Consider the following 144,179-nt stretch of genomic DNA (forward strand, 5'->3'; position numbering starts at 1 on the left):
ATTACAAAAAGATATACCATTTGTTTTTATGATGATTGCGTAGAAGCATTTGAAATACTTAAGAAAGCATTGATCTCTGCACCTATTGTTCAGCCACCTGATTGGAATTTACCCTTTGAAATTATGTGTGATGCTAGTGATTATGTTGTAGGTGATGTTCTAGGGCAAAGAGTTGATAAGAAATTAATTGTTATTCAATATGCTAGTAAAACTCTAGGCAATGCTCAGAGAAATTATGCTACTACTGAAAAAGAATTTTTGGCAGTTGTATTCGCTTGTGATAAGTTCAGGCCTTATATTGTTGATTCTAAAGTAACTATTCACACGGATCATGCTGCTATTAAATATCTTATGGAAAAGAAAGATGCTAAACCTAGATTTATTAGACGGGTTCTCTTGCTACAAGAATTTGATTTGCATATTATTGTTAGAAAGGGAGCTGAGAACTCCGTTGCAGACAACTTGTCTAGGCTAGAGAATGTTCTTGATGACCCACTACCTATTGATGATAGTTTTCCTGATGAACAATTAAATGCCATAAATGCTTCTCACACTGCTCCATGGTATGCTGATTATGCTAATTACATTGTTGCTAAATTTATACCACCTAGTTTCACATACTAGCAAAAGAGAAAGTTTTTGTATGATTTAAGACAATACTTCTGGGATGACCCACATCTTTATAAAGAAGGAGTAGATGGAGTTATTAGATTTTGTGTACCTGAGCATGAACATGAACAGATCCTACGCAAGTGTCACTCCGAAGCTTATGAAGGACACCACGCTGGAGATAGAACTGCACGTAAGGTATTGCAATCCGGTTTTTATTGGCCTACTATCTTCAAGGATGCCCGTCAGTTTCTTGTATCTTGTGATGAATGTCAAAGAATTGGTAATATTAGTAGACGTCAAGAAATGCCTATGAATTATTCACTTGTTATTGAACAATTTGATGTTTGGGGCTTTGATTATATGGGACCTTTTCCTGCCTCCAATGGATACACACATATTTTACTGTTGATTACGTTACTAAGTGGGTAGAAGCTATTCCAACTAGTAATGCTGATCATAACACCTCTATTAAGATGCTTAAAGAAGTTATTTTTCCAAGGTTTAGAGTCCCTAGATATTTAATGACTGATGGTGGTTCACATTTTATTCATGGTGCTTTCCGTAAAATGCTTGCTAAATATGATGTTAATCATAGAATTGCATCTCCTTATCACCCACAGTCTAGTGGTCAAGTAGAATTGAGCAATAGAGAACTCAAATTAATTTTGCAAAAGACTGTTAATAGATCTAGAAAGAATTGGTCCAACAAACTTGATAATACATTATGGGCCTATAGAACTGCATATAAAAATCCTATGGGTATGTCTCCGTATAAAATGGTTTATGGAAAAGCATGTCACTTACCTCTCGAACTAGAACATAAGGCTTACTGGGCTATTAAAGAGCTCAACTATGATTTCAAACTTGCCGGTGGGAAGAGGTTATTTGACATTAGCTCACTTGATGAATGGAGAACCCAAGCCTATGATAATGCCAAATTGTTTAAAGAAAAAGTTAAAAGATGGCATGAAAAAAGGATACAAAAGCATGAGTTTAATGTAGGTGACTATGTATTGCTATACAACTCTCGTTTAAGATTTTTTGCAGGAAAACTTCTCTCTAAATGCGAAGGTCCTTACATTATCGAGGAGGTCTATCGTTCCGGTGCCATAAAAATCAACAACTTCGAAGGCACAAACCCGAAGGTGGTGAACGGTCAAAGAATCAAACATTATATCTCAGGTAATCCTATAAATGTTGAACCCAATGTTATTGAAACCGTAACCCCGGAGGAATACATAAGGGACACTTTTCGGAACGTTTCAGACTCCGAAAAGGAATAGGTATGTGGTAAGGTAAGTAAACCGACTCCAAAACAGTTCCAATGACAATTTTCTTCCGTTTTGGAATATTTAGAAAAATAGAAAAATAAGTAGTCTGGGAAGGACACGAGGGCTCCACGAGGGTGGAGGGCGTGCCCTACCCCCTGGGCACGCCCCCTACCTCGTGGGCACCTCGTGTGCTTTCCGGACTTTGTTTTCTTGCGCATTACATATTTTGCTCGGTAAAAATTCACTATATAATCTCCCGGAGGTTTTGACTCCCGTATTACGCAAATATCTCTTGTCTTTGTTTCGAGCTGTTTATCTGACAGATCTAGGTCGTCATGTCGTCCTCAAGTGCCCCAAGGACAAGTTCTTCGAGAAGGTCATCAACCCCTACCTCGCGGAGGTGCTGCAACACCCTCAAATCATTGAGATGCGTGAGGGGTTGTTGCACATCCGCGATGTTGAGGGACCAAGGAGGACCGGAAGCGTGGAAACAAGGCTCGAGGCAATGGAGCAAAAAGTTTTCAAGTGCCAGGATATGGTGGAGCGTGGACTTGACTCCAATCACATTACGATCACGGAGTTAACCAACAACCACAAGCTGGATGCCAAGGACATTGGGGAGGCCATCTTCAAGCTTCACTAGAAAATCGAGCACCTCCAAGCCCAGATCTATGACCTGCAAAACCAAAACTGTGAGTATGAGTATAGATTCAAGAGGATGAGTTTGGCTGCAGATTTGAGGATTTAGGAGACTCGGTCATCCTTCTATGATGGCGAACCTATGCCTTGGAAGAAGGACGACAAGCCTACATCATCACCAACTCCACCCTCTCCACCAACAAAGAAGAATTGAGTATCTGGTATGGGCACTCCCCTTGGCAACTGCCAAGCTTGGGGGAGTGCCCCGGTATCGTATCACCATCACTTTTATCTTTACCGCTTTTTTAGTTCGATCCTTTTGATAATATTTTGATCTAGTAGAATAAAAGTTCTTAGTATGATCTAGTTGTGAGTTTTGCTTTATGATCCTTCTATGTAATCAAGTCCGTGAGCTATATATAATAAAGATTAGTGTTGAGTCAAGGGCTTGATTATTTTGCCATGATCTCGAGTGAATAAAATAAAAGAGAAAGAAATAAAAGGAAATAAAAGAGATCATATGGATCTTATGGAGAGTAATGAGCTCACATAGAAAGAGTATGATGAATAAAAGTTGTTGAGAGTTGACAAACATAGTTTTGGTCATCGTTGCAATTAATAGGAAGTAATAAGGTAAGAGAGGTCTTCACATATAAATATACTATCTTGGACATCTTTAATGATTGTGAGCACTCATTAAAATATGACATGCTAAAGAGTTGTCGTTGGACAAGGAAGACAATGTAATGGGTTATGTTTTCTTACATTTGAGATAAATTATATTGTCATGGATCATCCAACATGATTGAGCTTGCCTTTCCCCCTCATGCTAGCCAAAATTCTTTGCACCAAGTAGAGATACTACTTGTGCTTCCAAACACCCTTAAACCAGTTTTGCCATGAGAGTCCACCATACCTACCTATGGATTGAGTAAGATCCCTCAAGTAAGTTGTCACCGGTGCAAGCAATAAAAAATTGCTCTCTAAATTTGTATGACTTATTAGTGTGGGAGAAAATAAGCTTTACGATCATGTGATATGGAAGAAATAAAAGTGACAGACTGCATAATAAAGGTCGATATCACAAGTGGCAATATAAAGTGACGTTCTTTCGCATTAAGATTTTGTGCATACAACCATAAAAGCGCATGATAACCTCTGCTTCCCTCTGCGAAGGGCCTATCTTTTACTTTTATCTCCTACCTTGCATAAGAGTCATGGTGATCTTCACCCTTCCTTTTTAAGTTTTATCTTTTGGCAAGCACAACATGTTGGAAAGATCCTGGTATATATGGCTAATTGGATGTGAGTTTTCATGAACTATTATTGTTGACATTACCCTTGAGGTAAAACGTTGGGAGGCAAAACTATAAGCCCCTATCTTTCTTTGTGTCCGATTAAAACTCCATACCCATAAGTATTGCGTGAGTGTTAGCAATTATGAAAGACTATATCATAGTTGAGTATGTGGACTTGCTGAAAAGCTCTTACATTGACTCTTTCCTATGTTATGATAAATTGCAATTGCTCCAATGACTGAGATTATAGTTTGTTAGTTTTCAATGAAGTTTATGATTCATACTTGAAATGGTGATTTAATTGTTACTCTAGCATAAGAGATCATATGACAAGAATTATATAAGTTGTTGTTCTAAGAATGATCATGATGCCCTCATGTACATATTTTATTTTTATCGACACCTCTATCTCTAAACATCTGGACATATTTTTCGATTTCGGCTTTCGCTTCAGGACAAGCGAGGTCTAAGCTTGGGGGAGTTGATATGTCCATTTTGCATCATGCTTTTATATCGATATTTATTGCATTATGGAGTGTTATTACACATTATGTCACAATACTTATGCCAATTCTCTCTTATTTTACAAGGTTTACATAAAGAGGGAGAATGCCGGTAGCTGGGATTCTGGGTTGGAAAAGGAGCAAATATTAGAGACCTATTCTGCACAGCTCCAAAAGTCCTGAAACTTCACGAAAGTCATTTTTAGAATATATAAAAAATAATGAGCACAAGAAGTTTCGGAGGGGGGCCACACCCTGCCCACGACGGTGGGGGGCGCGCCCTACCCCCCTAGGTGCGCCCCCTGCCTCGTGGGCCACTTGGTAGCCCTCCGATGCCCATCTTCTGCTATATGGAGTCTTTCGATGAGAAAAAAATCATAAGCAAGCTTTCGGGACGAGACTCCGCTGCCATGAGGCAGAACCTTGGCGGAACCAATCTAGGGCTCTGGCGGAGCTATTCTGCCGGGGAAACTTCCCTCCGGGAGGGAGAAATCATCGCCATCGTCATCACCAACGATCCTCTCATTGGGAGGGGGTCAATCTCCATCAACATCTTCGCCAGCACCATCTCCTCTCAAACCCTAGTTCATCTCTTGTATCCAATTCTTGTCTCTAAGTCTGGGATTGGTACCTGTGGGTTGCTAGTAGTGTTAATTACTCCTTGTAGTTGATGCTAGTTGGTTTATTTGGTGGAAGATCATATGTTCAGATCCTATATGCATATTAATACCCCTCTGATTATGAAGATGAATATGCTTTGTGATTAGTTACGTTTGTTCCTGAGGACATGGGATAAGTCTTGCTATTAGTAGTCATGTGAATTTGGTATTCGTTCGATATTTTGATGAGATGTATGTTGTCTCTCCTCTAGTGGTGTTATGTGAACGTCGACTACATGACACTTCACCATTATTTGGGCCTAGAGGAAGGCATTGGGAAGTAATAAGTATATGATGGATTGCTAGAGTGACAGAAGCTTAAACCCTAGTTTATGTGTTGCTTCGTAAGGGGCTGATTTGGGTCCATATGTTTCATGCTATGGTTAGGTTTACCTTAATACTTTTGTTGTAGTTGCGGATGCTTGCAATATAGGTTAATCATAAGTGGGATGCTTGTCCAAGTAAGGACAATACCCAAGCACCGGTCCACCACATACCAAATTATCAAAGTACCGAACGCGAATCATATGAACGTGATGAAAACTAGCTTGACGATAATTCCCATGTGTCCTCGGGAGCGCTTTTCTCTATATAAGAATTTGTCCAGGCTTGTCCTTTGCTACAAAATGGATTGGGCCACCTTGCTGCACTTTATTTACTTTTGTTACTTGTTACTCGTTACAAATTATCTTATCACAAAACTATCTGTTACCTATAATTTCAGTGCTTGCAGAGAATACCTTGCTGAAAACCGCTTATCATTTCCTTCTGCTCCTCGTTGGGTTCGACACTCGTACTTACCAAAAGGACTACGATAGATCCCCTATATTTGTGGGTCATCATTGCACCTATTAAAGTTGAAGAAAAGACTATCACTTATAATGATCCTATTGTTCCTACTTGTTATATTGAGAAACCACATTTCCCTGTTAGAATAAAGGATCATGCTAAAGCTTCACCCGTGGTCAATAAAAGTAATATTAAAACACCCAAACCCCCTGAGCAAATTAAGGTTGAACCTAGTGTTGCTATGGTTAAAGATCTCTTGGCCGATAACATTGATGGGCATGCTATTTACTTCTGCAATGAATCTGTTAGAATTGCTAGACCTGATACTAAAAATAAACATAGACCTGTTGTAGGCATGCCTGTTATTTATGTTAAAATAGGAGATCATTGATATCATGGCTTATGTGATATGGGTGCTAGTGCAAGTGCAATACCTCATTCCTTATACAAATAAATTATGCATGATATTGCACCTGCTGAGATAGAAGAGATTGATGTTACAATTAATCTTGTCAATAGAGATACCATTTCACCAGTTGGGATTGTGAGAGATGTTGATTTTCCTGATCTTGGTTCCCCACAAGATGACTTTTGTCCCAATATATTTGGTAGACCCTTCTTGAACACTGTTAATGCTAAGATACACTGCAACAAGGATATTGTTTCTGTTGGTTTAGGGGATATGTCTCATGAGTTTAATTTTGCTAAATTTCGTAGACAACCCCATGATAAAGAATTTCCTAGTAAAGATGAAATTATTGGTCTTGCTTCTATTGCCGTGCCTCCTACTTATCCTTTAGAACAATATTTTCTACACCATGAAAATGACATGTTTATGAATGAAAGAAGGGAAATAGATGAAGTATTCTTTAAACAGGGACCTATTTTGAAACACAACTTGCCTGTTGAAATCCTAGGGGATCCCCCTCCACCTAACAGTGATCCTGTGTTTGAGCATAAACCTTTACCTGATACTCTCAAATATGCTTATCTTGATGAGAAAGAGATATATCCTGTTATTGTTAGTGCTAACCTTTTAGAGCATGAAGAAAAGAAATTATTGAAAACTCTCAAGAAGCACCATGCTGCTATTGGATATACTTGCTACCTCTTGAGCACTATGTTGGTTTTCCCTTGAAGAGGAAAGGGTGGTACAGTGAAGCAGCGAAGTATTTCCCCCAGTTTTTGAGAACCAAGGTATCAATCCAGTAGGAGACCATGCGCGAGTCACCTCGTACCTACACAAACAAATAAGAACCTCGCAACCAACACGACAAAGGGGTTGTCAATCCCTTCACGGCCACTTGCAAGAGTGATATCTGATAGAGATGATAATAATAAGATAAGTATTTTTGGTATTTTTATGATATAGATTGAAAGTAAAGATTGCAAAATAAAATAGATTGGAAACTTGTATGATGGAGAATAGACCCGGGGCCATAGGTTTCACTAGTGGCTTCTCTCAAGATAGCATAAGTATTACGGTGGGTGAACAAATTACTGTCGAGCAATTGATAGAAAAGCGAATAATTATGAGAATATCTAGGTATGATCATGTATATAGGCATCACATCCACAACAAGTAGACCGACTCCTGCCTGCATCTACTACTATTACTCCACACATCGACCGCTATCCAGCATGCATCTAGAGTATTAATTTCATAAGAACAGAGTAACGCCTTAAGCAAGATGACATGATGTAGAGGGATAAACTCATGCAATATGATATAAACCCCATTTTTATCCTCGATGGCAACAATACAATACGTGGTCCCTTTCTGTCACTGGGATCGAGCACCGCAAGATTGAACCCAAAGCTAAGCACTTGTCCCATTGCAAGAAATATCAATCTAGTATGCCAAACCAAACTGATAATTCGAAGAGACTTGCAAAGATAAACCAATCATACATAAAAGAATTCAGAGAAGATTCAAATATTATTCATAGATAAACTTGATCATAAACCCACAATTCATCGGATCTCGACAAACACACCGCAAAAAGAAGAGTTACATCGAATTCAGAGAAGAATCTGCCCTGTTTTTCGTTTTAGTTTATCTTTTAGCTCGTTTTAGTTTTCCCACGATTCAAGCGCCTAGATCTTTGTCTCGAAGCCCTCTTTCTGTTTAATCAACTTGAATAAGATTTCGGTACTGTAAAATTTGACTTTAGTACAGAATAGTAATTGGGTCTTGTTTCTTTCACAGTTTGAGTTCCGTTGCTCCGTTTGGTTTGATTATTTTTGCAAACCGGAGTTCTTCAGTTGAATTTTCCGGTTAGATCTTCTTATTCGAGATTTACCCGTGCATCTTTGCTTGATTGCTTATGTATGCTATTGTTTGTTTGCGATAGAACACCCGAAGTGTGAAGCGTGCTACTACGAGTGTTTAGGATTTACAGATCGTCAGCAAGGCAAGTAACACTTTGATCATACCCCTTTATCACCCAGTTTTTATGCATTAGTTTCAACCTTCACACCTTGCATGAGTAGGATCTCTTAACATGTGGGTCTGGGAAGTAGGTAATGAGGTAGAACCTATTACCTTTTTATTATCAAACCCTTGGGAGTTACTTCTATGTTATGCTTATATTGCCATGCTATGCCCGTAGACGTGGCTTGGGTTTGAGTGTATCCATAACAAATGTGAGTTGTTAATTAATGGTTCAACTTAAGGTGGCAACTTTAATACACATCTGGGTGGATTGCTTGTGGGCACCTGGAGAATCCAGTGTTGTCCTAGGATATCCCGGAGTACCCGTGTGATCATCCTACGGTCCGCCACCCAGGCTCAGAGGGATCATAAGACTATTCATGCTAGAAACTTCCGTGTGCAACCACAAGTCATTATGGGCTCTGGCATAGTTGAGTAGGTTGCGTGAGCTCTTGAAGAGGTGGACTAGCAGATGTTGGGGATTGTAGGTGTACCGCTCCGCCCGGAGTAGAGAGCAAATGCTTCTGAAATACTGTCTCTCGGTCATCCGTTTCTCAAACACAACGCAGTGCGAGAAATACAACGGAGGAGATCGAGTCTTGTGGGGAAAAGTGCACAAACCTCTGCAGAGTGTATAAACTAATCATGGTTAGCCGTGTCCCCGGTTATGGACATCTTGAGTATCCAGCTCTTGGATTATCCTATGGATCTCATCACTCTAAAAATAATTTGTTGGGTTGATAATTACTTTTAATTGGGATTGAGTTGGAGGAACCTTCTCAATAATGTTCAACTACCATGATAGTTAAATAAAAAAATATCACTTTGTTGTAGGGAAAAATGGCTTTTTGCAAAATATATTAACCATACAGCCTCCACCAGCCATATATGCATGTAGTGACAATATTTATCTGTTCATTACTCTCTTGTGTTACATTGCCAGCATATTCCATGTGCTGACCCGTTTTCGGGCTCCAACATATGATGCTGCAGAGTTTTCAGACGAGGAGTAAGGTGCGATAGGTCGTTTGTCATGCACTCAGCTATGCCGTTAGAGTTGATGGACTCACTTTATCTTCCAAGCCTTCCGCTGTTATCATATTAGATGGACTTAAGCCATATTTATTGTAATAAGTTCTCTTTTGAGACATTCGATGTAATAAGTGTGTGATTGCCACTCTGTTATAAATCCTTCGAGTACTGTGTGTGTCAGCACTACCGATCCAGGGATGACACTGAAGCACAGAGACTTGACCGTTTGAGGTCGGGTCGCTACAAGATGGTATCAGAGCACACACTGAATGTAGGACACGACCACTAAGAAAAGCCATAGGCCACTCTTCTCTACTTATTTCTTACTCCTCTCTGATACGTCTCCAACGTATCTATAATTTTTGATTGCTCCATGCTATATTATCTACCGTTTTGGACATTATTGGGCTTTATTATCCACTTTTATATTATTTTTGGGACTAACCTATTAACCGGAGGCTCAGCCCAGAATTGCTGTTTTTTGCCTGTTTTAGGGTTTCGAAGAAAAGGAATATCAAACGGAGTCCAAACGGAATGAAACCTTACGAAACATGATTTTCTCAACGAACAAGACCTGGGAGACTTGGACCCTATGTCAAGGCACAAAAGAGGAGGCCACGAGGTAGGGGGGCGCGCCTACCCCCCCCCCCCCAGGTGCGCCCTCCACCCTCGTGGGCCCCCTGTTGCTCCACCGACGTACTCCTTCCTCCTATATATACCTACGTACCCCCAAACGATCAGATACAGAGCCGAAACCCTAATTCCACTGCCGCAACATTCTGCATCCACGAGATCCCATCTTGGGGCCTGTTCCGGAGCTCCACCGGAGGGGGCATCGATCACGGAGGGCTTCTACATCAACACCATAGCCCCTCCGATGAAGTGTGAGTAGTTCACCTCAGACCTACGGGTCCATAGTTATTAGCTAGATGGCTTCTTCTCTCTTTTTGGATCTCAATACAATGTTCTCCCCCTCTCTTGTGGAGAACTGTTCGATGTAATCTTCTTTTTGCGGTGTGGTTGTTGAGACCGATGAATTGTGGGTTTATGATCAAGTTTATCTATGAACAATATTTGAATCTCCTCTGAATTCTTTTATGTATGATTGGTTATCTTTGCAAGTCTCTTCGAATTATCAGTTTGGTTTGGCCTACTAGATTGATCTTTCTTGCAATGGGAGAAGTCCTTAGCTTTGGGTTCAATCTTGCTGTGTCCTTTCCCTGTGACAGTAGGGGCAGCAAGGCACGTATTGTATTATTGCCATCGAGGATAATAAGATGGGGTTTTCATCATATTGCATGAGTCTATCCCTCTACATCATGTCATCTTGCTTAAGGCGTTACTCTGTTTTTAACTTAATACTCTAGATGCATGCTAGATAGCGGTCGATGAGTGGAGTAATAGTAGTAGATGCAGGCAGGAGTCGGTCTACTTGTCTCGGACGTGATGCCTATATACATGATCATACCTAGATATTCTCATAACTATGCTCAATTCTGTCAATTGCTCAACAGTAATTTGTTCACCCACCGTAGAATACTTATGCTCTCGAGAGAAGCCACTAGTGAAACCTATGGCCCCCGGGTATATCTTCATCATATTAATCTCCTACTACTTAGTTATTTCCTTTGCTTTTTACTTTGCCTTTATTTTACTTTGCATCTTTATCACAAAAATACCAAAAATACTATATTATCATATCTATCAGATCTCACTCTCGTAAGTGGCCGTGTAGGGATTGACAACCCCTATTCGCGTTGGTTGCGAGGATTTATTTGTTTTGTGTAGGTACGAGGGACTCGCGCGTAGCCTCCTACTGGATTGATACCTTGGTTCTCAAAAACTGAGGGAAATACTTACGCTACTTTGCTGCATCATCCCTTCCTCTTCGGGGAAAACAAAAGTAGTGCTCAAGAGGTTGCAAGAAGGATTTCTGGCGTCGTTACCAGGGAGGTCTACGCAAAAGTCAACATACCAAGTACCCATCACATACCCTTATCAACCGCATTACATTATTTGCGTTTTCCTCTCCCCCCACTTCACCCTCGCCATTTTATTCGCCCCCCTCTCTCTCTATCCTCCTTCTCTTTCCCGTTTGCCTCTTTTTGCCCGCTTGCTTTTTGTTTGCTTGTGTGTTAGTTCGTTTGCTTGTTGTTATGGCTAGTCCCTTATCTTCTCCTTTGTCTCCCGAGAGTGAAATTCTAAATTTTAAGCAAAGGGAGGGAGAAAATCTAAAAGATGCTTGGCATAGAATTTGCAATGCTCAAAATAGATCTACTAGGAAGCAATCTACTTCCGTTCTCCTTCGCAATTTTTATGTAGGCATTACTCCTTGGCACTGGTATGTTCTTGATACTATTACCGGAGGAAACTTTTTGGGTAGCCATACTTTTGATTCTTATAATTCTATGATAGATTTATTTGGCTCACCCCCTCTTTTGGTTAATGGAACTGTATTAAGTTTGGAGCATGTAATGCAAAGGCTTGAAATTATTGAAAATAAGGTTGCTACCGTAGAGTTACTTGAAAATTTGGATAAAAAGATCCATAGCCAAATCTCTCAATATGGATCCAAAGTAGGAGTTACTTTGAAAAATATTAAAGAAAAGGAACCCATAGTTAATGAGAAAATAAATCACGATTCCACTAGGATCGATAAACTCGAGGATATTATTACCAACTTGGGAACCGCTTTTTCTTCTGTAAAGAATACTCTTAGTCCTCCCACTAAAATTGCCAAGCTTATGTATGTTCCTAAAAATAAGGGTGAATTATCTAGTAAGGAAACTGCGGATCTCAAATCTATAAGTATTCATCCCAATCTTTTTGCTATCATTAAGGAACCATTTCTTACAAATGAATTTTTCGATCTTGTGCCTAAAAGTTTGATTATTAATAAAAAGAATGAAATTCCTAAAGATGGTAGATGCCTCATTGAAGAATTGCCTACCAAAGATGGCAATACCTAGATCTATTCTTGCTTGTTATGCCTAGCTAGGGGCGTTAAACGATATCGCTTGTTGGGAGGCAAACCAATTTTATTTTTATTCCTTGATTTTTGCTCCGGTTTAGTAATAAATAATTTATCTAGCCTCTGTTTTTGTTGTGTCTTTTTGTGTTTAATTAGTGTTTGTGCCAAGTAGAACCGTTGGGAAGACTTGGGGAAAGTCTTGTTGAACTTGCTGTAAAAAACAGAAACTTTAGTGCTCACGAGAACTGTTGCATTTTTATTTGGAGAGTGATATTTAGTTAATTATTTTTGCAGATGATTAATAGATAAATTCCTCACGTCCAGAAATTTAGTTTAGAATTTTTGGGGTTGCATATCTTGCGCTAGCTACAGATTACTACAGACTGTTCTGTTTTTGATAGATTCTGTTTTTCGTGTGTTGTTTGCTTATTTTGATGAATCTATGGCTACTAAAATAGTTTATGAACCATAGATAAGTTGGAACACAGTAGGTATAGCACCAATATAAATAAATAATAAGTTCATTACAGTACCTTGAAGTGGTCTTTTATTTTCTTTCACTAACGGAGCTCACGAGATTTTCTGCTTTAAGTTTTGTGTTGTGAAGTTTTCAAGTTTTGGGTGAAGATTTGATGGATTATGGAACAAGGAGTGGCAAGAGCCTAAGCTTGGGGATGCCCATGGCACCCCCAAGATAATCTAAGGACACCTAAAAGCCAAAGCTTGGGGATGCCCCGGATGGCATCCCCTCTTTCGTCTACTTCTATCGGTAACTTGACTTGGAGCTATATTTTTATTCACCACATGATATGTGTTTTGCTTGGAGCGTCTTGCATGATTTGAGTCTTTGCCTTTATTTTACCAGAATCATCCTTTCTGTACACACCTTTTGAGAGAGCCATACATGATTTGGAATTTGTTAGAATACTCTATGTGCTTCGCTTATATCTTTTGAGTTATATAATTTTGCTCTAGTACTTCACTTATATCTTTTAGAGCACGGTGGTGGATTTGTTTTATAGAAACTATTGATCTCTCACGCTTCACTTAGATTATTTTGAGAGTCTTAAAAAGCATGGTAATTTGCTTAAAATCCTAATATGCTTGGTATACAAGATTAAAAAACTCTCTTATGAGTGTGTTGACTACTATGAGAAGTTTGATGCTTGATAATTGTTTTGAGATATAAAGATGTGATATTAAAGTGATGCTAGTTGAGTAGTTGTGAATTTGAGAAATACTTGTGTTAAAGTTTGTGATTCCCGTAGCATGCACGTATGGTGAACTGTTATGTGATGCAGTCGGAGCATGATTTATTTATTAATTGTCTTCTTTATGAGTGGCGGTCGGGGACGAGCGATGGTCTTTTCCTACCAATCTATCCCCCTAGGAGCATGCGCGTAATGCTTTGCTTTGATAACTTATAGATTTTTGCAATAATTATATGATTTCTTTATGACTAATGTTGAGTCCATGGATTATACGCACTCTCACCCTTCCACCTTTGCTAGCCTCTCTAATACCGCGCACCTTTCGCCGGTATCATACACCCACCATATACCTTCCTCAAAACAGCCACCATACCTACCTATTATGGCATTTCCATAGCCATTCCGAGATATATTTCCATGCAACTTTCCACCATTCTGTTTATTATGACACACTCCATCATTGTCATATTGCTTAGCATGATCATGTAGTTGACATCGTATTCGTGGCAAAGCCACCGTTCATAATTCTTTCATACTTGTCACTCTTGATTCATTGCATATCCCGGTACACCGCCGGAGGCATTCATATAGAGTCATATTTTGTTCTAAGTATCGAGTTGTAATTGTTGAGTTGTAAGAAAAATAAAAGTGTGATGATCATCATTATTAGAGCATTGTCCCAGTGAGGAAAGGATGATGGAGACTATGATTCTCCCACAAGTCGGGATGAGACTCCATACGAAAAATAAAAAAAAGAAATAAAAGAGGCCATAAAAAAGAGAAAAGGCCCAAATAAAAAAAGAGATAAAAAGAGAGAAGGGATAATGTTACTATTCTTTTACCACACTTGTGCTTCAAAGTAGCACCATGATATTCATAGTAGAGAGTCTCTCATGTTATCACTTTCATATACCAGTGGGAATTTTTCATTATAGAACATGGCTTGTATATTCCAATGATGGGCTTCCTCAAAATGCCCTAGGTCTTCATGAGCAAGCAAGTTGGATGCACACCCACTTAGTTTCTTTTTGAGCTTTCATATACTTATAGCTCTAGTGCATCCGTTGCATGGCAATCCCTACTCACTCACATTGATATCTATTGATGGGCATCTCCATAGCCAGTTCATACGCCTAGTTGATGTGAGACTATCTTCTCCCTTTTTGTCTTCTCCACAACCACCATTCTATTCCACCTATAGTGCTATATCCATGGCTCACGCTCATGTATTGCATAAAGATTGAAAAAGTTAGAGAATGTCAAAAGTATGAAACAATTGCTTGGCTTGTCTTTGGGGTTGTGCATGATTTAAATATTTTGTGTGGTGAAGATGGAGCATAGCCAGACTATATGATTTTGTAGGGATAACTTTTTTGGCCATGTTATTTTGAGAAGACATGATTTCTTTGTTAGTATGCTTGAAGTATTATTATTTTTATGTCAATATTAAACTTTTTGTCTTGAATCTTTCGAAACTGAATATTCATACCACAATTAAGAAGAATTACATTAAAATTATGCCAAGTAGCACTCCGCATCAAAAATTCTGTTTTTATCATTTACCGACTCGAGGACGAGCAGGAATCAAGCTTGGGGATGCTTGATACGTCTCCAACGTATCTATAATTTTTGATTGCTCCATGCCATATTATCTACTGTTTTGGACATTATTGGGCTTTTTTATCCACTTTTATATTATTTTTGGGACTAACCTATTAACCGGAGGCCCAACCCAGAATTGTTGTTTTTTGCTTGTTTTAGGGTTTCGAAGAAAAGGAATATCAAACGGAGTCCAAACGGAATGAAACCTTCGGGAACGTGATTTTCTCAACGAACAAGACCCGGAGACTTGGACTCTACGTCAAGGCACAACAGTGGAGGCCACGAGGTAGGGGAGCGCGCCTACCCCCCCCCCCCAGGCGCGCCCTCCACCCTTATGGGCCCCCTGTTGCTCCACTGACGTACTCCTTCCTCCTATACATACCTACGTACCCCCAAACAATCAGATACGGAGCCAAATCGCTAATTCCACCGCCACGACTTACTGTATCCACGAGATCCCATCTTGGGGCCTGTACCGGAGCTCCGCCGGAGGGGGCATCGATCACGGAGGGCTTCTACATCAACACCATAGCCCCTCCGATGAAGTGTGAGTAGTTCACCTCAGACCTACGGATCCATATAGTTATTAGCTAGATGACTTCTTCTCTCTTTTTGGATCTCAATACAATGTTCTCCCCCTCTCTTGTGGAGAACTATTCGATGTAATCTTCTTTTTGCGGTGTGTTTGTTGAGACCGATGAATTGTGGGTTTATGATCAAGTTTATCTATGAACAATATTTGAATCTCCTCTGAATTCTTTTATGTATGATTGGTTATCTTTGCAAGTCACTTCAAATTATCAGTTTGGTTTGGCCTACTAGATTGATCTTTCTTGCAATGGGAGAAGTGCTTAGCTTTGGGTTCAATCTTGCGGTGTCCTTTCCCAGTGACAATAGGGGCAGCAAGGCACGTATTGTATTGTTTCCATCAAGGATAAAAAGATGGGGTTTTCATCATATTGCATGAGTCTATCCCTCTACATCATGTCATCTTGCTTAAGGCGTTACTCTATTTTTAACATAATACTCTAGATGCATGCTGGATAGCGGTCGATGAGTGGAGTAATAGTAGTAGATGCAGGCAGGAGTCGGTCTACTTGTCTCGGACGTGATGCCTATATACATGATCATAGTTAGATATTCTCATAACTATGCTCAATTCTGTCAATTGCTCAACAGTAATTTGTTCACCCACCGTAGAATACTTATGCTCTCGAGAGAAGCCACTAGTGAAACCTATGGCCCCCGGGTCTATCTTCATCATATTAATCTCCTACTACTTAGTTATTTCCTTTGCTTTTTTACTTTGCCTTTATTTTACTTTGCATCTTTATCACAAAAATACCAAAAATATTATCTTATCTTATCTATCAGATCTCACTCTCGTAAGTGGCCGTGTAGGGATTGACAGCCCCTATTCGCGTTGGTTGCGAGGATTTATTTGTTTTGTGCAGGTACGAGGGACTCGGCGTAGCCTTCTACTGGATTGATACCTTGGTTCTCAAAAACTGACGGAAATACTTACGCTACTTTGCTGTATCATCCCTTCCTCTTCGGGGAAAACCAACGCAGTGCTCTAGAGTTAGCACTCTCCATTTTCTACTGTTTAGGATGGCGGATACGAGGAACAAGTTTGCACAACTGGATGAAGGCACACCTTTTGGTCGACACTTGAAGGAGGTCACTAAGTACCTGAACATTGGAATACCAAGCTTCACCGGGACCTATACCGCCACTTTACCAGAAGAGGAGCGATGGATGATTTGAGTTCAAGTTCCAGGAAGGACGTTCATGCCAGTCACTAAAACCATAGAGTTTTCCTTTGATGCACCCACCTAGAGTCTAGGCAAGAGTATGGCAGCCCACATCGCTATAGGACGCATCGGCGAAGTTTACCACAAGGAGCTGAAGGACACTATCTACCAGATATGTGGATGCCGAGATGAGCAATGGGAGATGATCAACACCAGGAAGGATAGGTCCATTGCAGCATTCATCCAGGAATTAAACCACCACATTTGTTGCTAGGAGAACCAGATGTGCGCAAGCATGATAGATTTGAAGAAGGCGATGATCAGCATCACGGAGCTAGAAGAGGAGCTTAAGTCTACACGCGATGGATATGAGGAGGAAATGATGATACTTGTGGAGAAGAATGACGACATGACTAGGAAGCTAGGAGTTTTTATGGGAGACCCTGCGCCAGGAGGAGAAGATGACGAACCTAAGGAGATTTGTTCTGAACACTACATCATCATAGACGACACTGACTCCGACCCGGATAGTAGTGATGATGACTATGAAGACGAAGCTGGAGCGGATATCATGGAGTCTTCCACCGATCAAAATTTCTAGTAGACCACCAATACTATTAGTAGTACCCCCATGTAAATATTGGTAGTCCGAGCACTGTAACGATAGTTAGACCGATTGTATGCCCTTGCTTGCTTGATTGAGTGATATGATAGGATTGTGTTTGTCTCATGTGCATATGGGTAGTGTTTTCTCATTAGACCTCATTCTATTCTAATCTCTTCCCTCTAAACCCGTCAGATGCCTCTGAGACGTGACCCCGGTTTTGCTTTCCATCGGAGCTCACTCAGTTGATCCAGCAGCAGAATGCCTTGATGCAGTTCTTAGTTCAGAACCAAGGCAACAACAACAACCACAACAACCCACCGCCACCACCACCAGTTGACAACTTAGCTCGTTTTCTGAGGCTGCAGCCACCGGTGTTTTCTACTAGCACCGAGCCAATAGTTGCTGATGATTGGCTGCACAAGATTGGAAGAGAGTTGACCACCGCAGGTTGTACAGATGCTGAGACGGTGCGTTTTGCCGCACACCAATTGGATGGACCAGCAGCCTCATGGTGGGAGAATTACATAGCCACTTTTCCTATAGCCAATGTCACCTGGGAGCAGTTTCACCAAGCATTCCACTGGAGCTATGAGCATGAAGAAGCATGAGTTTCGCAACTTACGCCAAGGGAACCGTACTGTAGGCCAGTACGTGGAGGAGTTTAGTAAGTTATCCCGCTATGCTCCAGATGATGTGGCCATAGATGCCGCGAAGCAGGAGAAGTTTATGGAAGGTCTGAATGATGAGATGAGTATGCAGTTAATGGTGGCAACATTTAACAACTACCAGGAGTTGGTAGATAAAGCTCTCATGATCGAAGGGAAGCAACAGTAGATAGAGAGCCGCAAGAGGAAATATGGACAAGGGAAGTACAATTCAGGAGCTCAGCAGAAGCTTTGCTTTACCCCAAACTCGGGAGGGCTTACCCATAACCATGGAGGCCACACTCACAATGGAGGAAGTACCCATAATCATACTGGCCCAAGGAATGGGAATGAGAATGGAGGAAGCAACAATCAGAACCGTTCCAATCCAGCCACACCCGCCAAGAGAGACCTAAGCCACGTTACTTGTTTCAAGTGTGGGAAAACTGGACATTATTCCACGGAGTGCCCTGAAGCAAAGAACAGAAATGGTAATGCGAGCTCTGGGAAGAAGCCCAATCCATTTAACAAAGGACAAGTGAACCACGTGAACGTGGAGGAGGTTGAAGAGCAACCAGATGCAGTTATTGGTAAGTTTTTAGTTAAGTCATTTACTGCAATCGTTCTTTTTTATACTGGTGCATCGTGTTCATACATATCAAGGGGATTTGTAGATAAGTATAAGTTGCCCACTAGAGTTCTTAAGACACCTATGCTAGTAACCTCACCCAGAGCCGAGTATATGGCAAACAGTGGATGTTTTCAGTTGCCATTAACCATAGGTAGTCATGTTTTCCCCACTGACATGGTAATTCTAGAGTCGCAAGGATTGGATGTGATACTTGGAATGGATTCGCTGTCGATGTTTGGAGGAAACATCGATTGCGCCAGTAAGTCAATTCTGCTTACTACCCCGGAGGGGAAAAGGATCAAGTATGTATCCAGGCATGCGCCAAGGAGAACCCAAGTACATTCTCTCACGGGAGTTGTTCAGGAGGAAGTGCCTGTTGTAAAGCATTACCCAGATGTATTTCCAGAGGAGTTACCAGGCATGCCGCCAGATCGAGACATAAAGTTTTTGATAGAGCTGTTGCCAGGCACCGGGCCAATATCAAAGAGACCATACCAGATGCCCGCGAATGATCTGGAGGAGATCAAGAAGCATATTAAAGAGTTATTGGAGAAAGGTTACATCCGACGGAGTTCATCACCATGGGGAGCCCAGTGCTATTGGTTGAGAAGAAGGATAAATCTCTAAGAATGGTTGTTGATTATCGGGCATTGAATGAAGTGACAATCAAGAACAAGTACCCACTGCCGATGATCAATGATCCGTTTGACCAGCTACAAGGAGCTAAAGTGTTTTCGAAGATCGACCTGCGATTAGGTTACCACCAGCTGAAGATTCAAGGAAAGGATATACCTAAGACAACTTTTACCACAAGGTATGGGCTTTATGAGTATACGGTTATGTCATTTGGATTGACTAACGCCCCTGCCTATTTCATGAGTATGATGAATAAGGTGTTCATGGAGTTCTTGGATAAGTTTGTCGTGGTGTTCATTGATGATATTTTAGTATACTCAAAGAATGAAGAGGAACACAAGGAGCATTTGCGCTTAGTTCTTGAGAAACTTAGGGAGCACCAGTTGTATGCGAAGTTCAGCAAATGTGAGTTTTGGTTGAAGGAAGTCAGATTTCTTGGACATGTGAAAGTGCAAATATCCCTGGGTGGTTTTGGTAATTCCTAACAACATATAGCTCATTGAGCTAACATTATTCCAAGATTAATATTTCAGGAAAAGCTCAATGAATGGCATGGCATGGATGAGGAAAGTGGATCCCTCAAAATTCTAAGGACAAAAAGTTTGGCTCAAGCTTGAAGCTCAAGAATCTACATTTTATATTTTAGTGATCTAAGATCACATTGAGTCTATAGAAAAAGCCAATACTATCAAGGAGGGATGAGGTGTTGCTTAATGGCTTGCTTGCTCAAAATGCTTAGTGATATGCTCCAAAATCCTCAACTACCTTCCCACATCCACATATGACCTAAACCAAAAGTCAAACTCGGCCCCACCGATTCTTTCTATCTGGCGCCACCGAGTTTCAAATGTCATAGCCACTGCCACAAACCCTAGGCAAATCGGTCTCATCGATAGGGATCTCGGTCTCACCAAGATGGGATTGTAATCTCTCTATTTCCCTTCATAACGTTTCGGTCTTACCGAGATGAGCGATCGGTCCCACCGAGATTGCAATGTAAACTCTCCATTTCCCTTTTGTAACATTTCGGTCTCACCGAGATGAGCGAATCGGTCCCACCGAGTTAAATGACCAACTCTCTGGTTAGCTTATTACCAAAATCGGTCCCACCAAGTTTGTCTAATCGGTCACACCGAGATTAGTTATGCCCTAACCCTAACCATATCGGTCCTACTGAGTTGCATCAGTCCCACCGAAAATCCTAACGGTCACTAGGTTTGCTGAATCGGTCCGACCGAGTTTAACCATTCGGTCCCACCGAGTTTGGCAAATTATGTGTAACCGTTAGATTTTGTGTGGAGCCTACATATACCCCTCCACCCACTCTTCATTCATGGAGAGAGCCATCAGAACATACCTACACTTCCAATACACATTTTCTGAGAGAGAACCACCTACACTTGTGTTGAGGTCAAGATATTCCATTCCAACCATATGAATCTTGATCTCTAGCCTTCCCCAAGTTGCTTTCCACTCAAATATTCTTTCCACCAAATCCAAATCCCGTGAGAGAGAGTTGAGTGTTGGGGAGACTATCATTTGAAGCACAAGAGCAAGGAGTTCATCATCAACACACCATTTGCTACTTCTTGGAGAGTGGTGTCTCCTAGATTGGCTAGGTGTCACTTGGGAGCCTCCGACAAGATTGTGGAGTTGAACCAAGGAGTTTGTAAGGGCAAGGAGATCGCCTACTTCGTGAAGATCTACCGCTAGTGAGGCAAGTCCTTCGTGGGCGACGACCGTGATGGAATGGACAAGGTTGCTTTTTCGTGGACCCTTCGTGGGTGGAGCCCTCCGTGGACTCGCGCAACCGTTACCCTCTGTGGGTTGAAGTCTCCATCAACGTGGATGTACGATAGCACCACCTATCGGAACCACGGCAAAAACATCCGTGTCTCCAATTGCGTTTGAATCCTCCAAACCCTTCCCTTTACATTTTTGCAAGTTGCATGCTTTACTTTCCGCTGCTCATATACTCTTTTGCATGCTTGCTTGAATTGTGTGGAGATTGCTTGACTTGTGCTAAGATAGCTAAAATCTGCCAAGAACTAAAATTGGGAAAAGGCTAGATTTTTATTTGGTCAAGTAGTCTAATCACCCCCCCTCTAGACATACTTTCGATCCTACAAGTGGTATCAGAGCTTTGGTCTCCATTTTCTTTGATTTCCATAGCTTTTGGCGGTCATAGCCTTGGTTTCACAACCTAGGAGAGTATGGCGTCTAGCGAGGGAAATTATCACCGTAGAGGTCCTTACATTGATTGCACTAATTTTGCTAGTTGGAAGCATAAGATGAAAATGCATATTCTTGGACATAACCCCGCCGTTTGAGCTATTGTGTGTATTGGCTTGGAAGGTGAATTCTTTGATGGGAAAGAACCGAACCGTGAAGCCACCGCGAAAGAGCTGAAAATGCTGCAATACAACGCTCAAGCTTGTGATATCCTCTTCAACGGATGGTGCCCCGAAGAATTCAACAAAATCAGCCGTCTTGAGAATGCAAAGGAAATTTGGGATACTTTGATTGATATGAATGAAGGTACCGACTCCGTCAAGGAATCCAAATTGGATGTGCTTCAAAGTCAACTTGACAAGTTCAAAATGAAGGATGGTAAAGGTGTTGCTGAAATGTACTCTAGGCTTGCTCTTATCACAAATGAGATTGCCGGCTTAGGGAGTGAAGAGATGACCGATAGATTCATCATCAAGAAGATCCTAAGAGCCTTGATGGAAAATATGATACCATGTGCACATTGATCCAAATGATGCCAAATTACAAAGATATCAAGCCAACGGAAATCATCGTAAGAATTGTTGCTCATGAGATGTCACTCAAGAATAAAGAGGAACTTCACAACAAATCAAGTGGTGCTTACAAAGCCTCATGTGAAGCCCCCACATAATCGAGTGAGAAACAAACCTTCAATGAAGAATTGAGCTTAATGGTGAAGAACTTCAACAAGTTCTACAAGAGTAGAAGCAAAGAGAGAAACTCCAAGTCAAGGTCCTACAATGACAAAAGATATTCTAGTCGAGAGCGAAACTGCTACAATTGTGAAAGGCCCGGACACTATTCCAATGAGTGTACGCCCCCCTACAAGAGAAGAGAAGATTCTCCCAAGAGAAGAAGTAGAAGAGAAAATCACCATCTAGAGAAAGAAGGAGTAGAGATGATCGTTATGAACGAAGACCCTCACGGAGAAGCAAGGATTCGGAAAGAAAGGACAAGTCATCAAGGAGCTACACAAAACGAAGACATCAAGCTCATGTTAGTGAATGGGTATCCGGCTCCGACTCCGGCAACCACTCCGAGAGAAGCTATCACTCCGACTCCGAATATATTCAAGATGAAGGTGTTGCCGGTCTAGAACTTGTGACAACCAACTCCTATGACATATTTGGCTCACCAAATGAAGGAGTTGGAACATGCTTCATGGCTAAAGGCCCAAAGGTATCACACCCCGAGTATGTTGATTTCAATAGTGATGAAGATGACTTGTTAGGTGATGATGATTTACTTGTTGACAACTCTAGTGATGAATACTATGATGAAACGTCAATTAATCATGCTAATCAAGATAAAACGAATGACAATGATAAGGAGAAGATTGAGTCTCTAAGTAAAGAACTAAACACTCCTAAGTTAGCTCATGAAACTATCTTAGGAGATCATCGAGAACTTTTAAGGACTCATGAGAAATTGAAAATCTCAACCTTGAGCAAGAGCATGAGTTCTTAAAAGCAATCAATGATGATTTTCGTAAGAAAAGTTCTTCTTACATTGCCAAGCGTTTACTCTTATCCACTTACACGCCTCAAGTCAAGTCTAGTAACAAGAACAAGAAAGATTCTTCCTCTAGTAGTAACAATAATCATGCTAAATCCAATATTGTTGCTTCTAGTATTTCTCTTGATTCCACTAATGATTCTCTTAGCCAAGTTACACTTGAGCAAGAAAATAGCTTATTGAAGGGAATTATAGAGAAAGGTGTTTACAAGAGCCTTGCCGGAAGTAAGCAATTCGAGGAAATTGTACGCAAGCAAGGAAGGCACCGGAAGAATCAAGGTGTTGGTTTTGAACGAAAGTTCAATGCAAATGTAGTTGAGTGGGAAGAAAATCAATACCCCAAGACGAAGTTTGTTCCTCAACAAGAGAAGTATGATCCTACTTCTCTCAAAGGGACACAAGCTCAAGATGATCTTCCACCACAAGACCACAAGCAAACAGGCAAGGACAAGCTTCAAGAGGAAATTGATGCATTTGAAGAAGCTCCTAAGGCCTTGGTCAAGTGGGTTCCCAAGACTACTTCAAGTTCCACTTAATCAAGTACAACTACAACACCGAGGATTCCCATCAAGATGGTGTGGATCCCGAAGAAGAAGAACTAGAGAGTTCTTGAGGGTGACTCCGCCAACATACTTCACTCTTATCATCTTGGCAAGAACAAGTGCAATCAACTTCCACATCTTGCACTAGTTCAAGGAGTCACAAACCCTCTTGTTGGTAAGACAAGGGACAAGGTAACCTAAAAGCTTTCATAGACATTATCTTGTGTGTGCATCACTTTATGTCTATGGATATCCTTGTTTGTTCCTTGTGGGACTAACCCGTGTAGGTATTGAAAGTGCAACTCAATCCAATGGGTAGCTTCAAATGATCTACATCAACATTGAGCATCCACATCTTCAACATCTACATGAAGTCATCATCGACAAAACCCAAGGTTAGTTCATCCCTCTTAGGGGGGATCTCACATCTAGGGGGAGCTTTACTCTAAGAATTGAGCTAAAGCAACTCTAATGGTGTGAACACAACAATGCTTTATGTAAAAGTGGTAACCCCACTTGTGCTTAAACGATGAGTATGACCTATGATCAAATGTTCTCATTTGACTCCTAAGTCAATATACTCATATATAGATGACCTAGTCATCGCAAATTGTTTGATAGATGCTAGAATTGGTTGTGCATGCTTTGCCACATATTTCAATTGCCATTTTATTGTGTGAGCATGTTGATTGCATATTTTACTCATTCGAGGACATCCACTTGTTGTTTTGATTGATTGGTTTTCTTTTCTTTTGCCAAGTGGATGGACAAGAATTCCTAAGAACCCTCTCTAGCTATCTATGCTTTTCTCGTCTCAAACTCTATTCATGCTACATCACAAAATTTGATCAAGTCAGATTCGAACCACTCTGTGTGAGGAGCACTCGGAGTCCCCGATTCGTCATAGACTTAAACTTCCAAAACTTCTTTGTGTGTTTCGGTCTGACCGATTCATCCATTTCGGTCATACCGAGATCACTAAGTCGATCTAGGTTTTCAATCTCGGTGCAACCGATTTGAACCTTTCGGTCACACCGATTTTCAGTAACTGCTTGCAGTTATGAATCTCGGTGCCACCGAGTTGTTCCACTCGGTCACACCGAAAGGGTCGGGCTATATATACTCACGGGTAAAATTTTGGAAATTTCTCTGAAACCCCTCCGCCCGCGCATAGCTCACTCTGCCTCCTGGGTCTCCAGATCGTCCTCGTCGTCGCCAGCCGCCTCCTGTCGCTGGTCTTCGCCGCCGTCAACGGAATTCTTCCCCGCTGTTGCCGCTGTAGCGAGTTCATCGCCGAACTAGGGTATGGACTCGATCACAGTGCTATCCCCATCCGATTCCTAGCACAGTGTGTTCATTATGATTCTTACCATGATTGAAACGCTTCTATCTAGTCAAAACACTCCGTAGTTTAGTCGTGAATTGAAAATTTAGGGTTAGGTTTCCACCGAAACCATCTCGGACCCACCGAGTTGTGGAACTCGGTACCACCGATTCGGCTCAGGCCATTGCACATGTAATTTTTGGTCTGACCGAGAATTGCAAATCGGTGTGACCGAGTTCAGGACTTTGTGAAACCCTAGCAGTCTCGGTGCCACCGAACTGTGACTCGGTCTGACCAAGTTCACTAGTTTAGGTTCCAACAGCTGCTTCGGTATCACCGAGTTTACAAATCGGTTGATCCGAAATGCTTTCTATGGAAAACTAAAACTAAGTTTTTGACTCATTCTTTTGCAAAAACCTCTGCATTTTGTGATGCTCATCCACTCTATCTCATCTATATCTATTCACAGGGTCTGATGTCAGTGTTTGCAATATGTTTGATCAGAGTGACAGCCAGAACAGGTCAGAGGAGCAGGTTCACCTGAGTGAGGGCACTAGTCCCTCTAGCAGTTCAGATGATGGTAGCAGGAGCACTCCCAGCAACTTGCCCAAAGCTGCCACCAGAACAAGGAAGAAGAAAACGTCAGAGTCTGAGGATGAAGACTATGTGGCAGTTGAGGATGAGGCCACTTCCAAGAAGAAAGTGGTTAAGAAGGAATATAGCACTGCTGCTGCCACCAAGCCAGGCATGAAGCAAAAGGTTCCTGCAAAGAGAATTCCAATGTCTAAGGCCAGAGCATCTACTCAAGTCCCTTTGGGATCTGAACCCAAAGAGGCTGCTGCAGAAGGGAAGAAGAGGAATGAGAGGATCAAAAAGACCACTACTAGAGTGCTAGGGAGATCCTCAATCATGAGAGATTCTGAAGAAGAAGAGGAAGAAGAGGTTGCTGCACCAGCACCTAAGGCCCAGAAGCTTATAGGTGATACTATCAGGACAGGGGTTGCCTCATCAAATCCCAAAGAAGCACCCAAAGCAGCCTCCAAGCCCAAGAGTGCACCTAACAGGAATACCAGGAGTATACCAGCTGCTGAGAAGAACAAGGCCCCAGTGCCTGAAGTTGCTGCTGATGAAGATGATGAAGGACAAGTCCTGAGGAAGCTCAAACCCAAGATTCCAGACCATAATTATGCTCATCCTGTGGCTGAGAACATGAAGATCAGGAGAGACTCAGGGTTGAGGCTATGGAGAGAGTCAGATCCATATGCCACCAGGAGAAGGACTGCTGTTGATTACAGGTTCCACACAAAGGAACAACAGTATTTCTATGAGACAATCTTGTTAGACAAGAAGCCTATAGTGTGTGATATGAGGTGGGTCGACTTGACCTACATGAAGGAGAATGAAGAACACTATCCTGGAGTGTATGGCAACTTCAGTGCGTGTGGAGTTGCAGACTTTGTTGGGCAGAAGCTCACAAACTGGAATGATGAGCTCATTATGCAATTCTACTCCACAGCACATTTCTATCCAGATGGCAGAATAGTTTGGATGTGTGAAGGAACGAGATACCAGTCAACTATTGAGGAATGGGCCAATCTGATCAATGCCCCAAAGGAAAGTGAAGATGACTTGGATGTTTATGCCAAGAAAAAGTGGATCACAATTCTATGTCATAGATGTACAAGGAGATCCCAGACAAAGCTCTTGAGACTTTCAAGTTTGGGTCAGTCCATTTTCTTCTGTCAGGACTGCCAACTATCGCTGGGTGGTTTTGGTAATTCCTAACAACATATAGCTCATTGAGATAACATTATTCTAAGATTAATATTTCAGGAAAAGCTCAATGAATGGCATGGCATGGATGAGGAAAGTGGATCCCTCAAAATTCTAAGGACAAAAAGTTTGGCTCAAGCTTGAAGCTCAAAACTCTACATTTTATATTTTAGTGATCCAAGATCACATTGAGTCTATAGGAAAAGCCAATACTATCAAGGAGGGATGAGGTGTTGCTTAATGGCTTGCTTGCTCAAAATGCTTAGTGATATGCTCCAAAATCCTCAACTACCTTCCCACATCCACATATGACCTAAACCAAAAGTCAAACTCGGGCCCACCGATTCTTTTTATCAGGCGCCACCGAGTTTCAAATGTCATAGCCACTGCCACAAACCCTAGGCAAATCGGTCTCACCGATAGGGATCTCGGTCTCACCGAGATGGGATTGTAATCCTCTGTTTCCCTTCATAACGTTTCGGTCTTCCCGAGATGAGCAATCGGTCCCACCGAGATTGCAATGTAAACTCTCTGTTTCCCTTTTGTAACATTTCGGTCTCACCGAGATGAGCGAATCGGTCCCACCGAGTTTACCTGACCAACTCTCTGGTTAGCTTATTACCAAAATCGGTCCCATGGAGTTTGTGTAATCGGTCACACCGAGATTACGTTAAGCCCTAACCCTAACCATATTGGTCCTACCGAGTTGCATCTTAGTCCCACTGAAATCCTAACGGTCACTAGGTTTGCTGAATCGGTCCGACCAAGTTTAACCATTCGTCCCACCGAGTTTGGCAAATTGTGTGTAATGGTTAGATTTTGTGTGGAGGCTATATATAACCCTCCACCCACTCTTCATTTGTGGAGAGAGCCATCAGAGCATACCTACACTTCCAATACACATTTTCTGAGAGAGAACCACCTACACTTGTGTTGAGGTCAAGATATTCCATTCCAACCATATGAATCTTGATCTCTAGCCTTCCCCAAGTTGCTTTCCATTCAAATCTTATTTCCACCAAATCCAAATCCTGTGAGAGAGAGTTGAGTGTTGGGGAGACTATCATTTGAAGCACAAGAGCAAGGAGTTCTTCATCAACACACCATTTGTTACTTCTTGGAGAGTGGTGTCTCCTAGATTGGCTAGGTGTCACTTGGGAGCCTCCGACAAGATTGTGGAGTTGAACCAAGGAGTTTGTAAGGGCAAGGAGATCGCCTACTTCGTGAAGATCTACCACTAGTGAGGCAAGTCCTTCGTGGGCGACAGCTGTGATGGAATAGACAAGGTTGCTTCTTCGTGGACCCTTCGTGGGTGGAGCCCTCCATGGACTCGCGCAACCGTTACCCTCCATGGGTTGAAGTCTCCATCAACGTGGATGTACGATAGCACCACCTATCGGAAGCACGACAAAAACATCCGTGTCCCCAATTGCGTTTGAATCCTCCAAACCCTTCCCTTTACATTTTGGCAAGTTGCATGCTTTACTTTCCGCTGCTCATATACTCTTTTGCATGTTTGCTTGAATTGTGTGGAGATTGCTTGACTTGTGCTAAGATAGCTAAAATCTGCCAAGAACTAAAATTGGGAAAAGGCTAGATTTTTATTTGGTCAAGTAGTCTAATCACCCCCCTCTAGACATACTTTCGATCCTACAACATGTTATATCAGGGGAAGGTATAGCAGTAGACCCCACCAAAGTTCAGTCAGTCACTGAGTGGTTGGCACCCACCTCGGTTAGGGAGATCCATAGTTTCCTTGGACTCGTGGGATACTATCGGAGATTCATTGAAAATTTCTCTAAGATTGCGAAGCCTATAACGACGTTGTTTAAGAAGGACACCAAGTTCCATTGGACTGAGGAATGTGAAGCAAGTTACCAGGAGTTGAAGAAACGTTTGACTACATCCCCAGTGCTGATTCTGCCGGATATACGCAAGGATTTCCAAGTGTATTGCGACGCCTCACGCCTAGGACTTGGAGGAGTACTTATGCAAGACGAAAGAGTTGTTTCATATGCCTCACGACAACTTCGACTGCATGAGTTGAATTATGCCACACATGACTTAGAGTTGGCAGCCGTTGTACATGCACTCAAGACCTGGAGACGCTTTCTTATTGGAAACCATTGTGATGTGTACACGGATCATAAGAGTTTGAAGTACATCTTTACACAGAAGGAGTTGAACCTCAGGAAAAGGAGATGGTTGGAGCTTATATAGGATTATGATACGAAGTTGCACTATCATCCGGGAAAGGCCAATGTCGTAGCAGACGCTTTGAGCCGAAAGAGTTATGCCAATACCTTAGTAACAGGAGGATTGCCAAAGGAGTTAGGAAAAGATTTCAGGGAGCTAAGTTTAGAGATTGTTCCCAAAGGTTTTGTCACAACCATGGAAGTTCAGTCGACCTTGTTGGGAAAGATTCGAGAAGCCCCGAAGGATGACAAAGAAATTGTTGAGATAAAGGAGAAGATGAGTGAAGGCAAAGCCAAAGGTTTTCGTGAGTATGATCACGACACCTTATGGTTTGAAGGCCGTGTTTTTGTGCCCAATAATGCCGAGATCAGGAAGTTGATATTACAGGAAGCTCATGACTCACCATACTCAATACACCCCGAAAACACCAAAATGTATTTGGATTTGAAGGAGTGTTTCTGGTGGACTGGAATGAAGAAGGATATTGCCGAGTATGTAGCCGTATGTGATGTATGTCAGAGAGTGAAGGCAGAACATCATTAGCTAGCAGGATTACTACAGCCTATGCCGATACCCGAATGGAAGTGGGATAAACTTGGCATGGATTTTATCACCAGATTACCCAGGAGCCGATCGGGATATGATTCTATCTGGGTAGTAGTGGACCGCTTGACCAAGTAGCTCACTTTATCCCAGTGAAAACCACATATACAAGTGCAAAGTTGGCCAAGATATATATGACCAGGATCGTATGTTTGCATGGAGTTCCGAGGACCATCGTATCAGAAAAAGGAACACAGTTTACTTCAAAGTTTTGGCATCAACTGCACCAGACTTTGGGAACCAGGCTAGAGTTCAGTACAACTTTTCACCCATAGACAGATGGACAGACTGAGAGAGTCAATCATATTCTGTAGGACATGTTGAGAGCCTGTGCACTAGATTATGGATCTAGTTGGGATGAAAATTTGCCTTATGCAGAGTTCTCATACAACAATAGCTACCAAGCCAGTTTGAACATGGCACCGTTGAAGCCCTGTACGGACGAAGGTGCAGAACGCCGTTAATGTGGGATGAAGTAGGAGACCGACAGTTGTTTGGACCAGACTTGATCAAGGAGTCTGAAGAGAAGGTTAAGCTGATTCGTGATAGACTGAAGATTGCTCAGTCCAGGCAGAAGAGTTATCCCGACTCGAAACGCAAGGAGGTAACCTACAAAATTGGAGATAGAGCATATCTGCGAGTGTCACCTCTGCGAGGAGTTAAGCGTTTTGGAGTTAAGGGGAAGTTAGCTTCGAGATTTGTAGGCCCGTACCGTGTTCTGGAGCGTATGGGAGAGGTTGCCTACAAGTTGGTGTTACCTGAAGAACTGTCAGGAGTTCATGATTTGTTTCACATTTCCCAGTTGAAGAAGTGCCATGCTGAGATGGCTGATATTCCTCTGAGAGATACAGTGCCCCTGGAAGCAATACAGTTGGACAGTGATTTGACGTATGAGGAGAAACCAGTCAAGATTCTCGAGTTTGCCAGTCGAGTTACCCGCAGCAAGGTTATCAAGTTTTGCAAAGTTCAGTGGAGCCACCATACCGAGGACGAAGCCACCTAGGAAAGAGAGGATGATCTACACAAGGACCACCCACGCCTATTTTCTAGCCAACCTGAATCTCGAAGGCGGGATTCATCTTAAGGGGGGTAGGTTTGTAACATCCCAAATTTTCAATTTGGAATGTTATACATAGGTCATTCATGCATATCATATTTTAATTGCATTTCGTTTTGTGATCCTCGAAATCCTAAGCAACTCAAGGACCCTCGGAGAGAGTTGGGGATTTTCCATCTATCTCATATTTAGGTTTTATCAAATATTGAAACAAGGATCACTTTGGGTTTTAATTATTTTTCTCTCCGAAAATATTTCACATCAAAATATATGACAGGAGATAATATGACTTCTGCAAAATAAATGAAATGTTGGACGAAAAATATTAAAATCAATTCATATTTTTATTTGGGGTTTTATCGCTATTTTATTTGAATTAGGAAAAATATGCATTTTTCAAAATTGCAATAGAGTCCTAAATAAATGTTCACCTTGTCCGGTATATTTTTGGAGGACCGGGAAAATTTATTTCAGGAATTTTGGAGTCTGTTTAGTATTTCTTTTCTTTGTTTTTCTGGGCGGAATTATTTTTTTTTTAAAAGTCAACCGACCTAGCCGGGCCGTGCCCGACTAGGACTCGCCCTGCCGGCCTTTATAACCAGCGCCTCGACCCCCGCATCCCACCAGCCCGTCTCGCCGCCGAAACCGTAACCCTAACCCGCCGCCGCCGCCGCTGCCGAACTTCGCCACCGCCCGCGCCGCCCACCGCCCCGCCGCCGATTCCGCCGCCCGCCAGAGTTTCTCGCCGCCGCCGCCGCCCCGTCCCGAGGTAGCCGCCGCTGCCGTCGATTTTTGCCGGAAGATCATACAGTTGTTTTTTTAGAACCCGCGATTATTTTTTCTTTTAGATCGGTTTACTTTTTCAGGTCTAGTTATTTAGCGAACGCCCGTTCGTACGTTCATTTTAACGAACGGTTTTCACCCGTTGACCACAGACAGCGAACGGGCGTTCGTTAGCATGTTCGTTAGTTTTCTTTTTTGAGGGTTTTCCCGCGATTATTTTCGATTGCGATTTCTGCCCTGTTTTTCATTTTAGTTTATCTTTTCGCTCGTTTATCGGAATCAGGCGATTCAAGCACCTAGATCTTCGTCTCGCAGCCCTCTTTCTGTTTAATCAACTTGAACAAGATTTTGGTACTGTAAAATTTGACTTTAGTCCAGAATAGTAATCGGATCTTGTTTCTTTCGCAGTTTGAGTTTATTTGCTCCATTTGGTTTGATTCTTTTTGCAAACCGGAGTTCTTCAGTTGATCTTTCTGGTTAGATCTTCTTATTCGAGATTTACCCATGTACCTTTGCTTGATTGCTTATCTATGCTATTTTTTTGTTTGCGATAGGACACCCGGAGTGCGAAGCGTGCTACTACGAGTCTTTAGGATTTGCAGATCGTCAGCAAGGCAAGTAACACTTTGATCATACCCCTTTCTCACCCAGTTTTTATGCATTAGTTTCAACCTGCACACCTTGCATGAGTAGGATCTCTTAACATGTGGGTCTGGGAAGTAGATAATGAGGTAGAACCTATTACCTATTTTATTATCAAACCCTTGGGAGTTACTTCTACGTTATGCTTATATTGCCATGATATGCCCGTAGACGTGGTTTGGGTTTGAGTATATCCATAACAGATGTGAGTTGTTAATTAATGGTTCAACTTAAGGTGGCAACTTTAATACACATCTGGGTGGATTGCTTGTGGGCACCTGGAGAATCCAGTGTTGTCCTAGGATATCCCGGAGTACCCGTGTGATCATCCTACGGTCCGCCACCCAGGCTCAAAGGGATCATAAGACTATTCATGCTAGAAACTTTTGTGTGCAACCACAAGCCATTATGGGCTCAGGAATAATTGCGTAGAGTTGCGTGAGCTCTTGAAGAGGTGGACTAGTAGATGTAGGGGATTGTAGGTGTACCGGCCCTCCCGGAGTAGAGAGCAAATGCTTCTGAAAGACTGTGTCTTGGTCATCCGTTTCTCAAACACAATGCCGTGCGAGAAATACAACGGAGGAGATCGAGTCTTGTGGGGAAAAGTGCGCAAACCTCTGCAGAGTGTATAAACTTATCATGGTTAGCCGTGTCCCCGGTTATGGACATCTTGAGTATCTGGATCTTGGATTATCATATGGATCTCATCACTCTAAAATTAATTTGTTGGGTTGATAATTACTTTTAATTGGGATTGAGTTGGAGGAACCTTCTCAATATTTTTCAACTACCCTGATAGTTAAATAAAAAAAATATCCCGTTGTTGTAGGGAAAAATTGGCTTTTCGCAAAATATATTAACCATACAGCCTCCACCAGCCATATATGCATGTAGTGATAGTATTTATCTGTTTATTACTCTCTTGTGTTACATTGCTAGCATATTCCATGTGCTGACCCGTTTTCGGGCTGCAACATATCATGTTGCAGACTTTTCAAACAAGGAGTAAGGTGCGATAGGTCGTTTTTCATGCACTCGGCTATGCCGTTGGAGTTGATGGACTCACTTTATCTTCCAAGCCTTCCGCTGTTATCGTATTAGATGGCCTTAAGCCATATTTATGGTAATAAGTTCTCTCTTGAGACATTCGATGTAATAAGTGTGTGATTGCCACTCTGTTATAAATCCTTCAAGTACTGTGTGTGTCAGCATTACCGATCCAGGGATGACACTGAAGCACAGAGACTTGACCGTTTGAGGTCGGGTCGCTACAAGAGGCCATCCGTGAGCAATGCCCCCTCTGGCGGAGCTCCGGAAAAGGCCCCCAGATGGGATCTCTTGGTTACAGAAGGTTGCGGTGGTGGAAATAGGGTTTCGTGGTGCTCCTGGATGTTTGCGGGGTATATGGATATATATAGGAGGAAGAAGTAGGTCGGTGGAGCAACGAGGGGCCCACGAGGGTGGCGGGCGCCCCTAGGGGGGTGGGCGTGCCCCCTGCCTTGTGGCCTTCTCGATTGTTTCTTGACTTCCACTCCAAGTCTCCTAGATCACGTTTCGTCCAAAAATAACGCTCCCGAAGGTTTCATTCTGTTTGGACTCCGTTTGATATTCCTTTTCGGCGAAACACTAAAATAGGCAAAAAAACAGCAATTTGGGCTGGGCCTCCGGTTAATAGGTTAGTCCCAAAAATAATATAAAAGTGTAAAAATAAGCCCATTGACATCCAAAATAGATAATATAATAGCATGGAGCAATCAAAAATTATAGATACGTTGGAGACGTATCAAGCATCCCCATGCTTAATTCCTGCTCGTCCTCGAGTAGGTAAATGATAAAAACAGATTTTTTGATGTGGAATGCTTCCTAACATATTTCTCAATGTAATTTTTCTTTATTGTGGCATGAATGTTCAGATCCGAAAGATTCAAGATAAAAGTTTAATATTGACATAGAAATAATAATACTTCAAGCATACTAACTAAGCAATCATGTCTTCTCAAAATAACATGGCTAGAGAAATTTATCCCTACAAAATCATATAGTCTGGCTATGTTCTATCTTCATCACACAGAATATTAAATCATGCACAACCCCGATGACAAGCCAAGCAATTGTTTCATACTTTTGATGTTCTCAAACTTTTTCAATCTTCACGCAATATATGAGCGTGAGCCATGGATATAACACTATGCTGGAATAGAAAGGTGGTTGTGGAGAAGACAAAAAAGGAGAAGATAGTCTCACATCAAATAGGCGTATCAACGGGCTATGGAGATGCCTGTCGGTGCCAAAACCGGCGGATCTCGGGTAGGGGGTCCCGAACTGTGCGTCTAGGCCGGATGGTAACAGGAGGCAGGGAACATGATGTTTTACCCAGGTTCGGTCCCTCTTGATGGAGGTAAAACCCTATGTCCTGCTTGATTAATATTCATGATATGGGTAGTACAAGAGTAGATCTACCACGAGATCAAGGAGGCTAAACCCTAAAAGCTAGCCTATGGTATGATTGTTGTATATGGAGTTGATTGCCTATGGACTACAACCCTCCGGTTTATATAGACACCGGATAGGGTTGGGGTTACATAGAGTCGGTTACAATGGTAGGAGATCTTGAATATCCGCATCGCCAAGCTTGCCTTCCATGCCAAGGAAAGTCCCATCCGGACACGGGAAGAAGTCTTCAATCTTGTATCTTCATAGTCCAGGAGTCCGGCTGAAGGTATAGTCCGGCTACCCGAACACTCCCTAATCCAGGACTCCCTCAGTAGCCCCTGAACCAGGCTTCAATGACGACGAGTCCGGCGCGCAAATTGTCTTCGGCATTGCAAGGCGGGTTCCTCCTCCAAGTCCTTCATAGAAGATTGTAAACACCAAGAGTACTGTCCGGCTTCTGCAAAATAAGCTTCCACATATTGCCATAGAGAGAATAATATTAACACAAATCAAATCTGCTGACGTATTCCGCAGTGCGTCATCACACTACAGCCAAGTCCTTTACTCGAATCGTTTTTACTTTTCCACCTCAGCATGTTTTGCGAGGCGGTTTCCTTGGCACGTCTTGTCAAAGCAGAGATCGTGTACCCCCTTTACGGGATTCTCATCAATACGGACGTGGGTAACCCAACCGCGCCATTTATCACGACGCTTGGGAGGCAAGCAAGTTTTACTAGGCTGGTGGGGACGCACAACCGCATCCGCCCATATAAGGGGATAAGGATCCACCTTTTTACCTACGCCTTCTTCCTCCTTTGCCTATCCATCTCCTGCGCACTCGAGCTCCAGCGCCCAAGCCCGCACTTCCCACCTCAACCTTCTCCAGCAATGTCCGGAGCGGGAGGCAAGTGGATGGTCTCCTCCGTCACGGAGGGCCATGTCAAAAAGTTAAGGAAGGCCGGATACTTGTCCAAAGACATCGTGCACCGGCTTCCCGAGGAGGGGCAGCTTCTCCCCACCCCAAGGCCCCATGAGAGGGTAGTATTCCTTCCCCACTTCCTCCGCGGACTGGGTTTTCCACTTCACCCATTCGTCCGGGGGCTCATGTTCTACTACGGCCTGGATTTCCACGATCTGGCCCCAAACTTCGTCCTCAACATCTCGGCGTTTATCGTCGTGTGCGAGGCTTTCCTCCGCGTCCGCCCCCATTTCGGCCTCTGGCTCAAGACCTTCAACGTTAAGCCCAAGGTGGTGCGCGGCAGCCAGGCGGAGTGCGGAGGCGCCATGGCGGGCAAGATTGCCAACGTCCTATGGCTCGAGGGCTCCTTCGTGGAGACCCTGAAGGGGTGGCAATCGTGGTGGTTATACATCACCGACCCACGCGGCTTATCTCCTGGAAAGAGACGGGCCTGTCGTGGGGTGACGAAAAAGAGGTGACCGGATTGCAAACATGCATCCAGTCCCTGGTGAACAAGCCGATCAAGCTTGTCAATGTAGTCCAGGTTATGCTCGTCCGCCGGATCCTCCCATGTCAATAACGGGGCATTAATCTGTGGGAGTTCAACCCGGCGCAGCACCAAACCCTTAACTGGCTCTTCGACACGACGTATGAAGACGTCTGGAGGGTGCTAACCAAAGGCGCCGAGGCTCCCACATCCGCTTCCGAGGACCGCGGATACAGCTCGCAGCGTCACGCTAGCGAGGTAAGCTATTTTCACCTTTTACAGGATGTTAAGTTTTTTAAAAGTTTGACTCTATGCGGGATCTAAACTCCCATACCTTTGACAGGCTTGGCGGGCGAAGTCCGGATCGATTAACTGTCTGGCTCCCTTGCCCGAAGACCCAGCCCCAGCTCTACTAGTGAAGCTGCTGGCTCCGGCGCCTTATGTGGTGCCGGAGAAGAAGGCCAAGAAGAAGAAGACCACGGGGACTCGAAAGAGTGCCCGCAACGTGGTGGTGTCGGACTCGTCATCCGATGAGTCCGAGATGCCCTCCTCCCGCGAAAACGAAGAGGAGGGAGAAGAAAACTCCCCCCCCCCAGCGAAGGGAGGAGATAAGAGGAAGGCCGCCCCAACGGGGGAGGCCGAGGGGTCTAGGAAAAGGAAGACCCCTCCGTCGGACTACGCCCCCAACGCCGAAGAGGGCAAAGGGGAGTGGCCAAACAGGGCCAAGCGTCCGGCGAAGTCGTAAGTTCGGATATCAGAATAGCTCATGATGTTCCTTTGTTGCATAGCTTTCCCTAATGTCGAATGTAATTATGCAGTCCGCCCCGGGCCGAACTCAACGAGTCGTCGAGCGGCTCCCTGGATTCATCGGACGTGAACTCAGTTCCGCCCGTTGTCTCCCCCCGCACTGCGGACGACGCCGAAGTGGCGTCGCAACGAGCTCCGGGGCAGGAGGAGGTGGTCCTGGAGGAGCCGCAAGGCGACCTCCCGGATCCTAGGAGTAAAGGGGACAAGACCCCCTAGGGCTCCAAGTCCGGCTTTGTGCCGGACACCGCGCCGGAATCTTCAACAGTTCCGGACCGCGGTAGGCGAACTCCTTTCAAGAGGAGCAAGCCTTCTGAGCCGGCGGCCTCCGTCCAACCGGAGGTGCCGGACAATCTGCTTGAGGTGCTTGACAGCGCCTCCATCGACGAGGAGCACCGTACTATTATGAGTACGGTGATCTAGAAGGTTCAGTCCGCCAAGAGTGGACTGACTGAAGCTTGCGCTAGCCTTCTAACAGGCTTCGAGGTAAGTAAAAATATATGAAATAGTACCGCATAGACAGTAGCCCCTGATGCTCTGTTTGGCGTTCGGAAAGAAAAGCCGAATAGAGGATCTAATAAATTTCGCAGGAGTCTAACAATAAAGAGTCAATATGTGTGTGTTCAGGCTTCGCTGCTATCCACCGCCGCACTGACTGCGGAGGTGGGTGTCCTGAAACAGGACCTCAAGCAGACCGAGCAAGAGCTCGGCCTTGCCAAGCGGCAGCTCAAGGAAAAAGAAGGTAGGAAATACCTTACAGAAAAAGTGCCTATAGAGAGGCGTGATTGCAAAAAATAACAGGATTGCACTGCTTATTATAGGGGCCACGACTGAGGTGGCGACCCTCAAGCAGGCGCTGTCCGAGGCCAAAAAGAAAACGGCCGCGGAGCGCACCGAGCGAGAGAAACTTGGGGCTCAGGTCGGCGAGGTGCAGCAAGAGCTTCAGGCTCTCATGAAAAAACATGAGAGTTTGGAGCTTGAGTCAAAGACCCAAGCGTCCGAGCTCGCGGCGGCCCTTGAGACTGCCAAGTCTGCCAAGGCCGAAACCCAAAAGGCCCTCCAAGAGTTGGAGGAGATGAAGAAGATAGCAACAGGTAAGGCATTCTTTATGCAAAGCGGAAATATAAAAGTAAACTACTTGTTACTTACCCGAATCTGGAGTTCTCTAGGGGCATTCGCAGATCTTCCCGGCAACGTATCCGACGCCGCCGCATTCTACCGAGCTGAAGAGGGCAGCTCGACGGAGAAGGTGTTCTGGTCTCAGTATGCTGAGGCCGGACACCCTGTGCCCTTGAGCGACCAGCTGAAACAGCTGGTCGAGCTCCACAAGGCGGCCGAACAGGCCATGAAGGGCTTCATAGTTCGGCTGTGGCCCGGAGAGGCCCTGCCTGGGAGCTACTTCGGGCTGGTGCGGCGGCTGGTGGAGGCCTATCCGAGGCTCGAGGTCATCAAGCGCTCCGTCTGCATCGAAGGTGCCCGTCGGGCCCTTGCCCATGCAAAGGTGCATTGGGGTAAGCTGGACGGTGAGAAGCTTGTGAAGGACGGGCCGCCGCCGGGGAAGGAGCATCGCAAGCCCGAGAACTATTACAAGGATGTTCTTGCGGGTGCCCGCCTTGTGGCGGATGAATGTACCAAGGATGTAATTTTTGAATAAACTCGCTCGTTTTTATCCTGTGCGCTGAAAACTTGTTCATAGGCGCTTAAGCAATGCTTGTTGAATTTAAAATATTATTTTCTGTGCGGCCGTTTATCAAAAAATTGAGAGATGGCCAGTCGTCGGCTTCTGCCCCCATGCCACTAGTGCTGGGGTGTTCGGGATAAACCTGAGCGCTCTTTTTCCCATGGTTGGGTCCTTCGAGGGAGGCGCTCAGCACAACGAACCAGGCAAACGGACTATAATGCTTGAACACTCTCACTTAGCCATAGAACTTTATAATTTTAAATTTCGGCGAAGCCCCTAGTTCGGAAGACCGAGTTCGGGGCGCTATCCATGCCTTGGCCGGACAAAATCCGGCTCCTCGCTCGAAGCGGCATAAGTCTTTAGGGACTCGAAAAACCTCTCGAACAGCGACCGGTCTCTCGCCTCATCATGACAGTCAGTTTTAGCTTTCTCCACTGAGGTGCTTAACCCAGCTCAACCGGGGCACAATCGCAGTGGTTCTCCTAGTGCTACCTTAGCCGATATAGCGGAACGTAAGGCACCAAAACATAGGAGCCGGGCAAACCCAACTATTGACCCAAATCATGATTCGGAGCCGATGCATATAGTGCTATAAGTTCGGGGTGCCGCACTTGTGAAAGTGTACGGACTTCTCACACCATATTAAAGGGTACTGAAGCCCCTGGCGTATTTGCCGTACCACCGTGTACGGGTGCAACATGTCATTAATGAACATATATAAAAGAGAGTAATGCAAAAAATAGACAAAGGCTATGCATTGTTTATAGAGAGGCTATTTATCAAAGCCGAACGATACAAATAGTGCGGTAAGCAAAAGATATTGGACTAGTTAGTATCTCCTGACCAGGGGCAGGCCGCGGAATTGTATTTAAAACAGGTATACCGCTCGTAACAGAGACCACCTGGGAGTTCCATAATGCGGCGTGGCTTGTCTGCCTCCCTGGAGCTTGCATCGTTTGTGCGGCAGTCGAATTGCCGAATAGGTCGTCCGAAGTATGGAGTCCTGAAAGTAAGAAAAAATTAAAAAAAGAATCCGGCAGCCCCTAGTACGTTTTAAGCCGTGTTTTGGGCATGCCGTTATTGTGCCCCTTCCCCTGTGCCCATGGTATTTCAAGGGCGTAGTTATGTACGCGAGGTACTGGTTTCGTTATGTCGCGAGAGCTGGGGTTGGGGCCGCATTGCTACGCTTGCTCAGAGTGTGCCAGGCGGTCCTGCTATGGGTTACTCCGGGCGCGCTTGGCAGTGTCTGGCTTTTTGATGGCCGGACTAGAGAATTGCCTGAGAAGGCTACTTTGTACCACCGCTGCGAGAGCCGCCGTGTGCTCCTCCGTACGGAGGGAGCGTTCGGTGTTTCCGTTGACCGTAATTACTCCTCAAGGGCCTGGCATCTTGAGCTTGAGATATGCGTAATGCGGCACCGCATTGAACTTTGCGGATGCGGTTCGTCCAAGCAGGGCGTGATAGCCACTGCGAAACGGGACTATATCGAAGATTAACTCTTCGCTTCGGAAATTGTCCGGGGATCCGAAGACCACGTCAAGTGTTACTGAGCCTGTACAGTTGGCTTCTACACCTGGTATAACGCCTTTAAAGGTCGTTTCTGTGGGCTTAATCCTTGAGGGATCTATGCCCATTTTCCGCACTGTATCCTGATAAAGCAGGTTCAGGCTACTGCCGCCGTCCATGAGGACTCTTGTGAGATGAAATCCGTTGATGATTGGGTCGAGAACCAATGCGGCAAAGCCGCCATGACAGATGCTAGTGGGATGGTCCCTTCGATCAAAAGTGATCGGGCAGGAGGACCATGGGTTGAACTTTGGGGCGACTGGCTCTATCGCGTATACGTCCCGTAGCGCACGCTTCCGCTCCCGCTTGGGAATGTGGGTTGCGTATATCATGTTCACCGTCCGCACTTGTGGGGGAAAGCCCTTCTGTCCATTGTTGTTCGGCGGCTTGGGCTCCTCGTCGTCGCTGTGCAGCCCCTTGTCTCTGTTTTCGGCCCTTAACTTGCCTGCCTGCTTGAACACCCAACAATCACCGTTTTTTCTTTGGCGGGATTTAGAACGGCGCCACTGATGCCGGCACTTTGGCTGTTTCTTGGGGGCGTCATCCCCCACTGTTCCATTGCCATCTCCATCTTTTGGAGTATCCACCATATATATGTCATATGACGAGGTGGCCTTCCAGCGCCCTACAGGTGCTGGTTCCTGTTCGTCTCCTACATCGTCGTCCATGCCGTCGATGTCTTCGGAGCTGAAGTCAAGCATGTCGGTTAGATCGTCGACAGTGGCTACAAAGTGGGTGGTGGGTGGGGTTTGAATTTCCTCATCGTCTGTATCCCACCCTCGCTGACCGTAGTCCGGCCAGGGCTCTCCTGATAAAGAGAGAGACTTAAGAGAATTCAGGATGTCGCCAAAAGGCTAATGCTGAAAGATGTCTGCGGCGGTGAACTCCATTATCGGCGCCCAATCGGATTCGATTGGTAGAGGCGCGGGAGGTTCGGAGTCCGTAGAGGAATCCGGTTCTTCGGAGTCACGGGCCATGCGGAGTGCGGGGCTGGAGTTCTGCTCGATCGCCTCTGAGATCGCAGCCCCTGAGGCAGCGTCCAACCGCTGATCCCCGATCGGCGCAGTAGGCTCCGAATCGATGGTCGGAACCGGTGCGTGTGCGGCCTCCACAACGCTGTTCGGCGGCAGAGCTATATCATGCCCATCGAGACAGTGCGGCGCGCTTGGCTGTGGCTCGAATCCGTCGAAGACCAAGTCCCCACGGATGTCAGCCGTGTAGTTTAGGCTTCCAAACCTGACCTGATGGCCAGGGGCGTAGCTTTCGATCTGCTCCAGGTGGCCAAGCGAATTGGCCCGCAGTGGGAAGCCGCCGAAGACAAAGATCTGTCCAGGGAGAAAAGTCTCACCCTGGACTGCATCATTGTTGATGATCGAAGGAGCCATCGGGCCTAAAAGCGACGACACAGAGGAACTCTCAACGAAAGCACCAATGTCGGTGCCAAAACCGGCGGATCTCGGGTAGGGGGTCCCGAACTGTGCGTCTAGGCCGGATGGTAACAGGAGGCAGGGAACACGATGTTTTACCCAGGTTCGGTCCCTCTTGATGGAGGTAAAACCCTATGTCCTGCTTGATTAATATTGATGATATGGGTAGTACAAGAGTAGATCTACCATGAGATCAAGGAGGCTAAACCCTAAAAGCTAGCCCATGGTATGATTGTTGTATATGGAGTTGATTGCCTATGGACTACAACCCTCCGGTTTATATAGACACCGGATAGGGTTGGGGTTACGTAGAGTCGGTTACAATGGTAGGAGATCTTGAATATCCGCATCGCCAAGCTTGCCTTCCACGCCAAGGAAAGTCCCATCCGGACACGGGAAGAAGTCTTCAATCTTGTATCTTCATAGTCTAGGAGTCCGGCTGAAGGTATAGTCCGGCTACCCGAACACTCCCGACTTGTGGGGGAATCATATTCTCCATCATCCTTTCCTCACTGGGACAATGCTCTAATAATGATGATCATCACACTTTTATTTTCTTACAACTCAAGAATTACAACTCAATACTTAGAACAACATATGACTCTATGTGAATGCCTCCGGCGGTGTACTGGGATATGCAATGAATCAAGAGTGACACGTATGAAAGAATTATGAACGGTGGCTTTGCCACAAATACGATGTCAACTACATGATCATGCAAAGCAATATGACAATGATGAAGCGTGTCATGACAAATGGAACGGTGGAAAGTTGCATGGCAATATATCTCGGAATGGCTATGGAAATGCCATAATAGGTAGGTATGGTGGCTGTTTTGAGGAAGGTATATGGTGGGTTTATGGTACCGGCGAAAGTTGTGCGGTACTAGAGAGGCTAGTAATGGTGGAAGGGTGAGGGTGCGTATAATCCATGGACTCAACATTAGCCATAAAGAACTCACATACTTATTGCAAAAAAGTATTTGTTATCTAAACAAAGTACTACGCGCATGCTCCTAGGGGGTAGATTGGTAGGAAAAACCCATCGCTCGTCCCCGACCGCCACTCATAAGCAAGGCAATCAATAAATAAATCATGCTCCGACTTCATCACATAACGGTTCACCATACGTGCATGCTACAGGAATCACAAACTTCAACACAAGTATTTCTCAAATTCACAACTACTCAACTAGCATGACTCTAATATCACCATCTCCATATCTCAAAACAATCATCAAGTATCAAACTTCTCTTAGTATTCAATGCACTTATATGAAAGTTTTTATAATTCCTAAAAGCAAATTGCCATGTTGTTATAAAGGACTCTCAAAATAATATAAGTGAAGCATGAGAGATCAATTATTTCTATAAAATAGAACCACTGCCGTGCTCTAAAAGATATAAGTGAAGCACTAGAGCAAAAACTATATAGCTCAAAAGATATAAGTGAAGCAAATAGAGTATTCTAATAAATTCCAATTCATGTGTGTCTCTCTCCAAAGGTGTGTACAGCAAGGATGATTGTGTTAAACTAAAAATCAAAGACTCAAATCATACAAGACGCTCCAAGCAAAACACATATCATGTGGCGAATAAAAATATAGCTCCAAGTAAAGTTACCAATAGACGAAGACGAAAGAGGGGATGCCTTCCGGGGCATCCCGAAGCTTAGGCTTTTTGGTGTCCTTGGATTTACCTTGGGGTGCCTTGGGCATCCCCAAGCTTAGTCTCTTGCCACTCCTTGTTCCATAATCCATCAAATCCTTACCCAAAACTTGAAAACTTCACAACACAAAACTTAAAAGAAAATCTTCATGAGCTCCGTTAGTAAAAGCAAACAACCACCACTTCAAGGTACTGTAATGAAATCATTCTTGATTTATATTGGTGTTAAACCTACTGTATTCCAACTTTTCTACGGTTCATAAACTCTATTACTAGCCATAGATTCATCAAAATAAGCAAACAACACACGAAAAACAGAATCTGTCAAAAACAGAACAGTCTGTAGTAATCTGTAGGTTTCGACCAGTTCTGGAACCCAAAAAATTATAAAATAAATTGATGTACGGGAGGAATTTATCTATTAATCATCTTCAAAAAGAAGTAACGAAATAGCACTCTCCAGTAAAAAAATGGCAGCAATTCTCGCAAGCGCTAAAGTTTCTGTTTTTTACAGCAGGATCAAAAAGACATTCCACAAGTCTTCCCAACGGTTCTACTTGGCACAAACACTAATTAAACACAAAAAACACAACCAAAACAGAGGCTAGATAAATTATTTAAAGCCTTATAGCTAGGCATAAGATTTCAACGATGCTCACATGAAAGTCAAGAATTGAAGCACAAAGAGAGTGTCATAAAACACGTGACAAACACATCTAAGTCTAATATACTTCCTATGCATATGCATCTTATAGGCAAACAAATTATCAAGGCAAGCAAAAACTAACATATGCACGGAAGTGGAAAGAAACAACAGCAATCATAACATAACGAGAGGTAATTTAGTAACATAGAAATTTGTACAACCATATTTTCCTCTCTCATAATAATTACATGTAGGATCATAAGCAAATTCACATAATGATTTCTCTGATTATGGGACTTCTTTTGATGATTGCTTAAGCAACCTTGATCGAGTTTTGCAGAGATTTGAAGAAACTAATCTTGTCTTGAATTGGGAGAAGTGCCACTTTATGGTTAATGAAGGTATTGTCTTGGGGCATCAAATTTCTGAAAGAGGTATTGAAGTTGATAAAGCTAAGGTTGATGCTATTGAAAAGATGTCGTGTCCCAAGGACATTAAAGGTATAAGAAGTTTCCTTGGTCATGCCGATTTTTATAGGGGGTTCCTTAAGGACTTTTCTAAAATCTCTAGGCCTCTGACTAATCTCTAACAAAAAGATGTTCCGTTTGTCTTTGATGATTACTGTGTAGAAGCAATTGAAATACTTAAGAAAGATTTGGTTTCTGCACCTATTGTTCAGCCTCCTGATTGGAATTTACCCTTTGAAATTATGTGTGATGCTAGTGATTATGCTGTAGGGGATGTTCTAGGACAAAGAGTTGATAAGAAATTAAATGTTATTCAATATGCTAGTAAAACTCTAGACTTATTAGATAGGTTCTCTTGCTACAAGAAATATGCTATTAAATATCTTATGGAAAAGAAAGATGCTAAACCTAGACTTATTAGATAGGTTCTCTTGCTACAAGAATTTGATTTGCATATTATTGATAGAAAGGGAGCTGAGAACCCAGTTGAAGACAACTATCTAGGTTAGAGAATGTTCTTGATGACCCACTACCTATTGATGATAGCTTTCCTGATGAACAATTAGCTGTCATAAATGCTTCTCGTACTACTCCATGGTATGTTGATTTTGCTAAATATATTGATGCTAAATTTATACCACCTAGTTTCACATACCAGCAAAAGAAAAATTCTTTTATGATTTAAGACACTACTTCTGGGATGACCCACATATTTATAAAGGAGTAGATGGTGTTATTAGATGTTGTGTACCTGAGCATGAACAGGAATAGATCCTACGCAAGTGCCACTCTGAGGCTTATGGAGGACACCATGCTAGAGATAGAACTGTGCATAAGGTATTACAATCCGGTTTTATTGGCCTACTCTCTTCAAAGATGCCCGTAAGTTTGTCTTGTCTTGTGATGAATCTCAAAGAATTGGTAGTACTAGTAGACGTCAAGAAATGCCTATGAACTATTCACTTGTTATTGAACCATTTGATGTTTGGGGCTTTGATTATATGGGACCTTTTCCTTCCTCTAATGGGTATACTCATATTTTAGTTATTGTTGATTACGTTACTAAGCGGGTAGAGGCTATTGCAACTAGTAGTGCTGATCATAACACCTCTATTAAGATGCTTAAAGAAGTTATTTTTCCGAGGTTTGGAGTCCCTAGATACTTAATGACTGATGGTGGTTCACATTTTATAGATGGTGCTTTTCGTAAAATGCTTGCTAAGTATGATGTTAATCATAGAATTGCATCTCCATATCATCCACAGTCTAGTGGTCAAGTAGAACTTAGCAATAGAGAGCTTAAATTAATTTTGCAAAAGATTGTCAATAGATCTAGAAAGAATTGGTGCAAGAAACTTGATGATGCATTATGGGCTTATGGAACTGCATATAAAAATCCTATGGGTATGTCTCCATATAAAATGGTTTATGGTAAAGCATGTCACTTCCTTCTTGAACTATAACATAAGGAATATTGGGATATTAAAGACCTCAACTATGACTTTAAACTTGTCGGTGAGAAGAGGCCTTTTGACATTAGCTCACTTGATGAATGGAGAACCCAGGCCTACGAGAATGCCAAACTGTTTAAAGAAAAGGTGAAAAGGTGGATGATAAAAGGATACAAAAATGTGAGTTTAATGTAGGTGATTATGTATTGTTATACAACTCTCGTTTAAGATTTTTTGCAGGCAAACTCCTCTCTAAATGGGAAGGTCCTGACGTCATCGAGGAGGTCTATCGTTCCGGTGCCATAAAAATCAGCAACTTCGAAGGCACAAATCCGAAGGTGGTGAACGGTCAAAGAATCAAACATTATATCTCAGGTAATCCTATAAATGTTGAAACTAATGTTATTGAAACCGTAACCCCGGAGGAATACATAAGGGACACTTTCCAGAACATCTCAGACTCCGAAAAGGAATAGGTACGTGGTATGGTAAGTAAACCGACAACAAAACAGTTCTAATGGCAATTTTTCTCCGTTTGGGAATATTTAAGAAAATAGGAAAATAAGAAGCAGACCGGAAAGGACACGGGGCTTCCACAAGGGTGGAGGGCGCGCCCCCTGCCTTGTGGGCACCTCGTGTGCTCTTCGGACTTTGTTTTCTTGGACGATACTTATTTTGGTCGGTAAAAATTCATTATATAATCTCCCGAAGGTTTTGACCACCGTACCACGCAAAAATCCTCTGTTTTTGTTTCGAGCTGTTTCTGCTGCAGATTTAGAGCAAGATGTCTTATCAAGAGTCGGTCGGGGAGAGTCGGGTGTCCCATCCGACACCGGGGCCAAGAGCAAACAGCAATGCTGACCACTTTGGGCCATCAACCGAGGAAGAGATGGAGGCTGACTTGAAAAGGATAGATGCCATGGAAGAGGATGAAGAAGTTACTTCTCGTTTCCGAGCCGGATGCATGATGGGGGAACAAAATCACTCAGCTATCCCAAACTCGGCCATCCCTTCCAATGTTAGATTTCTTTCTTATGAAAATATGAAAAATAGTTTTACTTGTTCTCCTGCACCTATGCAACATCCTTGGGTGAAAGGAGCTTTAGCCGTCACGGGCAAGCTCCATAAGGAAATAATGGACCTCAAGCAACAAGTCAATAAGCTCGAGGAAGAGAATTGTATCCTGAGGGGCATCATCGCCAAGAATATCACATCACCACCCCCGAAGAAAGAGACATAAACACACGGGTATGGGCACTCCCCTTGGCAATTGCCAAGCTTGGGGGAGTGCCTCGGTATCGTATCACCATCACACTCTTATCTTTACCGTTTTTCTTAATTTGATCCTTTTGGTAATGTCTTGATCTAGTAGAATAAAGTTTTAGTATGATCTAGTTTTGAGTTTTGCTTCATGATCCTTCTATGTAATCGAGTCCGTGAGCTATATATAATAAAGATTAGTGTTGAGTCAAGGGCTTGATTATCTTGCTGTGATCTTGAGGGAATAAAATAAAATAGAAGGAATAAAAAAATAGATCATATCGATCTTATGGAGAGTAATGAGCTCACATATAAAGAGTGTGATGGATAAAAATTGTTGAGAGTTGACAAACATAGTTTTGGTCATCGTTACAATTAATAGGAAGTAATAAAGAAAGAGAGGTTTTCACATATAAATATACTATGTTGGACATCTTTTATGATTGTGAGCACTCATTAAAATATGACTTGCTAAAGAGTTGACGTTAGACAAGGAAGACAACGTAATGGGTTATGTTTTCTTACATCTGAGATGAATCATATTGTCATGGATCATCCAACATGTTGAGCTTGCCTATCCCTCTGTTGCTAGCCAATTTCTTTATACCAAGTAGAGATACTACTTGTGCTTCCATTTATCCCTAAAACCAGTCTTGCCATCAGACTCCACCATATCTACCTATGGATTGAGTAAGATCCTTCAAGTAAGTTTTCATCGTTGCAAGCAATAAGAATTGCTCCCTAAATATGTATGACTTATTAGTGTGGAGAAAATAAGCTTTATACGATCTTGTGATGGGGAAGAAATAAAAGCGAAGTACTGCATAATAAAGGTCCATATCACAAGTGGCAATATAAAGTGACGTTCTTTTGCATTAAGATTTCATGCATCCAACCAAAAAAGCACATGACAACCTCTGCTTCCCTCTGCGAAGGGCCTATCTTTTATTCTTGTCTATTACTTCATATAAGAGTCACGGTAATCTTCACCTTTCCTTTTTACATTTTATCCTTTGGCAAGCACAATATGTTCGAAAGATCCTGATATATATGGATAATTGGATGTGGGTTTGCATAAACTATTATTGTTGACATTACCCTTGAGGTAAAAAGTTGGAAGGCAAAACTATAAGCCCCTATCTTTCTCTGTGCCCGATTAAAACTTCATAACCATAAATATCGCATGAGTGTTAGCAATTGTGAAAGACTAAATGATGGTTGAGTATGTGGACTTGTTGAAAAGCTCTTATATTGACTCTTTCCTATGTTATGATAAATTGCAATTGCTTCCATGACTGAGATTATAGTTTGTTAGTTTTTCAATGAAGTTTCTGATTCATACTTGAGTATGTGAATGAATTGTTACTTTAGAATAAGAGATCATATGACAATATATATGTGTGTGTGTGTGTGTTGTTGTTGTTCTAAGAATGATCATGATGCCCTCATGTCCGTATTTTATTTTATCGACACCTCTATCTCTAAACATGTGGACATATTTTTCGATTTCGGCTTTCGCTTGAGGACAAGCGAGGTCTAAGCTTGGGGGAGTTGATACGTCCATTCTGCATCATGCTTTTATATCGATATTTTTTGCATTATGGGCTGTTATTACAGATTATGTCATGATACTTATGCCTATTCTCTCTTATTTTACAAGGTTTACATGAAGAGGGGGAATGCCGGCTGTCGTGGTTCTAAGTCTAACAGTAGAATAGGGGGTAGGGATGTAGAGGCAAGATCCTAGCTATGGAGGAGTTGTACACGCGAGTTTTACGAGTTCAGGCCCTTCTTGCAGGAAGTAACAGCCCTACGTCTCGGAGCCCGGAGGCGGTCGACTGGATTATATGCGTGTGAGTTAAAAGGGGTGTGAACCCTTGTCCTAGAGGAGGGGGTGGCTTATATAGAGTGCGCCAGGACCCCAGCTCCCCTCCGTTACACAGGGTTCAATGTTCATAAAGAGAGAGCATTACAGGTAACGTCTATAATAAAGTGCTACAAATGATCATTAAATATACGAGTAAATGCTCGACCGTTGTTGTGCAGAACGGCTTTAGGTCTTCTTGTACGTTGAGTGGTCTTTTACATGGTCGAGTGGTTGAATAGTCGAGTGAATCAAAGAAGAAGTAGTCTCCGAGTGAATGGTGGGTCGAGTGGATTGCACTCGACGCCTTTATTGGGTCCACCTTGTTTACTCTTGAACTTCTTTGCTTCTAAGACAAGGACCTTAGGTAGGACGTATAGGTCAGGCCTATTACCCTACCCCAGGTCTATGTCCTCATCATTAGCCCCCGAATGGATTGAGGTCCGAGTGAAGAGAAGGTTGAAGTTGATCTTGCCTTGACTCTTGCCTTTCTCAAGAATTTATCTCTGAATGGAGGCCAGTGTTGGAACTTTCGGCTTCGTTTCAGTCGCCTTGACCGATTCAGCAATTACCGATTGGTTTTTATAACGTCGCTTGTCGAGTGTCATCTTTGATGCGAAATCTTTGGCGTGATCAGTTGCCAAGGATCCCGGATTTCGCGCGCCAGATGGAACGTGCCGTGGTAAGCGGAGTGTATAGACAGGGCGTTTCGATTTCTGCACCACCCTTTTCACCACGTATCTCGTGCGTGACTGTTTGAGGGATTTGACAGGATCGCCCGGACCCACGCGTCAGCCACTCGGAAGTGGGCCTTTAAAAGCGGTGAGACCGAGGCGTCCGCACTATGCGTGCCCATTCTCCTTCTTCTTCCTCTTGCTCCTTCAACCCATCCGGCTTCTCCACTCTCGACGCCATCGCTCGGCCGCCATGGGGAAGGAGAGAACGGCGGCGCTGGAACGCGCGAAGAAGGCAACGGGGGCAGCGAAAAGCAGGAAGACGAATCGGGGGTCTTCATCGCGCTCGGGGCAACCGTCGGGTTGGATCCAGGGAGATTGGATCCGATCTTCGCTTCGATGGGAGGACTTGGACGATATGGCCGAGTTAGGGTTGATCGTCCACGAGTCTACGCGGCTGCCGGAGGGGGAAACGGAACCGCAGCCGTGACCGGGTGAGTGCGTTCTGCTCGCCACCCATGTCGATCGCGGCTTCTCGCTTCCTCCACACCCCTTCTTTCGGGGTTTCTTGAATTTCTTTGGGGCCCAACTCCATCATTTTACTCCCAACACCATCATGTATCTTGTCGTGTTCGTGTCCATGTGCGAGAATTTCTTGGGGTGTCAACCGCACTGGGGTCTTTTCAAGCACATCTTTACCATCTGCTCCCAAACAGTGAAGAAAGTGATCTTGAACGACGAGAAAACCCATGTTATCCAGATGTGTGGGGGTCTGGGTATTCATAAGAGGAAAAGAAGTTCTTTTCCCTCGATGACTCTTCCGGAGTCAGTCAGGGGTTGCCAGTCGACCTGGTTCTACTGCCAGGACATCGTGACGCCAGGCCAGTCGACTGGACTTCCCCCTTTCTCTTTTGATTGTGTTCAAACTCCATCTTCGTTTAAAGTGACTGCTGCGGAGAAGGCGCTGACAGGCATGCTCGTCGAGAGAGTGGTTCAGTTGATCAACCAAGGTGTCACTGGCATGGATCTACTAGAGGTGTTCCTCAGTCGGCGCATCCAACCACTCCATGTGGATGTACTCCGGGGCTGGTGACACCGCTCGGGTTCATCCGGAGGAGGTGGCGGCCCAAACCGTGCCCGAGTGGCTGAGGGGTATCACCGAGAACAAGGACAACCCCAGGGGCACCAGGAGAGTCAACCCTTTCAGCGACAGAAACCAACCAGACAAGGTTTGACCATGTCAACTGAGCTTTTAGACGTGTTTTCCGACTTTTGTTGATCCGACTGACTTGCAGTCGGCTCCTTGTTTTGTAGATTTACACGGAGATGTATTCAATGCCCAATGATGAACAAGCTGTGGAGCAAGACTAAGAGGGCGAGGACAGTGCGGAGGAGAGCGGCGAGTGGGAGTCACCAGCCGACGATGATGAAGATGAGAGCGATGAGTTGGGCGATGAGTAAGTAGCCGACTCACCGCCTCGTTCTGAACGTCGATCCAAGCAGCACCATGATCCCAAGGGCAGGCGCGGTAAAGCTGTGGCGTCAAGTGCTCCATCTCAAAAATGCGCTTGGTCTCCGACTCCAGAATTGGCCAAGAAGGTCACCAAGCAGCCCAAGGTCAATCCTTTGAAGGCTCGGAAGACCTTGCCTAGAATCAAGATGGACATTCCTGTTGCTTCTGGGTAAATGTTCTTCCTGTATTTTCTTGTTCTGACCGACTTTTTTGTTCTGACCGAGTGGATGATGAACCTTTACAACCCGACCTCAGCTGCGACTGACATGGACATTGACAAGAATCCGGTCGACGAGGAAACTGACGACGCAGCTACCTCCAAAGACAGTAAGTCTGCCCGATTCAAATTTATTTGGACGACTGGATTGTTTGTCAGCTAACCGTACAACTTTCTCTGTTTATTGCAGTTCCACAGGACGTTGTTGTACTCCCGGATAATGAAGAAGAAGTACCGCTGAGGGGGAGGAGGAGGAAAGACAAGGAACTGGGCGGGAAAGCGCCTGAGGTCCAGGTTCTTCAGTCGACTGTGACGCTTGGGGCGGCAGTCGAGCAATCGACAGATCCGGTTCGAACCAACGTCACCTTCGCTGTCCCGCTGTCGACTAGTTGTCCATCAGGATCAGCTGCTCAGACTTCTGCAGCACCAATTCAACTCCACGCTTCAGATCCTGCAGCTGCTTCGACTGCTCTGCCAGCATCGCTTTTTACTGTGTATCAGACTCCGGACGACCCATCGACTGCTGCCAAGGAAGCTCTTCTTCAGTTAAATCTTGTGATGGGGCAAATGAAAGTGGTGCATGAGGCCAGCCAGGTGGCCCTCAATGCCGGAGCTGCTCTGCAAACCAATGTCCAGGATAGTTGGTCATATTTCTCGTCTGATCACCCACTGGGGTGTGGCTGTTTTGAAATTGTATAAGTCACTTTGTATCGATGCAAGCTGAATCTTTGAACTAGTGGGGGCACTCTGAGTGCACCCACTGGGTGTAGTCCCCGAGACCATAGTTGACCGCGGGCAGTCGACTGTGGTCTGAGAATCTGAACTTTCTTTTTTACAACTCGCACTGGGCGGACCATGCCGAGTGGAATTAAAACCAGTGGGGGCACGCTAAGTGCACCCACTGGGTGTAGTCCCCGATACCATAGTTGACTGCGGGCAGTCGACTGTGGTCTGAGAATCTAAACCTCTTTTTTTATTCGATGGTAGTCTTGGAGTATCTATCGAAGTGATGTCTTTCATTTCAGTCGACTGACAAGTCTTATGTGTTGGCCGCAGAAATCTTGTGATCTCGGTTCTCAACTCTCTACACTGAACCAGCAACAAATCAGCCTCAACCTTGATCTGGAACTGGCCAAAAATAATCTCAAGACTGCTCGCGATGAAGTAGCTGCCATGGGAGGTAACCGATCATGAACTGTTTATCTTACTGTTGCTTGCACTTTTCCTTTCCGTTTTTTTGAACCGAGTGACACCACTCGAGCAGATGTACGTAATGAAAACCTTCAACTCCAAGCCCATCTAAAGAATGTTATTTCTTTAGAGAAAATGAAGCAGGCTTTGGAGAAGAAGGATCTAGATCTTGCTGCTGCACAGAAGGAAGCGCGAGAGAAAACTGTGCTTGCCGACAAGAAGCTTGGTTCAGTCGACAAGCTAGAAGAAGAGAATTCCAAACTGAAGACTGTTGTTTCTGATGCCAATCGGGAGGTCGAGCGACTGAATAAGGACAAGGACAAGCTGACTGACGAGCTTGGGAGCCTCAAAGTTAAGAAGGGCGAGTTGGAGTCTTATCTGGACCAGCTTGCTGCAAAGCTGGTCTTAAACCTTGAAGGTACTGATGGTTGACTGACTTGTTTCTGTCGACTGTCAAGTCTAATTATATTGTCGACTCACCATTCACTCATTGTGCAGAGTTTTGTCAAGACTTTGAAGCGGAAACTGGGCGGGCCGAGACGGGTCTTGATGAAGGAAATATGCCCTAGAGGCAATAATAAAGTTATTATTTATTTCCTTATATCATGATAAATGTTTATTATTCATGCTAGAATTGTATTAACCGGAAACATAATACATGTGTGAATACATAGACAAATAGAGTGTCACTAGTATGCCTCTACTTGACTAGCTCGTTAATCAAAGATGGTTATCTTTCCTAACCATGGACAAAGAGTTGTTATTTGATTAACGGGATCACATCATTAGGTGAATGATCTGATTGACATGACCCATTCCATTAGCTTAGCACCCGATCGTTTACTATGTTGCTATTGCTTTCTTCATGACTTATACATGTTCCTATGACTATGAGATTATGCAACTCCCGTTTGCCAGAGGAACACTTTGTGTGCTACCAAACGTCACAATGTAACTAGGTGATTATAAAGGAGCTCTACAGGTGTCTCCAAAGGTACATGTTGGGTTGGCGTATTTCGAGATTAGGATTTGTCACTCCGATTGTCGGAGAGGTATCTCTAGGCCCTCTTGGTAATGCACATCACATAAGCCTTGCAAGCATTTCAACTAATGAGTTAGTTGTGAGATGATGTATTACGGAACAAGTAAAGAGACTTGCCGGTAACGAGATTGAACTAGGTATTGAGATACCGACGATCGAATCTCGGGCAAGTAACATACCGATGACAAAGGGAACAACGTATGTTGTTATGCGGTCTGACCGATAAAAGATCTTCGTAGAATATGTAGGAGCCAATATGAGCATCCAGGTTCCGCTATTTGTTATTGGCCGGAGACGTGTCTCGGTCATGTCTACATTGTTCTCGAACCCGTAGGGTCCGCACGCTTAAGGTTTCGATGACAGTTATATTATGAGTTTATGCATTTTGATGTACCGAAGTTTGTTCGGAGTCCCGGATGTGATCACGGACATGACGAGGAGTCTCAAAATGGTCGAGACATGAAGATTGATATATTGGAAGCCTATATTTGGATATCGAAAGTGTTCCGGGTGAAATCGGGATTTTACCGGAGTACCGGGAGGTTACCGGAACCCCCCGGGAGGTATATGGGCCTTAGTGGGCTTTAGTGGAAGAGAGGAGAGGTAGCCAGGGCTGGGCCGCGCGCCCCTCCCCCCTAGTCCGAATAGGACAAGGAGAGGGGGGCGGCGCCCCCCCCCCCTTCCTTCTCTCTCTCCTCTTTCCCCTCCCGAATCCTATTCCAACTAGGAAAGGGGGGGATCCTACTCCCGATGGGAGTAGGACTCCTCCTGGTGTGCCCTCCTCCTGGCCGGCCGCACCCCCCCCCTTGATCCTTTATATACGGAGGCAGGGGGCACCCCTAGAGACACAAGTTGATCCACGTGATCATATTCTTAGCCGTGTGCGATGCCCCCTTCCACCATAGTCCTCGATAATATTATAGCGGTGCTTAGGCGAAGCCCTGCGACGGTAGTACATCAAGGTCGTCACCACGCCGTCGTGCTGACGGAACTCTTCCCCGACTCTTTGCTGGATCGGAGTCCGGGGATCGTCATCGAGCTGAACGTGTGCTAGAACTCGGAGGTGCCGTAGTTTCGGTGCTTGATCGGTCGGGCCATGAAGACGTACGACTACATCAACCGCGTTGTGCTAACGCTTCCGCTTTCGGTCTATGAGGGTACGTAGACAACACTCTCCCCTCTCGTTGCTATGCATCACCATGATCTTGCGTGTGCGTAGGAAAATTTTGAAATTACTACGTTCCCCAACACTTGACCCCATAAACTGTCCAGTCAAGGATGATCTTGCGATGAATGTGCTGCGGTTGGAATCTCGCATGGACAACGCGGTTACTTATCTTGCCCGCCTGAAAGCGGCGATGACTCGGGTTGATGCTGAACTCTGGCCTCAGGTGGAACTGTCCCAAGATCTCGAGTCCCTAATGGCTCGACTGAATCAAATCCCTGACAGAGTGCAAGAATGGAAGAAGTCATCCGCTCGCTGTGGCGCTGATGTCGCGTTGTCCCTGGTCTAAGTGCACTGCAAAGACGTCAAAGAAGACAAGCTGGCGGAACTCAAGGTTGCTAACACCAAGATACACGCTTTCCAGTCCTTCATGGACACTTTCCTTGAAGCCGCCACTCGTATTGCAGACAACATAGACCTTGACAGTTTCTGCGACCCAACCAGTCCTTCTCCTGACGCGTGACCAAAAAACATTATGCTCCACCTTTATTTGCCTTAGAATGCCGAGTGATTGTGTAACCGTTAAACTCCTTCTGGCCTGATGCTCGAATACTTTTGATCCGTCGCCTGGAACTTTTAGGATCTATCTGAACTTGGTTTATTTCTGAATATGCTTGTATTTGCCTACGCGTGGAATTTGCTCTTTGAGATGTAGCCATGAAGTGGAGACTTCAATCGACCTCTGCCTCATCGTCCCTGTAGATAGGGATGGAGCACACGTTGTATTTGTGGCGTAGCTCGGAGAAGAAGATCGCGGTCCACTTGCACCTCGTCGCCCTTGCAGATAGGGATGGAGCGTATGTTGTACTTGTGGCGCAGCTCCTAAGGAGAAGGTTGCAGTCAACCTGCACCTCGTCATCCTTGTGGATGGGGATGGAGCGCACGTTGTATTTCTGGTGCGGCTCCAAAGGAGAAGGTTGTAGTCGACCTGCACCTCGTCGTCCTTGCAGATGGGGATAGAGCGCACGTTGTATTTGTGGCGCAGCTCCAAAGGAGAAGGTTGTAGTCGACCTGCACCTCATCGTCCTTGCGGATGGTGATGGAGCGCACGTTGTATTTGTGGCGCAGTTCCGAAGGAGAAGGTTGCAGTCGACTTGCACCTCGTCGTCCTTGCGGATAAGGACGGACTTTAAACCTTAGGCGAGTACTGGACTGCAGCTAAACCCCCGAGTGAGAGGGTCGCTCACCACTCGGTAGGATTTTTTAAACTTAGGCGAGTACTGGACTGCAGCTAAGCCCCCGAGTGGGAGGATTGCTCACCACTCAGTAGGATTTTTTAAACTTAGGCGAGTACTGGACTGCAGCTAAGCCCCCGAGTGGGAGGGTTGCTCACCACTCGGGAGGATTTTTTCACCTTAGACGAGTACTAGACTACAGCTAAGCCTCCGAGTGGGAGGGTTGCTCACCACTCGGTAGGATTTTACAAACTTAGGCAAGTACTGGACTGCAGCTCAGCCCCCGAGTGGGAGGGTTGCTCACCACTCGGTAGGATTTTTTAAACTTGGGCGAGTACTGGACTGCAACTAAGCCCCCGAGTGGGAGGGTTGCTCACCACTCGGTAGGATTTTACAAACTTAGGCGAGTACTGGACTGCAGCTAAGCCCCCGAGTGGGAGGGTTGCTCACCATTCGGTACGATTTTACAAACTTAGGCGAGTACTAGACTGCAGCTAAGCCTCCAAGTGGGAGGCTTGCTCACCACTCGGTAGGATTTTACAAACTTAGGCGAGTACTGGACTGCAACTAAGCCCCCGAGTGGGTGGCTTGCTCACCACTCAGTAGGATTTTTAAACTTAGGCGAGTACTGGACTGCAGCTAAGCCCCCGAGTGGGAGGGTTGCTCACCACTCGGTAGGATTTTTTAAACTTAGGCGAAACAGATTCGTGGCTAAGCCTCCGAGTGGGAGGCTTGCTCACCACTCGGTAGGATTTCCTTTTAAACTTAGGCGAAACTGATTCGTAGCTAAGTCACCCACTGGGGATTTCAGATGCAAATAAAAGCAACAACAATCGTTTACGAGGACTGTAAAGCTCTTGCCTTTGATAAGCAAATTACAAAGGTATTTCTTATTACATTTTATTCGAATGAGTACTTAACTGTAAAAGGGGCGGAGCAACTCCGCATTCCAAGCCCGTGGCTCGTCCTTCTTATGCTCCACATTGTAAAGGTGGTATGCTCCGTTGTGGAGCACTCTGGTGACAATGAAGGGGCCTTCCCAAGCAGGAGCGAGCTTGTGTGGTTTCTGCTGATCCACTCGAAGAACCAAGTCTCCCTCTTGAAAGGCTCGACCTTTCACATTTCTGGCATGGAATCGACGCAAGTCTTGCTGATAAATGGTCAACCGGATCAAGGCCATCTCTCTTTCCTCCTCTAGGAGGTCGACTGTGTCCTGCCGAGCTTGTTCTGCTTCATCTTCAGAGAAGAACTCGACTCGCGGTGCATTATGAAGCAAGTCACTTGGTAGAACAGCTTCAGCTCCGTAGACCAAGAAGAATGGAGTTCAGCCAGTCGACCGATTGGGAGTTGTCCTCAATCCGCAAAGAACTGATGGAAGTTCATCAACCCAGGCGCCCGCTGCATGCTTGAGGTCTCGCATCAGTCGGGGTTTCAATCCTTTGAGAATCAGGCCATTTGCTCTCTCTGCTTGTCCATTCGACTGGGGATGGGCGACTGAAGCATAGTCGACTCGTGTGCCTTGGGAGGCGCAGAAGACTCTGAACTCATCTGAATCGAAGTTCGATCCATTGTCAGTGATGATGCTGTATGGAACTTCGTATCTGAACATCAATTCTCTGATGAAGCCGACGACAGTACTAGCTTCCAGATTCTTGATAGGCTTGGCTTCAATCCACTTGGTGAACTTGTCGACTGCTACAAGCACGTGAGTGAAGCCGCTCCTACCAGTCCTCAGCAGTCCAACCATATCTAATCCCCAAATAGCAAAGGGCCAGACAAGTGGAATGGTCTTTAGGGCTGACGCGGGTTTGTGGGACATATTGGAGTAAAATTGGCAGCCTTCACATCTGTCGACTATATCTTTCACCATTTCATTTTCTCGTGGCCAATAAAATCCAGCTCGGTATGCTTTAGCCACAATGGTCCTAGAGGATGCATGGTGGCCACAGGTCCCCAAGTGGATGTCATTGAGGATCGCTAGACCTTCTTCCGGGGTTATGCATTTCTGGCTGACTCCGGTTACACTTTCCCTGAACAGCTGTCCTCTTATCACCGTAAAGGCTTTGGATCGACGGACGATCTGTCGAGCCTCTTCTTCATCCTCTGGGAGTTCCTTCCTAAGGATATACGCAATGTACGACACTTTCCAGTCAGGAGTAATAACCAAAATATCCATGATTAGGTCGACCACGGCTGGAATCTCGACTTCAGTCGGATCGGTGGCACTCTTTGGTTGTGGGGGCTCTTCAGTGAAGGGATCTTCTTGAACTGAAGGTGCATGAATATGCTCCAGGAACACATTACTGGGAATGGCTTCTCTCTTGGAGCCTATCTTTGCTAAATCATCGGCTGCTTGATTTTTCAGTCGGGGTATATGATGGAGGTCTAACCCCTCAAACTTCTTTTCCAACTTCCTCACCGCGTTGCAGTAGCCAATAATGGCTGGGCTTCTGACGTCCCACTCCTTCATCACTTGATTGACTACCAAATGTGAGTCGCCATGGACCATGAGGCGACAGACGCCGACTGAGATGGCCATACGTAACCCATACAAGAGTGCTTCATATTCTGCTTCGTTATTAGAGGAATCAAAGTGAATCTGGAGGACATATCCGAGCTTGTCTCCTCGGGGGGATACTAGTACAACCCCAGCACCGGAACCATTCAGCATCTTGGAACCATCAAAGAACATGGTCCAGTGTTCTGGGTGAACTTGAGTCGGCAGTTGCTGTTCGATCCACTCGGCGAGGAAATCCGCTATTGCTTGGGACTTGATAGCTTTCTTTGCCTCGAACTTGATATCTAAGGGAAGGAGTTCAATCGCCCACTTTGCCACTCGACTAGTTGCATCTCTGTTGTTCAGAATATCTAATAATGGAGCGTCGCTGACGACTATAATGGAGTGGTCAGAGAAGTAATGTGCAACCTTCTTCGTGGTCATATAAATCCCATAAACAAGCTTTTGATAATGTGGATATCTTTGCTTTGATGGAGTCAAAACTTCAGAGACATAGTATACTGGGCGCTAAACTTTGTAAGCTTTTCCTTCTTCTCCCCGCTCGACCGTAAGTACTATACTAATGACTTGTCCAGTGGCTGCAATGTAAAGCAGTAAAGGCTCTTTGCTGATTGGAGCAGCAAGCACCGGCTGGGTGGAAAGTGATGTCTACTACACAACCTTCTTCTTGTAGACGTTGCTGGGCCTCCAAGTGCAGAGGTTTGTAGGACAGTAGCAAATTTCCCTCAAGTGGATGACCTAAGGTTTATCAATCCGTAGGAGGCATAGGATGAAGATGGTCTCTCTCAAGCAACCCTTCAACCAAATAACAAAGAGTCTCTTGTGTCCCCAACACACCCAATACAATGGTAAATTGTATAGGTGCACTAGTTCGGCGAAGAGATGGTGATACAAGTGGTATATGGATAGTAGATATAGGTTTTTGTAATCTGAAAATATAAAAACAGCAAGGTAACTAATGATAGAAGTGAGCGTAAAAGGTATTGCAATGTGTTGAAACAAGGCCTAGGGTTCATACTTTCACTAGTGCAAGTCCTCTCAACAATAATAACATAATTGGATCATATAACTATCCCTCAACATGCAACAAAGAGTCACTCCAAAGTCACTAATAGCAGAGAACGAACGAAGAGATTATGGTAGGGTACGAAACCACCTCAAAGTTATTCTTTCCAATCAATCCGTTGGGCTATTCCTATAAGTGTCACAAACAGCCCTAGAGTTCGTACTAGAATAACACCTTAAGACACAAATCAACCAAAACCCTAATGTCACCTAGATACTCCAATGTCACCTCAAGTATCCGTGGGTATGATTATACGATATGCATCACACAATCTCAGATTCATCTATTCAACCAACACATAGAACCTCAAAGAGTGCCCCAAAGTTTCTACCGGAGAATCACAACGAAAACGTGTGCCAACCCCTATGCATAGGTTCATGGGCGGAACCCGCAAGTTGATCACCAAAACATACATCAAGTAAATCACGTGATATCCCATTGTCACCAGAGATACGCACGGCAAGACATACATCAAGTGTTCTCAAATCTTTAAAGACTCAATCCGATAAGATAACTTCAAAGGGGAAACTCAATCCATTAAAAGAGAGTAGAGGGGGGAAAAAACATCATAGGATCCAAATATAATAGCAAAGCTCGCGATACATCAAGATCGTATCACCTCAAGAACACGAGAGAGAGAGAGAGAGAGAGATCAAACACATAGCTACTGGTACATACCCTCAGCCCCGAGGGAGAACTACTCCCTCCTCTTCATGGAGAGCACCGGGATGATGAAGATGGCCACCGGAGAGGGATTTACCCCCTCCGGCAGGGTGCCAGAACGGGTCTGGATTGGCTTTCAGTGGCTACAGAGGCTTCTGGCGGCAGAATACCTGATCTATTGTGCTCCCTGGTGTTTTTAGGGTATATGGAGATATATAGGCGGAAGAAGTACGTCAGGGGGGCTACAAGGGGCCCACGAGGGTTGAGGGCGTGCCCAGGGGGGTGGGCGCGCCCCCTACCTCGTGGCCTCCTTGAAGCTTCCCTTACGTGCACTTCAAGTCTTTTGGGCTTCTTTCCTTCCAAAAATGGGTTCTGTGAAGTTTCAGGTCAATTGGACTCCGTTTGGTTTTCCTTTTCTTTGAAACCCTAAACAAGGTAAAAACAGAAACTGGCACTGGGCTCTGGGTTAATAGGTTAGTCCCAAAAATGATATAAAAGTGTATAATAAAGCCCATAAACATCCAAAACAGTAGATAATATAGCATGGAGCAATCAAAAATTATAGATACGTTGGAGACGTATCAGAAAGCAGGGCTTTAAGCTCTGCAAATGCTGCATCAGCTTCAGGAGTCCACTCAAACTTATCTGACTTCTTCATCAGTCGGTAAAGAGGCAGTGCCTTTTCACCGAGGCGAGAAATTAATCGACTTAGGGCAGCCAAACAACCAGTAAGCTTCTGGACACATGCACACGCACAGGGCATTTCATCCGGAGTATGGCACCCACTTTCTCTGGGTTAGCGTCGATCCCTCGTTCGGAAACGAGAAAACCGAGTAATTTTCCGCCTGGAACTCCTAACGTGCACTTTGATGGATTAAGCTTGATATCATACCTTCTAAGGTTGGCAAAGGTTTCAGCAAGGTCAGCCAGTAGGCCGGAACCTTTACGTGACTTGACCACAATGTCATCCATATATGCTTCCACATTCCGACTGATCTGAGTGAGTAAACACTTCTAAATCATCCGCATGAATGTGGCTCCAGCGTTCTTCAAGCCGAATGGCATAGTGACATAACAGAAGCACCCAAATGGGGTGATGAAAGCTGTTTTTATCTCATCGGGTCCATACAGCCGGATCTGATGATACCCGGAATAAGCGTCCAAAAAGGACAAACGCTCACACCCCGCAGTCGAGTCGACTATTTGGTCGATGCGAGGGAGAGGAAAGTGATCTTTTGGGCAGGCCCGATTGATATGTTTGAAGTCAATGCACATGCGAAGTGAGTCGTCCTTCTTTGGGACCATGACAACATTAGCTAACCACTCGGAGTGGTAAATCTCTCGGATAAACTCAGCTGCTAGAAGCCGAGCCACTTCTTCACCGATTGCCTTTCTCTTCTGTACGGCGGACCGTCGAAGATGTTCTTTGACTGGTTTCACTTTTGGGTCGACTCGCAAACGATGCTCAGCCAGTCCCCTGGGAACACCTGGCATGTCAGAAGGTTTCCATGCAAAGATGTCCCAGTTCTCACGGAGGAACTAGATGAGCGCTTCTTCCAATTTGGAGTCGAGTGTTGTTGAAATGTGAGTCGGAGCAGCATTGGGATCCGTTGGGTGAATATAAATCGGCTTCGTTTCACCAGACGACTAGAATGCTGAATCTATGGCAGGCTTCTTAGCTCGCAACAAATCACTCGGATCTGCATTTTTTTTATACTCCTGCAACTCCACTACAGCCATCTGTGCATCGGTGATCTTTGAGCCCTTCTGGAAGCACTCTTCTGCCTTCTTTCGATTGCCAACGATACTGATCACCCCTTTAGGACCAGGCATCTTCAATTTGAGGTACATGTAACATGGCCGAGCCATAAAACGTGCATAAGCTGGCCTGCCCAGAATAGCATGATAAGCACTCTGGAAATCCACAACTTCAAATGTCAACTTTTCTTTGCGGTAATTCTTGGAATCACCGAAAACTACATCAAGGGCGATCTGGCCGAGTGACGCAGCCTTCTTGCCAGGAATAACTCCATGGAAACTCATATTGCTTTCACTGAGTCTGGACATCGGAATGCCCATTGTCGGTGTCAAAACTGGCGGATCTCGGGTATGGGGTCCCGAACTGTGCGTCTAGGCCGGATGGTAACAGGAGACAGGGGACACTTTGTTTTACCCAGGTTCGGGCCCTCTTGATGGAGGTAATACCCTACTCCTGCTTGATTAATATTGATGATATGGGTAGTACAAGAGTAGATCTACCACGAGATCAAGGAGGCTAGACCCTAAAAGCTAGCCTGTGGTATGATTGTTGTGTATGGAGTTGATTGCCTACGGACTACAACCCTCCGGTTTATATAGACACCGGATAGGGTTAGGGTTACACAGAGTCGGTTACAATGGTAGGAGATCTTGAATATCCGCATCACCAAGCTTGCCTTCCACGCCAAGGAAAGTCCTATCCGGACACGGGACGAAGTCTTTAATCTTGTATCTTCATAGTCCAGGAGTCCGGCTGAAGGTATAGTCCGGCTACCCGAACACCCCCTAATCCAGGACTCCCTCAGTAGCCCCTGAACCAGGCTTCAATGACGACGAGTCCGGCGCGCAAATTGTCTTCGGCATTGCAAGGCGGGTTCCTCCTCAAGTCCTTCATAGAAGATTTGTAAACACCAAGAGTAGTGTCCGGTTCTGCAAAATAAGTTTCGACATATTGCCATAGAGAGAATAATACTGACACAAATCAAATCTGCTGACGTATTCCGCAGTGCGCTATCACACTACGGCCAAGTCCTTTTCTTGAATCGTTTTCACTTTCCCACCTCAGCATGTTTTGCGAGGCGGTTTCCTTGGCACGTCTTGTCAAGCAGAGATCGTGTGCCCCCCTTTTATGGGATTCTCATCAATATGGACGTGGGTAACCCAATCGTGCCCGTTAGCATGTTTTCTCGATTAAAGGCGAGTCCCAAACGGTTACGGGGAGGGCTCCTGGTATTCAACCTCTTATAAAGAGACCAAGGCCTTACCCTTTTTTCAATCTCAAAACGAGTTCGCCTGTCGCCTCTAGTTCCAACACCCTAGGCTTCAGATTCCAGGCGCTTCGGACTTTCGACAATGTTCGGTTCCGACCTTCAAGGCCGATGGATGCCCTCCTCCGTCACGGAGGAGGACGTGCTAAAGTTGAGAGAGGCTAAGTTCTTGACCGCCGAAATTCCGCATAGGTTGCCTGCTCAAGGGCAGGCTATTCCCAATCCCCAGCCCGGTGAGAGCGTAGTGTTCATGTCTCACTTCCTTTGGGGGTTAGGCTTCCCGATGGATCCCTTCGTGAGGGGGCTGATGTTTTATTACGGGCTGGAATTTCATGACTTAGCTCTAGAGTCCATCCTCCACATTTCCTCATTCATCATTGTGTGCGAAGCGTTCCTCCGCGTTACTCCTCACTTCGGATTATGGCTCAAGACTTTTGGAGTGGAGCCGAAGATGATCGAGGGACGGCACGCAGAGTGCGGAGGTGCCGTCATAAGTAAGAATGTTGATGCTCCATGGCCCGAGGGCTCCTTTCAAGAGGAGCCCGGCTTGTGGCAACGAGAGTGGTTCTATATTACCGCTCCCAGGAGTGCCAAGTGGGTGGCGCCTCCTGCCTTTCGCTCGGGTCCCCCATCACGGCTATCGTCATGGGTTAACAAAGGATTGGATTGGGGTTTGCCCAAGGACATGCCCCTGTTACAGGGCCGAATTAAGGATCTCTTGGAAGGAGACCTCAGTTTGGTCAAGGTGACGCAGGTCATGCTGATTCGCCGAGTATTGCCCGGAAAACGTCGCCCCCTTCGCCTGTGGGAGTTTAATCCAGAGGGACCATGAGCTCTCCAGAATTTTATGGGCGCAACGCCTGCAGAGATGTATAGAATGTTCTTCGGATCACAAGGGATGTGTCCGGATTTGACCGAGGACGCCGGCCTAAGCTGCAATCGCCCGGATACTCAAGTAAGCAACCCTGTGCCCGGACCTTCTATCCGTATAATTGTCATAAACTTGCCCCTAAAAGAGCCGTCCTTTTAAACAGGAGTGGATAGCGAAGGTGAAGCTGATCAGGTGTCCGGCTCCCCTTCCTGAAACTAGGCCGGATCCTGTGCTAGTCAGGATGCTGGAGATAATGCCTTTGGAGGGGGAGGACAAGGAAGCTATGGCCTCCTCGAAGGAGGCTGCTCCGAAGGGAGGAACCGACAATTCCTCTCCTAAGGGGAAGAAGAGAGCCACCTCTGACGACCCAGAAACCATGGCCTCGAAACGGGGGAGAAAATCCTCGTCAGAGGGTCCGGCGCCGGGGAGTTCCTCGGCCGGACTACGCCCTCAAGGGGATCAGCCCTCCAGCGAGCCGTAAGCGGAGAAAAGATTTTCCTTTTGAGGGATGAGAGAAATCCTTGATTTATATCTGAGAAGATTAACCGAAATTTTACCTTGTAGCTCGGACCTCAGCCCTTCTCAACAGAGCTCATCTTCGGGGGATCTTCTTCCGGAGATGATGGAGAGCGGGACGCCTCCCCCTGCCGTACCGCCTAGCGAGGCGGGCGACCCTGAGGTGTCATCGCGGATGGTTTCTCCGAATCTGGCAGGGGCGGAAGGTGGCATTGCGGCCCCCCGAAGTTCTCCGCGTCCGGCCTTCGAAAGAGGCCATAGGACAAGTCCGGCACCGTCTGGTGCTCGGCCGAAGGAGCTAAAGATTCTGCTGGGACGAGCTTCTATCTCAGAGGAGCACCGTGCATTGATGGGCACGGTGATTGAAAGGATTTCATCCGCAGAAAGCGGATTGCATGAGGCCGTTAAAAGTTTACTGACGGGTTTTGAGGTACGTTAGATAATGTACACTTTTGTCAGTTGCGCATAAGTAAGGTGCGCCCTGTGTAGATAGTAGCCCCTGAGACTCTGCGCGTTGTCAAGAAATGACGGCATGCAGAGGATCATAATCCCAGGTCTAAGATGTCGCCTTTGAATGTAGGTGGCGAGGTGTCCGGAATCAAGCCGGACTGATGATGTGGCCGAACTAAAGCGGCAACTGGACGTGGCAGATGCCGACATCGCGCTAGTCAACAAGCGGCTTGATGAGGCTCATGGTATGTAATTCTTCGGGCGGCATCAGGTAAGAGGAGCTTCATGCCGATGTCTTACTATGTGTGTGTTTGACGCAGATGGTACGGCCGCCGTGGAGAATCTTAGGGCAGAACTTGCCCGAGCTAAGGAGCAAGCCAGAAAAAGCGATGCGGCTGCCAAGAAGGCCCTTGAAGAGCTGAGAGCCGAACAAGCTGCTCACTGCCGAAGCAAAGAAGAGATGGCCGAGATGGCCGAGAAGTTAAAGAGCACTGCAGACCATTGCAAACTTCTTGAGAAAGAAGACCGGGCGAGACAGACGGATTTAGAGAAGACCGTTGCCGATGCCAAGGACGCTCGCTCTGCGATGAGAGCTACAAAAGAGAAGCTGCGTCAGGCCAAACAAATTGCGGCTGGAAAGCCCTTTATGCTGCGGAGGAAGGTTTGTGATCCGAAGTTTGCTCAGTTGGGCCGGATGTGGAGTGTGGAGGACACCTATCTGGATTTGGCAGCAAATGCTGCTGATGCGACCGAACACTTTCGAGATCTAGAAGATCGCGAAGTGGAAAAGCTTTTCTGGTCACAATTTCACAATCCAGAGCGTCCACTGGCAGTGGACGATCGCCTGGCCCAATGGGCCGAACTGAATAGATTGTCCGGCCTCGCCATGAAGTACGTCATGGGTCATCTGTGGCCTGGGAGGCCGGAGCCGAAGAGTTATTTCAGCTTGGTGCAGCAATTCCTTGACGCGGTGCCGCGTATAAATGCAATGAAGAGGTCAGCATGCATAGAGGGCGCACGGATGGCTCTTGCCCGTGTTAAGACATACTGGGCAGAGATGGAGACCATCGTTGTTGCGTCCCGAGATTCGGACAAAAGCCGAGTGTCTTCCGAGCACTATTTTCAGGAAGTCCTTGAAGGCGCTCGTGTAATAGAGACGCAGTGCTCGAAAGATGCTATGTTATGATAGCATGTGTAATTGAAAAGTAGTATTTTGATAAATTGTAGTGGCCTTTTTTATACTTATGCCTCCAAGTATTGTTAACACCTTCTATGCGGCCGTTTTAATATATATATATATATATATATATATATATAGAATCTGAAAGATGGCAGTCGTTGGCTTCAGCCCCCACGCACATAGTGCGGGGGTGCTCGCAGAAGACGCGTTTTCACACTTAACCCAACGTCTTGGTCCTACAAAGGAGGTGATAGCGCAGCGGGCCAGGAAACCGGACTATAATGCTTTAACACTTTCACTTAGCCATAGGAGTTTGAAAATGAGACTCTTTAGGTAGCTCTTTGGTGGCAACTGCGCTCGTCCAAATTCGGGGCGCGTATGTGCTTGACTAGGAAGCGGCCCTTCGTTAAAGCGGAGGAATCCGATAGATTCTGATCGGTCATCGAGTGGCTGACCAATCTCACGCTACATCATGACAGTCAGTTTTCGGCTTTCTCTACTGAGGTGCTCGCCCTGGCCGAACCGGGGGCACAATCGCAGTAGTTCTCCTGGTGCTACCTTAGCCGATATAGCGGAACGTAAGGTAGCCGAACTCAGGAGCCGGGCAACCCAACATTTGACCAAAGACATGATTCAGAGCTGATGCATATAATGCCAAAACTCGCGACGCCGAACACTCCCTAAGGTGTTCGGTCTTTATGAGTGCGGGCCAAACAACACTCTTTATTAAAAAAGCCCCTAGTGTCCAGGTACGTGCAAAAATTCTGACGTGGCCATATGCCAAGACGCCAGCCTCCTCCTTGGTTATGTTAGAAAGGAAAAAACCAGGGGATGTGTAGCAACAAGAGACAGTACAAAAAGGTTTACACAGGGTCTTAATCTAAAAAGAATCCTTTAGGACGGGTCCCTACTGCACGTCTGCGCCTGTGTCTCCGTTGTGCCGTATCTTGGACAGGCGCCGCACGACGTTCATCTGTAAAAGAGAGGAACTGAGTTGAAAACGGGTCGTGCCTAAAAAGTTTAAAATAAGCAAAGTATAAAGTAAGATATATAAGTTTGAGCTTTATTGTCTCTTATTGTATATGCATGGAGCCCCTACTGCAGGGTTATGTGGCTTCTAGGCCTGCATCAATGATGATTTCGCACCGAACTTGTCTATCCGCGTTCGTGGTCTTAAATGACCTATTTTGAAGTTTTTTGGCCGGTGAGGCCATTTGCTGTGGGGCTGTCAAAGCAGCCGCATAGTCCTCTGCTTGGGGAGGCGCACTTTAGTGCTTCCCCTTCAAAGAGATGATGCCTCGTGGACCGGGCATCTTAAGCGTAAGAGATGCATAATGCGGTATTGCGTTAAAGCGAGCGAAAGCTTCACGTCCCAGTAGTGCTTGATAGCGACTTGAGAACGGGACGATGTGGAAGGTCAGCTTTTCGCGACGGAGGTTATCGGCAGAGCCGAATGTGACTGTGAGCCAGAGAAAACCCGTACAATGGGTGTCCGGACCAGGTATTACCCCTTGAAAGGAGGTTTTGCTGCGGCGGATTCTTGCTGGGTTTATCCCCATGTGCTGGATTGTATCCTGATATATCAGGTTTAGTCCACTGCCACCGTCCATAAGGATATTTGAAAACTTGAGTCCGCCAATTATTGGATCGAGTATCAAGGCAGTCCAGCCTACATTCTTGATATTCCTAGAATAATCTAGCTGATCGAAGATGATCGGTTTTGACAACCAGTGGCAGGACCCTTTAGGCCGTGTGGTGCGTACCTTTACGGGCGCCGCACGTTTTGTTATGTGAAGTGAGTTCACTGTTTTTACTTCTTGTGGGAAGTTCTTTTGTTTCCTGGTACTCTGCTTTTGGGGTTTGTCCTCGTCTTCGCTTGGTGTGTCGAGCCCCTTGTGTTCGGCATTGAGTCTGTCGGATTGTTTGAAAACCCAACAGTCTCTGTGGGTATGGTTAGCAGGCTTCCCTGGAGTACTGTGTATCTGACATATCCTGTCCAGGATTTTATTTAGGTTGGATGGATCGTCCCTGTTATCCTGGGGGGCGATTTTTCCTTATTTTGTGGTGAGCCTTTGAATCCGGCATTGACTGTCGTGCTCTTCGGACTTTTGTTTTTAGTCCAGCGACGGTCCTTGTTGTGCCGCGGTTTTTTGTTTCCATCCCTAGTTTCGGATGTACTTGGGTCGCTGGGGCTGCACCTTGCCAACCAGCTGTCCTCCCCTGCACAAAAGCGGGTCATGAGGCTTGTTAGTGCGGCCATTGTTCTTGGCTTTTCTTGGCCGAGGTGTCTGGCGAGCCATTCGTCTCGGACATTATGCCTGAAAGCTGCTAAGGCTTCGGCGTCCGGACAGTCGACTATCTGATTCTTCTTAGTGAGGAATCTATTCCAGAATTGCCGAGCTGATTCTTCGGATTCCTTTCAACGTCTCTGCATATAATATATTCAGACCACCGCCACCATCCATCAGAACCTTAGTCAATCGAGTGCCTTCGACTACTGGGTCGACCACCAGCGCTTGCCTCCCAGGGGTGGCTATGTGCGCTGGGTGATCGGACTGGTCGAATTTAATGGCAGTATGAGACCACTTCGAATAACTGGGTGTCACCGGAGCGACCATGTTCACTTCTCCGTTGATGACTTTCAGTCGACTCTTACTCTCATCATCAGCGAAAATCATCAGAGTGGAATTGACGTGGGGGTAACCATCATCGTCCTCTTCCGCATCCTCAACTTTGTCCGCTTCCTTCTTCTTTTCCTTGGGCTGTTTCTCTCGGAATTGCTGGATTAGGAGTCGACACTGTCCAGTGGTATGCTTCGGGTAAATGAAATTACCCTCTTCATCTTTCTTGGTACGAATGTGGCATGGTAAATCTAGCACATCATTTCCATCTTGATCTTTTACTTTCTTGGGGTTCCACGGTCCTTTAGGTTTCCCTTTGAACTTTCCTTGAGTCACGGCTAAGGCTTCTCCAGGAGCAGCTGGCTCGGCTTTGCGCTTCTGCTTCCGACTGGAGTTCCCTCCTCCGGTTTCGTGGGCGACTGTTTTGTGCTTGCCACTCCGGAGTCGGTCTTCCTCTTCACCATTGGCGTATTTGGTGGCAATCTCCACCATCCAAGTCAGAGTCATATCTCCTGTCCGACCGAATTTTAGATTCAATTCCCCATACTTAACGCCTTCTTTGAAGGCACAAATTTTTTGGTGATCTGACACATTCTCCACTGTATGGTGTAACGTGATCCATCTCTGGATATAATCTCTCAGAGTTTCATTCGGTTTCTGAATGCAACATTGTAATTCTATCAGCCTTGCTGGCCGTTCGCAAGTACCTTCAAATGTTCTGACAAATACTCGGGCAAGATCTTCCCAAGTATAAATACTACCAGGCGCTAACTGATTCAGCCATGTTCTGGCCGAGCCCTCTAACATCAAAGGGAGATGCTTCATGGCAACTTCATCGTTGCCACCACCAATCTGTATAGCCACTCGGTAATTCTCAAGCCAAGTATCAGGCTTGGACTCACCAGTGAACTTACTGACTCCAGTCGCCAACCTGAAGTTGGGAGGAATCACCGCAGCCCTGATGGCTCTGCTGAAGCATTCTGGACCTGAGACATGCACTCTACTGCTGGTTGGAAAATCTCTGTCGTGGCCTTCTCTGTGAGCTCTGTTTCTGTTGACCAGACCCTGAACAAGAATAGATCTCGCATCAAAGCCCGGTTCCCTAGGGTCGACTGGAATCCTTCGCCCACCACTATGAGGACATCTGTCATCATGCTGCTGAGGCACGTATGACCCACTCCTTGGGGGAGGCGTAGGCACTCGACGACGATCATCGTGATCGAGTCGGTGATCATACTGCTCGCGGTTTCTGTATTGATCTCGCCGGTCCCCACGTCCCTCACGCCTCGGGGGCGATCTCGGGCTGTGAGCTGACTGGATTGTGTTTGCAACCACGGGCCTGCTATGGATCCTATTCCGTGACTGAGATACTGCTGTATTCTGCTCTCCCGCTGCTCGGAGCAAAGACCGGATCTGCACCAAACCTCGACGAGCTTCTGACTGGGAAGGTTGAATTGACTCCGCTATTCGGGCCGCAGCTGCGAGATTCTGGATCGGAGTTCGGTATACCTGAGTCGGAGGCGAAAAAAGTTGGCGTCGACTGGACTCGGGGATACGCTGCCGAGCACGCTCGTCGAGTGCGCGCTGGAGGTTCTCCAATCGAGTGCGCTTAGCCAAGTTGGCCAGGCGCGCCCCCTCCAAGTCCTGGGCCTCAGGGGACTCTCCAACGATAGGAGTGTGAAGAGCATCCATGTTCCGGTGGCAAAGTTCTTCCCTCCGCTGCGAAGAGAGGGGTTCGGGCGGTACTCTTCATGAACACGCGACGGATCGCCGCCCCCATCGCCTCCGTCTTCACGGGTGAAGCCACGAGGACTGCGTGGTCCATTGACCATCAAAACTTCCGCCGCAGGGTTGCTGCTGTCGCACTCGGATGCAGTCCCTACGGAGCCAGTCGAACAGGCCGTAGAGAGTTTCGTCGGGCTCGATTGCCGCGACTTGGGGGGTGGCCGACTGGCGAGCCACCGCATGCCTCACCCTCCGCTGAAGCCTCGATTGACCGGAACATTTGCTCCGGCGGGCTGCAGGGAGGGAGGTCAGTGTCGTGGATCTAAGACTGACAGTAGAATGGGGGGTAAGTATGAGGAGGCAAGATCCTAGCTATGAAGAAGTCGTACACACGAGTTTTACGAGTCCAGGCCCTTCTCGGAGGAAGTAACAGCCCTATGTCTCGGTGCCCTGAGGCGGTCGACTGGATTATATGTGGGTGTGAGTTTACAAAAATATGTGAACCCTTGTCTCAGAGGAGGGGGTGGCTTATATAGAGTGCGCCAGGACCCCAGCTCCCCTCCGTTACACAGGATTCAATGTTCATAAAGGAAAGGCGTTACTGGTAACGTCTACAGTAAAGCGTCATAAATGCTCATAATGCTATGGTTTAAGTCCTGACCGTTGTAGAGTGGAGGGTTCCTCATCTTTTGGTGGTCGAGTGTCTTCAAGGTGGTCGAGTGAGTGCATCTCCACGGTCGAGTGGTTGATGGTTTCTCTTCGACTGTTTCTGATTCTTTGTAGAGATGTCCTTGGGGAGGGTAAGTTGGACAGGTACATGACCCTACCCTAGGTACATGGCTTCATCATTAGCCCCCGAATGGATCAGGGTTTGAGTGAGGAAGGGGTTGAGAACACTTCCGACCCACTCTTTGTGCTATGAATATGCCTTGTCTGGAACAATGAGTTGAGGTTACGGCGTCGACTCCTTTCTCAATCGCCTTGGTCCATTCTTGGTTGTTGTCGAGTGAACTTTCATGGTAAAATTCCGAATGATGATGTAGAGGGTGTTTGTCTTCAGTCTGACAGGTTGTTCTGCTCTCCGCGGATCTCGCGGGATTCAAATTTTGGGAAGTGCGCCAGACGGGCGGAACCAAAGTTATCGGGACGGATTGGGCAAGTCTCCTCGATCCCCGCGCCACCTTTTTCACCACGTACTGCGCGCGCGACTGTTGCGGGATTTTTTTAGATCGCTTGGGTCCACCAGTCAGCCACTCGGTGAAAGGCCTTATAAAAGGTCTCGGGCCAGGCCTCTGCTCCGCGTGCTCCCATTCTCTCTTATCCTTCCCCCGATCTCTCTGCCACTCTCGCTTCTGCTTCGTCGCCGGACCTCTGTTCGAGCTTGACCCGTCACCATGGGGAAGGAGAAGGGCGGCGCTGGAACGCGCAAAGAAGGCGACCACGAAGGCGAAGGGCAAGCGGACCAGCCGGGGCGGATCCTCGTCAAGGTCCGGCCTGCCGGCGGGCTGGATCCGGGGCGACTGGATCCGCTCGGCAATCACGCAAGATGATCTCGACGACCTGGTGGAAGGGGGATTGATCCCTCACAAGTTGGCTCGGCTCCCGGGGGACGAAACCGAGCCGCAGCCTAGAGAGGGTGAGTGTGTCCTCCTCGCAACCCACATAGATTGCGGATTCTCACTGCCTCCCCACCCTTTCTTCCAGGGTTTTTTGAACTTCTTTGGGGCTCAGCTCCACCATTTCACTCCGAACACCATAGTCTATCTGGCCGCTTTCGTGTCCATGTGCGAAAACTTCTTGGGCTGTCGACCACACCGGGGCTTTTCAAACACATCTTCACTTGCCGTTCCCAGTCGGTCAAAAAGGCCAAGTCGAGTGACGAGAGGATGCGGGTGATCCAGATGTGCGGTGGCCTGGGGATCCAGATGAGGAGCAAGAGTACCTTCCCAGCCATGATCCTTCCTGACTCAGTCCGTGGCTGGCAGTCGACTTGGTTTTACTGCAAGGATCAGCCAACCCCTGGTCAGTCGACTACACTTCCTCCTTTTTCCTTGGCTCGAGTGGAGAAGCCTGCTCCCCTGAAGGTAGTTCCAGAAGAGAAGGCGCAGGTCAAGGAGCTGGTTGAACGGGTCGTCCAGCTTGTCCGCGACGGAGTGACCGGGATGGATCTACTGGAGGTCTTTCTCGGTCGGCGCATCCAACCTCTTCAGGTGCGCGATCATCCGATGTGGATGTACTCTGGGCTCGAGGATACCACTCGGATCCACTCGGAGGAGGTTAGCGAGGATATCTTGGAGAACTGGTTGAGGGGAATCACTGGCAACAAAGAAAACCCTCGGGGATCCAGGAGGGTGATTCCATTCGACAACTCACACCAGTCGGAGCAGGTATATTTCTGTTTTATCAAGTATCTTTCCGATTCACCATGTGATGTCCCGTTTGTGGTCGACCGAATGTCCTTTGGTTGTTATCCTTTCAGGCCCTCATTAAAATGTACTCGATGCCCAACGGAGTGCAGGACCCACACGCTGAAGAAGAAGGGAGTGGGGGCGAGAGCGGCGAGGAGCATTCGGAAGCCGAGGAGAGCGATGAATCGACTGATGAGGAAGAAGTCGACTCGCCTCCTCGCAGGGAGTGGAGGTCCAAGCACACTCATGACCCGGCAAGCGCTCCGGACTTGGTGGGTGCGCCAATCGGGCAATCCTCGAAACGCCCCGGGACGTCTTCCCTGACGCCGACTGAGAAGGCTCCAAAGCAATCTAAGGTCGTGCCGCCCCCAGCGCCGAAAGTGCCGAAAGCCATCTCCTCCAAACTGCCAAAAGCTTTGCCCAGGATCAAAGTGACCATTCCTACTATCTCCGGTTAACCATCTGACTTGTCCTTTATGTGGAATTGATTAACTGGGTGTAACCGATTGGATGCTGGCCCTTGTAGTGCTGCTACGTCAGGGGCCTCTTCGTACCAGTACCGGGACGAGGAAATGGAGGATGCGGTAACCTCCAACCCAGGTATAAACTCTTGCGATTTCGATTCTTGATCCTTTTAGGGTCGAGTGGTTCACTTGGGGTCGAATGTTCTATCTCGCAGCTCTACCTAACATCATTGATCTTCCGGATGACGACGAAGATGTGGCTCCTAAGCCTAGGAAGAGCAAGAAGGTAACAGCTGGCAGGGTGACTCGGCAAGAACCAACTGCAATGCCTCCCGTCCGTCAAGCTGAAGACGCGGGCAGGGCCACTGTGACGTTCACTGCACCCTTGCCGAGTGGGCACCCTTCAACTATCCAACTCCACACCACGGAGCTTCAAGCAGCCGCACCTGGGTCGTCTGCACACTTTTTCACCAGCTACCCCGTCCCAGACAACCAGTCGGAAGCGGCTACAGAAGCGATCTAACAGGCTGATATGATGATGGAGCGGGTGAAGATAGTGCACGAGAGCAGTCAGGCTGCCTACGATGCTAGTGCTGCCCTTCGGGCCAATGTCCAGGTGAGTAGACTTTCCGACTGTTTTTGTTCTCGAAAAATCTTCTTCTGCACAATCTCATGTTGTTCGCATCGAATTAGAGCACCCACTGGGTGTCGCTGTCGTTTTTGGTAGTTTCGCTCTTCCACTCGGTCTGGGCGAGTGGGACCAGAACTGGTGGGGGCACGCTAAGTGCACCCACTGGGTGTAGTCCCCGAGACCGCGGTCAACTACTGGCAGTCAACTGTGGTCTGAGTTCTTCTTTCTTGACGGCGTAATTGCTCTTTCTCTCTTTTTTTTACTCCTTGCACTCGACTCCGGCGGGCCGGTCGAGTGGGATCAGAACCGGTGGGGGCACGCCAAGTGCACCCACTGGGTGTAGTGCCCGAGACAGCGGTCAACTGCTGGCAGTCGACTGGGGTCTGAACAGCTTGTTGCCCACTTCTTTAGGTTTTATTCACTCGGAAATGAACTGCCTTCGAACCTATCGATTGATCTGTCTCTTGCCTCCTGCAGAAGTCTTGTACTCCTATCTCCAAGTTTGCCGAACTCGAAGAGAAGCAGAGGCAACTCAACTTAGACTTCGAATTGGCTCAGCAAAATCTGAAAAAAGCTCAAGACGAGGCCGCTGGTATGGAAGGTAACTGATTGCCGACTGAATTTCAATATATCTCTTTGATCCCTTCTTTGATTCGATTATTTCTTTTGCAGAGAAAAAGAAGTTGGCTCTGGACAAGAAGGACTCGGACCTCGCCGCCGCTCAAAAAGCAGCCCAACACAAAACCGCTCTCGCAGACAAGAAGCTTGCTTTAGTTGGAACGATTGAAGGAGAGGTGAATAGACTGAAATCTTGTCTTAATGAAGCTAACCGCGAAGTGACCAGCCTGAAGAAGGACAAGGTCGTCCTGAACGAAAAGTTGGAGTCTGCGATCCGCAAGAGGAATGACACAGAAGCTTATCTAAGGACCCTCGCCAAGAAGCTATATCTCGTGCTGGAAGGTATTTCTTTTAATCCAACTGTGTTGATGCTTGCAATTGGGTCTTGCTCGGTTGATGGACTGGCTTTTGGCTGCAGAACTCTGCCAAGACTTTGACGAAGAAACTGGAAGGGTCGAGACGGGTCTGGACCCTATCGCTTCTCCAGTCTGCGACGAAAATGCGATGAACGTGCTCCGACTGGAGTCCCGTATCGCCAGCGCCACAAGCTACCTCGCACGCCTGAAGGAGGTTGTCTCTTGATCAACTTGACGCTTTGGCCGGGGGCGACGCTTCAGACTGATCTGGGATCTCCGATGACTCGTCTGAACAAGATCCCTGACCGAGTGCAAGAATGGAAGAAATCCTCCACCCGGTGTGGTGCAGATGTGGCGCTGTCCTTGGTGCGAGTCCATTGCAAGGAGGCTCGTGAAGACAAGCTGGCTGCAATCAAAGTCACTAACACCAAAAAGCACCACTTCCAATCCTTCATGGAGACTTTCATTGCTGCCGCCACTCGGATCGCTGATGGGATCGATCTGGACTCATTCGTGGAGCCTGCCAGCCCTCCTCCGGCCGAGTGAACAATCTTGTGAAACTTGGATATGCTTTAAATTTGCCTCGGAATGCCGAGTGGTTTCTGTAACCGTTAAACTCCTTCGAGCTTGGAGCCCGAGTACTTTTGATTCGCTGCTTGGAACCTTTTAGGATTTATTTGAATTTGGTTTATCTCTGAATGTGCTTGTGTTTGCCTCCGGATGGACTTTGCTCATTGCACCTCGTCGCCCTTGTGGATAGGGATGGAGCGGACGTTGTATTTGTGCCGCAGCGCCGAAGGAGAAGGTTGCAGTTGACCTGCACCTCGTCGTCCTTGCGGATGGGGATGGAGCGGACGTTGTATTTGTGCCGCAGCTCCGAAGAAGAAGGTTGCAGTCGACCTGCACCTCGTCGTCCTTGCGGATAGGGATGGAGCGGACGTTGTATTTGCGACGCGGCTCCGAAGGAGAAGGTTGCAGTCGACTTGCACCTCGTCGTCCTTGCGGATGGCGATGGGTCTCAAACTTAGGCGAGTGCTGGACTGCCGTTAAGCCTCTTAGTGAGAGAACTTAGGCGAGTGCTCTACTGCAGCTAAGCCCCCCGAGTGGGAGGATTGCTCTCCACTCGGTAGGATTTTTTCCAACTTAGGCGAGTGCTCGACTGGCGTTAAGTCTCTTAGTGAGAGAACTTAGGCGAGTGCTCGACTGCAGCTAAGCCCCCGAGTGGGAGGATTGCTCTCCACTCGGTGGGATTTTTTCAAACTTAGGCGAGTGCTGGACTGCCGTTAAGTCTCTTAGTGAGAGAACTTAGGCGAGTTCTCGACTGCAGCTAAGCCCCCGAGTGGGAGAATTGCTCTCCACTCGGTGGGATTTTTTCAAACTTAGGCGAGTGCTGGACTGCCGTTAAGTCTCTTAGTGAGAGAACTTAGGCGAGTGCTCGATTGCAGCTAAGCCTCCCAAGTGGGAGGATTGCTCTCCACTCGGTGGGATTTTTTCAAACTTAGGCGAGTGCTGGGCTGCCGTTAAGCCTCTTTCTGAGAGAACTTAGGCGAGTGCTCGACTGCAGCTAAGCCCCCGAGTGGGAGGATTGCTCTCCACTCGGTGGGATTTTTTCAAACTTAGGCGAGTGCTCGACTGCCGTTAAGTCTCTTAGTAAGAGAACTTAGGCGAGTGCTCGACTGCAGCTAAGCCCCCGAGTGGGAGGGTTGCCCTCCACTCGGTAGGATTTTTTCAAACTTAGACGAGTGCTGGACTGTCGTTAAGTCTCTTAGTAAGAGAACTTAGGCGAGTGCTCCACTGCAGCTAAGCCCCGAGTGGGAGGGTTGCTCTCCACTCGGTAGGATTTTTTCGAACTTAGGCGAGTGCTGGACTGCCGTTAAGCCTCTTAGTGAGAGAACTTAGGTGAGTGCTTGACTGCAGCTAAGCCCCCAAGTGGGAGGATTGCTCTCTGAAAGTGCAACTATCCCTGGGTGGTTTTGGTAATTCCTAACAACATATAGCTCATTGAGCTAACATTATTCCAAGATTAATATTTCAGGAAAAGCTCAATGAATGGCATGGCATGGATGAGGAAAGTGGATCCCTCAAAATTCTAAGGACAAAAAGTTTGGCTCAAGCTTGAAGCTCAAGACTCTACATTTTATATTTTAGTGATCCAAGATCACATTGAGTCTATAGGAAAGTCCAATACTATCAAGGAGGGATGAGGTGTTGCTTAATGGCTTGCTTGCTCAAAATGCTTAGGGATATGCTCCAAAATCCTCAACTACCTTCCCACATCCACATATGACCTAAACCAAAAGTCAAACTCGGCCCCACCGATTCTTTCTATCCTGCGGCACCGAGTTTCAAATGTCATAGCCACTGCCACAAACCCTAGGCAAATCGGTCTCACCGATAGGGATCTCGGTCTCACCGAGATGGGATTGTAATCTCTCTGTTTCCCTTCGTAACGTTTCAGTCTTACCGAGATGAGCGATTGGTCCCACCGAGATTGCAACGTAAACTCTCTGTTTCCCTTTTGTAACATTTCGGTCTCACCGAGATGAGTGAATCAGTCCCACCGAGTTTACCTGACCAACTCTCCGGTTAGCTTATTACCAAAATCGGTCCCACCGAGTTTGTGTAATCGGTCACACCGAGATTACCTTATGCCCTAACCCTAACCATATCGGTCCTACCGAGTTGCATCCGAGTCCCACCGAAAATCCTAACGGTCACTAGGTTTGCTGAATCGGTCCGACCGAGTTTAACCATTCGGTCCCACTGAGTTTGGCAAATTGTGTGTAACGGTTAGATTTTGTGTGGAGGCTATATATACCCCTCCACCCACTCTTCATTCATGGGGAGAGCCATCAGAACATACCTACACTTCCAATACACATTTTCTGAGAGAGAACCACCTACACTTGTGTTGAGGTCAAGATATTCCATTCCAACCATATGAATCTTGATCTCTAGCCTTCCCCAAGTTGCTTTCCACTCAAATCTTCTTTCCACCAAATCCAAATCCTGTGAGAGAGAGTTGAGTGTTGGGGAGACTATCATTTGAAGCACAAGAGCAAGGAGTTCATCATCAACACACCATTTGTTACTTCTTGGAGAGTGGTGTCTCCTAGATTGGCTAGGTGTCACTTGGGAGCCTCCGACAAGATTGTGGAGTTGAACCAAGGAGTTTGTAAGGGCAAGGATATCGCCTACTTTGGGAAGATATACCGCTAGTGAGGCAAGTCCTTCGTGGGCGACGGCCGTGATGGAATAGACAAGGTTGCTTCTTCGTGGACCCTTCGTGGGTGGAGCCCTCCGTGGACTCACGCAACCGTTACCCTCCGTGGGTTGAAGTCTCCATCAACGTGGATGTACGATAGCACCACCTATCGGAACCATGACAAAAACATCCGTGTCTCTAATTGCATTTGAATCCTCCAAACCCTTCCCTTTACATTCTTGCAAGTTGCGTGCTTTACTTTCTGCTGCTCATATACTCTTTTGCATGCTTGCTTGAATTGTGTGGAGATTGCTTGACTTGTGCTAAGATATCTAAAATCTGCCAAGAACTAAAATTGGGAAAAGGGTAGATTTTTATTTGGCCAAGTAGTCTAATCACCCCCTCTAGACATACTTTCGATCCTACAAGTGGTATCAGAGCTTTGGTCTCCATTTGCTTTGATTTCCATAGCTTTAGGTGGTCATAGCCTTGATTTCACAACCTAGGAGAGTATGGCGTCTAGCGAGGGAAATTATCACCGTAGAGGTCCTTACATTGATGGCACTAATTTTGCTAGTTGGAAGCATAAGATGAAAATGCATATTCTTGGACATAACCCCGCCGTTTGGGCTATTATGTGTATTGGCTTGCAAGGTGAATTCTTTGATGGGAAAGAACCGAACTGTGAAGCTACCATGGAAGAGTTGAAGATGCTGCAATACAACGCTCAAGCTTTTGATATCCTCTTCAACAGATTGTGCCCCGAAGAATTCAACAAAATCAGCCGTCTTGAGAATGCAAAGGAAATTTGGGATACTTTGATTGATATGCACGAAGGTACTGACTCCGTCAAGGAATTCAAATTGGATGTGCTTCAAAGTCAACTTGACAAGTTCAAAATGAAGGATGGTGAAGGTGTCGCTGAAATGTACTCTAGGCTTGCTCTTATCACAAATGAGATTGCCGACTTAGGGAGTGAAGAGATGACTGATAGATTCATCATCAGGAAGATCCTAAGAGCCTTGGATGGAAAATAAGATATCGTGTGCACATTGATCCAAATGATGCCCAATTACAAAGATCTCAAGCCAACGGAAGTCATCGGAAGAATTGTTGCTCATGAGATGTCACTCAAGGATAAAGAGGAACTTCACAACAAATCAAGTGGTGCTTACAAAGCCTCATGTGAAGCCCCCACATCATCGAATGAGAAACAAACCTTCAATGAAGAATTGAGCTTAATGGTGAAGAACTTCAACAAGTTCTACAAGAGTAGAAGCAAAGAGAGAAGCTCCGAGTCAAGGTCCTACAATGACAAAAGATCTTCTAGTCGAGAGCGAAATTGCTACAATTGTGGAAGTCCCGGACACTATTCCAATGAGTGTACGGCCCCCTACAAGAGAAGAGAAGATTCTCCCAAGAGAAGAAGTAGAAGAGAAGAATCACCATCTAGAGAAAGAAGGAGTAGAGATGATCGTTATGAACGAAGACCCTCATGGAGAAGCAAGGATTCGAAAAGAAAGGACAAGTCATCAAGGAGCTACACAAAACGAAGACATCAAGCTCATGTTGGTGAATGGGTATCCGGCTCCGACTCCGACAACCACTCCAAGAGAAGCTATCACTCTGACTCCGAATATACTCAAGATGAAGGTGTTGCCGGTCTAGCACTTGTGACAACCAACTCCTACGACATATTTGACTTACCAAATGAAGGATTTGGAACATGCTTCATGGCTAAAGGCCCAAAGGTATCACACTCCGAGTATGTTGATTTCAATAGTGATGAAGATGACTTGTTAGGTGATGATGATTTACTTGTTGACAACTCTAGTGATGAATACTATGATGAAACGTCAATTAATCATGCTAATCAAGATAAACGAATGACAATGATAAGGAGAAGATTGAGTCTCTAAGTAAAGAACTAAACACTCCTAAGTTAGCTCATGAAACTATCTTAGGAGATCATCGAGAACTTTTAAGGACTCATGAGAAATTGAAAATCTCAACCTTGAGCAAGAGCATGAGTTCTTAAAAGCAATCAATGATGATTTTCGTAAGAAAAGTTCTTCTTACATTGCCAAGCGTTTACTCTTATCCACTTACACGCCTCAAGTCAAGTCTAGTAACAAGAACAAGAAAGATTCTTCCTCTAGTAGTAACAATAATCATGCTAAATCCAATATTGTTGCTTCTAGTATTTCTCTTGATTCCACTAATGATTCTCTTAGACAAGTTACACTTGAGCAAGAAAATAGCTTATTGAAGGGAATTATAGAGAAAGGTGTTTACAAGAGCCTTGCCGGAAGTAAGCAATTCGAGGAAATTGTACGCAAGCAAGGAAGGCACCGGAAGAATCAAGGTGTTGGTTTTGAACGAAAGTTCAATGCAAATGTAGTTGAGTGGGAAGAAGATCAATACCCCAAGACGAAGTTTGTTCCTCAACAAGAGAAGTATGTTCCTACTTCTCTCAAAGGGACACAAGCTCAAGATGATCTTCCACCACAAGACCACAAGCAAACAGGCAAGGACAAGCTTCAAGAGGAAATTGATGCATTTGAAGAAGCTCCTAAGGCCTTGGTCAAGTGGGTTCCCAAGACTACTTCAAGTTCCACTTAATCAAGTACAACTACAACACCGAGGATTCCCATCAAGATGGTGTGGATCCCGAAGAAGAAGAACTAGAGAGTTCTTGAGGGTGACTCCGCCAACATACTTCACTCTTATCATCTTGGCAAGAACAAGTGCAATCAACTTCCACATCTTGCACTAGTTCAAGGAGTCACAAACCCTCTTGTTGGTAAGACAAGGGACAAGGTAACCTAAAAGCTTTCATAGACATTATCTTGTGTGTGCATCACTTTATGTCTATGGATATCCTTGTTTGTTCCTTGTGGGACTAACCCGTGTAGGTATTGAAAGTGCAACTCAATCCAATGGGTAGCTTCAAATGATCTACATCAACATTGAGCATCCACATCTTCAACATCTACATGAAGTCATCATCGACAAAACCCAAGGTTAGTTCATCCCTCTTAGGGGGGATCTCACATCTAGGGGGAGCTTTACTCTAAGAATTGAGCTAAAGCAACTCTAATGGTGTGAACACAACAATGCTTTATGTAAAAGTGGTAACCCCACTTGTGCTTAAACGATGAGTATGACCTATGATCAAATGTTCTCATTTGACTCCTAAGTCAATATACTCATATATAGATGACCTAGTCATCGCAAATTGTTTGATAGATGCTAGAATTGGTTGTGCATGCTTTGCCACATATTTCAATTGCCATTTTATTGTGTGAGCATGTTGATTGCATATTTTACTCATTCGAGGACATCCACTTGTTGTTTTGATTGATTGGTTTTCTTTTCTTTTGCCAAGTGGATGGACAAGAATTCCTAAGAACCCTCTCTAGCTATCTATGCTTTTCTCGTCTCAAACTCTATTCATGCTACATCACAAAATTTGATCAAGTCAGATTCGAACCACTCTGTATGAGGAGCACTCGGAGTCCCCGATTCGTCATAGACTTAAACTTCCAAAACTTCTTTGTGTGTTTCGGTCTGACCGATTCATCCATTTCGGTCATACCGAGATCACTAAGTCGATCTAGGTTTTCAATCTCGGTGCAACCGATTTGAACCTTTCGGTCACACCGAGTTTCAGTAACTGCTTGCAGTTATGAATCTCGGTGCCACCGAGTTGTTCCACTCGGTCACAGCGACAGGGTCGGGCTATATATACTCAGGGGTAAAATTTTGGAAATTTCTCCGAAACCCCTTCGCCCGCGCATAGCTCACTCTGCCTCCTGGATCTCCAGATCGTCCTCCTCGTCGCCAGCCACCTCCTGTCGCTGGTCTTCGCCGCCGTCAACGGAATTCTTCCCCGATGTTGCCGCTGTAGCGAGTTCATCGCCGAACTAGGGTATGGACTCGATCACAGTGCTATCCCCGTCCGATTCCTAGCACAGTGTGTTCATTATGATTCTTACCACGATTGAAACGCTTCTATCCAGTCAAAACACTCCGTAGATTATAGTTGAATTGAAAATTTAGGGTTAGGTTTCCACCGAAACCATCTCGGACCCACCGAGTTGTGGAACTCGGTACCACCGATTCGGCTCAGGCCATTGCACATGTAATTTTTGGTCTGACCGAGAATTGCAAATCGGTGTGACCGAGTTCAGGACTTTGTGAAACCCTAGCAGTCTCGGTGCCACCGAACTGTGACTCGGTCTGACCGAGTTCACTAGTTTAGGTTCCAACAGCTGCTTCGGTATCACCGAGTTTACAAATCGGTTGATCCGAAATGCTTTCTGTGAAAAACTAAAACTAAGTTTTTGACTCATTCTTTTGCAAAAACCTCTGCATTTTGTGATGCTCATCCACTCTATCTCATCTATATCTATTCACAGGGTCTGCTGTCAGTGTTTGTAATATGTCTGATCAGAGTGACAGCCAGAACAGGTCAGAGGAGCAGGTTCACCTGAGTGAGGGCACTAGTCCCTCTAGCAGTTCAGATGATGGTAGCAAGAGCACTCCCAGCAACTTGCCCAAAGCTGCCACCAGAACAAGGAAGAAGAAAACGTCAGAGTCTGAGGATGAAGACTATGTGGCAGTTGAGGATGAGGCCACTTCCAAGAAGAAAGTGGTTAAGAAGGAATATAGCACTGCTGCTGCCACCAAGCCAGGCATGAAGCAAAAGGTTCCTGCAAAGAGAATTCCAATGTCTAAGGCCAGAGCATCTACTCAAGTCCCTTTGGGATCTGAACCCAAAGAGGCTGCTGCAGAAGGGAAGAAGAGGAAGGAGAGGATCAAAAAGACCACTGCTAGAGTGCTAGGGAGATCCTCAATCATGAGAGATTCTGAAGAAGAAGAGGAAGAAGAGGTTGCTGCACCAGCACCTAAGGCCCAGAAGCTTATGGGTGATGCTGTCAGGACAGGAGTTGCATCATCATAGCCCAAAGAAGCACCCAAAGCAGCCTCCAAGCCCAAGAGTGCACCTAAGAGGAATACCAGGAGTATACTAGCTGCTGAGAAGAACAAGGCCCCAGTGCCTGAAGTTGCTAATGATGAAGATGATGAAGGACAAGTCCTGAGGAAGCTCAAACCCAAGATTCCAGACCACAATGATGCTCATCCTGTGGCTGAGAACATGAAGATCAGGAGAGACTCAGGGTTGAGGCTATGGAGAGAGTCAGATCCATATGCCACCAGGAGAAGGACTGCTGTTGATTACAGGTTCCACACAAAGGAACAACAGGATTTCTATGAGACAATCTTGTTAGACAAGAAGCATATAGTGTGTGATATGAGGTGGGTCGACTGGACCTACATGAAGGAGAATGAAGAACACTATCCTGGAGTGTATGACAGCTTCAGTGCGTGTGGAGTTGCAGACTTTGTTGGGCAGAAGCTCACAAAGTGGAATGAGGAGCTCATAATGCAATTCTACTCCACATCACACTTCTATCCAGATGGCAGGATAGTATGGGTGTCTGAAGGTACAAGGTACCACTCAACTATTGAGGAATGGGCAAATCTAATCATGCTCCTAAGGAAGAAGAAGATGACTTGGATGTCTATGCCAAGAAGAAGATGGATCACAACTCTATGGCAAACATGTACAAGGAGATTCCTGAAGATGATCTTGAGACTCACCAGTTTGGGTCAGTAAAACACTTGCTGTCAGGGCTGCCTACAATCAATTGGATCCTTAGGCACACTCTTTTGCCCAAGTCTGGTGATCACAGAATGATCAGAGGCCATGCAATTAACTTGCTACATATATTTGATGTGCCACAGAAGTTCAAGGTCATGAGCCTTATAGTTGAGACTATCAAGAGGACTACAGCTGACCAGAAAAGAAGTTGTGGATATGCCCCACAAATCCAGGAGTTGATAAACTCAAAGATGGGCACAGGCACATACCTTTGGATAAGGAACACTTGCCTATCTACCCAGACTTCAAGGACAATCAAGTTGTGATGAATGAGAATGAACCATCATCAGTACAAGCTCAAGAGAAGAAGGAGAAAGAAAAGAAAGAGAAGGCTGCCAAGATGCCAACTCAAGAGGAGGCATCTGAGTACTTTTTGAAAAGCAAGCAAGATCAGCTTGGTTACCTGATTGCATCCACTCTGAGGATTGAGAAGGGACTGGTGTAACATCCCAAATTTTCAATTTGGAATGTTATACATTAGATCATCATGCATATCATATTTTATTTTGCTTTTGGTTTTGATCCTAGAAAATCCTAAGCAACTCAAGGACCCACGGAGAGAGTTGGGGATTTCGTTGTTTACATATTTGAGTTTTCTCAAATTTTGTAAACAGGATCATTTGATTTTATTTATTTTATCATCAGTTATTTCTATTCCAAAAATATGAGAGAGGGAATAAAATGACTTTCCCAAAATATAGAAATATTGAGGATTTAATAAAAAGTCAAATAAGATTTATTTCGGAGTTTTTCGGTATTTTTATTTGAATTTAGGAAAATGCGTGTTTTTCAAAATTGCATTTAGGGCCCAAATAAATGTTCACTTTATCGGGCTTGATTTTAGAAACCCGGGAAAATTTGTTTCGTGATTTTGGAGTCCGTTTAGTATTTCTTTTTATTTTTTTCTTCCGAGCATAATATAATAAAAAACGGAACCGACTTTGGGCCGTACTCGGCCAGGACTCCGCCTGGTCGAGGCCTTTATAAGGGGCCGCCCCGGGGCCCGAGAGCCCAGCCACCCCAGCCCCCAAACCCTAGCAGCCGCCGCCCCGCCGCCAGCCGCCGCCGCCGCCCCGCCGCCGATCCGCCGGAGCCGCGCGTCGCCCGAGGTTCACTGCCCTTGAAATCCGTGCCGTTTAAAAAAAATTCTGTTCGTCGTTTTTCTTTTTCATCGGATTTTTCCCCGATTATTTTCTGATCGCGATTTCTGATCCGATTTTAATTTTAGTATAACTTTTCGCTCGTTTATCGGAATCAGGAGATTCAAGCGGCTGGAGTTTCGTCTCGAAACCCTCTTTCCGAATAATCAACTTAAACAAGTTTTTGCTACTGTAAAATTTGACTTAGATCCAGATTGCTAGAACGAAGTTGTTTTCTTTCGCCGTTTGACTTCTTTTGCTTCGTTCGATTTGATTCTTTTTGCAAACCAGGGTTCTTAAGTTGAACTTTCTGGTTAGATCTTCTATTTGAGTTTTACCTGTGCATTAGATGAGTAGTTATTGTATGCTTGTTTGTTTGTCTGCGATAGAATACCCGGAGTGCGCCGCCTGTTACTTTGAATCTCTAGGTTTCGCGGATCATCAGCAAGGCAAGTAACACTTTGATCATACTTTTTTCTACAACCCAGTTTTATTGCATTAGATCAATCCTCACACATTGCATGATTAGGATCTAATTAAATTGTGGGATGGGAAGTAGATGAGGTAGTACCTATTACCTGTTTATTATCAAACCTTTGGGAGTTTTTCTACGTTTGCTTATTATGCCATGCTATGCTAGTAGACGTGGATTGGGTGAGTGATATCCATGACAGATGTGAGATTGTTAATTAATGGTTTATCTAAGGTGGCAGCCTAAACACACATCTGGGTGGATTGAGGCACCTGGGTATTCCAGGACTTGCCTGTTTTTCTTTTGGACCGCCACCCAGGCTCAAAGGGATCATGAGACTATTCATACTAGAAACTTCCGTGTGCAGCCACAAGCCATTATGGGCTCTAGCATAGTTGACTAAGTTGTGTGAACTCTTATAGTGGTAGACTAGCAGATGTAGGGGATGTAGGTGGTACGGTCTACCCGATCATAAGGTGCTAGCGCTTCTGAAAGACTATGTCTCGGTCATCCGTTTCTCAAACACCATGTAGTGCGAGAAATCCAACGGAGGCGATCGAGTCTTGCGGGGAAAAGTGCACAAACCTCTGCAGAGTGTAACAAACTAATCATGGTTAGCCGTGTCCCCGGTTATGGACATCTTGAGTATCTAGTACCCGGATTATCAAGTGAATCTCAACATGTTACTCTAAAGTAAATTTTGTTGGGTTTAATGATGTTACTTTAATTGGGATTGAGAATGCTGTCAACCATTCTCAATGTTTAACAACCACTATGATAGTAATTAAATTTATTCCTTTGAAGTAGGGAAAAATTGGCTTTACGCAAAAACTATAACCATAGAGCTTTCCACCAGCCAAATATGCATGCAGTATAGCTGTTTCATTCCATTACTCTCTATGTGTTACCTTGCCAGCATATTCCATGTGCTGACCCGTTTCGGGCTGCAACGTTAATGTTGCAGACTATTCATACGACGATTAAGGAGTTTTTAGGTCGTGGTTCTATACTCAGTGATGTCGTTGGAGTTGATGGACTCACTTATCTTCCAAGCCTTCCGTTGTTATCGTTATTAGATGGCCTTAAGCCATATTTATTGTAATAAGTTCTCTTTTGAGACTCTCGATGTAATAAGTGTGTGATTGCTACTCTGCTATAAATCCTTCGAGTACTGTGTGGTGTCAGCATTACTGATCCAGGGATGACACCGGAGCACAGAGAACAGACTGTTTGAGGTCTGGTCGCTACAGAGATGGTATCAGAGCACACGCTGACTGTAGGACACGACCACTAAGCTAAAGACCTAGATCACTGCCCACTCTCTTCTCTTCTGACCTCTCATCTTTTCTACTCTTTAGGATGGCGGATGCAAGGAACAAGTTCACACAACTAGATGAAGATACACCCTTTGGACGCCACTTGAAGGAAGTCACTAGATACCTGAACATAGGAATACCAAGCTTCACGGGAACCTACAATGCCACTTTACCTGAAGAAGAGTGTTGGATGATTCAAGTTTAAATTCCAGGAAGGACGTTCATGCCAGTCACTGAGCCCATAGAGTTTTCTTTTGATGCACCAACTTGGAGTCTAGGAAAGAGTATGGCAGCTCACATCGCCATGGGACGCATTGGCGAAGTCTACCGCAAGGATCTCAAGGATACTATCTACCAGATTTGTGGGCGCCGAGATGAACACTGGGAGATGATCAGCACCAGGAAAGATAGATCAATTGCAGCTTTTATTCAGAAGTTAAATCAGCACATTCGACGACAGGAGAATCTGATGTGCGCCGACATGATAGATCTGAAGAAGGCTAAGACCAGAATCAAGGAACTGGAGGAAGAACTCAAGGCTACATGCAAAGATTATGAAGAAGAAATTGAAGTATTGGTGGAGAAAAATGACGATCTGATCAAGAAGATTGGCATATTTATGGGAGGCCTGACACCAGTAGATGAAGACGAAGAACCCAAGGAGATTAGCCCGGAAGACTACATCATCATCGACGGCACCGACTCGGAAGCAGATAGTAGCGATAAGGACTATGTTGATGAAGCAGGAGCAGATATCATGGGGTCTACAACCGTAGAATATTTCTAGAAGACCACCTCATCAGTAGTAGTAGTCCACCATGTAAATATAGTAGTCCAAGCACTTTGCGATAGTTAGATCGATTGTATGCCTTTGTTTGTTTGACTGAAGTGAATTGTTTGCTTTTGCCTCATGTGCATATGGGTAGTGTTTTCTCTTTAGACCCCCCTCTATTCTTATATCTCATCTTTTCTAAACCCTCAGATGCCTCCGAGACGTGACCCCGGATTTGCCTTTCCGCCGGAGCTCACCCAGTTGATCCAGCAGCAGAACACCTTGATGCAGTTCCTAGTTCAGAATCAGAATCAGGGAAACAACAACAACAACAACCCACCACCACCACCACTTGTTGACCACTTAGCCCGTTTTCTTAGGCTGAATCCGCCGGTGTTTTCCAGTAGCACCGAGCCGATAGTAGCAGATGATTGGCTCCGCAAGACAGCTAGGGAGTTGACCACAGCAGGATGCACAGATGCGGAGAAGGTGAAGTTTGCCGCACATCAGTTAGAAGGACCCGCAGCATCATGGTGGGAGAATTTCACAGCCACCTTCCCAGTCGACCAGTTTCAGCAGGCTTTCCGTACTGCCCATGTTTCAGCAGGAGCAATGGCCATGAAGAAGCGTGAGTTTTGTAATTTGCGCCAAGGAGGACGGACAGTTGGCCAGTATGTGGAGGAGTTTAGTAAGCTAGCACGTTATGCCCCAGATGACGTTGCTACGGATGCAGCTAAGCAGGAGAAATTCCTGGAAGGATTGAACGATGAGTTGAGTATGCAGTTGATGGTAGCCACCTTCAACAACTACCAGGAGTTGGTAGATCATGCTCTTATGATTGAAGGGAAGCAGCAGCAAATTGAGAACCGCAAGAGGAAGTATGGACAAGGAAAGTATAATTCAGGAGCTCAGCAGAAGCCACGTTTTACCCCTAGACCGGGAGGACATTTTCAGCATACCCATGGAGTAGGTAGCTCGCACAATCACAATGGCACCAAGAATGGTAATGGGAATGGAGGAAGCAATGGCCAGAACCGCAGCACCCCATCAACCCCAGCCAAGAGAGATCTGAGTCAAGTCACCTGTTTCAAGTGTTCCAAGACCAGACATTATGCCAATGAATGTCCTGAAGGCCAAAACGGCAATGGAAGCTCTGGGAAGAAGCCGAACCCTTTCAACAGGGGACAGGTGAACCACGTTAATGTGGAGGAGGTTGAAACTCAGCCCGATGCAGTAATAGGTAAGTTTTTGGTTAAGTCATTTACTGCACTCGTCCTTTTCGATATTGGTGCATCGCATTCATACATCTCAAGGGGATTTGTGGATAAGTATAACCTACCAACCCAAGCCCTTAGGTCACCCATGTTAGTAACCTCGCCAGGAGCAGAGTATGTGGCTAGCCTATGGTGTGATCGGTTACCATTAAGGATTGGTAACTATGTTTTTCCCCCAGACCTAATAGTATTGGAATCTCAAGGATTGGATGTGATATTAGGCATGGATTGGTTATCAAAGTATGAAGGGAATATTGAGTGTGCTAGTAAGTTAATTTTGCTTACCACACCAGAAGGGAGAAGGATCAAGTATGTATCCTGACATGCGCCAGACCGGACACAAGTAAATTCCTTAACAGGAGTTGTGCAGGAGGAAGTACCAGTGGTAAAGGATTTTCCTGAGGTATTTCCCGAGGAGTTTCCAGGCATGCCACCGGATAGAGATATCGAGTTTTTGATTGAGCTTTTGCCAGGCACTGGGCCAATATCGAAGCGACCATACAGGATGCCCGCAAAAGATTTGGTGGAAATTAAGAAGCAGATTAAGGAGTTACTGGATAAAGGTTACATTCGCCCAAGTTCTTTGCCTTGGGGATCACCAGTACTTCTAGTGGAGAAGAAGGATGGATCGTTAAGAATGGTTGTTGATTATCGAGGATTGAACGAAGTAACGATCAAGAACTAGTACCCGCTACCAATGATCAATGATCTGTTTGATCGATTGCAAGGAGCTAAGGTGTTTTTCAAGATCGATTTGCGATCAGGATACCACCAGTTGAAGATTCGAGAACAGGATATTCCGAAGACAGCTTTTACCACCAGGTATGGGCTGTATGAGTATACCGTTATGTCATTTAGTCTGACTAACGCGCCTGCCTATTTTATGAACATGATGAACAAAGTGTTTATGGAGTTTTTGGATAAGTTCGTCGTAGTGTTCATTGATGATATCCTGGTATATTCGAAGAATGAAGAGGAGCATAAGGAGCATTTGCGTTTGGTACTTGGAAAGCTCAGATAACACCAATTATATGCCAAGTTCAGCAAATGTGAGTTTTGGTTGAAGGAAGTAGGATTCCTCGGACACGTTATATCCGGAGAAGGTATAGCAGTAGATCCCGCTAAAGTTGAAACCGTGACCAAGTGGGAAGCCCCAACAACAGTTGGAGAGATCCGGAGTTTTCTTGGACTCGCAGGATACTACCGGAGGTTTATTGAGAATTTCTCAAAGATTGCGAAGCCTATGACGGAGTTGTTGAAGAAGGATACTAAGTTCAAATGGACTGAGGAGTGTGAGGCAAGTTTTCAGGAATTGAAGAACCGTTGGGTTACCTCACCAGTGTTGATTTTGCCAGATCAAACCAAGGATTATGAGGTGTATTGCGACGCTTCACGTCGAGGACTTGGAGCAGTGCTTATGCAGGAAGGGAGAGTTATTTCATATGCCTCAAGACAACTGAAGCCCCATGAGTTGAATTATGCCACGCATGATTTGGAGTTAGCAGCCGTAGTGCATGCATTGAAGACATGGAGACATTTCCTCATTGGAAACCATTGTGAGGTGTACACGGATCACAAGAGTTTGAAGTACATTTTCACGCAGAAGGAGTTGAACCTCAGACAAAGGAGATGGTTGGAGCTCATCAAGGATTATGATATGAGATTGCATTATCATCCCGGGAAGACAAATGTAGTAGCTGATGCATTAAGCCGCAAGAGCCATGTCAATACGTTAATGACGGGAGAAATACCCAAGGAGTTAGCAGAAAATCTTCGTGAACTATGTGTGGAAATAGTTCCGAGAGGCTATGTAGCAGCACTAGAGATTTAGTCAACTTTGATGGATAGAATCAGAGAAGCTCAGAAAACTGACAAAGAGATCGCCGCTATAAAGGAGAAACTGAGCAAAGGAAAAGCTAAAGGATTTCGTGAGGATGAGCATGACACCCTATGGTTTGAAGACCGTGTTTATGTACCCAATGACCCGGAGATCAGAAAGTTGATTCTGCAAGAGGCACATGATTCACCGTATTCGATTCACCCAGGAAATACCAAGATGTATTTGAATTTGAAGGATATTTTCTGGTGGACCGGAATGAAGAAGGATATTGTGGAGTATGTAGCAGTTTGTGACGTATGTCAGAGAGTAAAGGCAGAGCATCAGAAGCCAGCAGGATTGTTGCAACCATTGCCGATACCCGAATGGAAGTGGGATAAGCTAGGCATGGATTTTATCACGGGATTACCAAGGACTCGTTCAGGCTATGACTCAATTTGGGTTGTAGTTGATCGATTGACGAAGGTAGCTCATTTCATCCCAGTAAAGACCACTTACACCAGTGCTAAGTTGGCAAAGATATACATGACCAGGATCGTATGTTTGCATGGAGTTCCGAGGAGCATCGTATCTGATAGAGGAACCCAGTTTACCTCAAAGTTCTGGAAGCAGTTGCATGAGACTTTGGGTACTAGGCTAGAATTTAGTACAGCTTTTCATCCGCAGATAGATGGACAGACCGAGAGAGTCAATCAGATTTTGGAGGATATGCTGAGAGCTTGTGCGCTAGATTATGGATCAAGGTGGGACGATAATTTGCCATATGCAGAGTTCTCTTACAATAATAGCTATCAGACCAGTTTGAAGATGGCACCTTTCGAAGCTCTGTACGGAAGGAGGTGCAGGACACCGTTGTCATGGGACGAAGTTGGAGACCGCCAGTTGTTTGGACCAGATCTGATTAAGGAGTCTGAACAGAAGGTGAAGTTAATTCGCGATAGGCTCAAGGTAGCCCAGTCCAGGCAGAAGAGCTACGCGGATTCTAAACGCAAAGAGACAGTTTACGAAGTCGGAGACAGAGCTTATCTTCGAGTATCCCCACTTCGAGGGATTAAGCGCTTTGGAGTTAAGGGGAAGTTAGCGCCATGATTTGTAGGACCATATCAAGTTTTGGAGCGTATGGGAGAAGTGGCCTACAAGTTGGAATTGCCAGGAGGAGTGACAGGAGTTCATGATGTGTTCCACGTTTCTCAGTTGAAGAAGTGTCACGCGGAGATGGCTGACATACCTTTGAGAGACACGGTGCCATTAGAAGCAATTCAGTTGGATAACAATTTGACCTATGAGGAGAAACTAGTCAAGATTCTCGAGTTTGCCAGCCGAGTCACTCGCAGTAAGGTTATCAAGTTTTGCAAAGTTAAGTGGAGCCACCACACGGAGGATGAAGCCACCTGGGAGCGAGAGGAAGATTTGCTCAAGGACCACCCTCACCTATTTTCTAGCCAACCCGAATCTCGAGGGCGAGATTCATCTTAAGGGGGTAGGTTTGTAACACCCCAAATTTTCAATTTGGAATGTTATACATTAGATCATCATGCATATCATATTTTATTTTGCTTTTGGTTTTGATCCTAGAAAATCCTAAGCAACTCAAGGACCCACGGAGAGAGTTGGGGATTTCGTTGTTTACATATTTGAGTTTTCTCAAATTTTGTAAACAGGATCATTTGATTTTATTCATTTTATCATCAATTATTTCTATTCCAAAAATATGAGAGAGGGAATAAAATGACTTTCCCAAAATATAGAAATATTGAGATTTAATAAAAAAAATCAAATAAGATTTATTTCGGAGTTTTTTGGTATTTTTATTTGAATTTAGGAAAATGCGCGTTTTTCAAAATTGCATTTAGGGCCCAAATAAATGTTCACTTTATCGGGCTTGATTTTAGAAACCCGGGAAAATTTGTTTCGTGATTTTTGGAGTCCGTTTAGTATTTATTTTTATTTTTTTCTTCCAAACGTAATATAATAAAAAAACGGAACCGACTTTGGGCCGTACTCGGCCAGGACTCCGCCTGGCCGAGGCCTTTATAAGGCGCCGCCCCGGGGCCCGAGAGCCCAGCCGCCCCAGCCCCCAAACCCTAGCAGCCGCCGCCCCGCCGCCAGCCGCCGCCGATCCGCCGGAGCCGCACGTCGCCCGAGGTTCGCCGCCCTCGAAATCCGTGCCGTTTAAAAAAAAAATTCTGTTCGTCATTTTTCTTTTTCATCGGATTTTTCTGCGATTATTTTCTGATCGCGATTTCTGATCCGATTTTCATTTTAGTATAACTTTTCGCTCGTTTATCGGAATCAGGCGATTCAAGCGCCTGGAGTTTCGTCTCGAAACCCTCTTTCCGAATAATCAACTTAAATAAGTTTTTGCTACTGTAAAATTTTACTTAGATCCAGATTACTAGAACGAAGTTGTTTTCTTTCGCCATTTGATTTCTTTTGCTTCGTTTGATTTGATTCTTTTTGCAAACCAGGGTTCTTAAGTTGAACTTTCTGGTTAGATCTTCTATTTGAGTTTTACCTATGCATTATATGAGTACTTATTGTATACTTGTTTGTTTGTTTGCGATAGAATACCCGGAGTGCGCCGCCTGTTACTTTGGATCTCTAGGTTTCGCGGATCATCAGCAAGGCAAGTAACACTTTGATCATACTTTTTTCTACAACCCAGTTTTATTGCATTAGATCAATCCTCACACATTGCATGATTAGGATCTAATTAAATTGTGGGATGGGAAGTAGATGAGGTAGTACCTATTACCTGTTTATTATCAAACCTTTGGGAGTTTTTCTACGTTTGCTTATTATGCCATGCTATGCTAGTATACGTGGATTGGGTGAGTGATATCCATGACAGATGTGAGATTGTTAATTAATGGTTTATGTAAGGTAGCAACCTAAACACACATCTGGGTGGATTGAGGCACCTGGGTATTCCAGGACTTGCCTGTTTTTCTTTTGGACCACCACCCAGGCTCAAAGGGATCATGAGACTATTCATACTAGAAACTTCCGTGTGCAGCCACAAGCCATTATGGGCTCTGGCATAGTTGACTAAGTTGTGCGAACTCTTACAGTGGTAGACTAGCAGATGTAGGGGATGTAGGTGGTACAGTCTACCCGATCGTAAGGTGCTAGCGCTTCTGAAAGACTATGTCTCGGTCATCCGTTTCTCAAACACCATGTAGTGCGAGAAATCCAACGGAGGCGATCGAGTCTTGTGGGGAAAAGTGCACAAACCTCTGCAGAGTGTAACAAACTAATCATGGTTAGCCGTGTCCCCGATTATGGACATCTTGAGTATCTAGTACCTAGATTATCAAGTGAATCTCAACATGTTACTCTAAAGTAAATTTTGTTGGGTTTAATGATGTTACTTTAATTGGGATTGAGAATGCTGTCAACCATTCTCAATGTTTAACAACCACCATGATAGTAATTAAATTTATTTCTTTGAAGTAGGGAAAAATTGGCTTTACACAAAAACTGTAACCATAGAGCTTTCCACCAGCCAAATATGCATGTAGTATAGCTGTTTCATTCCATTACTCTCTATGTGTTACCTTGCCAGCATATTCCATGTGCTGACCCGTTTCGGGCTGCAACGTTAATGTTGCAGACTATTCAGGCGACGATTAAGTCGTTTTTAGGTCGTGGTTCTATACTCAGTGATGCTGTTGGAGTTGATGGACTCACTTATCTTCCAAGCCTTCCGCTGTTATCGTTATTAGATGGCCTTAAGCCATATTTATTGTAATAAGTTCTCTTTTGAGACTCTCGATGTAATAAGTGTGTGATTGCTACTCTGCTATAAATCCTACGAGTACTATGTGGTGTCAGCATTACTGATCCAGGGATGACACCGGAGCACAGAGAACAGACTGTTTCAGGTCTGGTCGCTACAACTGGCCACCCTGACTCAAAACCAGGAGAGCTTGGAAAGAATCATGGAGCAAAAAATCTATGACTTGGATGTGAAGGTAACTGAGATTCAGTCTGTTGTGGAGCAACTTCAAGATGATATGCAGGAGAGGAAGGGCAAGACAACCACTGATGCATTTGCCAGAGTGCCTAGAGCTCAGAGGTCTCCTGCAGTGCCTGTTCCAGACATTAGAGTCACTTCATCTGCACCAGCTACAGCTCCAGCGCTACCAGCTCCAGCACCAACTCCTTCAGCTCCATCCACATCAACTGAAGCCTTCATCCTTGGCGTTCTCCGGACACCACCACCTGAAGACCAAGCTTGAGAGACGTTCTAGTGCTATGCATTTTCTATAAACTTTTTGGTAACTTGTTGCCAAAGGGGGAGAAAAATGTATAGATCATAGGCTTCGAGAGAGAGCGTTGCTTTTTATTCTCTCTTGCTTTGCTGGTTGAACTTTGTTTGTCTTTTGATTGCTTGACATACTATGCTATTATCTGTGAGACATCGATGATCATGTGGTTGATCATAAGCTACACTTATGCTTGTTAGATGATATTATCTTACTTATCCTTATATGATCATTCACTTTGCTTGGTGATGAGTGCATATATTTAATTCTTATCAGTTTGAGCGCTCCACCAAGATGTATGTGACATGGAAGAGTAACCCATGATCCTAACTCATTGTGCATTTGCAGTCCAAAGCAAAACTTAAGATATGCACAAATTTAGGGGGAGCTCTTGCTTTTCACATACTTCTCAAAGCGACAATATCTTTCACTCTTATTATCATTTGTCGAAGCTTTGATCTATATGTTGTCATCAATTACCAAAAAGGGGGAGATTGAAAGTGCAACCATCCCTGGGTGGTTTTGGTAATTCCTGACAACATATAGCTCATTGAGCTAACATTATTCCAAGATTAATATTTCAGGAAAAGCTCAATGAATGGCATGGCATGGATGAGCAAAGTGGATCCCTCAAAATTCTAAGGACAAAAAGTTTGGCTCAAGCTTGAAGCTCAAGACTCTACATTTTATATTTTAGTGATCCAAGATCACATTGAGTCTATAGGAAAAGCCAATACTATGAAGGAGGGATGAGGTGTTGCTGAATGGCTTGCTTGCTCAAAATGCTTAGTGATATGATCCAAAATCTTCAACTACCTTCCCACATCCACATATGACCTAAACCAAAAGTCAAACTCGGCCCCACCGATTCTTTCTATCCGGCGCCACCGAGTTTCAAATGTCATAGCCACTGCCACAAACCCTAGGCAAATCGGTCTCACCGATAGCGATCTCAGTCTCACCGAGATGGGATTGTAATCTCTGTATTTCCCTTCGTAGCGTTTCGGTATTACCGAGATGAGCGATCGGTCCCACCGAGATTGCAATGTAAACTCTCTGTTTCCCTTTTGTAACATTTCGGTCTCACCGAGATGAGCGAATCGGTCCCACCGAGTTTACCTGACCAACTCTCTGGTTAGCTTATTACCAAAATCGGTCCCACCGAGTTTGTGTAATCGGTCACACCGAGATTACGTTATGCCCTAACCCTAACCATATCGGTCCTACCGAGTTGCATCTCAGTCCCACCGAAAATCCTAACGGTCACTAGGTTTGCTGAATTGGTCCGACCGAGTTTAACCATTCGGTCCCACCGAGTTTGGCAAATTGTGTGTAACGATTAGATTTTGTGTGGAGGCTATATACACCCCTCCACCCACTCTTCATTCGTGGAGATAGCCATCAGAACATACCTACACTTCCAATACACATTTTCTGAGAGAGAACCACCTACACTTGTGTTGAGGTCAAGATATTCCATTCCAACCATATGAATCTTGATCTCTAGCCTTCCCCAAGTTGCTTTCCAGTCAAATCTTCTTTCCACCAAATCCAAATCCTGTGAGAGAGAGTTGAGTGTTGGGGAGACTATCATTTGAAGCACAAGAGCAAGGAGTTCATCATCAACACACCATTTGTTACTTCTTGCAGAGTGGTGTCTCCTAGATTGGCTAGGTGTCACTTGGGAGCCTCCGACAAGATTGTGGAGTTGAACCAAGGAGTTTGTAAGGGCAAGGAGATCGCCTACTTCGTGAAGATATACCGCTAGTGAGGAAAGTCCTTCGTGGGCGACGGCCGTGATGGAATAGACAAGGTTGCTTCTTCGTGGACCCTTCGTGGGTGGAGCCCTCCGTGGACTCGCGCAACCGTTACCCTTCGTGGGTTGAAGTCTCCATCAACGTGGATGTACGATAGCACCACCTATCGGAACCACGACAAAAACATCCGTGTCTCCAATTGCGTTTGAATCCTCCAAAGCCTTCCCTTTACATTCTTGCAAGTTGCATGCTTTACTTTCCGCTGCTCATATACTCTTTTGCATGCTTACTTGAATTGTGTGGAGATTGCTTGACTTGTGCTAAGATAGCTAAAATCTGCCAAGAACTAAAATTGGGAAAAGGCTAGATTTTTATTTGGTCAAGTAGTCTAATCACCCCCCTCTAGACATACTTTCGATCCTACACTCTCCACTCGGTGGGATTTTTTCAAACTTAGGCGTGTGCTCGACTGTCGTTAAGTATATTAGTAAGAGAACTTAGGAGAGTGTTCGACTGCAGCTAAGCCCCCGAGTGGGAGGGTTGCTCTCCACTCGGTAGGATTTTTTCAAACTTAGGCGAGTGTTGGGCTGCCGTTAAGCCTCTTAGTGAGAGAACTTAGGCGAGTGCTTAACTGCAGCTAAGCCCCCGAGTGGGAGGATTGCTCTACACTCGGTGGGATTTTTTTCAAACTTAGGCGAGTGCTGGACTGCCGTTAAGTCTCTTAGTAAGAGAACTTAGGCGAGTGCTCGACTGCAGCTAAGCCCCTGAGTGGGAGGCTTGCTCTCCACTCGATAGGATTTTTTCGAACTTAGGCGGAACGGATTCACAACTAAGCCCACCCACTGGGGGATTTCAAAAGTAAATAAGAACAACACAATCGAATGAGAGAACCCTAAGCTCTTGTCTTTGATAAACGAATTACAAAAGGTGTTGCTTATTACATTTTATTTGAGCGAGTATTTAAGTATAAAAGGGGCGGAGCAGCTCCGCGTTCCAAGCCCATGGCTCGTCTTTCTGATGCTTGATACTGTAAAGATGATATGCTCCATTGTGCAGAACTTTGGTGACGATGAAGGGGCCTTCCCAAGTTGGAGCGAGCTTGTGTGGTTTCTGCTGATCCACTCGAAGAACCAAGTCTCCTTCTTGAAAGGCCCGACCCCTCACATTCCTGGCATGGAATCGACGCAAGTCTTGCTGATAAATGGTCGAGCGGATCAAGGCCATCTCTCTTTCCTCCTCTGGAGATCGACTGAATCTTGTCGGGCCTGCTCTACTTCCGCTTTGGAGAAGAGTTCAACTCGGGGTGCATTGTGGAGCAAGTCACTTGGCAGAACAGCTTCGGCTCCATAAACTAAGACGAAAGGAGTTCTTCCAGTCGACCGATTAGGAGTTGTCCTTAAGCCCCACAGAACTAACGAAAGTTCATCAATCCAAGCGCCTGCCGCGTGTTTGAGATCACGCATCAGTCGGGGTTTCAGTCCTTTGAGAATTAGGCCATTGGCTCTTTCTGCTTGTCCGTTTGACTGCGGGTGAGCGACAGCAGCATTGTCGACTCGAGTGCCCTGAGAGGCGCAGAAAGCTCTGAACTCATCGGAATCGAAGTTCGACCCGTTGTCCGTGATGATGCTGTGTGGGACTCCATATCTGAATGTCAATTCCCTGATAAAACTGACAGCGGTGCTAGCATCTAGGTTCTTGATAGGTTCGGCTTCGATCCATTTGGTAAACTTGTCGACTGCAACGAGCACATGAGTGAAGCTGCTTTTGCCGGTTCTCAGCGGTCCAACCATATCCAGTCCCCAAACAACGAAGGGCCGGACGAGGGGGATGGTCTTCAGGGCTGACGCTGGCTTGTGAGACATATCGGAGTAAAATTGACAGCCTTCACATCTGTTGACTATATCTTTCGACATCTCATTTGCTCGTGGCCAATAGAATCCAGCTCGGTATGCTTTAGCCACGATAGCCCGAGAGGACGCATGGTGACCACAGGTCCCCGAGTGGATGTCATTGAGGATCATTCGACCTTCTTCTGGTGTTATGCACTTCTGACCGACTCCAGTCACACTTTCCCTGAACAGCTGCCCTCTTATCACAGTAAAAGCTTTGGATCGACGGACGATCTGTCGATCTTCTTCTTCATCCTCTGGGAGCTCTTTCCTGAGGATGTACGCAATGTAGGGCACCGTCCAGTCGGGAGTAACGGCCAGAACCTCCATGATCAGGTCGACCACAGCTGGGACCTCGACTTCAGTCGGATCCGTGGCGCTCTTGGGTTGCGGGGGCTCTTCAATGAAAGGGTCTTCCTGAACTGTCGGCGTGTGAATATGCTCCAAGAACACATTGCTGGGAATGGCTTCTCTCTTAGAACCTATCTTTGCCAATTCATCGGCTTCTTGATTTTTCAATCGGGGGACGTGGTGGAGTTCTAACCCCTCGAACTTCTTCTCAAGCTTTCTCACCGCGTTGCAGTAACCAGTCATGGCTGGACTTCTGACGTCCCACTCCTTCATCACTTGATTAACTACCAAATCTGAGTTGCCATAGACCATGAGGCGACGGACACCGAGTGAGATGGCCATGCGCAAACCATACAGGAGTGCTTCATATTCTGCTTCATTGTCGGAGGAATCAAAGTGAATCTGGAGGACATATCTAAGCTTGTCTCCTCGAGGGGATACCAGAACTACTCCAGCACCAGAACCGTTCAACATCTTGGATCCGTCAAAGAACATGGTCCAGTGCTCAGAGTGAACTTGAGTCGGCAGTTGCTGTTTGATCCACTCGGCGAGGAAATCTGTTATTGCTTGGGACTTGATAGCTTTATTTGCCTCAAACTTGATATCCAAGGGAAGGAGTTCAATCGCCCATTTTGCCACTCGACCAGTTGCATCTCTGTTGTGCGGAATCTCTGACAATGGAGCGTCGCAGACGACTGTAACAGAGTGATCTGAGAAGTAGTGTGCAACCTTCTTTGTGGTCATGTAAATTCCATAGACAAGCTTCTGATAGTGAGGATATCTCTGCTTTGACGGGGTCAAGACTTCATAAATATAATAAACTAGGCGTTGGACTTTGTACGCTTTTCCTTCTTCTTCCCGCTCGACCGTAAGTACTGTACTGATGACTTGTCCAGTGGCTGCTATATAAAGCAGTAGAGGCTCTTTGCTGACTGGAGCAGCAAGCACCGGCTGGGTGGAAAGCAGGGCTTTTAGCTCTGCGAATGTTGTATCAGCTTCTGGAGTCCACTCGAACTTATCTGACTTCTTCATCAGTCGGTAAAGAGGCAGTGCCTTTTCACCGAGGCGAGAAATGAATCGACTTAGGGCGGCCAAGCAACCCATGAGCTTCTAGACATCATGCACATGCACAGGGCGTTTCATTCGGAGTATAGCGCCTACTTTCTCTGGGTTAGCATCGATTCCTCGTTCGGAAACAAGAAAACCGAGTAACTTGCCGCCTGGAACTCCAAACGTGCACTTTGATGGATTGAGCTTGATATCATACCTTCGGAGGTTGGCAAAGGTTTCAGCGAGGTCGGTCAGCAGGTCGGAACCTTTACGTGACTTGACCACAATGTCATCCATGTATGCTTCCACATTCCGACTGAACTAAGTGAGCAGGCACTTCTGAATCATCCGCATAAATGTGGCTCCGGCATTCTTCAAGCCGAATGGCATTGTGACATAACAGAAGCACCCAAACGGGGTGATAAAAGTTGTCTTTATTTCGTCGGGTCCGTACAGACGAATCTGGTGGTACCCAGAGTAGGCATCCAAAAAGGACAAATGCTCGCACCCAGCAGTCAAATCGACTATTTGATCGATGCGAGGGAGAGGGAAGTGATCTTTCAGGCAGGCCCGATTGATATGCTTGAAATCGATGCACATGCGGAGTGAGTCATCTTTATTTGGGACCATGACAACATTGGCTAACCACTCGGAGTGGTAAATCTCTCGGATAAACTCAGCTGCCAAAAGCCGAGCCACCTCTTCGCCGATTGTTTTTCTTTTCTGGACAGCGGACCATCGAAGATGCTCTTTGACTAGTTTCACTTTCGGGTTGAATCGCAAACGATGCTCAGCCAGTCCCCTGGGAACACCTGGCATGTCAGAAGGCTTCCATGCAAAGATGTCCCAGTTCTCACGGAGGAACTGGATGAGCGCTTCTTCCTATTTGGAGTCAAGTGTGGTCGAAATGTGGGTCGGAGCTGCATTTGGGTCCATCGGGTGAATGTGAACAGACTTCGTCTCGCCAGACGACTGGAATGCTGAATCCGTGGCTGGCTTCTTGGCTTGTAGCAAGTCACTTGGGTCTACATTTTTCTGGTATTCTTGCAATTCTACCACGGCCATCTAGGCATCGACGATCTTTGAGCCCTTTTGGAAACACTCTTCCGCCTTTTTCCGATTACCAGAGATAGTGATCACTCCTCTGGGACCAGGCATCTTCAGTTTGAGGTACATGTAACAAGGTCGAGCCATGAATCGTGCATAAGCTGGCCTGCCCAGAATTGCATAATACGCACTCTGAAAATCCACGACTTCAAACGTCAACTTTTCTTTGCGGTAATTTTTGGCATCACCGAAAACCACGTCAAGTGCAATCTGACCGAGGGACGCAGCCTTCTTGCCTGGGATGACCCCATGGAAACTCATATGGCTTTCACTGAGTCTGGACATCGGAGTGCCCATTCCTTTCAACGTTTCTGCATACTGAATGTTCAGGCCACTACCACCGTCCATTAGGACCTTTGTCAGTCGAGTGCCTTCGACCACCGGGTCGACCACTAGCGCTTGCCTCCCAGGGGTGGCGATGTGCGCTGGATGATCAGACTGGTCGAACATAATGGCAGTCTGCGACCATTTCAAGTAACTGGGTGTCGTCGGAGCGACCATGTTCACTTCTCTGTTGATGACTTTCAATCGACTCTTGTTTTCAACATCAGCAAAAATCATCATAGTGGAATTCACGTGAGGATAACCATCATCATCTTCCCCTTCACTCTCAGCCTTGTCTGCCTCCTTCTCCTTTTCCTTGGGCTGTTTCTCTCGGAACTGCTGGATCAGGAGCCGACACTGTCGAGTGGTATGCTTTGGGTAAATGAAATTACCTTCTTCGTATTTTTTGGTGTGGATATGGCACGGCAGATCCAACACGTCATTTCCATCTTGATCTTTTACTTTCTTGGGGTTCCACGGCCCTTTGGGCTTCCCCTTGAACTTTCCTTGAACCACAGCCAAGGCCTCGCCTAGAGCAGCTGGTTCGGCCTTGCGTTTTTCTTTCCGACTGGAGTTTCCTCCTCCGGCTTCGTGGGTGACTGCTTTGTGCTTGCCGCTCCGCAGTCGCTCTTCCTCTTCACCATTGGCATACTTGGTGGCAATTTCCATCATCCGAGTCAGAGTCATGTTTCCTGTTCGACCGAATTTCAGATTCAACTCCCGGTACCTGACGCCTTCCTTGAAAGCACAAATTGCCTGATGATCAGACACATCTTCCACCGTGTGGTGCAGGGTGATCCACCTGTGGATATAATCTCTCAAAGTTTCATTCGGTTTCTGGACGCAACACTGTAATTCTGTCAAACCTGCTGGCCGTTTGCAAGTACCCTCAAACGTTCTGACAAACACTCGGGCGAGATCTTCCCAAGTATAGATGCTGCCAGGTGCCAACTGATTCAGCCACGCTCTAGCCGAGCCCTCCAACATCAGAGGAAGGTGTTTCATGGCCACCTCATCATTGCCGCCACCAATCTGGACAGCCACTCGGTAGTCTTCGAGCCAGGTGTCAGGCTTGGACTCTCCAGTGAACTTACTGACTCCAGTCGCCAACCTGAAGTTGGGGGGAATCACTGCAGCTCTGATAGCTCTGCTGAAGCACTCTGGGCCAGAGACATGCACCCTATTGCTGGTTTGTGGGCCTCTATCATGGCCATCTCGGTGAGCTCTGTTTCTGTCGACCAAGCCCTGCACGAGAATAGATCTCGCATCAAAGCCTGGCTCTCTGGGGTCGACTGGAATACCTCTTCCGACGTTGTTAGGGCGTCTGTCTTCATGTGGCCGCGGCACGTATGACCCACTCCTTGGAGGAGGCGTGGGCACTCGACGGCGACAATCGCGATCGGCTCGACGATCATACTGCCCCTGGTTTCTGTACTGATTACGCCGCTCTCCACGTCCCTCACGCCTCGGGGGCGATCTCGGGCTATGGGCCGACTGGACCGTATCTGCGACCACATATCTGCTATGGATCCTATCCCGCGACTGAGACACGGCCGTATTCTGCTCTCCTGCTGCCCGGAGCAAGGCCCTGATCTGCGCCAAACCTCGGCCAGCTTCTGACTGGGAAGGTTGAATCGACTCTGCTATTCGGGCAGCAGCTGCTAGGTTTTGGATCGGTGTTCGGTATACCTGAGCCGGAGGTGGAAAAAGCTGGCATCGTCTGGACTCAGGAGCACGTTGACGAGCGTGATCGTCGAGTGCGTGCTGGAGGTTCTCCAGCCGAGTGTGCTCAGCCGGATTGACCAGGCGAGCCTACTCCAAGGCCTGGGCCTCGGGTGTATCTCCAACTATAGGAGTATGCAGGGCATCCATGTTTCGGTGACGAAGTTCTTCTCTCTGCTGCGAGGAGAGAGTCTCGGGGCGGTACTCCTCGTGAACGCGCGACGGACCGCCGTTCCCGTCAGCTCCGTCTTCACGATCGAAGCCAGGAGGACCGCGTGGTCCATTGACCACCAGGACTTCCGCTGCCGAGTCGTTGCTGCCGCACTCAGATGCAGTCTCTACGGAGCCAGTCGATAGATCGAACAGGCCGTAGAGAGACTCGTCGTGCTCGATCGCCGCGACTTGAGGGGTGGCGGACTGGTGGGCCGCCGCATGCTTCACCCACCTTTGAAGCCTCGACCGGCCGGTGCGCTTGCTCTGGCGAGTCGCAGAGAGGGGGAAAGTCGTTGGAGTCGACTGGTACTGGGTCGACGGTTGCCACAGGAGGACGCCGCGGACGCACGCGTGAAAGTGCGTCGCCCCGCGGGCGGGGAGCGCGTCGACGTCGAGTGGTGCCTCCTGAAGCCAAGCAGAGTCGTCGGCGACAAACACGAGCGCGCCGAGACGGATCTCGTGACCCTCAGCCAAACCTCCGCCTGGAATCATGATGATGGGGATCGGAAAAATTGCAACTTCTCCAATAAGTCGCTAAGACACCTGCCCCACAGTGGGCGCCAACTGTCGTGGATCTAAGACTGACAGTAGAATGGGGGGTAAGTATGAGGAGGCAAGATCCTAGCTATAAAGAAGTCATACACACGAGTTTCATGAGTTCAGGCCCTTCTCGGAGGAAGTAACAGCCCTACATCTCAGTGCCCTGAGGCGGTCGACTAGATTATATGTGGGTGTGAGTTTACAAAAAGATGCGAACCCTTGTCTCGGAGGAGGGGGTGGCATATATAGAGTGCGCCAGGACCCCAGCTCCCCTCCATTACACAGGATTCAATGTTCATAATGGAAAGGCGTTACTAGTAACGTCTACAGTAAAGCATCATAAATGCTCATAATGCTATGGTTTAAGTCCTGACCGTTGCAGAGTGGAGGGTTCCTCAACTTCTGGTGGTCGAGTGTCTTCAAGGTGGTCGAGTGAGTGCATCTCCACGGTCGAGTGGTTGATGGTTTCTCTTCGACTGTTTCTAATTCTTTGTAGAGATGTCCTTGGGGAGGGTAAGTTGGACAGGTCCATGACCCTACCCTAGGTACATAGCTTCAGTCAGCACTGGAGCCGACCGATACTGAGTCGACGGCTGCCGTAGGAGGACGCCACGGACGCACGCGCGAAAGTGCGTTGCCCCGCAGACGGGGAGCGCCTCGACGTCAAGTGGCGCTTCTTGGAGCCAAGCGGAGTCATCGACGACGAATACGAGCACGCCGAGATGGATCTCGCGGCCCTCGGCCAAACCTCCGCCTAAAACCATGTTGATGGGGATTGGAAAATCGCAACTTCTCCAACAAGTCGCTAAGACACCTGCCCCACGGTGGGCGCCAACTATCGTGGTTCTAAGTCTGACAGTATAATAGGGGGTAGGGATGTAGAGGCAAGACCCTAGCTATGGAGGAGTTGTGCACGCGAGTTTTACGAGTTCAGGCCCTTCTCGGAGGAAGTAACAGCCCTACGTCTCGGAGCCCGGAGGTGGTCGACTGGATTATATGCGTGTGAGTTACAGGGGGTGCGAACCCTTGTCCTAGAGGAGGGGGCGGCTTATATAGAGTGCACCAGGACCCCAGCTCCACTCCGTTACACAGGGTTCAATGTTCATAAAGAGAGAGCGTTACAGGTAATGTCTGTAATAAAGTGCTACAAATGATCATTAAATATACGAGTAAATGCCCGACTGTTGCTGTGCAGAACGGCTTTAGGTCTTCTTGTACGTCGAGTGGTCTTTTACATGGTCGAGTGGTTGAATAGTCAAGTGACTCAAAGAAGAAGTAGTCTCCGAGTGAATGGTGGGTCGAGTGGATTGCACTCGATGCCTTTATTGGGTCCACCTTGTTTACTCTTGAACTTCTTTGCTTCTAAGACAAGGACCTTAGGTAGGACGTATAGGTCAGGCCTATTACCCTATCCCAAGTCTATGTCCTCATCACCGGCAGCTGGAATTCTAGGCTGGAAAAGGAGCAAATATTAGAGAACTATTCTACACATCTCCAAAAGTCCTGAAACTCCACGAGAATTATTTTCAGAATATATAAATAATATTGGGCGTAAGAAGTACCAGAGGGAGGCTACCCACCGTCCATGAGGGTGGGGGCGCGCCCTACCCCCTGCCTCGTGGGTCCCCTAGTGACTCTTCGATGCCCATCTTTGGCTATATGGAGTCTTTCGTCGAGGAAAAAATCATAAGCAAGCTCACGGGACCTTGGCGGAACCAATCTAGGGCTCCCGAGGAGCTGTTCTGCTGGGGAAACTTCCCTCCGAGAGGGGGAAATCATCACCATCATCATCACCAATGATCCTCTCATCGGGAGGGGGTTAATCTCCATCAACATCTTCACCAGCACCATCTCATCTCAAACCCTAGTCATCTCTTGTATCCAATCTTTGTATCCAAACCTCAGATTGGTACCTGTGGGTTGCTAGTAGTGTTGATTACTCCTTGTAGTTGATGCTAGTTGGTTTACTTGGTGGAAGATCATATGTTCAGATCCATTATGCATATTAATACCCCTCTGATTATGAACATGAATATGCTTTGTGAGTACTTACATTTGTTCCCGAGGACATGGGAGAAGTCTTGCTATAAATAGTCATGTGAATTTGGTATTGGTTCGATATTTTGATGAGATGTATGTTGTCATCCCTCTAGTGGTGTCATGTGAACGTCGACTACATGACACTTCACCATTATTTGGGCCTAGAGGGAGGCATTGGGAAGTAATAAGTAGATGATGGGTTGCTAGAGTGACAGAAGCTTAAACCCTAGTTTATGCGTTGCTTCGTTACGGGCTGATTTGGGTCCATATGTTCCATGCTATGGTTAGGTTCACCTTAATACTTCTGTTGTAGTTGCGGATGCTTGCAATAGGGGTTAATCATAAGTGGGATGCTTGTCCAAGTAAGGGCAGTACCCAAGCACCGGTCCTCGCACATATCAAATTATCAAAGTACCAAGCGCGAATCATATGAACGTGATGAAAGCTAGCTTGACGATAATTCCCATGTGTCCTCGGGAGCGTTTTCCTTTATATAAGAGTTTGTCCAGGCTTGTCCTTTGCTACAAAAAGGATTGGGCCATCTTGCTGCACCTTATTTACTTGCATTACTTGTTACTCGTTACAAATTACCTTATCAAAAATATATCTGTTGCCGATAATTTCAGTGCTTGCAGAGAATACCTTACTGAAAATTGCTTATCATTTCCTTCTACTCCTCATTGGGTTCGACACTCTTACTTATCGAAAAGGCTACGATAGATCCCCTACACTTGTGGGTCATCAAACCTCATCAACCTCCTTCTCCACCTCGACAAGAGAACGACAACGTCAACAACGAAGAAGGCCAAGAGGAAGAACAAGATGATGAAGAAGATGTTCCACCCTGACCCAAACAAAAGCTCTCACGAGTTAGAGCAAGAGTCACAAGAGACCATCCCGTCGAGCAAATCTTCAATGATATTCAAACAGGGAGAATTACTCGCTCTAAAACTCGTTTGGCTAATTTTTGTGAACATTATTCATTCATATCTAGAATTGAATCCATGAAGGTTGAAGAAGCATTGGAAGATCCGGATTGGATAAATGCCATGCATGAAGAGCTACACAACTTCGAGAGAAACCGAGTGTGGACATTGCTCGAGAAGCCCGTCAACAACCACAGCATCATCGGTACCAAATGGGTGTTTCTCAACAAGCAAGACGAAGATGGACAAGTCATTCGCAACAAAGCATGTCTCGTTACCCAAGGCTACACTCAAGTCGAAGGTATGGAATATGGTGAGACATATGCCCCCGTTGCTAGACTTGTGTCCATCCGCATCTTACTTTCCTATGCTAATCACCATGATATTACCTTGTACCAAATGGACATTAAAAGTGCTTTTCTAAATGCTGAAATTGAGGAGGAAGTTTATGTTAAACAACCTCCCGACTTTGTTAATCCTAAGAAACCGACCATGTTTACAAACTTCACAAAGCTCTTTATGGTCTTAAACAAGCTCCTAGAGCATGGTATAAATGCTTGACCAAGTTCCTTATTAAAAAAGGCTTTGAGATCGGAAAGATAGATTCTACTCTTTTTACTAAAAGGGTTAATGGTGAATTATTTGTGTGCCAAATTTATGTTGATGATATCATATTTGCTTCAACTAACCCTCATTTTAGTGAAAAGTTTGGAAAGCTAATGTCGGAGAAGTTTGAGATGTCTATGATGAGTGAACTCAAGTTCTTTCTTGGGTTGTGATATGTCCAATTTGAATCATGTTTTCTTACTGTTATTTATAATGTTTTTATCCATAATAATGCTTTTTGGAGTAATTCTAATGTCTTTTCTCTCATAATTTACAAGGAACACACCAACAGGGAGAATTCCGGCAGCTGGAAATCTGGACCTGGAAAAGCTACGTCAGGCCACCTATTATGCACAACTCGAAATGAGTTGAAACTTCACAGAGATTTTGTATGAATTATTTAAGAAATATTGGAGCCAATAAACACCAGAGGGGGGCCACCAGGTGGGCGCAACCCACCTGGGCACTCCAGGCCCCCCAGGCACGCCCTGGTGGGTTGTGGCCTCCTCGGCCCACCTCCGGTGCCCATCTTCTGGTATATAAGTCATTTTGACCTAGAAAAAATCAGACGACTTTCGGGACGAAGTGCCGCCGCCTCAAGGCGGAACTTGGGTAGGATCACTTTTGCCCTCCGGCGGAGCGATTCCGCCGGGGGAACTTCCCTCACGGAGGGGGAAATCAACGTCATCATCATCACCAACAACTCTCCCATCTCTAGGAGGGCAATCTCCATCAACATATTCAACAACACCATCTCCTCTCAAACCTTGTTTCATCTCTTGTGTTCAATCTTTTTACCGGAACTATAGATTGGTACTTCTGGGTGACTAGTAGTGTTGATTACACCTTGTAGTTGATTACTATATGGTTTATTTGGTGGAAGATTATATGTACAGATCCACTATGCTATTTAATACCCCTCTGATCTTGAGCATGATTATTATTTGTGAGTACTTACTTTTGTTCTTCAGGTCACAGGAGACATTATGTTGCAAGTAATCATGTGAACTTTATATGTGTTCGATATTTTGATAGTATGTATGTTGTATTTCCCTTAGTGGTGTCATGTGAACGTCGACTACATGACACTTCACCATATTTGGGCCTAAGGGAATGCATTGCAGAGTAGCAATTAGATGGTGGGTTGCGAGAGTTACAGAAGCTTAAACCCCAGTTTATGCGCTATTTCGTAAGGGACCGATTGGATCCAAAAGTTTAATGCTATGGTTAGAATTTATTCTTAATACTTTTCTCGTAGTTGCGGATGCTTGCAGGAGGGTTAATCATAAGTAGGAGGTTTGTTCAAGTAAGAATAGCACCTAAGCACCGGTCCACCCACATATCAAATTATCAAAGTAGCAAACACAAATCAAACCAACATGATGAAATTGACTAGATGAAATTCCCATGTACCCTCAAGAATGCTTTGCTTATCATAAGAGACCGTTTTGGCCTGTCCTTTACCTCAAAAGGATCGGGCTACCTTGCTGCACTTTTTTCACTATTATCGTTACTTGCTCATTACAAAATTATCTTGCTATCAAACTACTCGCTACTTACAATTTCAGCACTTGCAGACAATACCTTACTGAAAACCACTTGTCATTTCCTTCTGCTCCTCGTTGGGTTCGACACTCTTACTTATAGAAAAGAGCTACAGTTGATACCCTATACTTGTGGGTCATCAAGGCTATTTTCTGGCACCGTTGTCGGGGAGTGGAGTGCCTTTGGTAAGTGGAATTTGGTAAGGAAACATTTATATAGTGTGCTGAAATTTATTGTCACTTGTTACTATGGAAAACAATCCTTTGAGGAGTTTGTTCGGGGTATCTTCACCTCATCCGGAACCACAATTAGCAACCCCTCGACCTACTGCACCTACTGAAAATATTGAATATGAAATTCCTTCGGGTATGATAGAACAACTGCTAGCTAATCCTTATGCAGGAGATGGAACCGAACATCCTGATATGCACTTGATATATGTGGAACAAATTTTTGGATTGTTTAAGCTTGCAGGTTTACCCAGGGATGAAGTGATGAAAAAGGTTTTCCCTTTATCTTTGAAGGGAAAAGCATTGGCATCGTATAGGCTATGTGATGATATTGGATCATGGAATTGGAATCGTTTGAAATTGGAGTTCCACCAAAAAAATTATCCTATGCATCTAGTTCATCGTGATCAAAATTATATATATAATTTTTGGCCTCGTGAAGGATAAAGTATTGCTCTAGCTTGGGGGAGGCTTAAGTCAATGTTATATTCATGCCCCAGTCATGAGCTCTCAAGAGAAATTATTATCAAGAATTTTTATGCTCGGCTTTCTCGCAATGATCAAACCATGCTTGATACTTCTTGTGCTGGTTCATTTATGAAGAAGACTATTGAATTCCGGTGGGATCTTTTGGAAAGAATTAAATGCAACTCTAAAGATTGGGAACTCGATGAAGGTAAAGAGTCAGGTATTAAACTGAAGTATGATTGTGTTAAATCTTTTATGGATACTGATGCTTTTCAAAAGTTTAGCACTAAATATGGACTCGACTCTGAGATAGTAGCCTCCTTTTGTGAATAATTTGCGACTCATGTTGAACTCCCTAAGGAGAAGTGGTTTAAATATCACCCACCTATTAAAGAAGAAACTAAAGAACCAATACTAGTTAAATAAGAAACTATACTTTATAATGTTTATCCAGTTGTTCCTTCTGCTTATATTGAGAAACTACTTTTCCCTGTTAGGATTAAGGAACATGCTAAAGTTTCAACTGTGGGTAACAAAAGCTATATTAGAACAGCTAAACCTGATGAACAAATTAAGTTGAACCTAGTATTGCTATGGTTAAAGATCTCCTGGAACAAGATATGGATGGTCATGTTATTTACTTCTGTGAAGAAGCTGCTAGAATTGCTAAACATGATAAAAGAGATAAAGATAGACCTGTTCTTGGCATGCCTGTTATTTCAGTTAAAATAGGAGATCAATGTTATCATGGTTTATGTGACATGGGTGCTAGTATGAGTGCTATTTCTTACACTTTATATGAAGAAATCATGAAAGACATAGCACCTTCTGAGATAGAAGAAATAGATGTTACTATTAAACTTGCTAATAGAGACACCATATCACCAGTTGGGATTATTAGAGATGTTGAAGTCTTGTGTGGGAAAATTAAATACCCTACTGATTTTCTTGTTCTTGGCTCCCCACAAGATGACTTTTGTCCCATTATCTTTGGTAGACCTTTCTTGAATACAGTTAATGCTAAGATAGATTGTAAGAAACAAACTATTGGTGTTAGCTTTGGTGATGAGTCTCATGAGTTTAATTTTTCCAAGTTTAGTACAAATCATCATGAAAAATAATTTCCTAGTAAGGATGAATTAATTGGTCTTGCTTCTATTGCTGTTCCACCCACTTATCCTTTAGAACAATATTTGCTAGACCATGAAAATGATTTACATATGCATGAAAGAAATGAAATAGATAAGGTTTTCTTTGAACAACGTCCTCTGCTTAAACACAATCTGCCTATTGAAACTCTAGGAGGTCCTCCTCCACCTAAAGGTGATCCTGTGTTTGAATTAAAATAATTGCCAGACACTTTGAAATATTCTTATCTTGATGAAAATAAGATATATCATGTTATTATTAGTGCTAACCTTTCAGAGCATGAAGAAGAAAGATTATTGAAAGTTCTAAGGAAGCACCGGGCTGCTATTGGATATACTATTTATTATTTAAAGGGCATTAGTCCCACTCTATGTCAGCACAAAATTAATATGGAACCTGATGCTAAACCCATTGTTGATCACCAACGTCGGTTGAATCCAAAAATGGAGGAAGTGGTAAGAACGGAAATCTTAAAACTTCTGGAAGCAGGTATAATCTATCCTATAGCTGATAGTAGATGGGTAAGTCCTATTCATTGTGTCCCTAAGAAAGGAGGTATTACTGTTGTTCCTAATGATAAGAATGAACTTATTCCATAAAGAATTGTTACATGCTATAGTATGATAATTGATTATAGAAAATTAAACAAAGCAACTAGAAAAGATCATTACCCCTTGCCTTTTATTGATCAAATGCCTGAAAGATTATCTAAGCACACACACTTTTGCTTCCTAGATGGATACTCTGGCTTTTCACAAATACTTGTTTCTCAACCTGATCAAGAAAAGACTACCTTCACTTGTCCCTTTGGAAATTATACTTATAGATGTATGCCTTTTGGTCTATGTAATGCACCTGCTACCTTTCAAAGATGTATGACTGCTATATTCTCTGACTTTTGTGAAAAGATTGTTGAGGTTCTCATGGATGACTTTTCTGTTTATGGGAAGTCTTTTAATGATTTTTTAAGCAATCTTGAGCGAGTTTCGCAGAGATGTGAACAAACAAATCTTGTCTTGAATTGGGAGAAGTGCCACTTTATGGCTAATGAAGGCATTGTCTTGGGTCATAAAATTTCTGAAAGACGTATTGAAGTGGAAAAAAGCTAAGGTTGATGCAATTGAGAAAATGCCATGTCCTAAAGATATAAAAGGTATTCGTAGTTTCTTAGGTCATGCTGGTTTCTATAGGAGATTTATCAAAGACTTTTCTAAAATTTCTAAGCCTCTTACTAATCTTTTGCAAAAGGATATTCCTTTTGTTTTTGATGATGATTGTCTTGAAGCCTTTGAAACACTAAAGAAAGCCTTAATATCTGCACCTATTGTTCAACCACCTGATTCAAACTTGCCTTTTGAAATTATGTGCGATGCTAGTGATTATGATGTTGGTGTTGTTCTAGGACAAAGATTTCATAAGGAACTTAATGTTATTCATTATGCTAATAAAACTCTAGACAGTGCTCAAAGAAATTATGCTACTACTGAAAAAGAATTCTTAGCAGTGGTGTTTTCCTGTGATAAATTTAGACCTTATATTAATGATTCCAAAGTAACTGTTCACACAAACCATGCTGCTATTAAATATCTTATGGAAAAGAAAGATGCTAAACCTAGACTTATTCGTTGGGTTCTCTTGTTACAAGAATTTGATTTACATATCATTGATAGAAAAGAAGCTGAGAATCTCGTAGCTGATAATTTGTCTAGGCTTGAAAATCTGCTTGATGACCCACTACCTATTGATGATAGTTTTCCTGATGAGCAGTTAGCTGCAATAAATGTTGCTAATAGTACTCCTTGGTATGCTGACTATGCTAATTACATTGTTGCTAAATATTTACCACCTAGCTTTACATACCAGCAAAACAAAAAATTCTTCTATGATTTAAGACATTACTTTTGGGATGACCCACATCTGTATAAAGAAGGAGTAGATGGTATTATTAGACGTTGTGTGCCTGAGCATGAACAGGGACAAAAACTACGGAAATGTCACTCCGAGGCTTATGGAGGGCATCACGCTGGAGATAGAATTGCTCACAAGGTATTGCAATCTGGATTTTATTGGCCAACTCTCTTTAAGGATGCCCGTAAGTTTGTCTCTTCTTGTGATGAATTTCAAAGAATAGGTAATATCGGTATGCGTCAAGAAATGCCTATGAATTATTCACTTGTTGTTGAACCATTTGATGTTTGGTGATTTGATTACATGGGACCTTTTCCTTCCTCTAATGGGTAGACACATATTTTTGTTGTTGTTGATTATGTTACTAAATGCATAGAAGCCATTCCAACCAGTAGTGCTGATCACAACACCTCTATTAAAATGCTTAAGGAAGTTATTTTCCCAAGGTTTGGAGTCCCTAGATATTTAATGACTGATGGTGGTTCAAACTTTATTCATGGTGCTTTCCGTAAGATGCTTGCTAAGTATAATGTTAACCATAGAATTGCATCACCCTATCATCCTCAGTCTAGTGGTCAAGTTGAACTTAGCAATAGAGAAATAAAATTAATTTTGCAAAAGACTGTTAATAGGTCCAGGAAGAATTGGTCTAACAAATTATATGATGCACTTTGGGCTTATAGAACAGCATATAAAAATCCTATGGGTATGTCTCCTTATAAAATGGTCTATGGAAAAGCTTGTCATTTGCCTCTTGAGTTAGAACATAAAGCATATTGGGCAGTTAAAGAACTCAACTATGATTTCAAACTTGCTGGTAAAAAGAGATTGTTTGATATAAGCTCCTTAGATGAATGGAGAACCCAAGCTTATGAGAATGCAAAGTTAAGAAAAAGTTAAAAGATGGCATGACAAAAGAATTCAAAAGAATGATTTTAAAGTTGGAGAACATGTTCTTTTGTACAACTATCGTTTTAGATTTTTTTTGCAGGAAAGCTCCTCTCGAAATGGGAAGGCCCATACGTCATCAAGGAGGTTTACCGGACTGGAGCCATCAAAATAAATAACTACAAAGGTTGTCAATGGGCAACGAATAAAGCATTATATCTCAGGTACGCCTATTAATATTGAAAGTAATATTATCCAAACTTTGACACCGGAAGAACACATAAAAGAGTCCTTCCTGAACACTCCAGAATCGTGAAAATAAGGAGGTACGTGGTACGGTAAGTAAACCGACTCCGAAAAATCCGCAAAAATATTTTTTATCAGTTTTGGAATATTTTAGAATTTTGGAAATAAATAAACTCCCAGGAAGCGTCCCCTGGTGGGCACAAGACACCAGGGCGCACCAGGCTTGCCTGGCGCGCCCAGGTGGGTTGTGCCCACCTGGGACACTTTCTGTACTCCGTTTTTCTTCCATGCACTTGTCCTCCAAGATAAAAAAATCTATATATATTTCCCGAACCTGTTGATCACCGTATCGCGGAGAAATCCTCTGTTCTCTTTTTCCTTGCTGCTTTCTGTCAAATCCCATCTACCATGGCCTCTTCAAGCTCCTCCAAGGACAAGTTCTTCAAGAACGTCATCAACCCATATTTGCGGGAAGTGGTGCAGCACCCTCAGGTCATCCAGATGCATGAGGGGGTGCTTCACCTCCGCGATGTGCCATGTCCCAAGGGGACGGGAACCGTGGAGGCCAGGCTTGAAGTTGTGGAGCAAGACGTCTTCCGGTGCAAGGGGATGGTGGAGCATGGGCTCAATGCCAATCACCTCATGATCACGGACCTTTCCCGTGATCTCAAGGTGGATGGCAAGCCCATGAAGGACATCATCTTTACCTTCAACGAGCAAATCAACTTCCTCCAAAGCCAGATCTACGATCTTCAAAACCAAGTCTTTGAATATGAGGCAAGGTTTAAAGGTATGAGTTTGGCTGCTAGATGCAGGACTCGTGAGACTCGCTCTTCCTCTCACGATGGTGTACCATTGCCATGGAAATTCGAGGACAATATCTCTTCTTCATCACCACCATCATCTTCCTCGCCACCAAAAGAAAATTGAGTATCGGGTATGGGCACTCCCCTTGGCTTTCGCCAAGCTTGGGGGAGGTGCCCCGGTATCGAATCATCCCACTATATTTTTGCTTTTACTTATTTTAGTTCAATCCTTTTGCTTTAGATGAATAAAAGTTTAGTTCGATCCTTTCTTCTTTGAGAGCTTGCTTAGTGATCTATCCTTGTAATCATGTGCAAGTTATATAATAAAGTTAGTTTGAGTTTTTGCTTTCTTTACTTTCATGTTGCAAATAAAGAAAAGAAATAAGAAAGAAAGAAAAGGAGAAAGGAAATAAATGAAGAAAGGAAATAAATAATGAAAAGATTATATATTGATCCTATGGTAGGTGATAGCACCACATAATAAAAAGTATAAGTAGAAAATTTTATTAGAGATTGACAAACATAGCATTAGTCAATGATGCAACTCATGAAAGAATTAATAAGGGAAGAGAAGATTCACATATAGATATACTATCCTAGAAATATTTTGTGATTGTGATCCCTCGTCAAAATATTATATGCCAAAAAATTTTACATTGGACAAGGAAGACAACTTAATAATTTATGTTTGTTTATATTCACATAGAAGTCATATTGTCATATATCCTGTAACATGTGGTTCTTGCCCCCTATCTTTGCTAGCCAAAAATTCTGTACTAAGTAGAGATACTACTTGTGCATCCAAAAACCCTTAAACCCAAATCTTTTCAAGTGTCCATCATACCTACCTAGGGATTGAGCAAGATCCCTCAAGTAAGTTGTCATCGGTGCAAAAAGGCAATAAAAATTGCTTCTAAAAGTGTGAGAGCATTTAGTGTAAGATAAAATTGAGCGTTGTAAGAACTTGGATGACAAAGAATAAAAGCGACAGACTGCATAATAAAGGTTGTCATATTAAGGGGCAATACAACGTGACGTTCTCTTGCACTAAGGGATTCAGCATACAAACAAATAAGCACATGGCAACCTCTGCTTCCCTCTGTGAAGGGCCTATCTTTTACTTTTATGCAAAGAGTCAAAGTTTTCCCTCTATTCCTTTTATTTTTCTCTTTTGGCAAGCATCATGTGGTGAGGAAAGATCTAAGCACATATGTCCAGTTGAATATAGATGGCATGATTTATTATTGTTGACATCACCCTTGAGGTGAGTATGTTGGGAGGCGAAACTAGAAGCCCCTATCTTTCTATGTGTCCGGTTGAAACGTTTTGCTCATGGGTACGAGGTGAGTGTTAGCAATCATAGAATACTATATGATGGTTGAGTATGTGGACTTGCCTAAAGGCTCCGACACGTGACCCTTCCTGAAAAGATGATGAATTGTAGTTGCAAAGTTGACTAAGAACATAGTTTGTCAGTTTCTAATAGAGTTTTTGCTTTATACTTCGACTGTGTGATGAACTATTACTTAATCATGAGAAGTATATGATAAAAGTCCTATGTTCAATTCTGTTGCTGTTATAATAATCAACATGTTGCTTCTATGTCTGTATTTTTTTTATCGACACCTCTCTCTCAAAGCATGTGGACATGTTTTCGATTTCGGTTTTGCTTGAGGACAAGCGAGGTCTAAGCTTGGGGAGTTGATACGTCCATTTTGCATTATGTTTTCTTACCGTTATTTATAATGTTTTTATCCATAATAATGCTTTTTGGAGTAATTCTAATGCCTTTTCTCTCATAATTTGCAAGGAACACACCAAGAGGGAGAATTCTGGCAACTGGAAATCTGGACCTGGAAAAGCTATGTCAGGCCACCTATTCTGCACAACTCCTAATGAGCTGAAACTTCACAAATATTTTTATGGATTATTTAAGAAATACTTGAGCCAATAAACACCAGTGGGGGGCACCAGGTGGGCACAACCCACCTAGGCGCACCATGGTGGGTTGTGGCCTCCTCGACCCACCTCCGGTGCCCATCTTCTGGTATATAAGTCATTTTGACCTAGAAAAAAAATCATAGGAGGACTTTCGGGACGAAGCGCCGCCACATCGAGGCGGAACTTGGGCAGGGGCACTTTTGCCCTCCGGCGGAGCAATTCCGTCGGGGGAACTACCCTCCCAGAGGGGGAAATCGTCGTCATCATCATCACCAACAACTCTCCCATATTGTGGAGGGAAATCTCCATCAACATCTTCAACATCACCATCTCCTCTCAAACCATAGTTCATCTATTGTGCTCAATCTTGTTACAGGAACTATAGATTGGTACTTGTGGGTGACTAGTAGTGTTGATTACATCTTGTAGTTGATTACTATATGGTTTATTTGGTGGAAGGTTATATGTTCGGATCCATTATGCTATTTAATACCCCTCTGATCTTGAGCATGATTATTATTTGTGAGTAGTTACTTTTATTCTTGAGGTCACGAGAGACATCATGTTGCAAGTAATCATGTGAACTTTATATGTGTTCGATATTTTGATAGTATGTATGTTGTATTTCCCTTAGTGTTGTCATGTGAACGTCGACTACATGACACTTCACCATATTTGGGCCTAAGGGAATGCATTGCGGAGTAGCAATTAGATGGTGGGTTGCGAGAGTGACAGAAGCTTAAACCCCAGTTTACGCGCTATTTCATAAGGGACCGATTGGATCCAAAAGTTTAATGCTATGGTTAGAATTTATTCTTAATACTTTTCTCGTAGTTGCGGATGCTTGCAGGAGGGTTAATCATAAGAAGGAGGTTTGTTCAAGTAAGAACAACACCTAAGCACCAGTCCACCCACATATTAAATTATCAAAGTAGCGAACACAAATCAAACCAACATGATGAAAGTGACTAGATGAAATTTCCGTCTACCCTCAAGAACGCTTTGCTTATTGATGACCCACAAGTATAGGGGATCTATCTAGTCCTTTCGATAAGTAAGAGTGTCGAACCCAACGAGGAGTAGAAGGAAATGACAAGCAGTTTTCAGTAAGGTATTCTCTGCAAGCACTGGAATTATCGTAACAGATAGTTTTGTGATAAGGTAATTCGTAATGGGTAACAAGTAACAAAAGTAAACAAGGTGCAGCAAGGTGGCCCAATCCTTTTTGTAGCAAAGGACAAGCTTGGACAAACTCTTACATAAAGGAAAGCGCTCCCGAGGACACATGGGAATTATTGTCAAGCTAGTTTTCATCATGCTCATATGATTTGCGTTCGTTACTTTGATAATTTGTTATGTGGGTGGACCGGTGCTTGGGTAATGCCCTTCCTTGGACAAGCATCCCACTTATGGTTAACCCCCCTCGCAAGCATCTGCAACTACGAAAGAAGAATTAAGGTAAACCTAACCATAGCATGAAACATATGGATCCAAATCAGCCCCTTACGAAGCAACGCATAAACTAGGGCTTAAGCTTCAGTCATTCTAGCAACCCATCATCTACTTATTACTTCCCAATACCTTACCCTAGGCCCAAACAATGGTGAAGTGTCATGTAGTCGACGTTCACATAACACCACTAGAGGAAAGACAACATACATCTCATCAAAATATCGAACGAATACCAAATTCACATGACTACTTATAACAAGACTTCTCCCATGTCCTCGGGAACAAACGTAACTACACACAAATCATATTCATGTTCATAATCAGAGGGGTATTAATGTGCATAAAGGATCTGAACATATAATCTTCCACTGAATAAACCAACTAGCATCAACTACAAGGAGTAATCAACACTACTAGCAACCCACATGTACCAATCTGAAGTTTTGAGACAAACATCGCATACAAGAGATGAACTAGGGTTTGACAGGAGATGGTGCTGGTGAAGATGTTGATGGAGATTGACCCCCTCCCGATGAGAGGATCGATGGTGATGACGATGGTGACGATTTCCCCCTCCCGGAGGGATGTTTCCCCGGCAGAACAGCTCCGCTGAAGCCCTAGATTGGTTCCACCAAGGTTCCGCCCCGAGACGGCGGCGCTTCGTCCCGAAAGCTTCCTTCTCATTTTTTCCAGGGCAAAAGACACCTTATACCAGAAGATGGGCATCGGCGGGCTTCCAGGTGGCCCACGAGGCAGGGGGCATGCCCAGGGGGTAGGACGCGCCCTCCACCCTCGTGGATAGTGGGTGGCCCCCCTGTGGTGCTTTCTTCGCCCAATATTTTTAATATATTCCAAAACTGACTTTCGTGGAGTTTCAGGACTTTTGGAGTTGTGCAGAATAGGTCTCTAATATTTGCTCCTTTTCCAGCCCAGAATTCCAGCTGCCGACATTCTCCCTCTTCATGTAAACCTTGTAAAATAAGAGAGAAAAGGCATAAGTATTGTGACATAATGTGTAATAAAAGCCCATGATGCAATAAATATCGATATAAAAGCATGATGCAAAATGGACGTATCAACTCCCCCAAGCTTAGACCTCGCTTGTCCTCAAGTAGAAGCCGATATCGAAAAATATGTCCACATGTTTAGAGATAGAGGTGTCGATAAAATAAAATACGGACATGAGGGCATCATGATCATTCTTAGAATAGCAATATATATATATATATATATATATATATTGTCATACGATTTCTTATACTGAAGTAACAATCTATTCACAATGTAAAGTGTGAATCAAAAACTTCATTGAAAAACTAGCAATCTATAATCTCAGTCATTGAAGCCATTGCAATTTATCATAACATCGGAAAGAGTCCATATAAGAGCTTTTTAGCAAGTCCACATACTCAAGTATCATTTAGTCTTCCACAATTGCTAACACTCATGCAATACTTACGGTATGAAGTTTTAATCGGACACAGAGAAAGATAGGGGCTTATAGTTTTGCCTCCTAGCCTTTTACCTCAAGGGTAACGTCAATAGTAATGCTTTATGAAAACCCACATCCAATTGGATATATATATATATATCAGGATCTTTCCAACACATAGTGCTTGCCAAAGGATAAAGTGTAAAAAGTAAAGGTGAAGATCACCATGACTTTTGTATAAGGTATAAGACAAAAATAAAAGATAGGCCCTTCGCAGAGGGAAGCAGAGGTTTTCATGTGCTTTTATGGTTGGATGCACAAAATCTTAATGCAAAAGAACGTCACTTTATATTGCCACTTGTGATAGGGACCTTTATTATGCAGTCCGTCACTTTTATTTCTTCCATATCACAAGCTCGTATAAAGCTTATTTTCTCCATACTAATAGATCATATCACAAGCTCGAATAAAGCTTATTTTCTCCATACTAATAGATCATACATATTTAGAGAGCAATTTTTATTGCTTGCAACAATGAAAACTTACTTGAAGGATCTTACTCAATCCATAGGTAGATATAGCAAAACTGGGTTTAAGGATATTTGGATGCACAAGTACTATCTCTACTTGGTACAAAGAATTTGGCTAGCATGAGGGGGAAAGGCAAGCTCAACATGTTGGATGATCCATGACAATATAATTTATTTCGGATATAAGAAAACATAACCCATTACGTTGTCTTCCTTGTCCAACATCAACTTTTTAGCATGTCATATTTTAATGAGTGCTCACAATCATAAAAGATGTCCAAGATAGTATATTTATATGTGAAAACCTCTCTTTCTTTATTACTTCCTATTAATTGCGACGATGACCAAAACTATGTTTCTCTACTCTCAACAACTTTTATTCATCATACTCTTTATATGTGAAGTCATTACTCTCCATAAGATCAATATGATCTTTTTATTTCTTATTTTTCTTTCTTTTTTTCTTTTATTCCCTCAAGATCATAGCAAGATAACCAAGCCCTCGACTCAATACTATTCTTTATTATATATAACTCACGGACTCGATTACATAGATAAGGATCAACACAAAACTCAAAGCTAGATCATACTAAAATTTATTCTACTAGATCAAGATATAACCAAAAGGATCGAACTAAGAAAAATGGTAAAGATGGAAGTGTGATGGTGATATGATACTGGGGCACCTCCCCCAAGCTTGGCAGTTGCCAAGGGGAGTGCCCATACCCATGTGTTTATGTCTCTTTCTTCGGAGGTAGTGATGTGATATTTTTGGCGATGATGCCCCTTAGGATACGGTTCTCTTCCTCGAGCTTATTGACTTGCTGCTTAAGATCCATTGTTTCCTTCCGGAGTTTACCCGCGACGGCTAAAGCTTCTTTCACCCACGGATGTTGCATAGCTGCGGGAGAACAAGTAACACTCTTTTTCATATTTTCATAAGAAAGAAATCTAGCATTGGGAGGGATGACCGAATTTGGAATTGCTGAGCTCTAGAGTTCCTCCATCATAAATCTGGCTTGGAGACGAGAGGTAACTTCTTGATCTTCCTCCATGGCATCTATCCTTTTCAAGTTGTCCTCCATCTCTTCCTCAGTTGATGGCCCAAAGTGATCGGCATCGCTGTTTTCTTTTGGCCACGGTGTCGGGTGAGAAACCCGGCTCTCCCCGACTGGCTCTTGAGAAGACATCTTGATCTAATCTACGTAAGAAACAACTCAAAACAAAAACAGAGGATTTTGTCGTGGTACGGTGGTCAAAACCTTCGGGAGATTATATAATGAATTTTTACCGACCAAAGGAAATATCGTGCAAGAAAACGGAGTCCGGAGGGCACACGAGGTGCCCACCAGGCAGCGGGCGCGCCCAGGGGGTAGGGCGAGCCCTCCACCCTCGTGGATGCCTCGTGTCCTTTCCGGGCTACTTCTTATTTTCCTATTTTCTTAAGTATTCCAAAATGGAGAAAAATTGCTGTTAGAACTGTTTTGGGGTCGGTTTACTTACCGTACCTCATACCTATTCCTTTTCGGAGTCTGAAACATTCTGGAAAGTATCCCTTATGTACTCCTCCAGGGTTACGGTGTCAATAACATTGGTTTCAACATTTATGGGATTACCTGAGATATAATGTTTGATTCTTTGACCGTTCACCACCTTCGGATTTGTGCCTTCGAAGTTGTTGATTTTTATGGCACCGGAACGATAGACCACCTTGATAACATAAGGACCTTCCCATTTAGAGAGGAGTTTTCCTGCAAAAAATCTTAAATGAGAGTTGTATAACAAAACATAATCACCTACATTAAACTCACGCTTTTGTATCCTTTTGTCATGCCATCTTTTAACTTTTTCTTTAAACAGTTTGGCATTCTCATAGGCCTGGGTTCTCCACTCATCAAGTGAGCTAATGTCAAATAGTCTCTTCTCACCGGCAAGTTTGAAATCATAATTGAGCTCTTTAATGGACCAATATGCCTTATGTTCTAGTTCAAGAGGTAAGTGACATGCTTTTCCATAAACCATTTTATACGGAGACTTACCCATAGTATTTTTATATGCAGTTCTATAGGCCCATAATGCATCATCAAGTTTCTTAGACCAATTCTTTCTAGATCTATTAACAGTCTTTTGCAAAATTGATTTAATCTCTCTATTACTCAGTTCTACTTGAACTAGACTGTGGGTGGTATGGAGATGCAATTCTATGATTAACATCATACTTAGCAAGCATTTTACGAAAAGCACCATGAATAAAATGTGAACCACCATCAGTCATTAAGTATCTGGGGACTCCAAACCTTGGAAAAATAACTTCTGTAAGCATCTTAATAGAGGTGTTATGATCAGTACTACTAGTTGGAATAGCTTCTACCCACTTAGTAACGTAATCAACAGCAACTAAAATACGTGTATACCCATTAGAGGAAGGAAACGGACCCATATAATCAAAGCCCCAAACATCAAATGGTTCAATAACAAGTGGATAGTTCATAGGCATTTCTTGACGTCTACTAATATTACCAATTCTTTGACATTCATCACAAGACAAGACAAACTTACGGGCATCTTTGAAAAGAGTAGGCCAATAAAAACCGGATTGCAATACCTTATGTGCAGTTCTATCTCCAGTGTGGTGTCCTCCATAAGCCTCGGAGTGACACTTGCGTAGGATCTATTCTTGTTCATGATCAGGTACAAAATATCTAATAACACCATCTACTCCTTCTTTATAAAGGGGTGGGTCATCCTAGAAGTAATGTCTCAAATCATAGAAAAACTTTTTCTTTCGCTGGTATGTGAAACTAGGTGGTATAAATTTAGCAACAATGTAATTAGCATATCAGCATAACATGGAGCAGTATGAGAAGCATTTATGACAGCTAATTGTTCATCAAGAAAACTATCGTCAATAGGGAGTGGGTCATCAAGAACATTTTCTAACCTAGACAAGTTGTCTACAACGGGGTTCTCAGCTCCCTTCCTATCAATAATATGCAAATCAAATTCTTGTAGCAAGAGAACCCATCTAATAAGTCTAGGTTTAGCATCTTTCTTTTCCATAAGGTATTCAATAGCAGCATGATCAGGGTGAACAGTTACTTTAGAATCAACAATATAAGGTCTGAACTTATCATAAGCAAATACAACTGCTAAAAATTCTTTTTCATTAGTAGCATAATTTATCCGGGCACTGTCTAGAGTTTTACTAGCATATTGGATAACATTTAATTTCTTATCAACTCTTTGTCCTAGAACAACACCTACAGCATAATCACTAGCATCACACATAATTTCAAAGGGTAAATTCCAATCAGGTGGCTGAACAATAGGTGCAGAAATCAAGGCTTTCTTAAGTATTTCAAATGCTTCTACACAATCATCATCAAAGACAAAAGGAACATCTTTTTGTAAGAGATTAGTCAGAGGTCTAGAAATTTTTGAGAAGTCTTTAATGAACCTCCTATAAAAATCGGCATGACCAAGGGAACTTCTTATACCTTTAATGTCCTTAGGACACGGCATCTTTTCATAGCATCAACTTTAGCTTTATCAACTTCAATACCTCTTTCAGAAATTTTATGCCCCAAGACAATACCTTCATTAACCATAAAGTGGCACTTCTCCCAATTCAAGACAAGATTAGTTTCTTCACATGTCTGCAAAACTCGATCAAGGTTGCTTAAGCAATCATCAAAATAAGTTCCATACACGGAGAAATCATCCATGAAAACCTCAACAATATTTTTCACAAAAGTCAGAGAATATAGCAGTCATAAAGCCTTGAAAGGTAGCGGGTGCATTACATAAACCAAAAGGCATGCGAATATATGCAAAGGTACCGAAAGGGCACGTAAAAGTGGTCTTTTCCTGATCCTCTTTCGACACAGGTATTTGAGAGAAACCAGAATAACCGTCTAGAAAGCAAAAATGTGTGTGTTTGGATAACCTTTCTAGCATTTGATCAATAAAAGGTAAAGGGTAATGATCCTTTCTAGTAGCTTTATTTAATTTGCAGAAATCAATTACCATTCTATAACCTGTAACAATTCTTTGTGGGATCAATTCGTCTTTATCATTAGGAACAACAGTAATACCTCCCTTCTTAGGGACACAATGGATAGGACTTACCCACTGACTATCAGCAACAGGATAAATTATACCTGCCTCCATAAGCTTTAGTATTTCATTTCTTACCACTTCTTTCATCTTAAGATTTAACCGTCGTTGGTGATCAACAGCCGGTTTAGTGTCTTTCTCCAATTTTATTTTATGCTGGCATAGAGTGGGACTAATGTCCTTAAGATCATCAAGAGTATATCTAATAGCAGCACGGTGCTTCTTCGGAGTTTTCAATAATTTCTCTTCTTCCTGCTCTGAAAGGTTAGCACTAATAATAATAGGACATATCTTCTTTTCATCAAGATAAGCATATTTAAGAGTATCAGGTAGTGGTTTAAGCTCAAACACGGGATCACCCTTGGGTGGAGGAGGATCCCCTAGAATTTCAACAGGTAAGTTGTGTTTCAAAATAGGTCCCTGTTTAAAGAATACTTCATCTATTTCCCTTCTTTCATTCATAAACATATCATTTTCATGCTCTAGCAAATATTGTTCTAAAGGATCATTACGAGGCATGACAATAGAAGCAAGACCAATAATTTCATATTTACTAGGCAATTCTTTATCATGGGGTTGTCTACGAAATTTAGCCAAATTAAAATCATGAGACATATCCCCTAAACCAACAGTAACAATATCCTTTTCGCAGTCTATCTTAGCATTAATAGTGTTCAAGAAGGGTCTACCAAATATAATGGGACAAAATTCATCTTGTGGGGAAGCAAGAACAAGAAAATCAGTAAGATATTTATTTTTCCCACACAAGACTTCAACATCTCTAACAATCCCAACTGGTGAAATAGTATCTGTGTTGGCAAGCTTAATAGTAACATAAATATCTTCTATCTCAGCAGGTGCAATATCATGCATAATTTCTTTATATAAAGGATTAGGTATTGCACTGACACTAGCACCCATATCACATAAGCCATGATAACAATGATCTCCTATTTAACAGAAACAACAGGCATGCCAATAACAGGTCTATGTTTATTTTTAGTATGAGGTCAGGAGTTCTAGCATCTTCATCACAGAAGTAAATAACATGCCCATCAATATTATCGACCAAGAGATCCTTAACCATAGAAATACTAGGTTCAACTTTAATTTTCTCAGAGGGTGTAGGTGTTCTAGCATTACTCTTACGAACCATAGTTGAAGCTTTAGCATGATCCTTTATTCTAATAGGGAAAGGTCGTTTCTCAATATAAGCGGTAGGAACAATAGGATAAACATTATAAGTGATAGTCTTTTCTTCAACTTTAATAGGTTCGACTACTTTTACTTCCATGGGAGGATGATATTTAAACCACTTCTCCTTAGGGAGATCAACATGAGTAGCAAATGATTCACAGAAAGAAACTACTATCTCAGAGTCAAGTACATATTTAGTGCTAAATTCACAAAAAGCATCGGTATCCATAAAAATATGTAACACAATCAAACTTAGGTGTTATACCTGACTCCTTACCTTTGTCGAGTTCCCAATCTTCAGAGTTGAGTTTAATTCTTTCCAATAAATCCCATCTGAATTCAATAGTCTTCATCATGAAAGAACCAGTACAAGAAGTATCCAGCATGGAGCGATTATTGAGAGAAAGCCGAGCAGAAAATTTTTGAATAATAATTTATCTTGAGAACTCATGATTGGGGCATGAATATAACATTGACTTAAGCCTCACCCAAGCTTGAGCGATACTTTCTATTTCGCGAGGCCAAAAATTATATATATAATTACGATCACGATGAATCAGATGCATATAATAAAACTTCTGATGAAATTCCAATTTCAATCGGTTGTAGTTCCACGATCCAATATCATCACATAGCCTAAACCATGTCAATGCCTTTCCCTTCAAATATAAAGGGAAGACCTTCTTCTTGATAACATCCTCGGGCATACCTACAAGCTTAAATAATCAACAAACTTCATCCACATAGATTAGGTGTATATCGGGATGTAATGTTCCATCTCCTGTGAAAGGATTAGCTAGCAGTTTCTCTATCATACCCGAAGGAATTTCAAGTAAACATTTTCAATAGGTTCAGTAGGTTGAGGAGCAATTCTTTGCTCTACTGGTCGGGGTGAAGATACCACGAACAAGCCCCTCAAAGGATTATTTTCCATAGTAACAAGTGACAGTAAATTTCAGCACACTATATAAATTTTTCCTTACCAAATTCCACCTACCAAAGGCGCTTGACTCCCCGGCAATGGCGCCAGAAAAGAGTCTTGATGACCCACAAGTATAGGGGATATAACGTAGTCCTTTCGATAAGTAAGAGTGTCTAGCCCAACGAGGAGCAAAGGAAATGACAAGCAGTTTTCAGTAAGGTATTCTCTGCAAGCACTGAAATTATCGGTAATAGACAGTTTTGTGATAAGGTAATTCGTAACGGGTAACAAGTAACAAAAGTAAACAAGGTGCAGCAAGGTGGCCCAATCCTTTTTGTAGCAAAGGACAAGCCTGGACAAACTCTTATATAAAGGAAAGCGCTCCCGAGGACACATGGGAATTATCGTCAAGCTAGTGTTCATCATTCTCATATGATTCGTGTTCGTTACTTTGATAATTTGCTATGTGAGTGGACTGGTGCTTGGGTACTTCCCTTCCTTGGACAAGCATCCCACTTATGATTAACCCCCCTCGCAAGCATCCGTAACTAAGAAACAAGAATTAAGGTAAACCTAACCATAGCATGAAACATATGGATCCAAATCAGCCCCTTACGAAGCAACGCATAAACTAGGGTTTAAGCTTATGTCACTCTAGCAACCCGTCATCTACTTATTACTTCCCAATGCCTTCCCCTAGGCCCAAACAATGGTGAAGTGTCATGTAGTCGACGTTCACATAACACCACTAGAGGAAAGACAACATACATCTCATCAAAATATCGAACGAATAGCAAATTCACATGACTACTTATAACAAGACTTCTCCTATGTCCTCAGGAACAAACGTAACTACTCACAAATCATATTCATGTTCATAATCAGAGGGGTATTACTGTGCATAAAGGATCTAAACATATAATCTTCCACCGAATAAACCAACTAGCATCAACTACAAGGAGTAATCAACACTACTAGCAACCCACATGTACCAATCTGAAGTTTTGAGACAAAGATCGGATACAAGAGATGAACTAGGGTTTGAGAGGAGATGGTGCTGGTGAAGATGTTTATGGAGATTGACCCCCTCCCGATGAGAGGATCGATGGTGATGACGATGGTGACGATTTCCCCCTCCCGGAGGGATGTTTCCCCGGTAGAACAGCTCCGCCGGAGCCCTAGATTGGTTCCGCCAAGGTTCCGCCTTGAGACGGCGACGCTTCATCCTGAAAGCTTCCTTCTCATTTTTTCCAGGGCAAAAGACACCTTATACCAGAAGATGGGCATCGGGGGGCTTCCTGGTGGCCCACGAGGCAGGGGGCACGCCCTCCACCCTCGTGGACAGTGGGTGGCCCCCCTCTGGTGCTTTCTTTGCCCAATATTTTTAATATATTCCAAAACTGACTTTCGTGGAGTTTTAGGACTTTTGGAGTTGTGCAGAATAGGTCTTTAATATTTGTTCCTTTTCCAGCCCAGAATTCCAGCTGCCGGCATTCTCCCTCTTCATGTAAACCTTGTAAAATAAGAGAGAAAAGGCATAAGTATTGTGACATAATGTGTAATAACAGCCCATAATGCAATAAATATCGATATAAAAGCATGATGCAAAATGGACATATTACTTTTGTCACTATTATCGTTACTTGCTCGTTACAAAATTATCTTGCTATCAAACTACTCGCTACTTACAATTTCAGCACTTGTAGACAATACCTTACTGAAAACCACTTGTCATTTCCTTCTGCTCCTCGTTGGGTTCGATACTCTTACTTATCGAAAAGAGCTACAATTGATCCCCTATACTTGTGGGTCATCAGGTTGCAAGTCAAGCAAACTAAGGAGGGTACCTTTGTTTCCCAAACAAAGTATACCAAGGACCTATTCAAGAAGTTCAACATGCAAGAATGCAAAGGTATGAATACACCCATGCCTACTAGTGGTCATGTTGACTTGACCAAGGATGGCTAGTCGGTTGACCGAAAGGTTTATCGCTCAATGATTGGTTCATTGTTATATCTATGTGCCTCCCATCCCAATATTATGCTATGTGTGTGCATGTGTGAACAATATCAAGCGGCCCCCAAAGAATGTCTTCTTAAGGCTGTGAAAAGGATAGTGAGATACTTAATTCATACACCAAATTTTGGCATTTGGTATCCTAAGAGGTCTTCTTTTGATCTTGTTGGCCACTCCGACTCGGACTATGCCGAAGAAAAGGTTGATAGAAAGTCCACTTCGAGTACTTGTCAATTTCTTGGTAGATCTCTTGTGTCTTGGTCCTCCAAGAAACAAAACTCGATATCCTTATCCACTGTCTAAGCAGAATATATTGCCGCCGGTTCATGTTGTGCTCAATTACTTTGGATGACCCAAACTCTTAAAGATTATGGCATCTATGTGAAACATGTTCCATTACTTGGTGACAATGAAAGTGCTATTAAGATTGCTCATAATCTCGTGCATCATTCTCGAACTAAGCATATGGAAGTTCGTCGTCATTTCATTCGAGATCATGTTGCTAAAGGGGATATTGATCTTAAGCATGTTCGTACCGATAAGCAATTGGCAATATATTCACCAAACCGCTTGATGAAAAAGTATTTTGCTGTTTGAGAGGAGAATTGAACATCATTGATGCTTCAAACTTGGAGTAGGAACTCCATTTGGATACATACAAGGCATGAGCCTATGACTAATCCTTGATATTTCTCTTATGATGATGAGCATATGTCTTGAATATATACTTGCACCCTTGCATGCTATCTAACCCCTGTAGGTACTTGGATGAATCTAAATCTATGAGCTTGCAAATCACTCACATCTTGAGCAATCTCTACATCACCAAGTCTCTACAACATGGTGGTTGAAAACAAGGAAGCATGAAACCTTTCAACATATCCTTTGACAAAATCTTTATATCAAATTTCATTTGGTATCAAATTCATGATTGTCATTTTTGATACACAAGTGCTCTTCCTTGCAAGACTAACCCTTGTAGGTAGATGAACTCAAAACTACAAGTGGTGCTCCCAACTCATTGATGAGATACATCAACCTTCAGCATCCCACACAACTTCAACTACATGATCAAGATCAACACCACCACCCAAGGTATGTTTTTCCATCTTAGAGAAGCTTTACCCTAAGTCATGGGTGAAAGCATCTCAGCAAGATGTGAATACATCAAAATGCTTAAATGAAAAAATGGCAACCCCATTTTGAGCTTAAACGATGAGTATGACCTACGATCAAGTGTTCTCACTTGACTCCTCAGTCAATATACTCTAACATAGGTGACTTTGTCGCCGAACAATTCTGGATGAAGTTCTCTAGTGTTTCCTTGTGTCCTTGCATTTGTCTCTTGCATATTTGTTCCCCTTCAATAAAAAAATCATCTACATTTCTTTAATTTCTCTGTTCGTTTCTGCATTCCCTACATCCAATTCATTGCAAATCTTTCAGTTAATTCCTTGCAAATCTTTGTGAGATCTTATTTGCCTAGTGAGCTGAGATGACAACTGTTTTCTCTCTGTATTGAACCCGGCCTCACCGGTTTGTCTTTTTCGGTCTAACCGAACTATCTCGGTGCTACCAAAGAAAACAACTCGGTGCTACCGATTTCAATACTGAGAAGACACTTTGTCATTTGCATCCTACATATTTGTTCCAGCTCCACTCAATGATTCTTGTCCTCTACCTGCATCACATTCTACATGTTGCTTTGTTTTGTGACTCAAGGACCAAACCCTTTTCGACTCACATTCTAGAAGACTCTTCTTGGAAATTGATGTCAAAGGGGCAGAGAGATCACATCAAAGGGGGAGAATGCTTGTCACATCAAAGGGAGAGAGACCCCAGATGCTTGGTATTCAAGAGGAGAGAAGTCACATGCCTTTAAGAGGGGGAAGACATGTTAGTAAGTTTGTTATGATTAATTTTGCTCTGATTCTCCTTTACCCTATATTCTCCCATGATCCAATATAAGATTCAGGGGGAGAAAGACCTCTAAGGGAAGTTGATCTTTGAATTCATTGCATATCTTTACCTTTGGCGACATGTTTATATCCAATAGAGTACCTAGTACTCACTCACTATATGTCATCCCAATCTTGGTACTCTTGTGGTTTGCTGTTCTTGCTCTGTTTAGTAGATGTTTCTGTGTTATCTAACCTTGTTTACTCATGTTCATCTCTTCCAAAGCCAGCTTAAGACCACAAGGTAAGTATATGCATCACACTCATGTCCATGATGATCTCTTGCTGGTGTATATATTGTTTGCAAGAAGGACTCATGAACATGAAGGTACACTTCTTAAATCCACACCATTTTCTCTGATGCATATAGCCAAGATAGATGTAACTCATTGCTTGCTCTGTCATGCTTATGCATTCGCATGCTCTTATAGTCCATATACATAGTTACATGTCTTTCCAAAGCTTTACTTGTTATTCTTCATATCTTTATCTAAAGCTTTGATGTATGTTGTCATCAATTACCAAAAAGGGGAAGATTGAAAGCACAAGTGCTCCCTGGGTGATTTTGGTAATTGATGTCAACATATTTCTTGTTGGACTAATATTCTCATCTAGTATATTTCAGATGAGTTCAATAGTGGAGTGGCTTGGAAAAGAGGATGTGGAACCCCTTCAAGATGCTAAGGACAAAGATTGGCTCAAACTCAAGACTCTACATTTTCATTCTAGTGATCCAAGATCACATTGAGTCCGTAGGAAAAGCCAATACTATTAAAAGGGGATGAGGTGTTGCTTAATGGCTTGCTTGCTCAAAGTGCTTAGTGATATGCTCCAAATCCCTCAACCACTTTCTCATTTCCACATATGTCCCAAACCAAAAGTCAAACTCGGCCCCACCGATTTGATCTATCCAGTGCCACCGAGTTCACTTGACATAGCCACTGCCAGAAACCCTAATAAGTTCGATCTCACCGATGGGATCTCGGTCTCACCGAGATGGGCTTGCAAACTCTCTGTTACCTGTTGCAATAATTTCGGTCTCACCGAGATATGCAATCGGTCCCACCGAGTTTGCTTGACCAACTCTCTGTTTTGCTTATTACCAAAATTGGTCCCACCGAGTTTGTGTAATCGGTCAAAGCGAGTTGAGGTTTTACCCTAACCCTAGCACATCAGTCCCACCGAGTTGATCATATCGGTCCCACCGAAATTCCTAACATTCACATTTTGAACTAAATTAGTCTGACCGAGCTTCTCGATTCGGTCCCACCAAGTTTTGCAAATTGTGTGTAATGGCTAGATTTTGTGTGGAGGCTATATATACCCCTCCACCCACTCTTCATTCGTGGAGAAAGCCATCAGAACGTGCCTACACTTCCAGCATACATTTTCTGAGAGAGAACCACCTACTCATGTGTTGAGACCAAGATATTCCATTCCAACCACAAGAATATTGATCTCTAGCCTTCCCCAAGTTGCTTTCCACTCAAATCATCTTTTCACCAAATCCAAATATGTGTGAGAGAGTTGAGTGCGTTGGGGAGACTATCACTTGAAGCACAAGAGTAAGGAGTTCATCACCAACACACTATTACCTTTGGGAGAGTGGTGTCTCCTAGATTGGTTAGGTGTCACTTGGGAGCCTCCGTAAAGATTGTGGAGTTGAACCAAGGAGCTTGTAAGGGCAAGGAGATCGCCTACTTCGTGAAGATCTACCCAAGTGAGGCAAGTCCTACGTTGGCGACGGCCATGGTGGTATAGACAAGGTTGCTTCTTCGTGGACCCTTAGTGGGTGGAGCCCTCCGTGGACTCACGCAACTGTTACCCTTCGTGGGTTGAAGTCTCCATCAACGTGGATGTACGATAGCACCACCTATCGGAACCACGCCAAAAATCTCCGTGTCTCCAATTGCGTTTGCACACTCCAATCCCATCCATTTACTTTCTTGCAACTTGCATGCTTTACTTTCCGCTGCTCATATACTCTTGTCATGCTTGCTTGAAATGTATTGTGAATGTTTAAACTTGTGCTAAAACTCTAGCTTAACTTAAAGAAATTAAAAAGTGCTAGTTTTCCTTGTTGAGGGTCTAATCACCCCCCCCCCTCTAGAAACCTTTTCTTGATCCCACACCATGGAAGAAGTACAGGACCCTCAAGGTTTAGTTGGTCAGGCTAACAGCAACATTACAGTCTCACGGGAACCTCCAAATGATAGTATAGAAACTGCAGCCTCTGCAAATGGGCATTTGGCGCCAGCCCCTCCTACTTTGCCAGATTTGAATGTGGTGGTTGGGCCACCAGAACAGTTGGCACAATTTTAGCCCAACGGGGCCTAGGTGCCTCCTACTAATTTGAGGATTGCTGGTTTGCATGGGCCTCTTTGATGATATGTATGTTGTGATTCCCTTAGTGATGTTATGTGAACGTCGACTACATGACACTTCATCATCTTTTGGGCCTAAGGGAATGCATTATAAAGTAGTTATTAGATGATGGGTTGCAAGAGTAACAGGAGCTTAAATCCTAGTTTATGCGTTATTCCGTAAGGCGCTGATTTGGATCCATATGTTTAATGCTATGGTCAGATTTTATCTTAATTCTTCTTTCATAGTTGCAGATGTTTGCGAGAGGGGTTAATCATAAGTGGGGGGGTGTTCAAGTAAGAACAACACCCAAGCACTGGTCCACCCACATATCAAATTATCAAAGTAGCGAACGCGAATCAAACCAACATGATGAAAGTGACTAGATGAAATTCTCGTGTGTCCTCAAGAATGCTTTGCTTACTATAAGAGATTGTTTTGGCATGTCCTTTGCTACAAAAAGGGATTGGGATACCATGCTACACCTATTGTTACTATTGATACTTATTACTTGTTACATATTATCTTGCTATCAAACAACCTGTTACCAACAATTTCAGTGCTCACAGAAATTACCTTGCTGAAAACCGCTTGTCATTTCCTTCTCCTCCTCGTTGGGTTCGACACTCTTACTTGTCAGAAGGACTACGATTGATCTCCTATACTTGTAGGTCATCACCCCCTTACTACCCAGATCCACACCTCAAAACAATACTCATATCAACCCTACTGACATCTAGGACCCACAACATTGGCAACGTATAGTCTATTAACGAGATAATTGCACAAGGAATGGTTGACACCTAGGATCCAGTAGCTCTAGCGATTTTTTTAGACAAAGCAGGGTACGAACTGGGTTGTGCGGTGTCTGTGCCCTGTCTAACAACATGAGCATCCAACTTTTTTTGTGAAAAATGGGTAGCCCACCATACTTTCTTTTGAAGAATACCTAACCCGGGTCAAGTTGTTTTCTCAAACTTGCTGGACTGCAAATATTTCAAGAAGAGGAGAGATGCATTCGGTCTGGCCAGAAATTATGGTGCAAATCTTAAAAGTAATATGCAATGGGTTGTAAATGATAAAAAACAGAGGAAATGGGCAATTAGTTTCATATTTTGCTTTTTCTTGTTCTTTGATATTTTAAATTTCAATGGATCTGAACATAATATTAATTTATTTTGAAATTAGTTTGAATCTAGATAGAAATTTAAGGATTAAAAATAGTTCGAACCCCACCAAAATATATGGAATTTTGAAAATTTCACATATTTTATCGTTGAAACTTTTAACCATCGTCCTGACAAAAAAAGGGCAGCAATTCTAAAAGAAGAAAATGGGCTTCAATAAATTCTATATGAATTAGTAAATGGGCTATAAATTATAAAAATAATAACAAACGGGTTATACACACGGCAGATTTCAAAGCTAACTTGTGGGCCTACTAAGTTGGTGCGTACGCATGGTTTTCTCAACTTGTAGTGAACACACAGTACTACCAGCAGTTACTGTTTGGTGTCCATCCAAAGGCTTCGTGTTTTATCAATCTCTGATCTTCTCGTTTCAGCCTCCCAAACCAGCGCCGGTAGGACTGCCCGCTCCCGTCTCCCGTGGTCGACTGTGATGCCGCGCAGGCCTCACCGCCCGATCCTACTCCCACCATTGGCTAGGCCATCCCTCTACCCACCCACACTTCCTCTTGTTTTCCAGCCACGACGGCCTCACCACGCAGATGAACCAGTCAACCCACGTACTACCCTTCGTGTGGACATCTACTATCGCGTCTTCCTCGACTCCAGGTCGTTTCCTTCCGATACCTTGATGATGTCCACCGTGTTGGTGCTCTCGGCGCAGCATGCTCAATGTGATAAAAGAAAACAACCATCCGAAGAAGGATGTACATGGAGAGGCTGACAGTAGTGCCTTATTATTACGCGAAAAAATGATTCCTCCCCTGACGGTTGGGACCCACTAGCTACATCTTTGCATGCAAGGAAGTGTCTTCTTACTATGGGGGGGGTGTTTCCTTCCCCTAGCAGCTGTGACCCATCAACTGCATCTTCGCATGCAAGACAATGTCTCCTTATTACGCGCAAAAAAGTGATTTCTCCGTCTGATAGCACGTATCCATCAGCTATATCTTCGCACACAAGGAAGTTCCTCCTTATCTCCCCTGACAATTGGGACCCACTAGATCTTGGCTTACATGGCGTTATTTGTCTGGTCGCAGACATGTGCGTACATACTGGTCGATTGGTCTCTCTGCAACGATGAACCGTGGCTGAGTAAAGAGCGGCACGTATCGTAATAGAACCCCCGACGTAGCAGCTCAGGCACTCCCGTCTAAATTGTGTACACGTACAGTCTTGCTGCAAGAAAAGACAGCCACGTACGTACATATGGGCGGGTCTTGTGTACATGGAGAGACAACATGATAGAGCCAATGGACATCAACAAAGGCGTCTTGTTCCCTGGAGGCCAACCGGCTGGGTCGAAAAGGAGAAATAACGTAGTGTTCATCGGGAGGCAACCAATTGGGTCGAAATGCGTCATGTTCATCCGAAGCCAACCGGTTTGGACGAAACAGCCGAAACAGGACCATGTTCATCGACCCCCCCCCCATCAGCTGGGATTCTACCGCCTACGGTCGAAACAGAGTCATGTTCATCGGGAGGGGCCTGGCGTACCGCAAAACGGAGAAACAAGACTTCTGTTCAAGCACCTATTGTCGAAACGGGGTGCTATTCATCGAGAGGTGTCTGGCGTACCGCAAAACGAACTCCACGGGCTACTGTTCATCCACCGTCCACTCGCTCCAGCCTCCACGGGCTACTGCTCATCCACCGCCAACTGCCTACGGCCTCCACGGGGCCATGTTCATCCACCCCAACCGGCTAGGGTGTGGCATACCGCGACACGACCTCCTTTGGGTCCTATTCATACATGACCAACTGCCTACACAGTCGGGTCCTGTTCATGCAACCCCCACCGGCTGGGGTTGGGCGTACGAGCGGGCGGCAGCAACGAAAACTGTACAACCACGGCCAACCAATCGGCTAGGTCTCACCACATATCGCGCAAGGGGCTCCATCGTTGCAAGTCTCGACTCGATCTACTACGTGTATCGCGCGCGCGGAAATAGCAAACACCGTTCATCGAGAGGCAACCAACCAGCTAAGTCAAATCACGCCTAGCGCGGAGGCATTGCATCGATCGATTGGCTTCAGTAAGCAGCAGTGAAGGGATCGATCGCTCGGATTCACTAAGAAGCAGCGAAGGGATTGATCACTCGGGTTCAGTTAGCAGCGAGAAGAGATTGCTCGTGTTTAGTACTAGTGCGATCACTCGTGTTCAGTACGTAGCAAGTGCGAGGTGTCGATTGATTACTCGGGTTCAGTAAGCGAACGGCTCGCTCGGGTTCAGTAAGCAAACGGCTCGCTCGTGTTCAGTAAGCACGGCTCGCTCGGATTCAGTTAGCGAAGGGCTCGTACACGAGCTCGTGCGAGGGAAACGTGCAAGCGACTGCATCGCTCGGACCCGACCAACCACCTTGTATCAGAACTCCCCGAAAATTTTCTCACCCCCACTTCTACCATGACGTTTTACGTCATGGACGGTTCAAAGAATGTTATGCAAGTCCACCTTCGGCCCACCCAGGTCGTAAAGCCTACTAGGTCCAATATAAGGCCGAACATAGGGCCTCGCCCACTCCAACTGCTTAATATTTTTCAAAAGAAAAGACGCAGCTGAGTTCGAGAAGGACTTGCACCTTGCCCGACTTTGAATTAACAAAGCCATCAACCGGCCAGGATACAACTGCAACATACAACTGACAAGAGCAAATTGAAAGCGGAAAGATACAAAGGTGCTGACAAGCAACTAACAAAGCCTCAAACGCTTCGCACAAGAAGGATATACAAAGAAAGTAAGAGCTGAAAACGTGGAGGTCCTCTTTCGAAGCCGAACCATAGCAGGAGTAGCATGCCGGCCCTTCAAAAAAAAAGGAGTAGCATGCCGGCACTGGAGTAGAAACATGGAGGTCCAGTTTCTTCTTTCTCTCTTCCCGAATTGTTCCCTTTTGCACTCAATGAGAAACAGATTGTTCATTGATCTTCACCCTGTTTTCGTCAAGTTGCACGCAAGGATCGTACCACTCGAAGCGTTAAGTCCGCTGTCTCTCGTGACGCTCTGCACGGAAGAAGCAGCACCGCCCACTGTCGGATGGAGGATCCCCTGCGCTGAGGAGCCAACCATCAATCAACAATCCTCCTCATGCAGGCATCGCTGGCCTGCGCTGGCAGAGATCACTGCTCGGAGCCGTACGTGTGACCCCTTAATCGGCCGGGCGCTGCACCAAGTTTTTACTCCATATGCACATGTCTCCAGCAGGGGAGCAGGTCGCCCACAGCCGTGACACGGCGACAGTCAAGATGGCCCTGCATCCATCCACCTGTTCACCATAGCTCCATAGCCCCATAGGGACGTCAATGCCCGCCGTCGGTGGATCCAAAGCAGCCACAGTGATCGCCGACACGGAGGCCGGCCGTCTCACGAACCCCAGCTCCATGCATGTTCGCCGCAACCGTTTTCGCCGGTGCACCGCGACGTGTCCCGGACCGGGGCACGTCTCGTCCCCACTTTTCACGTGCCACGGCGCGCCTTTCCCTCCGTGCGACCCGACGACAAGCGCGCGCCCCATGCAGCCCCGAGACGACGCCGCGCGCCGGCTCGTGAGCGGCACACGTACGCCCGGCGGCATCGCGTCGTCTGGAACCCTGGCGACGTGTGCCGCTCGCACATGCATGGCGCGCGGGGGCGCATGTGGTGTGATCCCCGGCCCGCGGCACGTACGTACGGCCCGTCGCTTTACGCTCTCGCTAACCCTGCTGACTCACCGCCATGGCGCCATTACGTGGTCGCTAACCCCTCCTCGAATCTCGGGCCAACTAATTAAACCGTCCTTAACTGACCGGCCCCGTACTGGCCAGCGCTATTTTATCCCGCCGGAGAGCGACGTGTGCGTGGCCGCACAGCGACTGGCCGATAGAATAGTCGGGTCGTGCCGTGTCTCGTCTGGTACAAAAAAAAAAGCCATTTGTAGAGCTTGCAATTGCGAGAAAAAGGCATATCGACATTCCATCTGCAGCTAGCTGCTTTAGCTAACAAGATTAGGTTATCCCGTACAGTACCCTTTTCCTTTTTCGGTCTAAAAAGCAAAGCAGAAGCAGGTACGGGTCGGTCTCGTGAGGTTGAGACCTGAGCGCGCTGGCCGGCAGCTTTGCTTGGGTTACAATCCATAATGCGGCCCCTAATGATGCGCTTTATGGCGTATCAACAGTACTGGGAAGAACCGATTAGGCTAATATAAACACACGCGCGCGAGAGCTTTCGTCGCCATGGATCTTATCCGGAGCAGATGCTGCAGGGGCGCCACGTTGGCAGGGGGTGTTCGTTCATTCATACCCATCGGCTTGGTAGGTGGGATTCGCATGTCACATGCAACATGCACAGCCTCAACGGCATCCGGTTGCGAACTTGAGCTGATTTCCAGCCCAGGGCTGGTGCATCAGAACGATGGTGCTGCGTCACAGTGTCAAGCTCAAGCCCCCGACGAATTCCCTTTTAACAGTCACCATCTTGGGCCTTACCAACTTGCATTACACGCAGCAGAGTAGCACGTCGATCAAATTATCTGGGCGGCGACAAATGGAATTCGGTGAGGTATGCATGCGGTGCAGCACACAGAGAGACAACCAAAAACACGCTAAGCCCTAGGCGACAAAATTAGTTGTTGTGCATGCCCTGTTGGCCTGAATCATTCCCGCTTCGTGTGCATGCCTGCGCTACCATACTTACTCCAGTGCGCCGCCGTCGATCGAGCAAGTAGCTAAGCGAGAACGAAAGTGACCAGCCGGCACAAGTATTTCGACATCACTGTCCGCATACGAGCATATCTATCCTGTCGCCGGTTGAGTATCCCCGCGCCCGCAGTATTCTACTCCACTAGCGTAGTTGACGTTGTGTCTGTCTGTCTGGTCTCTCCGCAACAACGACCGCCTTCTTATCCATCCCGGCTTAGCATAACAGGACTTGCCTGATTAAATCGTCAGCATGTCGCTGTTACTTGATCCACAAATTAAGTCTCGAGCTCGGCTAGCCCTAGCCATATCATCTCGTCTCTTGCATATAATTGGGCCCATGCACGCACGAATGTCAGCAGCCATTGGGCACGGGCTTGGACTTCGCGTGCTTGGATTTGATCTCGACAGCGTCGCCGATCAACTAAGCAGCACGGTTTTACGTGCTTCGGTTACTTTGCTGTAGATATCTTCTTCTTTGCGCGCAAATCGGGGTGCCTGTTCTTCTCTTGTCTAGTGGAGAAAGCGGACATCAACGCAACTTGCAAAGATAGGCCATCAAACAAGTCGACCTGCGTGAAAAGATGAGGCTAGTTAGCTCCCAAGTCCAGCAGAAATTACAGAATATGTATCGCTCCCTTTTGCAGTAGCAGCCTATTGGCGCCAGAAATGGAGCTTTATTTGCTTCGCTTGCCGTAGCAATTTGCGCATGAGATGGCCGGGTTTCCACTGGGGCACCGTATCATCCAAGAATCATAGGGTCGACAACCCAGCTAGATAGCACACTTGGCGTCTTCTTTATGAGCTTGCAAGCATAGACCATATTAAGATACTCATTAGGGTTAGGCCATATCATGAGGGAGGATAAGGCAGAATCTAGTCACTGTACTTTGTCTGAGATGCTAAGCATGCCCGTGCACACGTGCTGCAGCCTCAGGATCCCGGGGCGGAGGCGAACCACCGGGCAGGCGAATGCGTGGTTTCTATTCCTAGTTGACACTAAACAATGGTTCTTGATGCGTTGCTTTTGTTCGGAGCGTTCGTCGCTTAACATTTTATGTACTACCGTACGCATGGCGCTGTCAAGTTGAGCAGGGCCATGTGAGGGGCAACGAGACCCTAGGCATTATAGAAAGCCGCTGCGGTTTGCTCATCTTTATCGGCTGCGGGGAGGAAAGGAGCCGGTCAAACCTTGGGCCCTAAGCACCTTGCAAGACTTCCAAATGACTCATCGACCTGCTCTCTTCTTTCCCCAATTCCTCCTCTGCTTTTGAGGGGAGTTTGAGAGAAATCTGGTAGCAAGGGGGGCTAGCTGCATGCCTGTTGGAACACGAAGAAATGTTAGGCGATCGGTGTGCTGATCCGTGAAAGGCACGACAGGGTCAAAGTAAGGCTAAAACTTAATGACCAAGAGGTGGAGTTGCAGTATGTTAACATGACCTACTGACCTAGCTTGAATAGATCAATGGTAGGGAGCTTGGAGGTACTAGGGTGAGGACAAGTTCGTGGTTGCATGTGCATCCCGATCAATTCGTCCCCTCGTACTTTTTTTTTTGGTTGGATGCATTGATATTCATTAAGGCAATACAAATGTAGACGCTCATACATACGTGCATACATCCATTCTATAGACGCATGCATACACACCCTATCGCTATGAGCACCTCCGAGGGACTGGACCGGCACATCATGTTGAGACTAACGAAGTCACCACAGACGTCTTCATAGTCGACGAGAATGTCTCCTCCCACCGAATATACATCGCCGGGAGGCTTGAAATAAATACAGAAAAATGCGAGCACCAGTGTCAAATCTAGAACTTGAATCCTGATGAGTTACGGATATTACTGTCCTCATAATTATCCAACCGCAGGTTGGTTCGGCATTACTATCTATTATTTCTGGCCCATCCCCTGAATTTGTACATCACAAATCCTTTTTAACTCTAAAAGTTATTCCTAATACATCCACCTTAAGGCAATTTCAATAATTCCTCATTATGCATTGATATCCATTATTTCCGGCTCACCCACTGAATTTGTACATTGTAAATCCTTTTATGTTCTAATATTTAGTCCTGAAACATCCACGTTAAGGCGATTTCAGCGAATCCTTAAAAATGCAAATTTTATAAATAAATAATTCAAAATTAACTTACTGAAAAGATCTAATGGTACCGCAACAAAGTATAAATCTCAAGATGATGTGCCGGCTTAGTCTTTCGGATGTGCTTATAGGGGTAGGGTGTGCGTGTGTGCGTTCATAAGGATGAGTGCATGCGCGTGTTTATGAGCGCTTATGTCTGTACTGATGCTAAAAAAACAAAGTATGGGCTTTACACTGAGAGTGGCGTTTTGGCACATGGGAGCGCGCGCTCCTGATTTTTAAAATGTGTTTTAAACATATTTTGAAATGTCAAAAAAATTCAAATAAAAACATGACGCTTACATATCGATATTTTACATGTTCACAGAGTCATTTCGCAAAAACCGATAACTTATGTGTCGCATGTGAAAAGACAAAATCCAGTCTTAAAAAATAATTTTCACAAGACACCATTTTGTCTTTCTTACACAAGTCACAAAAAATATCTGTTTTTCTCCAAAACTTGACGTGCACACATATGATGTCAAGATGTATGCGCCAAAATTTTGTTTGAAATTTTTTCATATTTTAAAATACATTTTTCACGTGCAGGAGTGCGCGCTTCTAGGAGCACCAACGGATTTCCCCTTTACACTAATTTACTTAGAGCAAGAACGTCTCTATCAGTTGTGGTTTTGCTAGTCAATCTTTGGAGAATTGGAGGGTGTGCGGTGGTCATGTAATTCAAGTACACTAACGGCTGGGGTTCACCACGAGCGATCGTCCAGAAGGGAGGAAAAGGTATGACCACCTTTGGGCCACAGAACTCTAGAGCCCGAAGAGTTGTTTTTTCTTGAGAGCATCTCCAACAGCCACGCAACATGCCGTGCGTTAAAAATCAGAATATAGCACCGGGTTAGCCAGTTTTTGCGCACGGCGGTGCGATGGTTTCAGCAGCCGTCGCAAATTAAAGCGCGCGCGCCGCTCTAGCAGACGCGCTATATTTTATCTGTTTTTTTACTACGATTCGATACATATTTGATTCCGTAGATAGTTCATAGTCTTCTCCTACTATAGATAAAACAAAAAACCACTACTACTCGTTCGATTCGGACTCTGTCTCGGTGATGTCCTCCTTCGACATCGGAGCGTAGGCGTCAAGGAACCGCTCGTCGCCGGAGTCCCAGGAGGACGTATCTCCTAGCGCTTCGTTGTATTTAGCGACCGCCTTCCGCGTTCGCTTGTCCTCGCAATAGGCGGCTCGCTCCTCCCTCCTCTTCGCTCTCTCCGCCCTTCTCTCGGCGAAGAACTGTTCCTCGTTGATGATGTCGTGCGGGAAGCCATAGCTCCACAGCGCCATAGCTTGCTCGGCCAGCCTGAGACGATGCTCCCGCCTCCGGTGCTTGCAACGATCCTCGTCGGCGAGAAGCCGCGGGAAAGACGCCAACTCCTGTGCCTGCTCCCGCTGTCGGGTGGTAGGTGCGGCATATGCCAACGGGTGGCTTATCTTTGTGGGAACCAGTAAGACGTCGCCGGTGCCTGGAAGCGGGATGAGGCGAAGACATGCACGCCGGCGGATCTTACCCAGCTTCGGGGCTCTCCAAGGAGATAACACCCCTACTGCTGCTCTGCGGGGTCTCCGCATGTTCACTCGATGAATCAAGTAGCTACACAATGCTCCTTGAGCTGTTTTTGGGGGGGGGGGAGGAGGAAGAAAGGGCACGGCTAGCCTGCTTCTTCTCCTTGTATGGTGTCTAGAACTAGCAGGGGGTCGAACCCTTTGCATGGGTGCTCCGGGGGGTTTATATAGGCCTACCCCCCGGGGGTACAATGGTAATCCGGCTGGGCGCGGGGCCCAGCCGTCTGTGACTGTGCTCGCCGGCTCCTGCGCCGGCTGCTGGGGCCCGCCGACTGGTGGGTCCCGCCGGCTGCCAGCTCCTTGGTCAGCAAGCGGGCCCCAATGCCCCGGGCCTGGTCAGCGGCTGGTCACTGTGGCTTCATCTTGTTGACGTGAGCTTCATCGTGGTAAGCGCGGTTACAGTGCCGCCGCCTGTCGGACGATCGTTGTAGCCTTACCGCGTCTTGTCTCCTTAATGGGGCGTCTCCTTCGAGGGAGGCGGCGAGCCGGCTGCGGGGAGCCTTCTCCGTCTTGGGCCGGCTGGTTGGAAGCGTGGCCGCCTTCGGCCGTCTCTCTACGCAAAGGGGGCCACTGCCTGTGGGCCGCGCTGGCGGCCCATCATGGGTGAGGCCAGGGTCAACATGGCAACAGTGCTGCGCCGGACGGGTCATGCCTACCCCGTACGGCGCACTGTGCCAGGCGTGCCCCGGGATTCAAGGGTGGCAGGCTCTTCTGTAGCCACGCCCCGTCGTACCGCCGTTAGGTGGGTGCAAACTTTGTGGGTACGGTCTTGACTGCTTTGCGGGGAGCCGGCTCGAAGGAGTCGGCCTTCTCACAGCCGGCGTCTTGGAGTCGGCCCTCTCATGAGGGTTAAAGTTGGACCGCCTTCCGAAAGCCGGCCTAGATCGCAGCCGGCTAGGGGAAGGCGGCCCTATGTCTTGGATTCTTGAGAGCCGGGCTGGCTCGTAGTTTTTGCAGAAGTGCCAGGGGAAGCCGGCTAGGCTACCCATGGCTATTTACTCCGACAGTAGTCCCCGAAGCTGATCGAGCTCCGAGGTGAACAAGGGGACGAGAAGCTTGGTCAGCTTCCTATCCTGAAGAGCCGGCTCCGCGGGCGTACGCCGACTTCAGATAACCCCGCGTAGGCGGGAGGAGAGGGGGCCTGCATGCTGACCACGGGCCCTCTCGCGGCCACGTGGCGGCAGGATCCTGCGAGCGCACGCGCGCGATGGGACGCCGCCGCAGGCCCGGGCCCGCCACTCGCGAGTCTCGGTCCGGGCGCGGATCTCCCGTGGCCCACAGGGCCGCTCGCCTTCTCAAGGCAGTTTTCGTCTCGCCATTAAGGATCGGTAATCGCGGGGCGTGGGAAGTGGGCACGATCGACCCCCACGCTTCTCCACGCCACGCCTCCTCGGCTCCGCCACGTGAGCCTATAAGTAGGGGGAGGAGGGGGAGCGACAGAGGTTCGCGCGCTCCCTCCCACTCCGTCCCTCCTAACTCTCGTCTTCTTCCTCTCACTGCCGCCGCAGCCTCCCGTCTCAGCGCCGTCGCGTCTCCACGCCACCTCGCTCCCATGGCGTTGTCAAGCTCCTGGGACGGCTCTAACGTCCATGAGGATCACGTGGAGTTCCTTCGCCAGACCCGGCGCCTGCCAGGCGCCGACCGCGTTCAGGTCCGCCTGGCGCCCGAGAGGGAGATCTCGCCGGCGCCGGAGGAGGGCGAGCGGGTCGTCTTCCGCTCGCACTGCCTGCGCGGCTTCGGCCTCTCGGCGAGCAGGTTTCTGCGTTCCTTCCTCGACTTCTACAACCTCCAGCCGCATCACCTCACGCCCAATGCGGTGATGCTGCTGTCGGCCTTCGTCTCCCTCTGCGAAGGCTTCTTAGGGCTGCTCCCCACGCTGGAGCTCTGGGGAGAGTTCTTCCAGAGCAAGCTCGGCACAGTCGTCGCCGGCGTGCCTGCCCCCTGCGGAGCCTTCATCGCCATGAGGAGGGCGAGCGAGAACAATCCGTTCCTGCCCATCCCCCTGATCCAGTCGGTAAAGGTCTGGCAGAGATCTTA

The sequence above is a fragment of the Triticum urartu genome, chromosome 3A (assembly GCF_056163025.1).
Source record: "Triticum urartu cultivar PI428250 chromosome 3A, HENAU_Tu73, whole genome shotgun sequence".
In the NCBI taxonomy this organism is placed as follows: domain Eukaryota; kingdom Viridiplantae; phylum Streptophyta; class Magnoliopsida; order Poales; family Poaceae; genus Triticum; species Triticum urartu.